General features: G+C 42.7%; 1 protein-coding gene and 1 long non-coding RNA gene across 23 annotated transcripts; both read right to left on the bottom strand.

The window, feature by feature from the left end:
* Positions 1-46843: 46843 nt before the first annotated feature.
* LOC143268297 (uncharacterized) lies at positions 46844-50283 on the bottom strand. Its single transcript, XR_013044051.1, has 2 exons — positions 49850-50283; positions 46844-47838 (listed from the first exon to the last, which is right to left on the bottom strand). It is a non-coding gene; the product is annotated as an uncharacterized LOC143268297 (long non-coding RNA).
* Positions 50284-52567: 2284 nt separating this feature from the next.
* Positions 52568-106081, bottom strand: Agfg1 (ArfGAP with FG repeats 1). 22 transcript variants are annotated; one of them, XM_006990343.3, is made up of 15 exons: positions 105792-106068; positions 87497-87590; positions 75132-75247; positions 71419-71581; positions 70554-70707; positions 67043-67162; positions 66329-66400; positions 64917-65126; positions 63731-63911; positions 61353-61429; positions 61088-61180; positions 56862-56909; positions 54759-54917; positions 53799-53890; positions 52568-53248 (listed from the first exon to the last, which is right to left on the bottom strand). In XM_006990343.3, the coding sequence occupies exons 1-15, from the start codon at positions 105956-105958 to the stop codon at positions 53189-53191; spliced, it is 1806 nt and encodes a 601-aa protein (XP_006990405.1). In that variant the 5' UTR covers positions 105959-106068; the 3' UTR covers positions 52568-53188. The 22 variants fall into 22 exon arrangements, with proteins under 22 accessions (XP_006990405.1, XP_015864119.1, XP_015864115.1 ...); XM_016008633.3 differs by having other exon boundaries at positions 61353-61426; positions 63731-63848; positions 105792-106067; XM_016008629.3 differs by having other exon boundaries at positions 53799-53884; positions 105792-106067.
* Between the last annotated feature and the right edge of the window lie 38098 nt (positions 106082-144179).

Raw genomic sequence — 144179 nt, forward strand, 5'->3', positions numbered from 1 at the left:
CGTGATGAATTTAAACCTCCCTGTCTTAGTTAGGGTTGTCACTGCTGTGAGGTGACACCATGGCCAAGGCAACATGGGGAGGGGAAGATTTGTTCAGCTTACACTTCCATGTCACAGTTCGTCCCTGGAGAAAACGAGTCTAGGAACTCCAATAGGCAAGAGCTGATGCAGAGGCCATTGAGGGATGCTTATTGCCTTGCTCCCCATGGCTTGCTCAGCCTGCTTTCTCATAATACCCAGGACCACCAGTCCAGGGATGGCCTTGCCCACAATGGGCTGGGCCCTGCCCCATCAATCATTAATTAAGAAAATACTCTACATGCTTGCCTACAGCCTGATCTCATGGAGGCATTTTCTCAGTTGAGGTTCCTGCCTCTCAGATGACTCCAGCCTGTGTAAAGTTCACAAAAAAAATTATCCAGCACCACCTTAGTGACCTTATGTTGACTTAGTTGCCTTTTGTAGTTGCTGTAAAGATGCTATCTCCAGATAACCTCTACTTTTTGAGGTCTTCGGAGTTACATCTTCAGTATATAGATGAATGGACCCAGTTCAGCCCCATAGCTGAAGAGTAACAAAATAGAGACTCTGCATGCTTCATCCTTCATTCAGGTAATTTCCATGTGACCTGTGTTCAGTCTAACATGCCCTTTGCTTTTGTTTATTTTGTTTCTAGTATCCATTATATATTTGTACTTAAATCTTTTTTTTTTCCAGTAAAATGGTATTCTGCAAAGAGGCCCCAGCACCATGTCTGACAAAGACATGTTCATTAAATGCTGTGTTACACCGTCTTGTAAATTTTGAGTATCCCTTCCAGGTAGTCAGATGCCCCTCTGTAAAGGTAGCATTGGCCACACAAGTTCTCCTTGTCTAGCTCTGAGAAGCAGCTCTTAGAGACACTGGTAGAATCCACTGGTACCTTTTGTTTGGAAACTGCACCACCACACTCCCTCACTCTGCTCCTCAGCCTGACTGGCTGAGCTTTCTCTCCTGCTGCTCCCTGCCATGTGACCCTCTTCTTGGTGTGCATGCACTCCATCTCTCCAGAATTCTGAGTAGAATAAATCTTTGTTGCTTCCCTGAGCTTTTCCTCTTTCCTCTTATGACCACATTTGACATCTGTTTTAAGAATAAAACAACGTAGGTAGATGGGACAGAGCAGGGTAAGGTGTTAGTTAACCAAAACTAAGGGTATATAGAAGCCTTAGGGAAATCTCCTCGTTTGTAAGCTAATTAACCTACAATGTGAAGATGGGAGCTGTATTAGAGGTGTCTCCATTGGTGGACAACAGTGCTTTCAGAAGACACCTGTTATGTGAAGTAATTCTCAGTACTAGGCATGGATTTGCCTCCCTATTGGTCAGGGAGACCCTGAGGAACCCAAAATAATACAGGTCATTGCCATTCTTCTTGGTCGCCCATCATAATGAAATTCAACACCTTTTTCCTTAAGATACCACCCACCTTGACTGTAGAACATTGAGAAGCCAATCTCAAATGAAACTCTCAAACTGAAATCTCAAACCAGGTAACTCTTTCCTTGGTTGCTAATTTGCATAGGAAGTACTAAGCAATTAGATGGGGTGGGGGGGGGGGCGCTGGTGGGGAGAGACATTAATGATCTTGCCCTGAGATAGACTGTGCCTGCTGCAATACCAACTTGGCACAAAAGTTGTGCCCACTAGTGTAATGGTGGCACAATTGTTAAGGAGATAACCAATCATATTCTGCTTGAATTTGAGGACTTCTTCACAGGAAGGATTTTGTATCTGGTACTATAAACCTGGTCAAAAGTCTTATGACTGGGGAGAGCATAGGACCTAGGGGAGAAACTACTTGTGATAGTCAGATAAATGCCATATTGTCAAATTACCTTCTTAATAGTTTCCTTTCTACCCATGGATTTAGTCTGCTCTCATTCTTGGTCAAAGAAGCTTTTTTTTTTTTTTGCCATGGGTAGTGTTTAAAGCAAAGATCCTAGGTAGTCAAATTGCTGAGAGTCAGAGACTGTGGATGTTCAGCTGTGGAACCTCCCCCCATCCAAGGTTGAGAGAACATCATGAAAGAAGGGTCAGAAAGAATGTAAGAGCCAGAGGAATGGGCTTTGAAATGAAGAGCCAGTGAGCTTTGAAATGCTGCCTTCTGGATATGACTTGGCTCACACACATGTCGACTCACAGTAGCGTAGCTATGCTTGCCTACAAAAGACCTGTAGAAAATCAAGCCAGTCAGTACTCCAGTAGATAGGAAGGGACTCCCAAGTCCCCACCCCTAGGCTGAGGAGCTGTTGACTGCTGATGACTGCTGATGGAGAGTCACTTTTCTTTTCTTTTCTTTTCTTTTTTTTTTTTTTTTTTTTTTTTTTTTTTTGGTTTTTCGAGACAGGGTTTCTCTGTGTAGCTTTGTGCCTTTCCTGGGACTCACTTGGTAGCCCAGACTGGCCTCGAACTCACAGAGATCCGCCTGGCTCTGCCTCCCGAGTGCTGGGATTAAAGGCGTGCGCCACCACCGCCCGGCCACTTTTCTTTTGAAAGTACCTCCTGGTAGACTGCCCATGTGGATGGCCCCACACCCATTTGCATATGGTCAGCACAAATTGAATTCAGGAGGCAATTAATGATACTAATTTTAAAGGAGGATATGAATCAGAAGGAGAAAGATTGATGGGTCCTGGGGGAGCTACAGGGAAGTAGTGGGGGTGGATAACACTTAAGTGTATTGTATATATGCATGAAATTTTCAAAAAAATAAAAGTTTGTTTTAAAAGATAAGTAACCTAGGCTTAATACATAGGAAGATTCTTAATCTTACTGCAACTTGATATGCCATGTTTTATGGATATTCAAAGGAGACCTGCCCTTCCCTAGATGGAGATGGAAGAGGAGGGGATTGGAGGGTGATAGTGGGGGGAATGGGGGGGAAGGTTTGAGTGGGGAGGATAGGGGCAAGGCTGTGCCTGGGATATAAAACAAATAGATGAATTTTTTTAAACAATTAAAGAAAAAATAGATAAGTAAAATAATGCATGTACTCTGCCGTATGTGTGTGTGTGTGTGTGTTTGTTCAGTATATGTACATATTCATGTGGGTATGTACACATGAGTATGGAGGTCAGTGTAAGAAATCTAGTGACTTCTTTGATCCCCTCACCCTACTTTTTGGATCAAAGTCTCTCATTGGAGCTGGAACTCATGGATTTGGCAATGAATCACTATCACTAGTACCAGAGTTGCAGATGAACACTTATGTTTTTGCGCTCTCTCTCTCTCTCTCTCTCTCTCTCTCTCTCTCTCTCTCTCTCTCTGTCTTGTTTCTCTGTCTGTCTGTCTGTCTGTCTGTGTGTGTGTGTGTGTGTGTGTGTGTGTGTGTGTGTATGGTATTTGTACTGGTATGTGCTATGGTGCATAATGGAAGTCAGAGAACACCCTTGGGTACTGGCGCTTGCCTTCCACTTTGTCTGAGACACGGTCCTGTACACAGCTGTGTTTACCTGGCTGGCTGGCCCAGGAGTTTCTGGCTGTTCTCCTGTCTCCCCCTGCCATCTCCTTAGAAGGAAATGCTGGGATTACAGAAACTTCACGTTATACATGGCTTGTGGCATTCTAAACTCAGGTCTTTGAGTCGCACAGCAGGCATTTTAGCAATCATCACCCCTCTGTCCTGGCTAGTTCTATGTCAACTTGATACAAGCTAGAATTATCTGGGAACAAAAAACTACAATTGAGAAAAATGCCTCTGTAGAATTGGTCAGTGGGCAAGTCTGAGAGGGGGTTATCTTGATTACTAATTGATGTGAGAAGGACCAGCCCACTATGGGTGGGGCCACCTCTGGTCAGGTGGTCCTGGTTGCTCTAAGAAAAGCATGTAGCTGGAAGTTTTTCTGTGTCCTGCCTGGTCCTGAGGCCACACAGTCCCAAGTAAACACACAGAGGCTTATATTAGTTACAAACTGTATGGCCTATGGCTCAGGCTTCCTGCTAGCTGGCTCTTACAACTTAAATTAGCCCATTTCTCTTAATCTATTTTTTCCCACATGGCCATGACATTACCTGCTCTCTCACATCTTGCTTCTCTCCTGGTGGTGATTTGTAGCATCTCCACAAATCCTACCTTTCTCCTCTCTCTATCCCTCTTGGATCTCCCACCTGGCTCCATTCTACCCTGCCATAGGCCAATGAAGCTTTATTTATTAACCAATTGGTGCATCACATGTTCACAGCATACAGAAAGACATCCCACAGCACTTCCCCTTTTCTATCTAATCAAAAAAGAAGGTCTTAACTTTAACATAGTAAAACTATATATAACAGAACATTTATCAAGCAAGAATTACAGTTACAATATCTAGTCTATTTGTATTTGGCAAAATTAAAGAAAATATTCTATCATCTATCCTATTTTTGTGAGTCTAATGTTTCATATCTAATTTACCTTTTATTGTAACCGAGGAAAACTATAGTTATAACTATCTAGTTTTGAACTCCATCAAAGACCCCAGAAGGGTATAAATATTACCTAAGTAAACAGGAAGTGCTTTGTAAGCAACTTCCAAAATTCTAGAAATGGCAGAGACATCTGGCTGCCTGGACAGTCACCCCAAGTTCTTCTGTAACATTGGGGCATCCATCTTCAGCCTACAGGCCTAGAGTCTCTGGCAGATTTTTTAGTGAAGCAGGAAATTTGAAGGATTGTCTCACCTATTGGCAAAGTTCATCAGTCACTTTCCTCTGTGTCCTACAGAATGTCTGGCAGTTTCTTCTGTGAAGCAGGAACCTGAAGGACCATTTCACCTTGTTTTGGCAAAGTTCAGTGGTCACTTTCCTGTGGGTCCTGCATGTCCAGTTTGTACAACATATTGTCAAGCAGTCCAGCCAAGAGCAGTTTCTTGCCCAAATGGCCAGTTTTGCCAAGAAGAAGACAAACTCCATATAAGGTTTCTTCAATGCCCATCATCTTCTCTGAAGTAGATTGGTGTTGCCAGGAGCAGACATGTCTCAATGTCCAGAAAGGTCTAAGTTCTTAAAACATTTTAAGTGCTGTATTCTGTAGATCTTTGAAGTGTTTGAAAATTACCTATCTAATCGAAATATATCTATGTATACCTAGAAAACTTAACTAACATGACTATAAATTTGATTATCATAGATGACCATTAGTCTATATTTCTTAATTGTATATTACAAATTTAAATGAGTTGCATAAACATAATACATTAAACAAGAGTAGAAATGTACATACAGTATAACAAAATTAATTTGAAATTTGTATCAATAAACCAAAATATATACCAATGTAAAGTATTTTGAGATTAACAGTTGTTTTTTGGATTAAAGTAGATTCAATAATCTACCTTCTTCTCATCATTTCTATATCATATCCTCCTTTCTTCTTTTAGAAAGAGATTGACTATGATCAATAACAATTTGTAACCAAACCCCTAATCCATTTTTTGGGAATGTGGGCCAAGTTTTCTAGGCTACTTCCTGTTGACTGGGGGTGCTGGTAGTCTTATGGGGACCCAAAGATAATTTAGGGTTATGATCAAGTCCTGACTGAAGTAGTCTGTGAAGCTGGATCATCTCAGCTAGGAGCCTTGAACTTGTTTTGGATGTAAAACTCAGAGGAAACTGCAACAGAGGCATTTTGAGCTGCTGGGTCATCTGGGCCATTTGTTTTCTTTGGTATCTTAATATTAAGCCTCTAAGTGATTATTTAATAAGTCCCATGGTGAGGCCAGATGGGACTGGAGAAACTTCCAGCTACAAAAGCAGCCTGTGCAAGTCATGAAAAGCAAGCCAGTAGGTAGTGTTCCTCCATTGCTGTCTCAGATGCTGTCTCCAGGATTTCCTATCTTGAATTCCTGCCCTGAATTCCCTGAATGATGGACTATAAGCTGAAAGGTAAAATAAGTCTCCCCCCCCCATGTTGTTTTTAGTCATGGTGTTTCACCACAGAAACCCTACCTAAGACACCCTCCACGCTTAGATTCTTATGTCAGTGCTGGAGATCTGAACTTGAACTCAGGTCTTCATTTTCGTGTGGCAGGTACTTTACTGGCTGAGCCAACTCTCCAGCATCCTTCACAAATCTATGTCAGCTGAGTGATGACATCAACCAGTCCCTTATAGTCCATGTCTTCTACTGCTATGGACCAAGAGCAAACTTATTTCCAGCGCATGGAACAAGGAGCTCAAACACCTAGAAAAAGTTAGGACTTAGGTCCTATGACAGGCTAGATGTCCCAGAGTTTGTCTGACCAGCAGTAATACCCAAGAGACTGGCTCAAGGGTCCTGAGTGAAGAATAGATGACAAGATCAGAGAGACGAACCTGAGCTCTTCCTTGCTCCTCTATGGTCAGTTAACAGGTGCCATTGAAGGAGCCAATTTCAGCCGGGCTGTGGTGGCTCACGCCTTTAATCCCAGCACTCAGGAGGCAGAGGCAGGCGGATCTCTGTGAGTTCGAGGCCAGCCTGGGCTACCAAGTGAGTTCCAGGAAAGGCGCAGAGCTACATAGAGAAACCCTGTCTCTCGAAAAACCAAAAAAAAAAAAAAAAAAGAAAGAGCCAATTTCAAGTATAGATACGGGAGGAGGGGATGATGAAACAGAAAGTGGATCCAAGAATGAATCCTGGAGGCTGACAGTAACTAAAGGGCTCTGGGTAACCCAAAGTCATCAGAGGCTCAGAGATCCTGCAGAGGGGCAAGACAACAGAGACAGAACTAGGTGATATGCAAACCAACTTCACTGTGTCACTTCCGGAGGCTCACCCACACACCATCAACGCCACTCCTGACCTCCAAGAGGAAGGGAACTTGTCATTGGCTCCTCTCTGGGTCTTAGTCTATGTGTTCTTAGCTGAACTGAACTCGTACTTCCTTTGGCTGAATCATTCCAGTGTTCCAAATAAACTGTTTGGGCTCCTGTTCTGCGCCTGCGCAGAGTGACAAGGAAGCAAGCAGAATGGGTCCAAGGCAGACATGCTCAGGCAGCTGGTATGCATTGGCCCAAACTCATAGACCGACCTCAACTGAGATGCCTGCCTGACTTAATGCTCCCTTTGCTCCTAAATGAAGTACAAGTGTACTATAATGTGGAGTCTACACTGAAATGACCAGGGACATGAAATGACCACTGAAATGACTATGGGAAACTACTACAGGGGGAAGATTGGAAAAGAACACACTGCTTTGTAAATGAGGATATTCATGGTGGGTGTGAGTGAGTTAGTCTTCCATGGCTGTAACAAAAGAATCCAAGACATTCAACTTTTAGGGAAAGAGCTAAGGTTGATTGAACAACATAAAGAAAGATATTCCTTTCAGCTCACAGTGTCAGAAAATGGAGTCGATAGTTTCTCAGCCCCATGGGTGGGCAGAACATGAAGGTGCAAGAGACACATGGCACAGGAATGCTGTGACATTTGTACACCATAAGGCAGCAGAGAAAGAAATAAAGGAGGCACAAAGGTGGCATCAATCTATCTATCTATCTATCTATCTATCTATCTATCTATCTATCTATCTACTTACCTACCTATCTATTCACCCATCCATCCATCTGTCCATCCATCCATCCATCCATCCACCTATCTACCTACTTACCTATCTGTCTTTGTTCCATCTGGGCCCCATGCCCACGACATGGTTCCACTCACATTTAGGGTGATTCTTCTCCTCCAAAACCCTGTTCATCTTCTCTGCAAACATCCCCACAGACACATCCAGAGTTAATCGCATCCCTCTCCCTAAACGCAGGCAAGCTGGCCCAGAGAATAACCATCACAGTGGTTTGGCCCAGCAGCTTCAGGCCCATGGTGAGGCAGCATGCCCTGGCAGGGATCTCCTGAAAGAGCAAAGCTGCCCAGATCATGGCCAGTAGGTGGGATGAAAAGGAGGATTCTGAGCTGGGCCCTGACTCACTGCAAGGGCCAACCATCAGGAGACCTCCCCTAGGAGCAGCATCACACCCATCTGTGGGCATCGCTCCATCTTGTCTCTGGCTCTCTGCTGCTTTTGCACATCTAGCACTGTGATGTCTGTTGAGATTGTTTCACCCCCTGGAAAGACAGTTTAGAGACTGGAAAGCAAATGAGACACACAGGAGTCGCTGTTTGAGACGGATTTACTGAAGTTTATTAAGAGTAGCTTTGTGGTTACAGATATGACAATACAAAGGAGAAACAAGACATTGGCGCAGAGTTAGAGGCATTGTAGGAAGTCACAGCATGACCTACCTGGACTGTGTCTGCCACAGTCGTGACTGAATGGTGACTGACAGAGAAGACCTTGGATTCGTTCGTTTGCTTGGTGACCATCAAGTGTTGGCAGGATGGTTACAACTATAGAAATGCCAGGTTGCAATGGCAATAAGCTCCGTTCATGCTGGTGACTCACAATCCCAACAGGAGCAGACAGACAGGCAGACAGACTCACCTCTATCAGTTAGCTACAGCAGAAACCCAGAGGCCAGCAGCCGTCCTAGCAGCAGCACTTCTTGCAGCAACACTTCTGCTGGCAGCAGCCACACTTCTGCTGGCAACAACAGCCCTTCCCACAGCCACAGCCACAGGAGCTGCAGCAGGTGCGGCGGCAGCAGCAGCACACGGGGGTGCAGCAGCCACAGCAGCCACAGCCGCCACAGCCACAGCAGCCACAGCCACCACAGCCACCACAGCCACAGCCACCACAGCCACAGCCGCCACAGCCACAGCCGCCACAGCCACAGCCACCACAGCCACAGCCACCACAGCCACAGCCGCAGCCACCACAGCCGCAGCCGCAGCCACCACAACCTCCACAGCCACAGCAACCCATGGTGTCAGTAGAGAGGACTCAGGTGCAGTGAGGAGAGAGACTCAGGAGAGGAGAAGGAGATGTGATGCCCCTTCTGCTGGGGGAGCCCCTTATGTACCAATGCTGAGGAGTCCAGCATGGACCATGTGACCACTTCCTTGCTGTCACTGGACTTCCTGCACATGTGAGAATCTCACCAGTGTTATTTATCTCTCTTCTCAGACATCCTTGACTTCTGCATATTTCATTTATGTTTACTCTTCCTGAAACTGCACTCCAGTGTGAGTCAAAAGGGCCTAACATTTCTGGGAAGAATTCTGGGCTCCAGGGACCTGAGAAGGCCATCCAGGTAATGGGTATCTTTCCATTTTCCCTCTCAGTGCTCAAAGCCTGTCCTTCTGTGAGCTGTAGTCAGGGCTTACAGACACAGGCATCCTCAGGAATCCCCTAGACCAGATGGTCTGTGGGCTTCTAAGGCATCCACCAGGCAAGGTGAGGCACAGACCTTGCCTTCAGAGAGCTTGCCACTGGAGTGGGAAAGAGAAAACAAGAACAGATTCAAGGGTCACTAACAAGTGCAATCTTCATTGTCTTCTTTCCAAGCATTGGAGTCAGCTGGGGCTGCCATCAATGACATGACCTCTGCATATGAAGCATTAATGTGTGATTTATCTACATGGCACTCAGGTTTAATGACAATTTTCATAACAAGATGAAATCATTCTGGAATATGCATTTTGATGGTGTAATGGTCTTTATTTCTTGATTTGGGGAAGGAAGAAGTTTTTTTCCCCTGTGTTTTGGATATGAAATATGGGTGAAAGACACACTAATATCCTGGCATGAGCTCTTCTGTTTTAGACCCTTTCTTGCTCTTTTGCTTCTTAGGGAAATTGAGAGTGGGCCACCAACGAGAGGCATCGTGCAAGGACAAGAGGATCGGAGAAGAGCTGATGGGGGCCAGCATAGGAGTGAAAAGACATTTACTGTTAGGAGGTGAGGGGCTTTGCTGCAGGCTGCGGTGGGGGTTGAGAGTTGGCACCAACGAGGTGACTGTAAACATGTATACCAAAGCCTCACAAACGCAAGTGCATGCTTTTCTCCAAGGAATACGTGGAAGAAGCCTTTCAGTTGACCCCTGAGAGATCACGGGCAGCAGCAAGGAATACTGGAGTCACCAAAGATCTTTCACCTTTTGGGTGATAATGATTCACCACCCACGGCCTGTTTCCTCAACCTGGTTAAGCCGTGCTGTGAAGATCTGAGCAAGAGCAAAGGTCGCAAGTTCCATGGGCGTATGGCCTCTGTTCATTTGTGACATAGCGTACTTGGGTGGTTCATAAAGGCTTGGACTGAGTAGAAGTAGAGATGTGTGGTCAGGTTCAAAACTGTTGAAGGGCTGAGACAACAGAATCTAACGGGAGAGTGGATACTGAAGTAAGAGAAAGGAAGATTTCAAACAGGACTTTTAAGGATTGGCGCATCAGGAGTGTTCAAGTGTTTGGGTGGAGGGTTGGTAATTCGGAGGAACATTTGACTTAAATGTAAGAGTGGGACACTAAATGTGCCTCAGAAGACCCAGGGCAAGAAGATGGAGTCAAGACTGGAAGATGGATGGATTAGGTGCTGAGATAAGTGTGAACTGACTTAGTGTGGAGGACCTACTCAGGAAAGCTATTTATGGAAATTAAATCCAGGCTAGTGAAATGGACCAGGAAGGGAGCTAGTTCAGTGACAGGAGCGGGGAGAGAAGAGAAGATTATACCAGAACTTAACACACAGTTTAATGAGATAAGAAAAGGGAGAATAGTGCCATTTCCTGTATTCTCTCTATTTTTTAATTAAGTAGGGAGCATGCAAACTCACAAGCTACTAACTGGGCAGTTAATGGTATGAAAATCACAGTAATGTAGATGCAAGCGTTTTTTGAAAAAAAATTCTATTTGGGTGTTCCTAATTTGCCTTTTCCTTTGAGAGTTCCTATTAAGGCAGGGTGAGTTCAAACAGATGATGGAGAGCAAAGCATCGAGGAGGAAGGGGAAAGGCTGCCGACAACTGAGTGTCCACTTCCCTGCAAATCAGAAAGATGCAGCGTGCTGCTGAGAAAATGAACGCCCCTCCTCCACATCAGCATCTCCTGACTTGCTTCTAACACGGCTGCACACAGGAGAAGTCACTGCTAGTCCGTGTGCTGTGTCATGTGAAGAGCATGGGGTGTAAACAAGGAGAACTTTGGATGACCCTGCTGTGAAAACAGCAGCTGTTCCACAAGGAAGTGACCTCAGGTCATGTGGCCTCCATTCTTCCCTTTCCCCTCCCCAAGATGGTACTTAAGGGGCTCCCCCAGCAGAAGGAGGCATCACATCTCCCTCTCCTCTCCTGAGTCTCTCTCCTCACTGCACCTGAGTCCTCTCTACTGACACCATGGGTTGCTGTGGCTGTGGAGGTTGTGGTGGCTGTGGCTGTGGTGGCTGTGGCTGTGGCTGTGGTGGCTGTGGCTGTGGTGGCTGTGGCTGTGGTGGCTGTGGCTGCGGTGGCTGTGGCTGTGGTGGCTGTGGCTGTGGCGGCTGTGGCTGTGGTGGCTGTGGCTGTGGCGGCTGTGGCTGCTGTGGCTGTGGCGGCTGTGGCTGCTGTGGCTGCTGCACCCCCGTGTGCTGCTGCTGCCGCCGCACCTGCTGCAGCTCCTGTGGCTGTGGCTGTGGGAAGGGCTGTTGTTGCCAGCAGAAGTGTGGCTGCTGTCAGCAGAAGTGTTGCTGCAAGAAGTGCTGCTGCTAGGACGACTGCCACCAGCTTTCTGTTTCTGGGTCATGGGTACCGGGAAGCCAGAGTCTTTCCTCCAACCTCCACATCAGCTTTCTTGTTCTCTGCCTATGGCTTTGCTTCTGGACCCTGAATTCCTTTCTCTTCCACTTTCTTGTCTCTAACCTTCCTATCTGAGGTATCTTCTCTCCAGTAACAAGCTGCCGGCTCCTGCAGAAGTCACTCCATTGAGCTCCATCAGAATATGGTATCAAGTACTCTTTGATGTATAGAACTGCTCATTCCCCACTCATTTTCTGTCTCTATACCTCTTCTTTATCCGTACCTATCCAGGACTCTTTTTGTTTCATAATAAAATACAAATAACCACTGACATTTTCAATTGTCTCTTCTTTGTTGTGACCACATCCCCAATCCTAAAAGTTCACTAAATCACTATAAAAGCCTTCAGTGGACACCAATGGTGGCAGAGTGGCCAACAACCTTGAGGCCAGTTCTCTTTCCTCTGGACTCTGCACTGTCCTGGTGTGTCAACACACTGGCAGTACTCAAGAACCTGCTTCTATCTTCCATCATATCTTCCATCAGAGTTCCATTTCCATGCAGTGTTGGTTACAGATAATAAATGTGTCAGTTAGCTTTCTGTCACTGTGACCAATTACCCAAGTAGGTCAACTTAAAAGATGGAAGATATATTTAAGTTCACGGTTTCAGGGCTTTCAGCTCATGCTTGCCTGGCCCCATCCAAGAGGACTTGTGTTGAGGCCATCATACAGCAGGAAGTACATGATGGAACAAAGATGCACAGCCCATGGCAGTTGGGTATAAAGAGCAAGAATAAGCCATGGGGGCAGTAGCTGGGAACAAGGACCCACTCTCTTCAGCTAGGTCCCATTCAAGTCTCCATCGCCTCTCCGTGGCCCATTAGTGGGTGAACCCACTGATGAAATCAGAATCCTCAAGACAAAGCCTGTCTCTGAATACTGCTGCATCAGGGACCAAACCTTCATTACCTGAGTCCCCAGAAAACATCTCAGCACTAGATTGTGAAAGTCAAGTTCCATGAATACATGCAAAACTTTGTTTTACACACACACTCACACACCATACAATTTTTCAGAAACATTGATTGTTGAAATACAGACCATACAATTTTCTTTATTTCTATTTATTGAGAACATTTGCCATTGGCCCCGGAGGACAGATGATAGGCTTGTTCTGTTTGGGTGGTTTTATTTCCTCTAACTTCAGCTACGATGTGCATATAGCACGTTAAAATTTTGACACTGCTCCTTTAGTTTCTCCAGTTTTCTAACTACACAGTAGTTTTTAGAGTCACCACAAGTAATGAGTGAGCATCAATAGACAGGACTGACCTGGTTTCTGCTCAGCAGAAACTGTAGGGTCGAATATGCTGTGGGGAGGAAACTGTTGTTCCTTTAATTACTACTCAAAATCCTTCAGGGGCTTTTGTTGGTTCTGTTTCAGGGAAGGCTGTCCAGAGAAGAGCCCAAAGGCTTGAAATCAGCAACAGCTCTTCGTGTTCTAGACCTAGAGTCACCTTTGTTCATTAGAATATCACTGGAACACTGAATTCTCGACTTCACAACCTACTCTGCTGCCATTTAAAATGATGCAATGTGTGAAGCATGATCTAAAATTTCTGATGCTAAAGACTGTGTCCCAGTGTTACAGGTGAGAACAGACCTCTCCGGTGTGAACACACCTACACCTACGGCTTCCCAGCCACGTTTTATTGCCTCCTTCCCTCAGGGAGGCTACCCTTGGGGGTTTCACCCTGCTTGTTCTTGGGGCTGCAGATGAGCGCCCTTCCCCCCACTCCTTTACCTCTGGCCAGGCTTCCTGGCTTTGCACTCATTTGTCTCTGGTCACAATGTTAGTTCTCCTGAAAAGCTCTGAAACCCCACAGCCTGTTTTCAGAGAGCTGCAGCTTGCCTTTTGTGTGCATTCTCACCGTGATGAAAGCATTGTGAAGATTTTGGATTGCTTACAAAAATCACTGGAGAACTTCCTCAATGATCTGTGACTTGTGTTTTCTGCTCATTTCTTTCTATTGTTTTAGACTTACTAGCCTAGAGGATCCTTGAGGTTTGGGCCGTGCTCAAAGCTGTGTCCTTAGAGAAAAACTTGCCGTTGGGTAGGCATTAGTCAGGGTTCTCTAGAGGACCAGAGAATGAATACTTATTACAAAGCGGATTTGTAAGACTGGCTTACATGATAACGATAATGAGTTGAGTAGTCCAAGGTGGCTGTTTGCACATTGGAGAGGCTAACAACATGGCAGCTTCACCCAAGTGGCTGGATGCTTCATCTATCCCAATCTGCTGCTCAGAGCCCGGAGGATGGAGGGTTCCTGGAAAGCCGTTCATCTTCAGTCCATGTTAGAAGGCCAGAGAAGATGTGTTCTGATGTTAGCAAAGGATGGAGGGGGGTTACAGAAGCAGCAACAGGCTAGTTACATTCATCAGCAGGGAGGGAAAGCAGGCAGACAAAAAGAGCCCACTCTGTCCTCAGACTTCTTTATACCTCAGCTGCCACTAAAAGATGCTGCCCGCTCTGGAGGAAGGTCCTGGACCTTCAGTTAATTCCTCTCAGACATATCCTCATAGACCTGCTTAGAGGTGTGTTTCTTACGTAATCCGAGATCAAACCAAGGTGACAACTGAGATAACCAATGCAGGTTGGATCTATGTTCCTTCCACAAAGGAAAGGACCCCAGACTCAAGTTATCTCTAGCAACCACAAGTCATTTTGCTGAGTAAATAAAAAGACAAATGGTCTTACTCAGACTACACATCTTTCGAAGTTATGAGAATTGCTGAAAGGGGCTTTTCTTTCGAAGGTTAAAAATTCATTGAAAGACTCTCAGCTACAAAGCTAAGCTTGGTGGAGTGAGGGCTGGTGGACGATTTCATCTCACCAGCCCTGTGGTGCAGCCCCAAGTTACAGTGAATCTTCCAACCACAATTAACCTAATGTACATAATCCTGATGCATCAAGGCTTGTTTCCTAGGCGAGTCTGCACCCTATCAAGTTCACAGACAGAATTAACCGCCACAGCTTCCTGGCACAAAACCTCGGGCTTGGTATTCCTGTGGCTTTGGCACTGTTTGCTCTCTCCCTGGCACACTCAGTACAGGTGGACCAGTGGTGGCGGGGGAGCCATGTCGCAGACAGAACTGAAGTACAGAGAGCATCTGGTTGAAGACCCATGTGAAAGAGGCTCTGGGCTGCAACGTGAGCTCAGTCAACAATGCTGTGCAACTCCCGTGTTCCCTCTGTGCTCACAGGGTCTCACCTCAGTGCATGTCTACACCTAGTCAGTCACTGGACCAGGACCTCCCCTTATTATTTCTTTTAATGTAATGACACCTTCAAACATTCTGGCCCAGATACTGCCCCTTTCTGAGGTGTTGGGAATTAGGATTTCAGCAGACAAATGGGAGGGAGTAGATGTCAACCCACAACAAAAGAGCAACAAAATCCAGGGGCCTTATATGTGTTGCCCTTATTCGGGTCGTCTTGTTGGTATCCTGCATTCACTCACACTTGGCGCTTGTATATTGTCTTGCCTCGCCCCCAGTAATCATCGAAGATTTGCACTTATCTTTTTTTTTTTTTTCCACCGCAAATGATCGCCTACTGAGTCGAAAGAACTGTGTCTTGGTATCCTTCTATCAACACCATGCCTGAAAATGATGTCCATCAAATGGCAATGGTGCACTGGGTTGGAAATTTTAAGCATCGCTGTTAAGTAGTCAGGTGCTTCGCTATAAAACAAAATTACATCTGGTCACAAGTTCCTCTTTCTGTCCACCCCTGGACGATACATAGTAGCACTCAGAGGTACCAATGGAATCTGTTAGCGTCTTTTGTCATAAACTCCACTACAGCAGCCAGGAATGAGCCCATACGTCCTCCCTCATTCTGCTCCTCACCCGAGTGACTGACTTTTCCCCCTTGCTGCTCACTCCCAGGTGACCTCCTTCTCGGCATGGGTGGACTCATCTCTCCAGGACCTCTGAGTATAATAAAATTTGACCCCTGAGCTTTTGTTCTGTCTCCTCCTGTGACTGTACCTGAGGTAAGTTTTGAGAATAAAATAGTCCATGCATTCTTCACAAATCTATACTAACACTGAGTGATGATGACCCCTCACAGTACACAACTTCTACTGCCACGGGCCAAGAGCAAACTCATTTCCCGGAAATGGGACAAGGAAAACAAACTTCTAGAAGGAGTTGGGTCTTAGGTCCTAGGAAAGGATGTGTGCCCCAGAGCTCTGATCAGCATTACTGTACGAGCTCAAGAGTCCTGAGTGAGAAACAGCTGTCTTTAGGTCAGATGAATGAGCCTAGACTCTCTCCTCACTCCTCCCTCTTGGAAGACAACAGGTCCCATGAGAAGAGAATATTCCACGAGTAGATACGGGAAGAGAGGAAGATTCAGATAGTGGGTCTGTTGTGCCCAGATTGTAACCCCCAGAGAGACCACCAAGGATGAGCATACCAGAATGCAAAAGCAAGGTTTATCTGTTACAAGTCATGACAGGGAACTCATCTCAAGCCATCTCAAGTGAGGCAGAGAAGAGTTACTCTTTCTTGGGGAAGTTAGTTTTTATAGAGGGGAGGGGGTTAGTATGGGTCCATCCTTGATTGGTCCAGTTTTTATTCTAGCTTATCTGTTTGCCCTGTCAGGAGTTTTATAACTCCTCTCCTGGGTCTGGTCATGTTATCTCCGGAGAGGGGCATCTTGTGGTTAATTGGTTACCATCAGACATCCTGACTCTGTTCTTTTGTTCCTGGGGCTGGCGCCATCATTTCTGGGGACTTGAAACTGGCCTGGGTCTATCTATATTGAGATATCTTTGTCTAAGTCCCCCTTTTTGAGACAATAGAGTGAGGGTCTTGTGCCTAGATCATGTCCCCAAAGCCGCCACTGGAGACTTTAGGTACAGAATGCAAAAGTAAGGTGTTCTCTAAGTTTACAAGCCTCCAGGGAGGCTCTTCCAAATCTCTCACTCACAGCAGGGAGGTTGGAAGGAGCGCTCCCCTTTCTTTGTGAGGCTAGTTCTTAAAGGCACAGACCATATAATTTATTTTAACCTGCCTCCCTTTTTAGTCTTTTGGTCGAATATCCTGACTGTGTTTTCCAAAGTCCCTGTAGCCGATACAGCCACCTGGGGAAAAGGGGTCTAAGTTCTTATCTACACTTAGGAATCCTGGTTTAAGCTTCTCTTTGTCTGTAGGGGATAGAGTGGGGGGTTTTACTGAGGTATCACAGGTCCAGGAATCCTGCAGGTTGACAGTAACTAATGGGCTCTGTGTAACCTAAGGCTATCAGAGTCTCAGGGACCCTGTAGTGTGGGAGTCTGGATACGCCCAGTGTCTCAGTTCACTTCCTGTTGCCTGCGGGTCAAGATGTAGTTCAGCTCCTGCTCCAGCACCATGTCTGCCAGCATACCACCGTGTCATGCCATGTTAATGGACTAAACCTCTGAAAATGTAAGCCACCCCAATTAAATGATTTTCCTTTATAAGAGTTGCCATGGTCATGGTGTCTCTTCACAGGAATAGAAACCCTAGCTAAGACACACAGATAGATGGACAAACACAAGTGATATACAAATCACCCTGTGTGCTTAGTCTCAAGAAGCTCATCCATATGCCATCAACAATACCCTGACTTCCCCTGAAAATGGCAGCTGGTTTTCCAAGGGCACTTGTTGAGTCTTAATGGCAGGTGTTCATTGGCTCACTGAACTCGCTTCCTCTGGTTCTGTCAATTCCATGTGTCATATCTACCGTGTAAGTTTCTATTCTGGCCTGGGCTCTGCTTAGAAATACAAGGAGACACTCTAAGTGGACCTTGAGAGGTTGCAAGAATGTCCTTCTGGAAAATACACCGAAGGACCCAGGCTTCCCTTGGTTTAATCTGACCACCTGGTGGTTGCTGGGACTACCAAATGTCTCTTTTCACTCACATCCTACTGCTACATAAACCCCCAAAGTGCTAGAATCTGAAGTCTACAGAGACCAGGGGGGCAGGAGGGGAGATTCACTAAGGAGACATTTGAAGACATATTGCATTGTGTATGTGGACACTCTCTGAGGGTGGTTTGAGGTTTGTCTGGTTTGGGTTTTTTTTGTTTTGTTTTGTTTTGTTTTGTTCAATGTTGGTTTTGCATCACAACTGACATTGACCTGTGGCTTGGAGTGGCAGCCGGAAGTTCCCTGGTACTTGAGCTAGCTATAGGCCAACTTTGTCATCCAGATCCTGAACAAATAAATCAGAGGGTGAGATGGTCCATGTGGAGTATGACATGAACTACAGAGACAATGAACAAGGAAGGTAATGAGATGCAAGGAGTCTCTGGAGTGATCTCAGCAATGAGGCCATGAACAGTAGGATCAGCATTCGGTAGGAAAGGACTCTAGGAGTAGACAGAAAGTAGCCTTCAAAATGAGGATCCTCAAAATCCATCAGGCTTCATACATGAACATTTGGGAAGTGATCTAATATTCTTGCATTAGACCTCCATGGCTGTCAAGTGAGAGGTCTGCGGTACATTCTAGTTTATAACATTGATGTGCCAAGGTTGAGAAGGTGCCCCACCCCAATATCCCTCCCTCCTCAATTCCACAAGGGCCAATTATCTATAAATCTCTATCTCCTGCAAACCATTTATCTCACCTTTAATTCTTTGTTTCCTTTTACACACTGCCCTTATCTGCTGAGATAACCTTCGTGGTCTCCATGGAAGTTTAGAGAATGGAAACATGGAAAAAAAAGAGAAGAGTCTTTGAGGCTGGTTTAGTATAATTTATTAAGACAAGAGTTGCTTTGTGTACACAGGTAAGCTTTGCAGAGGTTAAAACAGAGAATAAAAAATAAGCATTTTCAGAAGGCGCATCATTGGCTCTTTTGACTGCATTCCGTCACAGTTTGATTAGAATGTGGCAATTAATGGAGAAGGCTGCATGTTTATTAATTTCCATGATTGGTAGTAAGTGACGATGAGGCATAAGACCACAAAGTGTGTGATTCCCACAGGCCGATGGTAGATTCAGGTCACAATTGTAACTTACAGAGTAGATGGGAGCAGACAGACAGACAAAAGTCACCTATAATAGTTACCTGTAGGAGAAGTGCAGAGGGTGGGTGGCCAGCCTAGCAGCAGCACTTCTTGCAGCAACACTTCTGCTGGCAGCAACCACACTTCTGCTGGCAACAACAGCCCTTCCCACAGCCACAGCCACAGGAGCTGCAGCAGGTGCGGCGGCAGCAGCAGCACACAGGGGTGCAGCAGCCACAGCAGCCACAGCCACCACAGCCACAGCAGCCACAGCCACCACAGCCACAGCCACAGCCACCACAGCCACAGCCACAGCCACCACAGCCACAGCCACCGCAGCCACAGCCACCGCAGCCACAGCCACCACAGCCACAGCCGCCACAGCCACAGCCACCACAGCCGCAGCCACCACAACCTCCACAGCCACAGCAACCCATGGTGTCAGTAGAGAGGACTCAGGTACAGTGAGGAGAGAGACTCAGGAGAGGAGAAGGAGATGTGATGCCCCTTCTGCTGGGGGAGCCCCTTATGTATCCACTCTGTAGAGGAAGTGAACCTGGAGTCAGTTCCACTTCCCGGTTGTTATGCAAATATCAACGGAGCCTCACGTGGACACTTGTGTACTTCCTTCAAGGATTCTTCCAGCTTGAGAGAACTTGCCGTGTGTAGCTTATATTTTCTGTTTAGAGCTATCATTAATACAAACCAGTAACAACCATTGATTCTCCTCTCTCTCTCTTCCCTCTCTCCCTCCAACCCCCATACCCCTACTGTTGAAAAAGACAGGGTGGAACTGGACTTCTCTCAGCCACCCCTTCCTTCCCTGCCATAGTTTTACAGGGTGCCATAGACGGATGCCAGTCAATGGCCTGCGATGTGTCTACCCATTAGCTTGTAGCACAGCCTACTGCTGGAGAATATTTTGTAAATTGAAAGGGGGAAAGTATTTGTGTACAATACAATTGCATCCTGCTCAGCTGAGTTCTTGGAATGGTCCGTGTTCTCCTGACACGAACCTGGATTCCAGGGGCTCGTGCTACAGCCAGCCCGTGTCAATAAGGACAACCCTGGAGGCATGATTCTTTCTCACAGTTTCCTGAGCGCCTGGGTGATGGTTGACGAACAGGTCCCTGCTGCCCATGGGTGGACGCTGTGATAAACAGGACTTGTTTTTGCAGGCTCTTCCTGTTTGTTCTGCATGCGAGGACGCCTATTTTGTTTCTTTCTGACCCTTTTGATTTTCTGTAGGTGACACGGAGGCACTCTCAGATGCCAGTTGACAGTCTTGGACTTCTCAGAATCAAGGACTATGACTGACTAAACCTTTGTTTTTTTAGAAGTTACCCAATTTTATGTCTCAGGTGTTCAGTTACAGTAACATGATGGACTAAGACAGGCCATCATCCAATCTACTAAGTACCTGAATAAAACAAAAAGACAACCAGCTAATTCTCCCTCTTTTTGAAGTGGGACATCCACCTTCTTCTGCCCTTGGATTCTGTCACAACTGATCCCCAGGCCTTTGAATGCTGGAACTTATACCATTGGCTCTTCTGCTTCTTATGCCATTTTATTCAAATGCAATCACATCGCCATCTTCTCTGGTTCTCCAGCTTGCAGATGACAAACCACAGTACATGCTGGCCTCTACAATATGTTACTCAATTCCCATAATAAACCTCCCTTTGCATATTTACATCCTGTTGGTTCTGTTTCTCTGAAAAACCCTGCCTAGCCCTTAGAATGACGTCGTGATCTGGGCTGTGGTTTTCTTCCAGCGATTTTTTTTTTTAGTTATTCTGAGAGCGGTCTTAAATTTGATTGCTGTGAATTAGATGTAAGTAGCGCACATCTGTAATCCCAGCACCCAGAAGCCTAAAACACGAGGATCACCACAAGTTCTAGGCCAGCCTGCGCTACAGAGTAGCTCTAAGTCAGCCTGGGTTGTCGAATACAACCTTGTCTCAAAGTTTTAAAAGGCACTCACCACCTGTGGAGCCTCTGCCATGCTACCTCCCCACGATTCTGGGTCCTGGTTCAGAAAAGTGTAGTGTTTCCTTTGCTGCCTTCTTTTCCTTGCTTAGTCTTTCGTTCAGATACTCACAAAGCCCAGGCATGCCTTCCCTGGTGCTCTGGGCTTCTTCACCTCATCTCAAGTATCCTCATCTTGCTGCATGGCTGCTTATCTGCCATGCGCTGCTGCTTGCCGATCTCCAAACCTACCTAAAAAGATATGGCTTTCTTTCCTACCTCCATCTCCCTCCTAATAGCTGCAGAGATTTACAGCTTACCTGTCTTGTTTTCCTTGTAAATGCTAATAAGATTGTCCTTGGGTGGGGGAGAAGGAGGAGGAGGAGGAGGAGGAGGAGGAGGAGGAGGAGGAGGAGGAGGAGGAGGAGGAGGAGGAGGAGACAAAGACATCTATGAGAAGTGACTATAAAAAGCTGTTTTCCAAGCCTGGCAGTGGTGGCGCATGCCTTTAATCCCAGCACAGCACTCAGGAGGCAGAGGCAGGCAGATCTCTGTGAGTTTGAGGACAGCCCGGTCTACAAAGCGAGTTCTAGAACAGCCAGAGCTACACAGTGAAACCCTGTCTCAAAAGAACCAAAACAAGAAACTCTTTGTAAACCACGAAGGTAACAAGGTGGGTTAATGCCACTGCCATCATCTAGCCGCCTACGTTTGTCTAGCTTTGGTCACTCTGTTATAGACGGGCCCCTGTGTAGAAAGGGCAGATCATTTCCGGTTGGTGGCGTTGCTCTTGCATTTGGGGATATCATTATTTCCTTTGAATCTTCAGTAGCTTTTCATCCTTATTTCAGGGTAAAGACCATACAATGAAATTGCTTGAGTAAGGGCACCAGAAAGCACAGTTATGACAGAGCACTCCATCCATGCCTTCACCTGGGGTGGTGCATTTCTTCCCAACGCTAAACTCCAGGATTTGTCTATTGTAATTTGGGAAGCCACACAAACACCTACAATAATGCTCCTTAATAGTTTCCCCATTGTATATTTGGGGGAAGTGTTCGATGTAATAAATAAGCCTTGAATAGCTTTTTCACAGGAGGAAGAGGCTCAAGGGTGTACTGTGAGAACACAGCAAGATGAATCCACAGGTCCTTGGTCTGGCATTTTATATATGTGTGTGTGTGTGTGTGTGTGTGTGTGTGTGTGTGTGTGTGTGTGTGTGTGTATGTATTTGTATATATGTATATGTATATGTATATGTATATGTATATGTATATGTATATGTATGTATATAATAAAGCTATTCCAGTACAGAGAGCTGAAAGAAGAACCAGAACAAGCTACCGATGGCTGTTGTTAACAGAATGGGGGGTACGCCAGTTCTGAGCTTTCATGGACAAAAGGTTAATTGTGAAGATCAGGATGGGGATGGTCAGGTTTCCCATGTTAGTAGCACTGGAGATAGCGGTGAAAGGTGAGGGGCAATCAGACAGCTCCTCCCATCTGACCGCAGGGCGGGCTTGAAGGAGGCACCAAGGTCGCACTTGGAAACACAGGGAGAATGGAAAGGTACAAATCCTTGGGTACCATAGAAGAAGCATCCGAAGTTTGGAAGTCAGTGATAACTATGATTTGAGTTTTAGGAAGACAGTTGAGAAGAGACCCAGGACTTGGGATCTGAGACACAAAATAAGAATCGGGTTTGATGGTTTGTTTGTCTAAAGGAAGGGGTTGTGCTTTGGCCTGGTAGAATACAGACCTCAGGGGGCCAATGTGTTCATCAGTTAGTGGATGGGTTAAGTTGTCCACCTTTATGTGCTGTAAGCCTCCTTCGACCTTCTCCTGAGCCATCCTGCCGACGAATATCATTCTGGGAGTTGTGCAGAGGGGTCGGAATGTTCGCAAACACAGCAGTCTCCGCTGCCTGGTGGACGACCACTCTGTTCGCTCATCACTCGACCCTGGCTGCAGTCTTGACGCTTCTTCATTAAGAAAGAGAGCAGAGGCATCCATAGAGGACACCTCCCGCGGGTACTGGCTGGAGGTCCCATGCCAAAGCTCGGTAGTGATAAAGCCCACCTCAGTCACCAGCCACCACGTTGTGTTTTATCTGCTGTCATTTTTAACACTCCTTACCATGTGTGTGTCATACCACCCTGACATCACCCTACGGAAACGGGAAGACTATCTTCCCTCTTCCTGGTGGTATGTTGTCACTGTCCCAAAATACTACCGCGGATTTTTTTTTTCTCCACATGCTTCAGACTCAAGTCTACAATGGGATAAAATTGCTATGGGTTCCAACATGATATCTTAGTTTGTACTATTTATAATAAAATATGTATTTGTAAGAGCATGTACACTGCTCAAAAATATCTGTAAGAAGTGGGGCATTCTCATAGAGATAAACATCAGTGCTTGACTTCTTTAGTTTTTGCTTCGTTTATATGAGGCAGTCCCTTAGTCTTTAGATATATTTTTTTTAATTTGTGTGTGTGTGTGTGTGTGTGTGTGTGTGTGTGTGTGTGTGTGTGTGTGTGTGACATTGTGAGTGGTAGCGAGCTCGTGCCATAGCACACAGGTGGGAGTCAGAGGACAGCATTTGAGAGTTGCTTCTCACCTTCCATCTGGTTGAAGCAGTCTCCCCTGTTCCGCTGCTCTGGAGTAGCATATACTCCAGGCTAGCTCACTCAAGAGATGCTCGTGTCTCTGCCTCCCATCTCACTGCAGGAGTACTGGCATTCCAGGGGCATGATTAGGCATCAGGGGTTTTATATGCATTCTAGGGATCAAACTCAGGTCAGCAGGCTTCCTACCTGGGTCACTGGGCTGGTGCAGTTGGGACTTTCACCCACTGAGCCCAGTCTACCTAGTCTTGATCCCAAGGCATCCTGACACACCCACTTCACCATGTCCCTAAAGCTACCCAGACTTTGGAGAATCCCCAGTCATGCAGAGCTTAGCCTCAAAGCAGGCCGGTCCCTCCCTAAATGTAAATGACATCATGGAAGAAGGAGTGATAACTATTGTGGCTAGCCATATGGCTCACTAACCCCTCTTCTTAGTTAAACAAGTCAACTTTGTATTTGCTCCTTGTCCATTTGTTACTGCCTCTTTTTCTCTGCCAATTTCCCATACAATTAGATGAAAAATTGCATTTCTCTAGGCTGTACACATGTTCTAAATAGATTTATAAAAAGCCAAGTTAAAAGAAGTATAGAGAATTGTATCAACTGATTCCCCTCCTCCAAGTCATCTTTGTTAGTTTCAAGTATCTGGATAGTGGAGAAACTGCCATTCAGAGAATCTGCTTTTGATTAGACTAAGCCAACTGAATTAGGTTTTTTTTAATCTTCAATCAGTGATTGTCTATCCTTTCCTATGTTTTAGAAGTGAATGGCTGAAGCCATGTGGTGGTGGTGCATGCCTTTAATCCCAGCACTTGGGAAGCAGAGCCAGGCAGATCTCTGTGAATTCAAGGCCAACCTGGGCTACAGAGTATGTTCCAGGAAAGGCACAAAGCTACACAGAGAAACCCTGTCTCGGAAAAAAAAAAAAAAAAAGAAAGAAAGAAAAAGAAAAAAATGTGAATGGCTGAAAGACCTCTTCCATTGAAAAATAATGTTCTGTTTCTGCTTCTCTGTCCTTATGGGAAAGGACAGAAAAGTCTTGTACGTTAATAAGATGCCCAGAAACAAGAACAAGAGTCAATGAATGTGACATAAGAATGTGTGTTAGAGACATTTCACAGAGTTGATAAGTAATGGAAAGCTAATAAAAGATGGATAGAAATTACAGAAATCAAGATGCCATATACACTAAGGCCACCCAGAGATCCCAAACTACCACACTTAATCCTAATAAAAACGCCTTCCCTTGTAGGATGGTGTGGGTGTCCCTATAATTATTTAGAGTACGAAACCAGACTACCACATAAATAGCACTTTAAAAGACCTTTGAGTCTATTAATTTTATTTTGCTTTGTTTTTTAGACAGGGCCTCATATCGCCCAAAGCAGACTGGCCTCAAACTCACTTTGTAGCTGAGAATGACCTCAGTTATCCCCCTGTACACATGCTAAGGAAGGACTCTAGAACTGAGCTATGTACCCAGCCCTAAATCTTTAACCAAAACTATCTTTAAAAATAACATTAGACAGTCGGGCAATGGTGACACATGTCTATAATCCCAGAACTTGGGAGACAGAGGTGGGCAGATTTCTGTGAGTTTGAGGACTGCCTGATCTATAGAGCAAGTTCCAGGACAGCTAAGGCTACACAAAGAAATCCTGTCTCAAAGAACCAAAATAAAATATAATAAAAATTAACATTAGACTATGGCCAAAGCTCCTTCAAATGTATCTGCACTCAGACTTATCTACCTCTGAGCAGTCAACACATCCTGCTATGGCCATAGACCATTATCTCAACCTCCAATCACATAGCCCTTAAAACCAATGTTGCTGGATGCCATTGATTATCTAAATGTGCAACCTATTTGTTAATAGCACAAATACTTATATAAATCATGGCTTGAATGCATTAACATGCCAGCTAAAAGTAGCCCAGTGTCCCTACTCTGAATACATAAGGGATGCTACTTGGGGTAACTGTCTATTTACTTCCTGCGTATAGTTGTATTTTGAAAGATAAACACCTTGAACAGCACCAATCAAAAAACTTTGTCAAAACCTCATTATGTGCAAGGTAATATGGGTGGTCAAGAAATGTGTATTTCAAATACTCTAAAGTGATAAGAAAAATGAAAAGAAATAGAGAAAAGTAATGAAAAAAATGTATATTCTACTAAGCCAAGAGTTTCCTCAAGGTGATGGCTGGCAAAGTTCTTAGTGGATATTAAGACTTAAAGGGGACAAATTACTTCCAACTACATAATTAGAAAGGTAAGTCTTTCAAGGGAGCAAAGACTCATTGGGCAGCCTTGGCTGGGTCTCTGCTTTTTGAATGCTGGGATTAAAGCAGTGCACCCACTGCACTTTGCCCTAGAAGGATTTTTGAAGATGACCTTTGACTGGGTCTTGAGAGAAAAACTGGGCATGAATGAGTGGAAAGAAATTAGGTGCCAAGGGTCTTCAATGAAGTCCAAGATTGGCCTGCATGAATTGATCCTATACCTCCAGACAGCTGTGACTCAGTTTTTGTATACCTTAATTCTGTAACAGAAATGATAACCTGATTCAAAGAGTCACTGTAAAAATGCAAGGGAAATAATACTTCTAAAACATCCATGAGAAGGCTGGGGACACCACGAAACTTAGCCATTGTTAGTATGTCAAAGTAGAACTCAGAAAGAAAGGAATTGCCCTACTGTGTCAAGTGTATTCAATAAAGTGAGTAGATAGTCAAGCTGGAAACAAAAATCAAGACCAGTTATAATCTTTAGGTTACTGAGTCTTTAATGCTTTGCTTGAAAGCAAATTATACATCATGATAAGAATGCTATTTACAACCTGTGAATACACCATGACAAGGACTTAGAGATGAGCTAGCTAGGTGGCTATAGGTATGGAATTTCATACCCATCCACAATTCTCAAACACGAGTCTTACTGATATTTTTGTTCATAGTACCTTATACTTGCTTGTCTTCCCATCAAATTGTGAACATGGCAAGGCCAGGAGCCAACAACTATCATCTTCCACCTGCAGCACCCAGGCCAGAGTGAGCACAAGGGTGTCAGACTCATTCTGAAGCCTGAACAGATAAACACATTAGTGGACGAGAACAGGAGAACATACATATATATATTCATACTCATATGTGTGTGTGCACAGAGTATCTATAAATCACCTATCATTTCTTCTTCACAAGAAACAGGAATGAAAGAGAACATACAACATTGTGGGATGGTTAGTTTTAGTTTTAATTGTCAACTTGACATATCTAGACTCATCACCTGGGGAGAATCTCGGTAAAGAATTGTCTAGATCAGACTGGCCAGTTGATGTGTCTGTGAAGAATTATCTTGATTGTCCTGGAAAAGATGGACCGAGATGACCCAAGGGGTAGGTGTGCATGCATTCATTCTCCTTGCTCAGGGCTGTGGATGTGATGTCACTAGCTGTTTTAAAGTCCCTGTCACCTTGACTTCCCTGCTATGATAAAGTGTGTGATGGTTGGAATGAAAATGGCCCCCACAGGCTCATAGGGAGTGATACTAGCAGAAGGTATGGTCTTTCTTGTTGGAGGAAGTGTGTCACTGGAGCTTTAAGGTTTCAGAAGCTCAAGCCAGGCCCAGTGGCTCCCTTGCCCTTCCTGCTGCCTGCTGATCCAGATACAGAACTCCCAGCTTCCTCTCCAGCACCAGCACCGCGTCTGGCTGCACGCTGTCATGCTCACCTCCATAATGACAAATGACTAACCTTTGAACTTCAAGCTGGCCCCAATGAAATGTTTTCCTTATAAGAGCTGCTGTGGTCATGGTATCTCTTCATAGCAATCGAAACCCTAAGATAGGTTGTAACCTAGAATTGTGAGCCAAAATTACCCTTTCTCCCCTAAGTTGCTTTTTGTTATTGTATTTTATCACGGTAACAGGGATGAAACTAGGACATCTTGTTGCCAAGGAAACCAAGTGAGAGATCACTTCTTTGGGCTAGACAGAAGTTGATCGAGGAGGTTTAAAGAGGAAAGATGAGATGTCAGCTAAAATCATGCCACCTCTAAATGGCCTTCGGTATGTCCGAGAGGCATCAGGGATATGACTTGAAAAGTATCTATACTCCCACCATTTCAGGAATATCTCCTGGGCTATCTACCCTGGAATCTAGAATAGCAATTTGAAGAAAATTCTTATGGCTAGGGACATAGCTCAAAGGCAGAGCACATGGCTAGCATATGCAAGGCCCTGGGTTCCATCCCTAGACCATTATTTTTCAAGGAAAAGATGGCTCTTGGAGCCATCTGTTAAGAATATCACTAGGCATGGTGATGTATGTATTCCTGTAATCTTAGTACTTGGGTGGTAGTGGCAGGAGGATCAGGAGTTTGAGGCCAGCTTCAACCATATAGGGAGCTAAGGGCCAGCCTGGGCTACATGAAAGTCTGTCTCAAAAAGAAAACAAAAGAATGTCGCCTTTCTTTCAAGATTAAGCATCACATCTGTGAGGTACTGATAACATAGCTGTGACCTTAAGTCAAAAGCCGTTGTGTGCTCATGTGTGCCCAGAACTATCATTGAGAGACAAGGAGGAAGTCCTTACAGTGTAGCTTCTACTACAGGGAGACCCCCAAAGGTCACGTGGTAGAAAAGGGAAGGGCAATATGCATTCATGAAACTTGGGGGGATGGAAAATGGGGAGGAGAAAATGAAAAATGGAAAGAGTTCTAAGCTCAAACCCTTTATAGTACAGGAAGTAGTGTGGGCAGGGTTTGGAGCAAGAGAAACCTGGGGTTCAGTCAGGCTTTCTTAACTAATTCTTTGAGTTTCTTCACAGCCCCAGCCTGGGCCACTTTAGGCTTGTTGGAAGGAACAGAATCATTCACATCCAGAAAGGAGGATCCAAGGAAACTCTTCTCCCTGTCTTCCTTTCTGAACTGTACAGCATCAGGGCACAAGGGTGTGTGTGTGGGGGGGACTCCTCTATTGTATGGCTGGCAGGTTGGGCTGTAAATGAGGATTTGGACTGACATCAAAGTGGGGTTCCACTTTCTGGATGACCTCAGAGAGCTGGTGGGTTGGGTAAAAGATGCTGGTCTCTCCTTAAGACTTGCCTGTGCATAGGAGGTCAGTAGAGGAGAGAGGTGATCCACAGACATCAGCCAGGACCAGAATCACATGACCTCCACCCCAATCCCCCACCCCCGCCCTCCCACAGCACCCACACTTGCTAGCCCATGTTTCCAGTCTCTTCAGGAACTGCCACATGGTGTAGGGTCAAAGCCACGCATGTCCCCCTTCCTTTCAGCCCCAGTCTTCATTTTTTTTAGGCAAATTAAGAAGCAAAACCCCCCACTAATGCCACTGACTCCCACCTCCTTTACCTTGAAAGATTTAGGGGAGACCCAGGGACACAAACACTGCAGGAGAAATGACATTCCAGGGCAGCAGCATGTGGGGTGCTCCTGTCTAATAAACGGTTATGAGCGTCAGAGGCTGCTCTGAAGAGGATGCAGGTGTGTGTAACAGTTAGGGGTGTCAGGGGCTGGGGTCTGGAATGAAGAGGATACAGGGGTGAGAGAGCCAGAGAGAGACTGACTGACGGTGCAACAAAGAGCTGCCACAGCGGCGGGCGAAAACATGACGCGACAAGAGGATTTCAGTGCATAGCAAGTTATTTTATTAGAAATTTTAAGGAGAGAATATAGAAAACACTGAGTCCAGGCAGGAAACATCAAAATGGCTACATAGCAGTCTGAATATTTATAAAAGATTGGACAATTAAGAAAACTGCAGCGCATAAGCTCAGCGTCCCTGGTTGGCTCTGGCTGTCTCTTGTCATCTTACCAGCAGGTCTCTGGTTGTGTATCTGTTTCCTGTTTCCTGTGGTTAGGGTAGATGCATGCAGAGCCTGGGGGAAGGAAGCTCTCGGAAAGACAAAGCAGGAGATGAGTTGGTGAGGGATGGGGGAGGGGGAGAGAGAGGGAAAGAATGGAGTGAAGTCTTACCAGCAGGACACAGTGTAGCCTCCCATCCCTCCTAGGTCGGAGCACAACAGCCAACATCTGTCCTAGCAGCAGCACTTCTTGCAGCAACACTTCTGCTGGCAGCAGCCACACTTCTGCTGGCAACAACAGCCCTTCCCACAGCCACAGCCACAGGAGCTGCAGCAGGTGCGGCGGCAGCAGCAGCACACTGGGGTGCAGCAGCCACAGCAGCCACAGCCGCCACAGCCACAGCAGCCACAGCCGCCACAGCCACAGCAGCCACAGCCACCACAGCCACAGCCACCGCAGCCACAGCCACAGCCACCGCAACCACAGCCACCACAGCCACAGCTGCCACAGCCACAGCCACCACAGCCACAGCCACAGCTGCCACAGCCGCAGCCACCACAACCTCCACAGCCACAGCAACCCATGGTGTCAGTAGAGAGGACTCAGGTGCAGTGAGAGAGACAGACTCAGGAGAAGAGAGGGAGATGTGATGCCTCCTTCTGCTGGGGGAGCCCCTTATATACCAATGCTGGAGACAGCAGAGTGGTGCACATGACCCCTTCCTTGTTACTGTTTACTAGTATCTACAGGAAAATCTTAGACTCCTTCTGTTTATTTCCCTATCAGACAGCCTTGTTATTAACCCAGTTGTTTTCGGTTTATCTCAACTTATCGCTGTCCCTCTCACTGAGGACATGTAGAGGAACCTATGCCTGTTTCTAGGTACAGCCAGTCTTGGAGTAGCAAAGCCAGGGAGGTACATCTGCCCATACACATTTCCCCCCCAACTCATTGGTATTTTCCCAGGGGTATCATACATTTTCCTTGGCACCTGTAAGGGAAGGTTCCTAGTGGCCAGGTCAACAGAAGGTAGCTTCCACCATCTTCTGTGCCCACCATTGGTCTGAATCTCAGTTGAAAGGGACCCTAGGTTTCTAGGTTGGTGGCTATGTCTTTGACCTAAGAGGGATGCTCTGAGCCCAATGAACTCATCAAGGGAATTATCAAATTACCATCAGTAGAGAGGCCCAATCTCAAACCCATCCTCTTCCTCACATCTCACTCTCCTCAACTGCTTGTAGGTCCTGTCGTAAGGTTAGCAAATGCCACAGCAACCATGAGGGGAGGTCTCAGAGGGCCCTGGAAACTCCATTGTTCCCAAAGACTCCCACCAAAGCCTGGCTTTGCAGAATTAGTTGAGGGATCACGTTTATAGCTGCCTGCAGAAAGGGGATAATCACTCTTAGGTCTCCCAAAATTTGGTTGGCAGAATACTAGACCCACAGAGTTGAACATACTACACAGAAAGAGCCCACATACTTAAGAAATAACTCATCTCAATGAAGCCACACAGGCTTTCTCACTTTGGTTTTAGAAGTTCTCATTTGTCATGGGTTCTGTGACTCTGAGGAGAAAAGGTAGGGTGCTGTGTGCCCAGATGATGGAACTTCTGGACATGCCTTCAGTCTAGAGCAGCTTTCCTCTTAGGGTGGCCCCACATTCACATTTTGAAAGTGAATTTAGAAAAGCAGTTTGCATAGTGACTACACAGTAGAGCGGCTATAGACAAGCTATCCTCAGATCCTCCAGCTTCAGGGCCTGTGACATTAAAAAGCACTGGGGGCCCCAAACAGTATTTGTTTATGCCGTTGTTTAGTGATTACAGATTAAAATTGAGGGGGGTGGAGAGATGTTTTCCTGGTTAAGAGCACACACGGTTTTTGCTGAAGATCCAAGTTTGATTCCCAGCACCCACAAACATTTGTGCCCTCAGTCTTATGCTTTCCAGGTCCATAACTCACATCTCACCATCCCACTGCCTGGGGGCCCCCTAAACAGTTCAAACTAAACAACTGTCTCACTTATCCAGAGGGCCTAGTCCAGTACCATAAGGGCTCCTCAGCTTATTGGTCCACAGTTCATGTGTCTCCACTAGTTTGGCTAGTTATCGCTGTACTTTTTCCAATCGTGGTCTCGATATCCCTTGGCTCATAGAATCCCCCTTCTTTCTTATAGTACTCAGGACCACCCACACAGAGGTGGCACCACTCACAGGAAGCTGGGCCCTCCCATATCAATCGTCAATCAAGAAAATGCCCAACAGCCTTGCCTACAAGCCAATTTGGGGGAGTGGCAGTGCATTTGCTCAGTTGAGGGTTCTACTCAGATTACCTCAGCTTGTGTCAAGTTTACATAAAAACTAGCCAGCACATCCAATATCTTTCTAAATCATTCTCCACCTTATATATCAAGGTAGAGTCTTTCATTTGAACCCAGACCTTGCCAAGTCAGTTAGTCTAGCTAGGCAGCTTGCTTAGAGGAGCTCCTATATCCTCCTATTATATGCTAGGATTATAGGTACATTACCCCACCCACCCAGCTTTTACGTGGGTGTTGGGGATCCAAAACCTGATTCATCTCTCTATCCTTGAATGGCTTCTTTTTAAAATAAAATTTTCTATTTAGTATGTAGAATGTCTTTGTTGATGAATATTGGCCTTAAGGCTTTCTTTCCTCTCCAAGATTTATTACCATTAATATGTCAGTTTCCCAAATAAAGATGTAATATGCAACATCTCCTAAACTGTTTAAGTCTCATTTTGATAGACTTTCTATATAATGTCCTAATTTAAAGTGTGTGTGTGTGTGTGTGTGTGTGTGTGTGAGAGAGAGAGAGAGAGAGAGAGAGAGAGAGAGAGAGAGAGAGAGAGATGAGTAGAAAAAGATAAAACAAAGGCAAGACACCTTCCACCTGGGATGCCAGCCCTGACTGGCAAGGGTGAAGAAGATGGTCTCTTCAGATAAGGCCATAGACTACCAATCAAAGAAATTTCACTCTCAAGCTGGCAAAACATGACGATTATTAAACATTTCAGACAGTTCACATTCCATTGTTGAAAAGGAAGTGAATGTACCCAAAACTGAAATTCAAATGAAGCTGTGTGTCCTCATGAGGCAAGGAAGTAGCCTACAGGAAATATGTTCACCAAAGAGACCAAAGCAACAACAAAGAAGTGGTCATAAGACTTGTGTCGTCTCCAGTGGGAGTATTTAAGGGGCCCTGGCAAGGGCAAACACTCAGACTTCCTCCTCTCCTCAGTCTCCCTCCTCACTCCACCTGAGTCTTCTCTACTAACATGGGTTGTGGTGGCTGTGGCGGCTGTGGTGGCTGAGGGAGCTGTACCACCTGCAGGTGCTATTGAGTTGGCTGCTGCTCTGGCTGCTGTGGTCTGCTGCTGCCACACCTGCTGCTGCTCTTGTGGCTGTGGCTCCTGTGGCTGTGGCACCTGTGGCTGTGGCTCCTGTGGCTGTGGCACCTGTGGCTGTGGCTCCTGTGGCTGTGGCTGTGGGAAGGGCTGTTGCCAGCAGAAGGGCTGCTGCCAGAAGCAATGTTGCTGCTCAGCTGGCCACACTGCCTCTGGTAGTCTTTGCTGAGATGCTTCTGCCTGGTTGGTAAGCCTTTCCCCATGCTTTCGTCCTTCCTTCCCACGACCCAGAGGTCATTCACATGTATTAAAATGATATAGATTTGTTACTCTCCTGTCATATCACAGATTAATAATTTTAAAACATTAATGGAGCTATCTCTGAACATCTGAACAATGAAAAACAGAGACAGTGAAGCTGATGGAGCCAAGTCACATTTTTGACAAATAGGAAATGGAATCATAGTTCCTGCTAAGTGTTTCAGGAACCCTTTTAAGTAACCTCCATGACTGAGCCTCTTTCTCTGGTCATATACTCCACGTCATTTCTACTATATTCTTACAACCACAACTCCTATAATCCTGAAAATTAAATGCATAGAAGGTACCACACTTTATTAATTTCCAAGGACCCCTTTTGTGCTTTTATCTACTATCTCGGTGTAAACAACTATTTCTGTTTTATATATTCATCCATAGTCAGTATAGAGCCCTTACTGGAAAGAATTTCCCGTGGTCAGCTTTGCTTCTTTCGTGATCAAAGTCAGGCTGAGATACACTGTGGGTCTTATCTCAGGTTGAAACACTGTTCACATGTAGGAATACGTCTGAAAGCAGCCCAGTTCAATGTCCCTGCCTCATAGTGTGTAACACTCATTTCTTTGAGGCCAAAAAAATGTTATTATTCCTTCCAAAATGTCTGCACCTTACCTCCACTTCTGAGTAGTGTTGAAGGAGCATGGACTCAGTTGGGATTGCTAACTGTTCAAAAACTACAGCAAATAAGCTGGAGAGATGACAAGAGCGAGCATGCACACAGGCATGAGGACTGAAATTCACACCTTCAGGACCCACGTAAAGCTGAGCGTGGCCATGTGCATCTATAACCCCCACCTGGGGGAGTCAAATAGAAGTGTGAAGACTTACAGGGCCAGCCAGTCTAAATGGGAAAAAAAAAAAGGCAAACTCCAGGTTTGGTGAGAGACCCTGTCTCAAAAGGATAAGGCAGAGCATGATAGAACAGAGCACTCAATATCATCCTCTGGTCTCCACTGTAAGTATATGTGAGCACATGGACATGTACATCTACGTGCACATACCACACACACAATGCAATAACTGAAATATCTTATGTCAGTTTCTCAGGTGGGATGTTTTACTCTAGTTATGTAAAGGGCTACAGGTAGGTGGAAACTGAGTGAAGATTATTTCTTAACTCTGTAAAAAAGAGGGGAGGGTCTAGAGAAATGTCTCAGGGCTGTGCAACTCTGAGGACCTGAGTTCAGATCCAGGCAACCATGTAACAATCCAGGTTTGACTGTGGGCATGCCTATAACCCCAGCACTGAGAAGAACACAGAGGACCCCTGAGGCTCACTAGCTGCCAGTAGCCAAAAGTGGAAGTTTCAGGTTCAGAGAGAGACCTTCCCTCGAGAGAATGAGGCAGGAGGTGCTAGAGGAAGACAACCAACACCTTCTTCCTCTGGCCTCTGGACACAAATGTGCACAGCAGCATGCATCTCCCCCACCACACACACATATACCATCCATACACACAACAATAAATAAAAACAATTTAGTTTTTAAACTCCATACAACTCTACACTGTACCTAAATTAAAAGTTTAAAAATAAATTCAGGGAAATTTGAAAAAGTGTTCATCGATACAGCATGCAGAAGACGACCATCTCACCGCCATCTCTCAGCTCACCCCAATTGCTGTCAGCTCTGATTATGACCTTCCTATCCTTAGTTCTCTGTCCTTCGCATGTGTACTTTTGAGTTCCTCTGTCACAGATGTCTCTTCCATCCCCCACTACCTGACATCATCCACTCTGTCCACTGAGCACTTAGTGGCACCCCCTCCCCACCCTACCCCCCTTGCTCTCATTCAGCACCCGAGGTCATAACCACATCACACCCACCAGGGCCTTCCCTTTACCCATTGTTTTTACTGTGATTTATTTCGTCCACGAGCTCCCGAGCCCAGCCACCTGGTAGATCTGCCCTGCCACCCACACTGGCCTTCTTTGCACTCTTCAAAAGCCCACAAATTTTGTGTGCCTTCTCTAACATCTAGCTCAATCTACTTGCTCTCCCTGCAGTCATTTTCTGAGCTCTTTGCTCAACTGGCCCCTGCTTCACTCATAGATATAAAGTGACCTATCATCGCCTGCCTCACAGTCACCTTTTCTGTCTACCCGATCTGAAATTGACTTTAAGCTAAATCTGCATGTCTTATTCTTATGTTTTGTTCTTCCTTCTGTAATAATGAAATCCTATCTGCTTGTCCCCTCTGTTCACTGCTGTGTTCCTGGTGCCTGCAACAGCTCTGAATATATTGCAGATGCCTATTGGATGAACACAGAGAGGGAAACTCCGAGGGGCTTTTTCACCAGCTCTCCTCTTCATCCTTCATAGCCCAGTTGCCCATCTCCTGGGCTAGCATCTTTTCTTACAAATCACAGTGCATCTCTTGATTCTAAGACCTTGACGGTCTCAATCAAGGTACTATGTGCATTAGGCTCAAATTCCCAGCCCCTTTCACAGTAAATGGCATCCATTAAAATTTTAATGAGTGAGTGACTTCATCCACTTTCGAGGGAATGACACCAATTGGTCACTGTCATCAAGAATCCACTTAAAGCCATTTTATGACAGGATGATGGGTACTGAGAGTGTCTTATGTGATGCATATGGGTCAGACACAGAAGACCTCATTAGTATGCATCTCAATGTGTCCCTAGGCCTCAACAGAAGACATTCCACACAGAGAACTCCCACAAGCAGCAAAACTACAAACCAAATCAGAACTGTATTCTAGAAATACTTAGAATTCAAACTCTTTGTAAAAAGCACACCATCTGAGACAACAGTCTCAAAACAATGCAATGAATTTCATTTAAAATGAACTATTTCCAAAGGAAGGAACAGCCACATGGCCTCCGGGCCATCAAGTTTCTCAGGGGTGGTCAGCAGAGCAGGTGGTAGAAATCTGAAGAATAAAGACTTCTTGAAAGTAAATGTTCCTTTCTTGATTCCTGATACTGTGATATTGCACTGGTGGCTGTTTAAGAATCGTTCAGTGTGTGTGTGTGTGTGTGTGTGTGGTGTATTTATGTACACCATAAGAGTGCAGGTGCCTGTACTCCTGACAAGTGTGCCAGAGCCCGTGGAACTGGCAATGCAGGTGGTTGTGAGCCACCTAATGTGAGTGCTGGGAATTGAACTTGGTTCTTTGTAAGAGCAGTGAGCACTCTTTTTAAAAAAAAAAAAATTTATTTATTTTATTTTACAATACCATTCAGTTCTACATATCAGCCACGGGTTTCCCTATTCTCCCCCCTCAAACCCCCTCCCCTTACCCTCAAACCCCCTCCCCTTACCCCCATCCCAACCCCCATTTCCACCTCCTCCAGGGCAAATCCTCCCCCGAGGACTGTGATTAACCTGGTAGACTCAGTCCAGGCAGGTCCAGTCCCCTCCTCCCAGACTGAGCCAAGTGTCCCTGCATAAGCTCCAGGTTTCAAACAGCCAACTCATGCAATGAGCACAGGACTTGGTCCCGCAGTGATCACTCTTATGGATGAGCTCTCTCTCCAGCACTTACCTACCCTGCCAGGTGCTCTTAAACACTACAGTGATCCTCCAGTTCTCAGTTTCTTTTGTTACTTCAACTTTTGTTGTTTATTATTATAATTAGATACAAAGAAAACTGAGCTACATAACATGCACACCCCCCTCCAATGACAAAAACCAGACCAATGAGTTGGGAAACTGAAAGACAAGGTTGGCAATGAAAGTCTAAAATGCCAATCAATGTGGATGTTTTGCCATTCCCTATCTGTCTCTATGGGTTTTTGCAGGCCACTCAGCCTCCAGAGAAACTTGCCTCTTGACCAGCCTATATGTGCAGACAATGGATGGCCATGCATTATCGTCAGGCTATTCACTTGCACTAAACCCAAGGGGATCTTCTTTGCTCAGGTGAACCATTAGACTTGATGCCCCTTGATGCTGGTGTAGGAAGTTTTACCAGAGGGACCAAAGCAAGAACAAAGAAATATACCATTTTACTGAAATCTCAGGTCTTCAAAAATGGTTTCTGACTATTTTTCCAAGGATGTTAACAGGATATTCTTTTCTCTCTGGGTTATTCTGACACAGACCAGAATAAAGAATTAGAAACCCAGAGCCATTGAAGGGAATATAAAAAGGTGTCTGGGCAACATTGCTAACACAGCAGGCAGGACCCAAATCTCCATCAAACAATTCTCCACAAGAGCCAGAGGACATGAGGAGGAATACTTTTACCCAGAAATAACCAGTTGGTAATAGTTCATAAGACTGGGGGCATAGTGTGTGGGAGACTTTAATTACCACCGGGAGCTCTAAGAAGTGCTTTGATCCTGAGGTAAGAAAACAGGCTGAGTATTATCAGGTGAACAGACTAGGAGGAGTTAGGAGACTATGTCACATGGGTGGTACACTGGAAAAGGCAAATGGGTCACTGAAGGGATGGCATAAAGTACCTAGGATAAGTGACCCATCTCATTATTCATCTTTTCAACACTGGAATTCATTGATGCCTTGGAGGGAGCCTTCGTGAGGACAGGGGTGTGGTGAGGACACTGGGGAGATGTCTGCTCATCAATGGTTCCTTAGAGCTCCAAAGCCTGAGTCTTCCATTGAAAACACTGGGGGTCAGATCTTTCCAAAGGTCTCATCTAGCTTTTAAAATCCCAAGCGAGTTCAATGATACACAGAATGACCCATTTGAACTAAAAATGTGGTCCCTGGATATACACTCATTAAGGGGATTATCAGTTTGCCTAAAAAGAACGGAAGTGGTTTATGCTTGGTTTGAAGATTGCATTTTCACTAACTTGATGAATTAATGTGTGATTTCAGAGAAATCTAGTTTTTTCATGAAGAATAAAACAGAGAATGCTATAATTCTAAAAGTGAATTAATGAAAACATTCAAGCTCAAACCATACTCTTAAAATGGATTCCAACCTATTTTCCCTGAGGAAAACTTGAAAATAAAACCCAAGTTAATCATTTAAACTAGTCAAGTGGCTAAATAACAGTTCTTAGATTGTTTATAGTTATCCCTAGTGGAAGACATCCATCCATTCCTCTAAATTAATTGATAGCCATAAAAGATTGATATCCTGATCCACATCTCACAAATAGAAAAAATTACAGCTGTGAACTTACATAAGGCTTCAAAGGCTTGAGCCTCCTGATGTGCACAGCTGGAATATAAATCTAGATTTAAGGGGTTCAATAGTCAACATCAGTCACTGCACCAAAAATACCAGCAGAGCCATGGAAACAGTGGGTCCTGTATGAACCAAGGCCAATGACCAGAGGGACATGGCTAGGCATCAGCACATATTTTTAACTGTGACTACCAATAATTATTCATTCTTTCTGAGTAAGGAGAAATATCCTTGGGAAATACATTCAACAAAAAAAAAGTAGCAAAGAATTTGAGATACCAGGTTTTTTCTAAGTTGGAACAGAATGATTTTACAAATGGACTTTGGGTAGTCTCCTCCCCCTTTATTCTCAGTGACACTGGTATCTTTGCTTCCTTCTCCTACTCATAACTGAGGTGGGAAAAGTGGTTGATTTCTATCATTCTGACACTACAAAGTCTCATGTTGCTTATTTGATCCACGTTGTCATACTTCCTACATTGTGATACTTCCTACATGAAATCCCAAACAGATCACCAGCCAAGTGCTGGAATGCAATCATTGCTGGCTAAGTTGCCCCTCTCATTATGTATGGACATGGATCATGATGGGCAAGTTGTTGACCAAAAAAGCCCTTGTGATGGGAAACAGAAGAATCATCTGCAAGAACAGCAGCACATCACAACTGGGAACTGAGTTACAATGACCCAGTTTCCCCAATCTCATTATCCCAGGAAATAAGACAAAGATATTTTATTTACATACAGCTTCTCAGCCATTCTTTTATTTGACTGCTTAAAAACATTAAGGAATGCCTACCACTTACTATGCACTAACTTTATGCCAGAGATTCAAATGAAGTCTGTATGCTTCAGTACAGAATATTGGAGTATGATATTTTACTTTTATATTGAAAAGTTTTATATATATATATATATATATAAAAGTGAGACATAGAGCCAGTGATGGCTCAGTGGGTAAAGGTGTTTGCTGCCAAGCTTGATGGGAGCCATATAGTTAAAGGAAATAGTCCACTCCTGAAGACTGTCCCGACTTTCCTATGTATGCACCATGGCAAGTGTGCACTCATCCACGCCACATGCAAATAGGTAAGTGTAACAGAATGAGATAGAACTATCACACAATTAACATTTCTGATGGAGATGTCATTCTGCATGCTGTATGTGTTGCTCTGATTGGTTGATAAATAAAGCTGCGTGGCCAATGGTGGGGCAGAATAAGGCTAGACGAGACATTCTAACTAGAGAGACAGGAAGAAAAAGGAGAGGCAAGACAGATGCTGCCAGACACTGCCAGCCGCTACCATGAGAAGCAAGATGGGAAGGTACTGGTAAGCCACAAGCCACATGGCAAAGTATAGATTCATAGAAATTGGTCAATTTAAGATACAAGAGCTAGCTAGCAAGAAGCTTGCCAAGGCCATAGTTTAAAAATAATATAAGCCTGTGTGTGTTTATTTGGGTCCAAGCAGCTATGGGACTGGTGGGTGAGAGAGATATGTCCTGACTGCAGGCAAGGCAGGACACAGGAAAACTTTCAGCTACGCATTTCAATTATAATTAGAATTTTTATCGTGAATGAAATATATCTCAATTTCAGTCTATTCACAAAATCTATATTAATTTCGGAACATTTTAGCACCCCCCTCCCGTCATAAAAACAAAACCAAAAACAACTGTGCCCATTAGCGGCCACGTACTACTCTTTCTCTATGTCCATGTCATCACCATTCATCTGTCTCTTTGGTGCTCCATTCTAGTTAGCTTTCTATTGCTGTGATACACACAATCAAAAGCAACGTGGGAAGGAAACTGTATTTGTCTCACACGTCTCAATTACAGTCCATTATGAAGAAAGGAAAGTCAGGGCAGAAACCTGGAAGCAGGATCCTAGAAGTGCTGTTACTTGGCTAACATGACTACAAACTCCTTAGTTGATTGATACAATTGGCACTTGTTACATTTCACTGGTCATTTAATTTTACTTTGGGAGTTGATACAGTTGACTGCACATTCTTCTGTCTTCAAAAGATGGAACTGAATTCTGCAACAAATTAATAATTTCCGGACCAACTCTCCAGCCACTTCAGTTACTCAATGTCTTTCTCAAACATTCCACCACAGATCTGCTTACTTTTAGATACCTACTCCTTTGAGGCCTAGAAGGTATTCTTTCATATTTACTTTTCTGGGCTCTATAAACCTTCCCAAAGATCTGTCATGTTAGCCTTCAGTCTTTTTAGTAGTGAATGTGTGGAGGCAACACACTCTTTGCCTTCACTGATCTGAGTGTATCTGTATCTCTGTGTTCCCAAAAAACAGAGATGCAATTCATTGGACAGCATTTCCCCTTCCATCATTTACAAGATCTGGCTCTAGGATTCTCCAGGCACAAGGCTTCTGAAGTCAGATGAGGTCTTGCATTGGCATGATCACTTTTCCTGAGCTTTCAAGATTTTTCATTTGTTTGGTTTTCAGCATGACTATGAGGTGTTCAGAGACCTTTAAATTACATACATTTTAGAGGAGATTCTCACAAAATGAGCAGACAGTAAAAACTTCCCATATACCTCTGCTGTTACTGAGAGTTTCCTTCATCCTCACGCCTCCATGTATGCAGTATTTGTTACAACCAATAAGCTTATAATGACAATCTCCTTATCCCCTAATGCCCATAATTCACATTAGTTTCATCCTTTAGTGCGGCAGGGTTTGTGTTTGGAGAAATGCACAATACACAAACCTCATGAAGTAACCGCCTTGCTCTTAAAGAGTCATGTGATGGGCTAACAGGATGACTGAACAGGTCAGAGTACTTGCTGTCAAACCTGATGACCTGCACTCATTCCCTGGGACTCACGTGACAAAACAGACTCCCAAAAGTTGTCCCCTCTGACATCTCTCTCTCTCTCTCTCTCTCTCTCTCTCTCTCTCTCTCTCTCTCTCTCTCTCTCTCTCTCTCTCTCTCTCTCTCTCTCTTTCTCTCTCTCTCTCTCACACACACACACACACTTTGTTCCTCCATTGCCAGCTACTTGTCAGTTATTTAGTCACAGTATTGAGGAAAGCATGTCATACACTCTTGCTCCCAGCAACCACCAATCTTTTACATCATTCAATTTTTATCAAGTTTTTAATTTACCTTTCTGGAAGGATTCTCCAAGATTTTTGAGTCATCTATCTAAGGGTTTCAGTAAATATTTACCCATTAGTTTCTCAAAATTTTGTTCAATATTTTTTTTTGGAACTCGATTACTCAGAAATTAATTCTTTTGATATTTTCTGATAGGTAACTCAGTTTGTTTCTTATCTGTGAATAACACGGTGGTATCTTCAAGATTACAGACCCTTTGTTATCTCCAATCTGCTATTGAATTCACCAGACTTAAAATTCTATTCTTCAGCTCAACTATATGCCTTTGGTAGTTTCTCTGTCTCTCCCTCTCATACATGAAAATAGGTTCCAGTCATCCTGTATCCCAGGCTAACCTCAAACTCATGGAAATTCTGCCCAACTTGGCCTCTCAAATGCTGGGACTACAAGCATGCATCACCACACCTAATTTACTCCATACTAATGGTGTGCACACTTAAATGTGTCTCTCAGGCTCAGACCTCTCACTTGAGTCTCATTTCTTGATGATGATTATCTACACATGACTGCCCAGGGCATGTCTAAAGCTGAGCTCAATGTCTTCCCATCACCCAACTGTTTCCCTAAATCAGGAGAGCACTCTTCATCCAACTCTCCCAGCCAGTCGCCTGAGAATTAACTGTTCTCACTCTTACAGTCTCATTATGCAGATTCAAGACACCAAGACATTTCCGAAGTTAACACAGCCTTGTAACTTGCCTCACTGTGTTCCTTTTGACATCCCCTTCCCTCTGCAGCCTGTCATATCTAAAATCATAAATCTGGCTGTATTCAACTCTGTAAAGTCAGAACTGTGGTGGTATTGTGTTCCCCAAAATATTGTGTACCTTAATAATCTGGGGTCAGAGAACAGAAAAGCCACTAGTTAGGCAGTAATAGCACACGCCTTTAATCCTAGCATTCCAGAGGCAGAAATCCATCTGGGATCTCTGTGAGTTCAAGGCCACATTGGAAACAGCCAAGCATGGTGACTCACGCCTTTAATCCCAGAAAGCGAGCCTTTAATCCTAGGGAGTGATGGTAGAAAGCAGAAAGGTGTATAAGGTGTGAGGACCAGAAACTAGAAGCATTTGGCTGGTTAAGCATTCAGGCTTTTAAGCAGCAGTTCAGCTGAGAGCCATTGGGATGAGGACACAGAAGCTTCCAGTCTGAGGAAACAGGACCAGCTGAGGAATTGGCAAGAATTTTTAAGATTCCTGCTACAGAGAACTATCAACACAACCTAGGAAATCTGCCCTACCTTCTCCTACCAGTGCAGCCTGGCATCATGTTGCCTTCAGCCTTCCTTTTCTACACGCCACTAGTTACCTTAACAGTTTGTACAAGCCCTGGAGTTTGGCACTAAATAATCTCCATGCTTGTGCTGCTCAACTCTGAACTACATCATTCTTCCTTGACTTAAGTCTCAGCTGGAGATGTCTTTTTATAGAAGCCCTTTACCAGTGCTCTACTTTGGTTTAGGCACTCTGTACCCATGCTACCTCAGCTTTCATCACAGCTTTTATTCCCCGAGAATTTGTCTATACCCCTCACTGTACTACAACTTGAACATAATTCCATGTTTGCCACTAGATTTCTGGAACAGCACTGTATATTAGCTACAGTTAAGTCCTAATACCAAATCACTACCTAGCTCATGGTACATTCTAGATATTTGTGCAGATGAAGAGAAATTGTTCAAAAGGTATGAAGCAATAATTTTCAAGGACTGTTACTTTTAAATGTTAAGCTTATTTTTTGCATCAGTGAATCCAAAAGAACACTCATCGACCTAAGCAGCACTGAGTATTAAGCACATTTAGCCGAGGGGATGCCACAACTGTACTTCAGTCAATTACTGAAGAGCTACTGTCATGGAAGATGCCACTGCCCAGTGGGCAAATCAGTAAATGACTTATAAAACTATGCTACTAGACTAGACATCATGGGACATAAATATCCCAGCACTCAAGACAGAAGTTAAGAAGCAAGCTAGCGAGAGCCTGGTCTAGGCTGCATGCTAAATCCAGGATCAAAATAATTTAGGCTAATCGAGAAGCATGCATGAAATACATCAGAAATGCAAGTGACCAGCAACTGTATTCTAACTCCTCACATGGCTGAGGTGGGATCACCGGAGCCCAGGAATCGGGCCCCATCTGTGGAAATGACCTAGGGAGGGAGGGAGGAAAGGAAAAAGACAAACAGATCAGACTTTACTGACAGAAATAAAGCTGTACTTCCAGTGTCAACTTCCATGTGCCATGAAGAAATCCGCTAAGGCTGGGATTAAGCAAATCAACAAGGACCAGAACAAGCAGATCTTAAAAAGGACCTAGGGCCACTTTAAAAATGTTACAATGGTATGTATCAAGGAAAATGAACACCTCTATCTTAAGGGTGAAATGTGTGAACCCAGGAAATACCTTTGTAGTTAACTGGGCCTTACAAATAGGAACCATGAAAGTTAATCTGCCCTTAGATTTGGATCTTTCCAAACACTATGGACACACGTGTGTATGAAGGTATCGACTAAAATGGCCTGTATTCTGGTCTGCGGATATAGTTGTTAGCTGAGTGCTTCCCTAGCATGCGTGAAGCACTGAGTTTGGTCCCAAGCAAAAATAGAAAACAAAGCGAAACTAGGCATAGTAGTTCAACATCTTCAGCCACCCAGGGAATTTTGAGGCCAGCCAGGGATACATCAGATCCTGTCTCAAAAAAGAAAAAACGACAAAAAACAAAACAAACAAACCAACCAACCCACTGGAAAAGAGAGAAGGGAACACTTAGAAACTATGTACCTCATTATGAGATACTATGTAGTTATCAAAATCCTTGTTTCAGCCAGGTATGGTGGTACACATCTTGAATTCCAGCACGGGGTGGGGGTGGGGTGGGGGGCTGGGGGGGTGTAGAAGCAGGTGGATCTCTACATTCAAGGCCAGCCAGGGATATAGTGAGATATTGCCTTTAAAAAAAAAAAAAAATCTTGTTTTCACTGGGGGTAATCCTCAGGGAAATGGGCAAGGCCAGCCTGGGCTTTTTGCAAAACTGTCTCAACAACCCTCCCCCCCCCACACACAAAACAAAATCCATCCCAAAACTCTTGTTTCCTACACAATTATGTACAATCATTTTCATTTTGGTGGGTTAAATGGGAACAAGTAAACTCATAAAGAATAAAACTGTAGACTATTTAAGATGTTCGTCTTTCCACATGTCTGATAATCAAAGCATGTCAGCAGCTTGTTTGTAAACTATTTCCAGTTCTGTTGTCCACTGCCACATCTACACAGTTCCCTTTTTTAAAGGCCAGAGCAGCAAAATAAAAAATGGATGTGGTTGTATCACAGTAAAATTTTTTTTATAAAAAAAATGAGCAGGATCTCAGATTTACCCAGCTGGCAGTACATGGTTTGCTGACCTGTGACCAAGCCAAAAAAAAAAGTGATCTGCCTTTTAATGGATCTACAGGACTAGGAGAAAGTTAAGCTTTCTACTTGATTTTTTATGTCTGTTATTTATTTCATGTGCAGGTGTTTTATCTGCCATGTCTGTGTATCATGTGCATGTGTGGTGCCCAGAGACCAGAAGAGGCATTGGATCCCCTGGAACTAGAGTTCCAGATGGTTGTGAACCATCGTGTCGGTGCTAAGAATTAACCCTGGTTCTCTGCAAGGGCATTCAATGCTCTTAACCACTGTGCCATCTTCCCAGCCCCTTATATGCATTAGTTACAGCAGCAAACTTATGCTCAGTACTCTTTACATACTTTGGTTGTCTAATCACACACATATTTGCTTTCAAAAAACAAGTGATTAATTTCTACTTATACACTGAGTACCCTTCTGTGAACCCAAACTCAAACCCTTGCAGCCAAGATATGACTTTACATAGTACCCACTAGTTTTCTTGAGGATTTTTTAGAGCAACTAAGTGGGCATTTTTTTCAACCAGTTCTTACATCAAATTCCCACCAAACCATCCAACTCCCCAAGTAATCGAGTTACTCTTTTAGCCCCTGAACGTTCCCTACTTTATTTTATTTTTTTGGTTTTTCGAGACAGGGTTTCTCTGCGTAGTTTTGGCGGCTGTCCTGGATCTCACTCTGTAGCACGGCATTCCCTACTTTAATATCAGCAAGGGCAGCTGATGTACATCCATGGGGCCAGCACTAAGAATGAGAAGACACTGGCTGGCATTTTTAGCGTCTGACTGCATTTGGGCAGCACAGAGAGAAAACCAACACTGTTTTTTTTTTAAAAAAAAAAAAACAACACAAATATGCTTGCTGAGCAGGCATAAAACACCCTGGGTTCAATTCCAAGCACTTTAACCAAAAGCTACATTTTGTTATAGATGTTTTAAAGTCTTGACAGCATTTTTAAAAAAGAACTGTATGGATGTGTATGAACGTCCAAAGTGCAATGTACACAGGTATAAAATTGTCAAAATTAAAAAAAATTCATACTTAATATGATGTGTCATTATTAGAGCTGCTTACATTGTGTTAATTTGTAGATATTCTGCTAAACATCTTTTATTCTGTTATTCTCTTGAGAGAACTTTACAGAAATTTTGTATGCACCGACAGTGATACCCACAAACATTGTAAATGATGAAAATCTTGTAAGGATTCCAAAGAATTTTACTTAGTTCTTTAAAATCTTTTTGGGGGCAGGGCAGTGGTGGTGCATGTCTTTAATCCCAGCACGCAGGAGACAGAGCCAGGCGGATCTCCTTGAGTTCCAGGCCAGCCTGGTCTATGCAGCGAGATCGAGGACAGGCACCAAAACTACACAAAGAAACCCTGTCTGGAAAAAAACAAAAACAAAAGATAATATTAAAATAAAAATCTTTTTGGGGGGTGGGGGAGAGGGAAGTAATGTCTTGCTCTGTGCTCAGCCTCCAAAGCACTAGAATTACAGGTGTATACCACGATACCCAGTACTTTGGAATTTCTACTGATCAAAGGTTACTACAAAAGAGAACACCTGGTGATACTGTGTTCCCCAAAATATTATGTGCTCTAATGAACTTATCTGGGGTCAGAGAAGAGAACAGCCACTAGACATAGAGGCCAGAAAATGGTGGCACACACGCCTTTAATCCTAGCATTCCAGAGGAAGAGATCCGTCTCGATCTCTGTGAGTTCAAAGACACACTGGAAACAGCTAGGCATGGTATCGAGAGCCTTTAATCCCAGGAAGTGATGGCAGGAAGCAAAAAGGTATTTAAGGTATGAGGACCAGGAACTAGAGCTGTTTAAGCTTTTAGGCTTTTGAGTAGCAGTTTGGCTGAGATTCATTTGGATGAGGACTCAGAGACTTCCAGTCTGAGGAAACAGGATCAGCTGAGGAACTGGCGAGGCGAGGTGGCTGTGGCTTGTTCTGCTTCTCTGATCTTCCAGCATTTCACCCCAGTACCTGGCTTCAGGTTTGTTTTTAATAAGACCTGTTCAGATTCATGCTACAAGAACAGGATAAAAAGTAGGGTTGTTTTTGTTGTTGTCATTTGTTTTTTAGAGCAACACAGACACAATTAAGATACCAGATAACCTGAACAAACATTCACTATCCAGATGTGGTAAAACTAAGTAAAGACAAACCGTTTCTGTAGGAAGCAGACACAGGAGAGCCTCTGACTGTGTCAACCAGACACTGAGAGCTCCTTCTCCAGCAGCAAAGAAACTCAGCATCTCTACTCCTCTAACTGCATGCTTGGGACAGGAGAGCCGCTGTGACTGACACACAGAGGCGCTTCTTCCAATCTTTCAGGCTCCGTGTTATATGAGGACACGATTGAAGAGGCCATCCCAAGTGGTACACAAAGTCATGTCTTTATTTAAAAAATTTTTTTCCCAATGTTTCACAATGAACAAGAAACTTGCTAGACTTATCTGTAGAGCATTTGCCTAGCATGTGCAAGACCAAGGGTTCAAATTCTTAGCATCTCCAAAAAAGAGAAGAAACAATTATCAAAATCAGTAAGTTTTATACCTAAAACCAATTCCTGCACCAAGACTGAGCTTTGAAAACCTTCACCTATGAGCATTTTCCAGACAGAGCCGCCCACAGCCAGACAGCCCCTTCCCACTGTCCTTGGAGCTCGCCGCCGCCTCCCCCTGCATTTTCACTCTTCACGTGCAGAGTAAGTTAGTTAATCGGTTATGAGTTGTTCTTACTCGGTTATTCAGTAAGTGTTCTTCATTAAAACAAACTCTTGGAGGAAGTAAGTCCTTTGCATAACTCTATAAATGCATATTAATTTCTGTAAGAAATCAGGATCCACTTGTAGACTTGTTCCCCAAGCTTTTCCAAAGCAAAGGCTAGCTTAACTTGGAAGACAATGAGTGAAGTCTGGTGTCAACCAGTGGACTTGCACTTTCTTCTCATAAACACAGGGTCACTCTCCAGGCCAAGGTGCATGAGGAGATGCAGAATACTGACAAACTGTAAACCAAAGTCTTCAGGCCATTCTTTTAGAAACAGCAGGAGTCACAGGTGGGGGTGACAGAAAGAGTAAGGTATAAAATAAGACATGAGGTTCCACAGCAAACACACTGAATGCCTTCACAACTGAATTTAAATGCTGAGAAATCCCATTTGAGAGAGCTGAAAAATCTCTCAGATGGAAATACAAAAACAAATGTAAATAGCTGGTGAGTCTCAAAATAGAATGATCTGTTTTACTGAAAGTTTCCTATCAGACAAAAATCAAGAATTTTCATAAAAGCATATATATTTTAAAACATGTTCCTCCAAAGGGACATCCACTCCTGGGTCCTGATGCCATTTATATGATGGGATAGTGCTGCATGTGGTAAAATAGAAAGGTGTCCAAGTTAAAACAAAGGAACAGACTGCAAAATTTTGAATTGTTAAAACAAAGAACCATGTATAGATACACAGACTGACATAATAAAAGACAGCATTCCTGAAAACTATGAAGAATACAGGAACAGTATTCCCCTGGGGTATGAAAATAAGTCAAAGAGGGAAATGTTCTGTGGTTACCAAATAACCTGTGGACGCTGCAGAACGGTAAAAAAGCCTACACATGTCATTTAGAACATATAAAAGCCTCTAAGCCTTTAAAAACCTGGCTCTACTCACCACACTCTAGGAACACTGACTATGTAACATTAGTTTACAACATTTGCTGCCTCAAGCCACTGACTCAATAGTCATAATCACAAGGCTCCTTGAGTATTTGTTAAGATTGAAACTTAGATAACAAGTCACCAAGATTTTGGAGAACAAACCAATTTAAAAGTTTGATCAAATGAACATATTTATCAGCAAATAAAATGTTCTGTCTAGAATTTTTTTTCTTTTTACAAAATTCTGGATCACAACATTCTGTTTTCATTAACCCCCAAAGATCTACGTGCTGGACAAGTACATATTTCAAAACAATGAAACCATAGGCATAAAACATGCAGGAGGGATAGGGTATTAGATGCACCATCTTGGCAGTAAGTCTTCATTGGAAAAGGCCAACATAAAGTCCTAAGTCAAAGGAAAAGGTGTCAGAGAAAAGCCCTACCTACCTTTTCTACCTATTCAAGGTCTACCTATTCAAAAGCTTATCCCTAAGCAGTGGAAATTATGACCAAGAACACTAGGGTGGGAGACAGAAGCCCTTCACAAGTACATGCTCCACCCATGGGACTCAAACTCAAGTCTTGAGAAGCACTATCCCAGCTGCACATCAGCAGGGAACATAGCACCTGGACAGCCCTATACCAGAGAAGTCCATTGTCTTCTCCAAACCCTTCACAGCACTTGGACATTTCCAAATTCCAATAGTGTCCTTTCAAGAGGAAACTAGTGTGCAGATGAATCACTAATAATATAAAACTCAAGGTTTTTGAAGTCTGCATACAGTCATCAAAGGACGGATAAACCTAGTCAATGAGTTGTGGACTCCCACATCACTGCTGTGCTGGAGGGTCTAACAGGCTCTGGAGATGCATGCATTTCATGATGTCAGACTGCTAGTCAAATGAGTCTGCTACTACAGAGCATCTTCCTGTTCTTTTGTTCAGATGGCTGTGAAACACCAGCACAGTCCTGGGTATACACTGGATACACATAAGTATACCTTCACTTGTTCAAATACAACACATGAAAGGCAAATTAATGATATCGCTTCTAAAATCAACAAAGTTCAACTGATTTGAAATAAATTCAATACAATAAGCTAATTTATACAATTTTAAAATTTCTTTTAAAAAGCACATTTTAAAATTTTAAGGGGAAGAGACTACATAAATGAAACTCATTCTCTTTAGGCTGAGGATGTCGTAGAGGTAAGAACTAGTAGCTGGCTTCTCTGCTTCTCTGATCTTTCAGTTTTCACCCTGATATCTGGCTCTGAGTTATTTTATTAAAGACCATCTAAGACTGGAACAACAGTAAGGTGCCCCACACAATGAGTCACTGTCAACTTGAGGGACAAGGCTATCCCACTACTCTAAAGGTTAGTAAGATTCTAAGCGGGGGAGGTGGCAAGGCGGGAGGACCTCTGTAAGTTCAAAGCCAGCCTGGTGTACATAGTGAGTTCCAGGACAGTCAGGGCTATATAAAGACCCTGTCAGAAAAGAAGAAAACAGAAATACAAAAACTCAGACTCTACAGAGTAAATGGTACATAGTTCATCAGAATATCAAAAAATTCATGTTAAATGATTTAAGTATTTTTGAGAAATACAGGAAGTGACTTAAAATTTCAAAATAAAGAGAATCTAATCACACCTAAATATTAGAGTACAATTTAATCCAAGTACCTTCTCCCAAGAATAAAGGCTGTAACGAGCTTACCTGTTTGTTCTATGCCTTGACGATTCCATTACATGAGCTGATAGAAGAAAACCACTCAGTGAGTACCTCACACATGAAAGGGTGTAAAAACACCACACTCACAATATCACCATGAGTACTTTAATAATAGTCACTAATGTTAAGAAGTTTATGATTTCAACTGGAATTTCACTTCTTCCCAATCAAGGTTCAGAAGGAACAAGGTTCCCCACAGGTACATAGACCAGAAACACACAAATGTAAAGTGCTGTGTTCTCAAAATGTGACCCGGGGGCCTGCACAGGGCTGCACCAGGTCGAACTGCCCTTTTACTACTTCTAAAGCCGGCGTGCACCTCTCTCGCCATCTGGACTTCACACGCGCACAGTGCAGTTCCCAGTGCTTTTCTGCGGGGTGACGATGACGACTCAGAATGCAAACAGTTTCTACTAAACCTGACATTAAAAAAGCGGGAGAAACAGGAAGAATGTTTCCTTCCATTTTGGAAAAGTGATTTTATATTAAATCTCTAGGTTAACAAGCAATAGGACTACCACAGCCATATTTAAAAGTTAGGTTTTGGAAATCCCTCTGTACTGATCTGCAATATAACTTAGAAAAACTCAAGTTTCACAAACAAAAGCTCTTTGGGGGACCTCAACAGTTATAAAAACGATGAACAGAAAACATGTTTCAGAAATGCTGGCCCAGTGACAGCAGCCAGTTCCTCTCTCGACTTTGCGACTGACAGGAACTACTAGCACCAAAGCCCCTCCCAGATAAGGGGTGTTCTATTTACAGAACAAATTATCTTATGGAAGAAATGACAACCTATCCTCTATTTTCAAAAGAATCTCAAATAAAACATGCCTTGTGTCATAAAAATGAGAATAAGATGTTTTTAAACTTAACACAGTTTTTGCCAACCTAAAAGACAAATTAATTTCTGATCAAAGACACAACAGGGAACATGTTTCAAGCAATATGCTGGGAGTGTGAAGATCCTCTGCCTTGTCACCCGGACCACTGTGCTTCAAATGCTCGACACAATGACTAAAATTAGGAGCAAAACAAATTTAAGCCTAAAAAGTGGATTTTTAAGAGAAAAATGAGAAAACCCACTTTAACACTGGAGCTCTTCTGAATCTAAGTACTTGTATTTTGATTATGAGCACTCATGGAAAATTAATACAAGTTCCCCCCATTTAATTACACATCTCAAGATCTACTGGAAAAAATAGTCTTTAAAACTATTTTGATAACAACTGTTTAATTTACTTAATAGATGGAAAGCCTGGTAGGTTATTTGGGTAATGGCCTACAATTATATAGTATAACTTTTGTACATATGAATTGATTTGAATCTAATACAATCTCAAACAGAAGTTTAAAGACATTAAGTTCTCTTCCATGAAAATAGATGAAGCCCCCAAAATGTACAAAGAATTCAAGACTATGCCCAAGGTGTAGCTGAGCCTGAGCAGCAATAACTGGATTCTCAGTGGCAAGCTGCTCAGAAAGGGCTGAGTCTCGGGCATGTCACTTGTCAAGTACATTTTATAAAGCACACCTTCCACGAAGGAGGACAGCAGACTGCAGCCCAAGTAAACACCCAGACTTTAAAGCATGACGGTAATAGCAATCACTGCAAAATGCATCCAACATGAATAAAATGTTTGAGCAAGCTGATGCTTACTTACATCACCTAAAACCAAACTTTAAAAACTGTTTAAATCACTTTCATACAGGCATTACATACTGTGTATGCAATTTTAGCTTTTTGGATGGCACAGAGTCATTACCGAATGTACTAATACTGCTGTCCTCTAGACCAGGCTGGCTGTCCCTGTGGCCTTTGCCAGTGCAGGCTCTCCATTGTCATTTTGGACTCCTTCCTTTCATCAACACAAATATGCTATGGATCAATAAATCAAATTATCAAATTATTAAACTCACATTCAAAGAAACATGTATGCTCTACATACAGAATCATGACTTGGGGCATTGTTCGAAGCTTTTTTTTTTTTTTTTAAATCATTTCAGTTCTCTTAGTTGTGTTTCATTTTGAAGAGAGTGTCGGATTACCTTGGGATGAATGAGGCATTACTACATATAAATATTTAAACAAGTTCATTTGAATATTAACAAAAAGAAAAACTAAACTTAGTATTGCTACCTTTTTATACAAAGTATTTCATCACTTTAAGGTAACATTTGGGTTCCTGTTTCTTTACCCCAAAACAAACACAAATAAATGTTCTATTGATAGTTATCAGTCTGTCCAGAAAATGGGGGGAGAAAGGGGGCATGAACTCAGGTGCAATCGTGTCACAGTCAAGGCATGTCTGCTTCCAATACATTCAAAGACAATTAAAATGGAGAACAGAAAAAAAAATAGTTAAAATAGGCCTTTTGCAGTCTGAGAATTTAAGATCTTTAAAAAATATTTGTAAATACACAAACATGCAAATTCTCCATATTTACAAACTTCACAAAATTAATAAGTTGCAGAGAAATTAGAAGTAGCATGGTGAATCTGACAAGCTACATGTAAATGCTTTTCCACTGTCACAGTCCTGAATATAGCGTCCTAGTAGTTTTAATACATTTTCTACATGGCCTTTTAAAAAAAGTTAGTCACTAGAAGTCTTTAAGAATTCAAGATGTTCTCAACTCACTACTCATTATTTAAGGCCACTTTGGTAAAGGCATTGCAGCAAGAACACAAAAACAATAGCATATTTTCTAATATTTATTTTGTTCACCTGCAAACTGTAGCAAAACATGATCAGCTTTATTCCGCAGACAGGTGTCCTTCACATCTTTAAAGAATTTAGCCGTGTATAAATAGAAGAGCTCTTTAGAAGGAAAAATTCAAGAATGAATAAAACCTTCCGATTTTGACTTTGAACTTTCCAGAAGTGATGCTTCAAATGATTTTAGTCATTCATTCCAAGATATATGACAGCACCTTAAAAGTGGCTGATCTATTCCCCAGTAACATTTCTCACATAACAATGTGTTAAAGTTACAAATACTGATATGCACAAATAGCTAATTTCTAAGAAAAATATGTACAGTACTGCAGCATAATGAATGTGGGATCTGCAATAACTTAACATTAGCCAATTTTTAATGTACATGATGCCGCTACCTTTTCCTGCCAATTCACAAGTGAAAAGTTGTTGCTGAGCCCTCTGTTTCGCACGTATTACCTGGTGTTTAATACACAATGCAGGCTTTTTAAAGACTTCTCTCATGTTTAAAGCTAAGATCAGTGAAACAAGACAACAGTGCAAGAGGCGGAGAGATGTAATATGATCACATAAAAGTTCGTTCCAGTACAGTGTCTGTGTAAGGCTATAAGAAGGGATTGGTTGATGAGCTTCCCGTTGGAAATTGTCCTGTTGGTGCACCAGGCTATCGGAAAAAACACAAGGACAAAATAAACAGAAATGATGCTTGTATGAGACGAAAGCATTAAATTGTACTGAAAAACTTCAAACTTTTGTTAAGAATTTTTTATTGCCAACCTTTATTCATTTCTGTTGCTGTCAACAAACTGTAAACCACCTCCTACTTGTTACAGACTATACTGTCCTTTCATGTATTTGTTTACACAAGTGCTTTAATACTGTCTAAAAAGGAGCCTGGCACTTAAAAGAAGTACTTGTACCTTCAAAAAAACAAACAAAAATCTCATTCTTAAGGCTCCTTTTCCCTAAATCCAAAGGTTTCTTCAAGTGTAATTCTGGCAAGAGTGCATGTATTTCATATTATAAAATAGTGAATCTATTATCCACACTTTGATTTGCAACTAACTTCTTAGAGGCATTGTAAGGGCCATACATAATCTATAGCATCATATTAACAGAACACTAAGTTGTATGCAAGGATAGTCACATTCTGTTTTCCCAGGTTAATAAACTGTAACTTATTTTCTAAGGCACTAAAACTGAAATTCACTCACCATAAAAGGATTACTAGACACTCCAGCAGCTGCAACTTGACCAAAAGGGGTCACTACTGGTTTTGTTTGTCCAAATGTTGCAAAACCTGCACCTTATTAAAAAGAGAGAGAGCCACCAGTTACAAGCGACACTGCCACCAAGAGATGATCCCAACCTTAGAAGTCTCATAAACGTTCTTACCAGATGACAAAATAAAATGTAACATTAGGTCTCATGTCTTTTCAGACACTAGAGACAAACTTCCTAAGGCATTTATTAAGAGCCTCCGAGCTCTGAAACAATCTAACTCAGCCCAGAGTAGGTCACTGACCTTTGAGGACTTAACTGACAGATGAGTGTGTGACTACTTGAGGGAAGCATATGGCCAATACAGTGGATTCTACACATCACCACAGTATTTCTTATGAAACATGTCATCATTTATGACTATTCGATGCACTGTATTTTCTAACTACTGAATGTATGAGAACTGAGAACATTCTTGAAAAGTATGGATTTCAAACTTCAGCAAGTAAGAAACCGGTAAGAAGAAGGGCTAAGTCAATCTCCTAGCCAGTCACCAAAACAAGCTGTAAGTACATCACTGTCACTTACTTAAGAGGGTTTGTCTAAAACACCACTACACCAAAAAGGCACGCCAGCAACCATTCTTCACAAAAATATAATTTCCATTTCAAACCAAGAAACATATGACAACACAAGATGGACTTAAAAGATAAAGACATGGGTGACTCTAAGAAGAGCTTGACAGTCACTGAGGTTTCCTAACACATGGTCAAGGAAATGTATAAAACCACAATCTTCTTATGTACAGCCCAAACTGCCAAAGGCTCTCTTCCGGAGTCCCCACTCGGTGCACAAGACTACAGCAGTCTAAGACAGTCTTCATCTCAAGCACTTAACATCACACTATGTAAGGGGCACTGACATCACGCAGCTGGTCAGATGTTCAAGCTTACCATTGGGCTGTTGAGAGAAAGCTGTCTGCTGAGGAAAAGCTGCTTGGGTCGGGAAGGCGGGCTGCTGGAAACTGCCACTAAAGCTGGTGGGGAGACTGTACGGGGCAGGAGTTCCAAATCCTGCCGGCATACTCATGGACGCAGTGCCGAAGGTTGCCGCTGACAAGAGAAACATGGGGGTCAGAGACACACACAGCAATTCACGGTGTGGAATACACCGCACCTACCTTGACAACACTAAGACACACATTAAGGGCATCTGAAAGCCCCAAATCCTGACAAAGTCAGCAGAGATTAGCACTGTCTACTCTAACTATAATAGAACCTAAGAAATTTTGTTCTGAAATGCAGTGACTAGAAAGAAACTACTAAAGCTATCATTCAAACTCCGCCCCCGCCCCCAAATTTCCCTAAGCAATTACATAAAGTCAAATAATAGCCTGCTTTCAGAAGCTAGTCATACTGTGATGGTGTATAGGAAGGAGTGAGTACACATCCTGGGTTTGAGGCAGTTTTCCTATATCTAACTTAAAAAACCTAACTTTAATTACTAAGGTTCATGTTTCTGTAGAAAAAAATTTAAGACCTCTTAAAGAGTTAAAAATAATAGGATTTATAAGGCAACTAGGGTGAAAGGCAGGGCATTCAAAACTACAGTTTTATAACTACAGCCAAAGACAAAAGAAAGAAATTCTATTTAAAACATTAATGCAATTATAAGGACATAGTAAGTTCCTACTAATTATATATATGTGTATATATACAACTTTATATGTATATATACACACAATATATATAGACATAAGTGTGTGTGTATATATATATGTACATACATACACAAAACACACACACACACACACACACACACACACACACACACACACACACTTCTACACCCACATTTCACAAGTCTGGAAGAGAATGGAGGCTGTCTGGGGTTACTGAGCTGCACAAGTTGGTATCAATGCACAAAGATTGGAAAAGAAGCGCAAAGGGCATTTTTACAAGAGATGACTACCAGGCCCATGGGTCCTGTGTCCATGTTACTAGCTCCTCCTTGGTTTGCTGTGCTTGGTGGGTAAAGCATGAGCTGGACTCTATGTGGCAATCACCAATGTTTATGTGATATGCCTGCATCAAGCCCTATTTACATAAACAACCACATTTATAAACAAACTCTCACTTTAGAGACGTGCAGTAGTGGAATGCTGTGTGAGTAACTGGTAGGAAATACGTAAAACAGCACCTTCCCATGATCCGATGGTATGCTTGTTATCAGGAAGGACTGAGTGAATAGTGACAATAACGTTGCTTTAACTGTGCACTCCTGCTAAAGGATACAGTGAAATACTACTGTCAAAGCACATCAACTTATTTACTGAATTTCCTCATTTCAAAAACTTTACCAAACTGGTACTGATTCAAGGCAAAGAAATTAAATATGAAAAGCACTGCATAAAATGTTCTTATCGAAAAACAGACAAACTGAAAAGTGTTATAGCAATCCTAATGTTTATGACAATGCAAATTAGCTCAAGGAACCTAGTTAGATTCAGAAGGTTTCTGGTTTTTACGTCTTTACTGACAGGATGGGGGGAGAAAAGAAGAACAGGCTATTGGGAAGCAAGTGAATGAAAGAAAGAAAGAAAGTCTGAGCACACTGCAAGGAGACGGGAGGGTGTCACTGCAGACACAACGCGCTGATGCAGCTGACAGGTCACTGCGGGAAGCACTCAAAGCAAAGCTCGGACAGTTAGGCAAAACCAAACTCCATGAGATAAAGCAGGAAAATGATTTGGTGCATCAAAAGGTATCACTTACAGTACTATGGATTAAAACATAAGAAAAGCAATCAAAATAGCTATTAACATTCTACTGTGACCATGGAGGTAAGCAATAATGCTTTTCAGTATTAAAACATAAATCATTATATAGGATTTTCGTGTTACTTTAAATACGTGACCTTGATGCCACACATCCATGCCCACTCCATATTAAAACATGGAAATAACTTAACTCTACATGCAAGGATCCAGAACACTAGCAAAAGCTTCCACAAGCAGCTAGACAAATTGCCACACATATCTAGTTGTGGCCACCTACCAAAATGAGCGTGAGGAAACACTTGAGAATGCATTGCTCCAGAAAGGCCTTATGGGAAGCCATAAAGAGACCAAGGTCAATCAAGTTATGTACAGTTACTGTTAAAGTAAAAGTTATATGGTTTCATTAAAGAGCTCTAGAGTTAGAATGCAGTACTGCCCACTTGGGGGGGGGGTCACAGGAATATACAGTAGAAACTCACCCACAAAAGAGACCTCTTGTTTCAATTACATTCACATTATAGTATGTCACTTTTAACAGTTTAGAACAATAAATACCAAGTGAAGAAAAACTACTGAAATATATTTTTAAAAATAATCCTTCATAGCTGGGCACAACAGCTCATACTTTTAATTCCAGCCTGGGAGGAGGGATTAACTCTGTGACTTTGAGGCCAGCCGTATCCTATATAATGAATTCCAAACCAACCAGGCCTACAGAGTGAGAGTCTGTCTCAAAACAAAAGTAATCTTAGCTTTGTTTTATCATGTGAAAATAGAACTATAACCATAAAAACAGTACAGTAAGAGCCAGGCATAGGGGCATACACTTGAAATCCTGACAAGTTTAGAGATGGAGGCAGGAAAATCAGTAGTACAAAGGCCAGCCTCAGCTACAAAGTAAATTCAGGGCCAGTCTGGGCTACATGAAACCTTATCTTAACACACACACGCACACATGCACGCACAGACACACACAAAGTAAGCATCATGAGACACGTCCAAAAAAAATGTTCCTTTACCAACTGAAACTCCAAGTCTTGAACAGAGCACCTGAATGTTTTCTTCACAAATCAAGACATTAACTAGAAATATCTAAAAATAACTTAAATGAGCTAAGAATTCTGAGGAGAAAGTGAATTGAGCCCCTTTAGTTGACTGAAAGCATCCTGACTGACAGATGGAGAAAGGCATCCTGTGCATGACTCACCTGGTGGGCAGGAGGACAGCACCTCCCTCATGTATATATGCAGGTAACAGAAGAGACTTAGCTTACTGGAGTCCACAGCTCTGTTCTGCTGTTGTTAAACAGTCTCGATTGGGGTTATTTCTAAAATGTATTTCTATGCATTTTAGACTGGAATACTTTTTAGATTAGCAAAAATCGAAGGCCCATGGTGATAGAGGAAAACAACTCTGAATCTTGGTTCTGCCGCTTTCTACCTCTATGATATTTTTAACTAATACAAACTTCAGTTTCCTCATTTGCAAAGGGGATGATGGAAGGACAGAGATAACAGGACCCATGTACTTCACAAAGCTACTATAAAAATGATGTACAACAATGAGTTCATATACTACTATGTGGAAAGCAAAAAGTATTTTTCTTGCCTATTTAAATAGATTTTATATTGTGCTCTAAATTTAGCAAAATGTTGCAAAGGGGGCTGGAGGGATGGTACAACTGGTAAAGTTCCTACAAGCACAAAGTCCTGAGTTCAGTCCCAGAACCCATAGAATCACCTCTCTGCCTTTTGGCTAAAATCCATGTGGATATTATCAGACGAGGTAGCACAGGCCTGTAATCCCAGACCGGGGAAGCAGAGACACAAGAATCCCTAATGCTTCTAGGTCAGCAACTGTGGCCTATTTGGTGAGCTCTAGGCCTCTGTCTCTAAAGAGGTAGATGACATTCCTAAGGATGACACCTAGTGTCATCTTCTTGCTTTATGAACACACCCATGTGAGCATGTGTACATGAACACAAACACATTTTTAGAGCTGAAAAAAAAAGGTTGGCAAAGAAGAGTTCTGTGATAAAAAGTTTGGTCAATTTAACTCTCTTAGAAATCTAAAAGCTTCCACTAGTCTTGCATCAGTAATGCTTGCTAAACTGTGCTTTCTCAGCACTTTCCCTATGCATTTACTGAGGCACAAAACTCTTTCCCATTGAATACTGCTTTGAAAACTTCTCAAGGCCAGCAATATGGCTCAGCAGATAAATAAAAGGGCTTGCTGCATAAGCCTGAATCTTGAGTTCAATCCCTAGATCCCACAATGGAAGAACTGATCCCAAAAGCTGTTCTCTGACCTCCACACAAGTTCTACAGGCCATTCACAGTTCCCTACCCCGCCCCCAGTTTCTCTCTAATAAAACTATTTTTAAAATTCTCAGTCAACAGTGACAGTTAAACAGTACTAAGCACCACCATACTTTAGTCTGAAATAGCTGACAGCCCAGGTTGGTACTTATGTGTTATTCTTCAAGAGCATAGAACTGTCCCACACTGTTCTTCCAAAGCTATCTCAAAAGAACATTTCACAGGGCTATTAACACATTTGAGAGAAACAAAGAGCACTCCAAGAGTCCAAGTTCTGCAAAGGCCTGGAAATTCCCAAGGACCACAGTGTAGCTGTCAAAGCATCGCAGTGCGGCAGCTTCAACATCTGTTTCAACTTAATCAATTTCATAATAACCTAAAAAAGATATCCAATGGGATACATCAAAACACCTTATAATGCAAAAATTACTTCGAAATAGCCAGGAATGGTGGCACACACCTTTAATCCCAGCATTTAGAAGGCAAAGACAGGCAGATTTCTTTCAGTTCAAGGCTGGCCTGGTCTACATACCAAATTCTAGGACAGGGCAGTCAGGGCTCTACAGAGATAACTTATCTCCAAAAAAAAGGGGGGGGGGACACAAAAACAAAAGCAAAACAAAAATTATTTTGAAATAAAAATTTGTAGAGTATTTTCTTTCTGATAAACTTCAAAATTAAATATTGCTAGATCACCTGTAGATCTTATATATACCACTACATTCTCTATAGAAGCTTACCTCTAAAAATACTTTCAAAAGCAGTAAAAAATAAGGAAGGGGGGGCAGGGGTCCCAGGCTCTGAACAAATCATTTTTAAAAATTAAATCTGATAGGAATTTCAAATACTTAAATTATGACTAATGTGTTTGTGTAAATAAAAAATAATACTTATTATTCTGACTTCTGGCATCACAATTTTTAATTTTTGCTTTGTTTAGCTAGGTTCTCCCTGCAGTAGTCCAGACTGGCCCCCAACTCCTGATCTTCCTCTACCTCTCACTGCTGAGTTTGATTAGGTATGTTATAATGGTATACCCTTAGAACTTCCTATCACCACTTGCTGTAATTGGTGTGGAAGCTTTGGTTCTGACATTCTCTGAAACACACAGAAACAAAGTGTATGGAGTCTAGTCACACCACTTACACCTGCTGATGTGCCATGCCAGGAGATGGCAGCAAGTCAAAACAAAGAAATGCAACGAGAATGACGTGACTGGCGTGGGTGTGAATCAAGTATCAAAAAAAAAGATGGGAAGATAAACAGAATTAATGAAAAAAAAAAGTGAAAGACAAAATGTTCAAGTACTGAACTCCAAAATGAATAGACATTAAAGTTTAGTTCGTAGAATGCATGCCTAGGATGCAGGAGGACCCAGGCATAATCCTCAGCTCTCATAAAAAACAAAAAACAAACAAACAAACAAAAATAACCCATAAAATACGAAGCTGAAAAGAGACACTAGGGATATGTAATTAGAGTTAATATAACAAAATTCACTCATCCGATATAATCTCATAAGGCTTTTTATGAAAGCATTTTGTTGATACTGAATGCCTAATAGCCATTCTGGCACCAAACAAGCTGAACTACTATTGTCAATCAAGTTCTTCTGCCCATATTTGAGCATCCCAATCTGAAAACCCAAAGTTTCAGCCAGAAGGGTGGAAACATAAACTTCTCAGGTCCTTTGTGACTGTTAAACCCCTAAATGTCAAAAACTTTCAGTAGCATTTGTCAATTTTTAAAGAAAAGGTCTTTCTTTCTTTTTCTTTTCTTTTTTTCTCCCAAGAAAGGATTTTTTTGTGTAACTCTGGATGTCCTGGAATTCAGTCTGTAGACCAGGCTGGCCTCCAACTCACAGCACTCCACTTGCCTCTGCCTCCCAAGTGCTAGGATTAAAGGCATGCACCACCACTGCCCAGCAAGGTCTTTCTATGTGGCTCAGGCTGGCCTCATACTATCCTCCTGCCTCAGCCTTCCAAGTACTGGGGTGAAAGATATATGCACCACACCCAGCTGGCATCTGTGTTTCTGAACACACTCACCTACCCTTTCCTGCACTACGCTTCAGTAGAAAGAGGTCTCATGTTAGGTATGACTTATAATAAATGAGTAAATAAATAATAAATAATAAACTCCTTTCCCCACAGTTATGATTCCTTGATCTGTCTTTTCTTCTTACCTGTTGCTCCTCTGGCATTGGTCTGAAATGGGTTTGTAGACGATGCAGCAGAAGGACCAGTAGCAGCAACAAATGGATTCGTAGAAGGCGTAGCTTTTAAAGAAGTATAAAGTATGCTGTAAAATCTTAATATTTTATATTCAAGATTTTTAAACTTTCTTCACTATTTTTGAAGAGAAAAATGTGTACCTTTTGATAATGTTTCTTTCTTACTATCTTCCAGCACCCCTAAAAAGAACATTCATTCTCTATGAAAAGTACATACCCCCAAATGGAGCGGGCCCAGTTGAAGCAGGCTGAGTCTGAGCAGAAGCACCCACAGGCACTGTTCCAAATACACTGCTGAAGAGAATATCAAGAGTCAGCATTTAATAAAGAAACAAGGTCATCTACCTACAAGCTGGCCACAAGATTCTGAAGCACATAAAAATTAACCTTTCTACACACCACTGCAGTTCTCAATGGTAACTCAAGATGAGTTTACATAAGGAAAATTTACTGAAATTCCAGTAACAAATTATTTACATATGCCATCTCTGTCAATCAGAAGTATATAGAAATTGAGAATTTAAAAAATATGCATCTAAGATTGGCTTCCATTACACAACAGCATTAAGTATTTTTAATAACTATTTTCAAGGCAAAAGGAACTTAACTTTTATTGTACATTTCTACTAATCCATGTATATATTACCATTTGTTTGACATGTAGGATGAACATGTACCTTACTTATATGCATACTTAACAACAGGTAAGAGTATTTCATTTTCTTTGATATGACACCAAAACTGGCAGTTTCCTAAAGGCTGCCTCAAATGGGGAATGTAAAAGCTATTAATGAACTTTTTCCACCCCACAAGGTCAAAGTTCACTACATCTTCACTTTCCAGTTTATGGTAGAATGCAAATTTCCCAAACTTCTAACATTGCATTTCAACAAGTTTTGTTTCTTTTTTGAGACAAGATTCCATACAGCGAAAGCCGGTCTGGAATCTGTTCTGCAGGGTGACCATGAACTTCCCTGCCTCTACTTCCAGGTACTGGTCATAAAGGTGTGCACCCCTGTGCTGGGAATCAAATCCAGAGCTTCCTGCATGCTGTGCAAGAACACTTGAGCAATGCCCTCAGCATAAGGGGTAGTCTTTACAGCGATCACACTCTGTAGAAATATCCAACAAATACTGAAATTCAAACCACCATAGTATGAGTAGCTGGCTTGTCCCAAAACTTAACAACAGTAAATTTCTTTTCAAGACAAACATATGTTTTACTCTGCATCCAAATATGATACATAACTAACTTAATATACAGAAAGTACATTTAATGGAAAACTAAAGTTGAAAATGTTATCATTTTACCAAGAATATTCGTTAGAAAAACTAATCAACACTATTTGTAAGGTAAAGAGAGAAATGGTGTCACATGCTATTTGAGAAGATGCGTAAGAATCTTGAGTTCAACACTAGTCCAGGCAACATAAGCAAACTTTTTTTTTTTAAATCAGAAATAAAACAGTGTGTTGTGTGCAAAAATCCAATGTCTGTTCTGCTCTGATCTGAGGAGACTACCTTAATTTCTGCAGCAAGGCTTTCCTGCCTCATTGTATTTTGTGTACCATCAAATGTCAATCACTGAAAAATCAAATTAGCATCTCAGAATTATGAAAAAGGTCTGAATTTACAGATCCTGTAAAGAGTCTAAAGTAACTCAAACATTCCACAGATCACACTTGTAAACTATTAATGTATCACAATGCAATATCAATAATCCATTCATCACATGGATTTCATCTATATTTCCAGGCCTTATGGCTACCTTGTTAGTATTATTAAAATATAACACAGACTACAGTATTAGTGAAGCAAACCAAAATAATGCCAAATTTTATTACTGGATTCAATTTGTCCCATTTCAAGTAATTAGACTTTCCCTCTAGAAAAGGTGGCAAAAGGAAATAAACTAAATAATAATAGTAATAAAGCAGCTCTATCTATAGAAATGGAACAAAAGAAATAACTAGAATGCTTATACTTTCCATAAATGTAAAAGGGTTATTAAAAGTCTAATGCTCTTCTAGGTTTGGAGGCACATGCCTGTAAGCACCCTGGAGACAGAGACAGAGGACCATGAACTCACAACCAACCTGGACTACACCAGACCTTATTTACCACAAGGCTGGTATTTTAAACATGTAGTCTTCCTGTTCTCTGGAAAACCTTTCCACAAGGTCCGTGTGAGCACAGTAGTGCATGTGCGGTTTACAATACTAAATGACAATGATGAGCCAGAGAACTGACAGGGGCAGTGGGGGGGTTCGGGGCAAACAGACTAAACACTGTGCCCTGACATATGCAACTTGACTGCTAAATCAATTATCTGCTTAGTACAAGCCATATGCAATTGTCCATTTAGAAATTTGTGTTCTTTGAAGTATGTTTAGCACCCAGGAGTGAAAAGGAGTTAAGATTTCTAAATAAAAGAATATGACAAACACTCAAGAACTACATTTTAAACAGCAAATTACGTTTAATTTCAACTTTAGATCTATTTTAACTTAGAAACTCTTCAATTATGTTTAAGTTACAATGCGACAAAAGTCCCTTTAAACTATGTCATTCAGACATGGAAACAGAGGTGTGTACCTGCTGGCATTACTGGTGGACGTGTACGCGTTACTGGAGGTGGCTGCAGAACTGAACACGCTGTCTAACTCTGCCAGCGCTGCGTACTTGTCCGAAGATGCACTTGAGTGACTGGGAACTGAAACCACAGAACCAACAGGAGCTTTACCCGTGGTCCCAAAACCACTCCCTTGATCACCTCCTGAAGGCAAACAAACAAAAAAGTTACACCAAAACTTTAATATTGTAGTGTCAGTTAATCAAGCGTATTTGCCATGAACACAGGTAAACCTAAAATTGACTTGATCTAAACATTAAATGGACAGGATTTAAAGAACTCTAAGACAGATGGTTTCGTTCAAATAAACACATAAATTTAAACGATGCATCTAATGTATTAATAGTACCATTTTTCCAGAGTTTTCTATGAAAAAAAAATCAGAGATAATTATAACAGTAAACATTTACTAAGTGCTTCTTAAGCTAGGCACTGCTCTAAATGCCTTCCATGCAATAATTCACAAAATATAGTCCAAGATTTCAATTCTATGATCTCTCTCAGTTTAGAAATGAGAAAAACAATGTTAGAGATCAAGATGCAGAATCCAGTGTAGGACAAATCCCCACTGTTCTCCATTCAGCTATATACTGTTAAAGGGGAAATACTGATCTTAAGGCCAAAACTTACTAGAAAAAATGTTAGAAAAATAATGGGCAGATCTCTGTAAGTTCAAGGCCAGCCTGGCCTACAGAGTAAGTTCCATGACAGCCAGGGTTACATAGAGAAAGCTTGTCTCAAAGAAAAAAAAAGGGGGGAGGGGGCAAAATGTTACTAAAAATAGTTCAAAATGCATATATAATAGAAATTACAAAATAGTACTATAGTCAGCTCTGTAAATAAAACATTTGACTCTTTGTAGCCACAGAATAGGAAAGCATGTTTTTAAAGACAAAAATACAATTATTTTCAATTACTTTCTTTTGAAAATCATTGTTTATATTATATATATTTATGTATATATATATATATAATTTCTATGTCTTCAGTTTTATAGTTGATATTTTACGTGCAAAAATGCCAGCAATCCTTTACTCAAAACATTGAATGTGCATATAACTTCTATACAAGTGAGAAAAGCATTGTCTCTTCAGATTTGAACGTATGTAATTTAGACAATTAGTATCTGTTTTGTTTACACATTGATACCTTGCCCAGCACTGAAGATATTGTCTAAATTAGCAAGTGCCGCATATTTGTCTGCTGTCTGTAAAGCAGCTTTGTTTGTTGAAACTTTACTAACAGTTGATGCTGTCTGATGACTCTGGGATGTACTGAAGGTTCCAAAATCAGCACTGGAGGATTTGGGGAAGTTATCAAAATGAGCAAAATTAGCATTTACTGATCCAGCACTTCCACCTGTAACAGAATAAACAAAACATGAAATTTCTAGGCTTCTCTCAATCTCACTGGTAAATTATTTGTGATCATTTCTGCCTAAGGGAGGTGTCCTATAAGGACACTCTTATAACCATGTGACTTTTATGAATTATGAAACTCGGTTTTCTAAGGCCTTATTTGTGGAGGTGGAGAGCTGTTGTGGAAGCGCTGGAATTACATTCCTTCTAGCTATGGAGATAGTACCATCACCTTACAGTTCTTCAACAGACTCTGAGTAATGTTTAAGAATATGCTGGTAATAGTTTTTAAAATCCTTGACATTTTCACTTGAAGAGCCACTACTTGACTCTACACAGCAGTTCAATGTGTATTCAACAGCCTGACGCTCACAGGAAAACTAAGCCCTACCATGTAGTTCAAAGAATACAAACTGAAGTGCACGACAGTCATTTTTGGTGTCATAAAGCACCACCCACCTAATAACAGTCACTAGCAGACTGCCTGCTAAATCTGTAAAGCATATTCTCAACCACAGAGATCCTTCTGAGCACTCAGAGACTTCCGCCAGTGCCTTCCACTCTATGCTTTGAATCCTACAGAGATATTAGTTCCTTTTTCCTAAACTGTCAAAACAGTGTCATGCACACTAAGGGGACAACAAAGGTCAAACACATTTTTTTAAGTAGAACGGATCATTACCTATGCAAAAGACCTACCATCAATCAATTCTCTGACATTTCCAAACCAAATACGAACTGATCTTTCTCAAGAATTAAACTCTGGCTGTTTCAAAGAAAACTAGGCATAGTGACACATGCCTATAATGTGACTTACTCAGGAGGCTGAGGCAGGAGGATTGCCAGTTCAACATCAACCTGGTCAGCACAGCAAGTCTCCGTTTTAAAAATTAGGTTTTAAAGAAAAATCAGCTAAAACTAACATAGATAAATATGTTAAAAGACAATGATCTATTATGGCTAGCTAGCAAACAAAATAAATACAAAATTTTTAAGATTTTTATGAAAAAATTTCAAATTATTAGATCAACTAACTTTCATTAAAAACTGTATCTTTAACTCTGAGTTTAATAAGAGAAGAGAGAGTAAAACGAATTTATGAAGGTTTATTAAGAATGATGATGTTCTATAACTGAAAAAACATGAAATAACACAGAAAGCATATAAATTAATACGAGATGCCTACTGGACAACAGAACTTACTGTGGGTAGCCTGGAGAGGAAAAGCTGAAGTAAATTCACCAAAACTGCAGCTAGATGAAAGTACTGTGAATGCTGGACAGCCAGAAATGTGTAAATGATCAGAGTTAAAGGAGGCGGCGAGAGAAAATGGAAAGAACAGGCTTTAAGACAACACACACAGAGTTCAAAGTTGAAAGAAAAATAGTTAGCGAAAAAGCTAAATAAGGGTTCAATGAATTTCTGAAAACAGTACACTTTATGCAAGAATTTTCTTGAAAACCAATTCCTGCACAAAATCATTTCCATACTTGAATAAAGTGATCATTAACAATTTATACTTGACTAAATAACATTAAAATGTTTTTCTCAAGCTTGCTGCCCCATAAAATAACTTATTTTTATTTCCATTGAAGCTATCAACTAGCTTCCTTATCGCAAGATACAACATCAGCTTTAATCACTGTGTTTCAAACGTACTTAAAAACTTGTTGCTTTACAACCTCAGTGGCTGGAAATTTCAAGGCAGAACCCTGTGCAGGAAGAGGAGGATGAGTTCTGGACAGCAGACAATGACCAAAGAGTTCAGAGAAACAAGGAGTTCAGGTTTCCCCAGAGCTTTGTGAAATACAACTACTTTAAAATTAGGTCACTAGAGAATTTAGTTTTTCAAAACTACATTTGGAAAGTTTTGTTTTTTAAAGCAAACATTTAAGCACAATGCTGGAGAGGCTCTACCTGTAGTTTGGGGCTGAAAAGGAGAGTGACTTGCTGTGGGGAAACCTCCAAAATTACTCGAACCACTAGACTGTCCAAATGCATCAAAGTTTGCAAAATCTGCATTTGCAGAATTCTGAGCTGTAATGGCAAGGACAACATATGTTAATGAATATGAAAACTACAACTGAGAAGACATGACAAATGAATTTAAGAATTTTATGAAAATGCCAATGCAATTTATAACTCACTTTAAAGAGAATTCATTTAAAAATCACTTCTTTTTAACCCAGTTAGAAGTATATACTAAACGGTATCCAGAAATTTCTAAAAGTGCTTTGTAAAGTCATAGGTCTGTCTGTTCACAATACTCTTTGAATGGACTTAGTCACAGTATTATTTTAAAGGCTCTAGTAACAAAAGAAAGCTAATTCAGAACATTAAGTACATTCGTTTTGGTAAACAAAACTGTGGACACAGTCTAGGAAATCCATTTTGATTTTTGGTTGTATTTCTTTGTGTATACATGAACAGAGGACAAAGGCTGACTTCAGGTGTCTTTCCAGTCACTCCCCACCTTTGTTCTTTTGAGGCAGGGTTTCTCACAGAGCCTAGGCTCACTGTTTCCACTGCTGGATACTGAGGCACAGGAACCTCGAGTCTTTGCCTCAAATGCTGGGGTTACAGATGAACACTTCTGTATCCAGCTTTTGTGTGTGTGCTGAGAATCTAAGTTAAGGTCATTATGCTTACACAACAAACATTTTACTCAGCCATCTTCCCAGCCCAGTAACTCATTTTAAAATGATAATGAATCTGAAAAATAATTTAAGTACCTAAAATAATGATATAGAGATGGTTTAATCACATTAATAAAACACTTTTGTTTTTAGTTTTGAGAAATAGGGTCTTTACTATGTAGATTAGGCTGGCCTGTCCCTCATGATCTCCTGCCTCAGTTTCCACAGTGTTGGGATTATAGGTGTGGACTATCACGTCCAGCTTTCTGGTTTACTAACATGGGAAATGTGTATGGACACAATCACTAAAAAGCTAAAGATATTTACATTTTAGGAGCTATTTAAAACACATTAAAGTTTAAGAAACAATAAAAGATAATTGCAATTATAACACAAACCTAAGATCAAAATTCTAGAGTTCTCTAAACTTTAAATATATAAATAAGATCATTAAAAAGCATTTTGAAAAAGGAGATGAAACCATAATAAACTCATAGGGGCTGGAAAGATGGCTCAATAGTTAACATTTGTTGCTCCTGCAAAGACCTAGGTTCAGATTCCAGCACCCACACAGTGGTTCACAATTGTCTGTAACTCCTGTTCTAGGGGGTTCAACACACTCTTCAGGCCTCTGCAGGTACTATACACATGGTACACAAACATACATGTAGGCAAAATACCCATACACATAGACTAAAAGTAAATCACTCACACACACACACACACACACACACACACACACACACACACACACACACACACACACGAGGTTATGAGGTAGGAAGCAAGGCCTTGGTCCCTTGTTTGGTCAAAGAGGCATTTTGCTACACAGGTTGCCTAAAAGGGAAGGGGAAAGATTCTCCTTATTTGGGAGATCTTGCTAGATAGGTTAACACTGGGAAAAGGAAACCTAGCCACACTCCCAACATACACATAAAAACCTCTAATTTACCCAGCAGTCTCCAACCCTGATAAGAAACAGACACATCTTCAACTGATGTAATCTCCAGATCCAACCACTAACTTACAAGCAATACAGAAAGAAAAAAAGGTACTTTTTTTTTTTTTTTTTTTTTTTTTGGTTTTTCGAGACAGGGTTTCTCTGCGTAGCTTTTCGCCTTTCCTGGAGCTCACTTGGTAGCCCAGGCTGGCCTCGAACTCACAGCGATCCGCCTGGCTCTGCCTCCCGAGTGCTGGGATTAAAGGCGTGTACCACCACCGCCCGGCTGTTAAAGGTACTTTTAAAGGAGGGCAATTAATAAGTTCAAACTACCACAGAATCCATAAGGCAAATAACCTACTTTCTCTAACAAATCACAAAGATAAAGGGATGAAGGAACAACCTATAGAAATCTAACCAAAATAGATTTCAATTACAAAGGATACATTAAAAAACAACCAACCTGATTCCAACAAACCACATACACACTGTGCATGAGAGTAAGTGTATGTGTTTATACATATATATAGTACATACTATATATACCAACACAAATTTGAACTAGAATGAAAATCTGAATACTGACTGATGAACTTTTACCATTATTTGGAATGATTCTACTACTTACTGTGATATTTAACAATGAAAATTCTAGGGTCTGGACAATGGCTCTCATTCAGCAAAGTTGCTACTACGAAAACTTGAGAGCCTGAATTCAGATCCCTCTGCAAATATAAACAGCTGGGTTCAGCAATGTGTCTGTAACCTCAGTACTCGGGAGCAGTAAGATTCCTAGGGGGCCAAGTTCCTGGAGCTCGCTGGTCAGCTAGTCTAGCCAATAGGTTACCTTCAAGTTCAGTGAGAGAGCCTGTGTTAAAAATAAGTGGAGAGAGACTGAAGAAGACAACTAATACTGACCCAGAGGGTACGTGTAGATATGCGTAAACATATAAAACACACATTGGGAGGAAGGGCACAGACACAAAATATTTATGTCTAAAATTCACTTCGAAATCAATTAAACAGTACTAGTGACATGAGGTTAATCCCTAAGTTACATTACACATTTGCCTTTGGTCATTTGTAATTTTCCATAAAAAAGGTAATATCTACATACACATTAAGATCTTCTCTCAAGCCATGCTGCTGTTGGCATGGCTCCGTAGGTAAAGGCACCTGCCACCAAGCCTGCAGACCTGAGTTTCATCCCCAGGATCCACATGATGAAAAAGGAGAGAGCACTAACTCCTACAAGTTGTCCTCTGACCTCCACACACTCACCATGCAGTGTGTACACACACATTCTCTCTCTGTTTCTCTCTCTCTCTCTGTTTCTCTCTCTCTCTCTCTCTCTCTCTCTCTCTCACACACACACACACACACACACACACACACTCACACTAAAAAAATGTAAATAGGTATCATCTCTTTTGTAATACTTTGGTACTTTTTCATGGATGATCAGGCGGTGGTGGCCCACACCTTTAATCCCAGCATCTGGGATTAAATTTCTTTCTGAGGCCAGCCTGGTCCACAGAATGAGTTCCCGGACAGCTAAGGCTACACAGAGAAACCCTGTCTCAAAAAAAGCCATGGTTGAGTGGTGGAGTGGGATGATAAGTAGTTCACAACCATCCTTAGCACAGAGCAAGTTCAAAGCCAGCTTGGGCTACATATGACCCTGTCAAAAAAGTCCCCCTAAAGTACCATGGTTTTATGTCATATGGTACAATGTTCATGGGTGACCAAAATTCCTCAGTGGACTATGCTTACTGATACTTTATAATAAACAATCAATATGTTTCTGGGTGATTTACACATATCCTGGCAAAGCTATCAGGAAAAGACATACCTGCATGACTGTTAAAATGTGCAAAATTAGCAAAATTGGCTGTAGCGGTTGACTGAGGAGCCGGAGCAGCAAAGATGTCTGAGCCAAGATCACTCAAAAGGTCAAACTGCTTCTTCTCCTGCTGCTGCCCTTGAGAGCGACCTACAACTGGGGACTACAAGCACATTACTTACTCATGGTGTTTCTAAAATACACACTTATGCATTAACTATAAAAGACTTTTCAGTAGATCTACTGAAGCTTTACATACAGCTACCTATCTCCAATTCATGATACTAAAAGGGCATTTCTACACAGAAGAGATTTAGTATCCTGACTTCACTCCGTTCTTCATTGTTTCCACTTTAACTTGTGAAAACAGGATTTATTGAGAAGCCTAGAACACACTGTCAAAGGGCAGGATTTAATCTGCTGTGCTCTGCTTCAAAGCCATTCACATATAGTATAGTATAGTGTAACAATGTTGCACAGTAACAGTCATAACATCATCTACAACAAAATGAGTATTTAGATATCAACATATAAATGGTTTCAGTCTGTTCAGTTTGGGGAGTAAGGTATACCGCAAAGCCATGTGCATTTCAATGGTAATAAGCATGCTACATAATCAGGTATATAGAAATCCTACTATTTTCTGCTACAGCACCACAGAGGCTATTGTTCCTGACTCTGCTGGTCACCAGACATAGACACTCAAGATAGATAAAATGAGCATCTTTACAAAGTGATGGCCAAACCAACAAAACCACACATTCCCACCACGTTATCAAACAATCTTATGCACTTTACAAATGGCACAGATATACTGTTAGAGGTGCTCAGCACTCCGCCTTCCGTCCATCTTTAAGAGTTACCAACCCCTCACCTGACTAGGTGTGCCCTTATTTAAGTGCAGTGCTGGTGCAGCATCTCCCAGCAGAGATTTCAGGGGCTTGACCTCAGGGGTGCTGCTTGTGCTGCTGGCAGAAGACCCGGAAATAGATGCGTGAACAGATGCCACCACTTTGGCTTGCTCTGGTGGAACATACCTGTAATGTGAAAATCAGGACAGGCTGCTAAGAAAAATCGGAAGAATCCATATTTAAAGTATTAAATTTAAATTTATGTAACACTCTTACAATATTAATCTTACTTAAAAAGGTAGCACTTAGAATTGACGGCTTAAGACCATTAATTACCTGAAACTACTCTAAGAAAAATAAGTATCAGTTTACTCATGGCATTTTTTTAAGACAATTTTTATAGACAATACACTATAGCAACTGTTGCTTTGAAGATAGAAGATCTACAGTTAATCATGACAATGAACAGCTAACATTGTAAATTTTAAAGTAAGAAATACTTAAGATTATAAATATCTGGAGATAAATGAAATTGGGAGGAAAGACTTATAATTAATGGCCCTAAAGCATAAATCATTAAAAATAAAAAGTTCGGGCTGGAGAGATGGCTCAGCCGTTAAAGGCTAGGCTCACAACCAAAAATATAAAAATAAAAAGTTCACTTTAAAATGGACAAAAGAAGCAAGTCATAAAAATATGAAAACTGAAACCAAATAAAAATGTACATTAATGCATTATTCACCTCTGATCTATATGAACTATGAATTTTTAGTTGCTATCTAATGAAAATACATATACAGGCATGTTCTATACTTCACATTATTACTCCTAAAAATCTATCCTCAGCAAGTAATTAGATAACTATATATACACAGTACATTACTCTTGCAATCTTAATTTTAAAAAAAACTGGGAAACAAAGCTAACAAATATCTGTAAATAGAAAAATATTTATATACATTATGCTAAAATGTATATAATTCTGCATAGCTACTCCCCTTCTTTGGCAGGTATAGATGCCCACATGACTCACAAGTCTTTCAGGTCTATTCCGTGTCACATAAATAGGACCTGGGGGAGGGAATGAGGGACGGAAAAAAAGAAAGCAGGAATATAATGCCCAAATGCCTGCAATGCTCATCTCTAGGGAAAGGAATTCATGGCAACTTTTGGTCTCTATAATTTTAGGTGTATTCCTATGCTCCTCCTCATTTATCATATCAAGTAGATACAAGGAAATAAAACTCTAAGGTAGCTAAAAACATTTATCCAAGAGACAGAGGTCAAACCCCAGTTCCACCACTCAATAGCTATAAAACTTTGGGCAAATGAACTTCAATTCCATTTTTTCACCTATAAAGTTGCTGTGGGGTTTAAACAAATTCAAGTTTGTAGTGTGATTAGAATTAGCTGCCAGTGTATTAGCTATGATACAACCATGTAACAGTCGCAAACAATTAAACTAACCCTACCAGGTAAATACAGGACATGATGAGATCTGAGACTGAAACTAGCTCTTGTGTTCTCCAGTAACCTGGCATTGCACTGACAGCATGAATTCTTGGGTATGGCCAACTCTGATCACAAGATAAGACAAATGATAATTTATGGCTAAAATGATTTGCCCCACTTAAAGAAAGAAGGTATCTAAGTGAAAAGAACCACCTCAAAACTTCATACAACATCACCCTGCTGCACTGCTTCCTACAACAAACGTTCTTAGGCTGTTTTCAGCGGCTGCTGCTCAGACCCCGTGCAAAACCATTTCACTGATCTCTAATCACGTTAGAGGTGGCACGAGGCAGGTGGATATGCACGTTCTGGCTCTTGAGAGTGATGGCCAACACAGCTCCATCCATCACTTTTCTTTTATTTTATTTTGTTTATCAGCCCTGGCTGTCCTGAACTCACTCTGTAGACCAGGCTGGCCTCAAACTCAGAGACCCACCTGTCTCTGCCTCCTGAGTGCTGAGATCAAAGGCATGCACTCCCACCACCCAGCCCAATCCATCACTTTTAGAAAGCTTCTATCTGTAATAGTCTTAACTTATGACTAGTGTTTCTTAGGAAAGAGGAAACAATTAACACAAACTATTACTTGAGATTTTCAGGTTTTTAGGCTGTGGTTTGAAGGAGAAACCTCCTGTTACAAATGAGGGAGAGGAACTGAGGACTTTAACTATACCAGTATCATTCACATTCCTTCTTTCTCACATTCCTGCTTCTCTTTGCAGCTAGAGCTAACCTCACTAAAATCCTAGCCAGCTAACTTCTAACAGCAAACTGACTTTCTGAAACAGCTATGCTGGGCAACAATATAAGGAAAACCGTTTTATCTACAGACTGGGAGACGTAGAAACTTAAGAACAAGAATGATAAAAGGATGATGGTTTAAAAATAAAAAGTCATTTAATCTCTGTGAGTTCAAGGCCAGTCTAGTCTATAGAGCTAGTTCCAGGACAGCTAGGGATACATGGAGAAACCTTGTCTTAAAACAAAAAAAACAGGGGGGGGGGGGGGGGACAGGCGGGAGAATAGATAAATAAAATTTAAATAAACAAACATATTTTTTAGCCGGGCATAGTATGTGGTGGTATATGCCTTTGATCCCAGCACTTGGGAGGCAAAGGCAGTCAGACCTCTGTGAGTTCAAGGCCAGCCTGATCTATAAAGCGAGTTCCAGGACAGCCATGGCTGTTACACAGAGAAACCCTGTCTTGAAAACTTAAAAAAAAAAAAAAAAAAAAAATCACTGTGTACCATATTTAATTATCACCCTGGGGACCTTCTAATATTTTCTTCTTTCTTGAACTAAAATCCTACTGGTATATTTTTACCTATTCATACCTAGTGCATATGAAGAGAATCCTAGTTAATCTAAACATAAGAAATGGCTTATTTAAGCAATGTTAAGAATACAGATTGTACAGAATGTGTAACTTGGAGCAAATGTGCTTCCTGATCAAGGGTATCTTCCCCATAACCCAGAGTAAACTCCCTCCAACCAATCACTCCTTAGGTCAGAATACTGTTCCTCTGGGAAACAAGAGGCCATTTGCTTCCCAATTATCCATTCCCTCTATCCTCAACTCTCTCACCTTCTTAATCCCCTAAGAAGGAATATGTACTGTTCAATACTAACTGCTATAAACAGAGATCATAGTTAATTAGTCAGTACTGTACTCAGTTATTTCATAAAACTAAAGCTGAGGAGCCCCAAATACTGAATACTAGCTCTACAGTTACAACCCATGTTCTGCTGAACGGACATACTGGCTTTAGTAGAGTATAGAGAGAGTGGGGGAAAAAGACAGAGCAAAGATTTCCAGCAGGACACAATTAAGTGGACAGATTACTACTCCACAAGAGCTTTAACACAGTGCCTGGAAGATACTACTCGATGAATACTTACTAAAGGAATAAAAATTGAAAGGAAAGAAGCATTACAGGACTAAAACATCTAAGGAATTTAGCCGAAAATTCAGAGAGATCACTGGCTTTCCTTGGCAGGAGTCTTCACATGGTGAGGAAAGGCTGTTTACTGCTGGACATAGATGCACGAAGACAAAGTACAAGCCAAGGTTTCTGGAAACCAAGTCTAATGAAAAGTCAAAAGGTAATGAGGCTGTACCTGCCAACCATCATTCAATTCCTTCTGTTCTGCCTGTCTACCTTAACTGTGTCAATCAAACCTGGCCCACAACTGTGGTTTGGGAGACTTTCAACATCTACTCACCATCTTTTCTTTTCATATTTTTCCTGTAGGAACTCCTTCACTTTTTGTGGATCCCTGAAGTCTGGAATTGCTGAAGATCTATCATCAAATAATCCTAGCCAAATCTGTTTACAGACCTTTGGAAAGAAGTAAGAAAAAAGTGTTAAATTCAATATCTTCATTTAATAAATTTCAAGGGAAAATTCTGATTCTTTTAGAAAGCTATTAACAATACTGCTTCCCATGAAGATATTCACTGCAATCCTAAATTCAGGAACTAAACTTATTTGCATATGCTGCAGGACATTAATTTCAACAACAGCTCATAAAGAGAACCCCCCAAGGAAACAAGAAGTGAATTGAGATTAGAGAGCACTGGGGCTCTTGGTTTCCACATGATCGTGAACTGTAAACCACAGCACTCAATCTGTGGGAACCTCAGTTCCTTTACCCATAAAACAGTAAGTTCATCAACAGCAATTTTAGGGGTCCTTTAGCAAGCTAAAAACCAACCAAAAAGAACACATAAATATCAGAGTCGTGAACAGTCTGTTAATAGAGTATCATAGTAATATAAATACAAGCAGGAACAATTCTAGCCTTATAATTGGAGTCTGTGCTTTTCTAAACCAGATGAGAGTCCGAGACATGTACTCTTTTGAAGAGAAATGAAATGATTCAGAACTCAATGAAGACGTAAAAAAGAACTATAAAGGAGAAAGATAATAAAGTAGGTTTTATAAAAACATAAAACTCTTTTCAAAACAACTTAGGAAAAAAGACAAAAAACAAGTAATGAAGAACTTTGAAAGCCCTTGAATCCAGAATAGATAAGAAACTCCAAGAATACAACTGTTAAGAATAAAACCACAGGGCCATGCGACAATGGCACGTGCCTTTAATCTCAGCACTTGGGAGGCAGGGGCAGGAGGATCTCTAGAGTTTGAGGCCCCTTGTCTATAAAGCGAGTTCCACGACAGTCAAGGATACATAGATACCCTGTTTCAAAAAAAAAATTTTCTTTTAATTAAAAAATAAAACCACAAAGCACACAACAGAGGTGTGGGAGTGGGGGTGGGGTGCTCTAAACAGTCACTTCACCAAAGACGTTCACATTGCACATAAGTAGTATAATACCATTTGCCACTGAGACGGATGGCGGAAACACTCACAGGATACAGATACATAGTCCATACTTTATGAAGTAAGAGTAACTTACTTACTATACTTAGTGATGCTAAATATGGAGCAACTGAAACTCTCCAGAATATAAAATGGTGCAACACTTACAGAAGTCAGTTGGGCAGTTTCTTAAATACTAAATATATACCTACCCTAAGACCAGGTCATTTTTGGAGGTATTTGCTCAAAAAATAAGGAAGTACATGTCTATTCGTAGCATTATACAGAGCTGTTCACAATAGCTTTACTGATAAGCCCAAACTGGAAAGAATACAACCGTGTATAAAAGGTGGCCCAAGAGCTAAAGGATAAACAACTTGCAAAAATCATTTGGGGCGGGGGGTGGGGTGGTGGGGGTGGGGTGGTGCACACCTTTAATCCCAGCACTATACAGCAAATAAAAGAAACAAACTTCAAGACAATTATGCTGGTGGAGAGAAATGAAAGCAAACATAAAAGAGGGCCAGCAATACTGCCCACAGGTAAAAATGCCTATGGTCCACTGAAGTCAATCCCTGAAACCCACCATGGAAGGAGAGAAATGACTCCCAAAAGTTGTCCTCTGGCCTCCACATGTAGGCATGTCTTGGTAGGCAGGCGGCATATATACACATAAACAAATACTAATTTCTAAAAAGACCTCCATTCTTTTGTGCAACTGAGAGCTGATGTCACATACTTCTATGTAGTACTCTTTCTACCAATAAGGAAACAAGTTTAGTCAGTAAACCTGTCACTAAGCTTTTCCAACACACCAAAAAACTGCCCTCTTTGCCTCCTGCTGATCTACTCTCACATTCTGGTCCCTGAAAAGCTGGGTCTTTCTCCCCATTATCCTATTAAAACAGCAAATAGCAGTCTCTTTTCTGTTCGGTTTTAATAAAATTAAACTGGAAAAAAAAAGATTTTTCCCCCCTTAGGGAAGAGAAGGAACAGAGAGAGCCAATTAAAACTGCAGGTAGTACTGTGTACTGGTGGTAGCATGAGGGAAAGAATGCGTTTAAGAACGGTATAAACACAATGTTGATTTTAGCTAGTATAACAGACAAAAGGGTGGGGGGTGTAATGAGACGGACTCTAAGCTAGGCCAAGAAAAAGATGAAAGCAAAAAGTGTTTAGCAGAATGGAGGTTCTGGTAGCTGACTACTGCAGTTAAGCTTCATAGTAAAAGAACTGGGAATAGAGAAAGGATCAGTGGAGGCCACACAGTAAAATACTTCAATTCTAAATCCAGGAGGTGACAGAGTTACTGATGGAAAATGGGAAATGGGATGTAGGACCACTGGAGACAAAGTGGAGAACTCAAGGGCTATGTGATCCATGTGGACACTGGTAGGGAGTTCAGTAACAGCAAGAAAGGTGTAAGGAGTTGAAGTCTAAAGTGAACAAATCTTGTGTGACAAAAAGGCACACGAAGTAATAACTTCTATTAACATCAGGAACACGGGGTGTGGGGCTAGAAATAGTACTGAAGAAGAATAATGACCCCTAGAAGCCACTATTTGTGAGGACTCAACACATAATGGGATTAGTTCTGATGATCTCTTTGTGGAAAAGAAGTGGATAATCATCCTAATTATAGCGTAACGTGGCTGTGGTGCTTGAGAGCCTGGACTAGCTTAGTCAACTCTGGTTAGCTGTCTGATAGGTCTTCTTATGTAAAATGCAAATAATAATGGGATTTACTTGCTAGGGATAGTGGGCATGGTCCATGAGTTAACACACTGGAGTGTATATTATATTATTATAATACTATACTAATACTGTACTAATGTAGCATTAGTATATTAGTATTGGTTGTGATATTTCTGAGAAATCTACAGTGATTAGACAAGCACAGGCTAATAAGGGAAAGTCTTATCAGGAATGCAGGAAATTAGGTCCACCTTTAATCCTGCTGCAGGCAGAATCTAAGTGGTCTTGAATAATCAACCTCTGCTCAACTCACAAAGTGCTTTATAATTTTAGAGCAAAAGCTCATTACAAACTTCCATATGTTAGACTCACTAAGTATGTGCCTCATGAAATACTTCTCAACCCTTTTGATGCTTCTATAAGTTGAGCCTAAGGAAGAATTAAAAATAAAATCAAAGAAAAAATTAACTGACACTAGCCAACCAATAAATTCATAAAGCTTTGCGTTATTTTTTCTTTACTCTAGTGCTAACTCATTTTAGAATTACCATCATGATCACTAATAACAGAATGTAAAGGATTTATAAAGTATACTTTATCGGTCAGTTTGTTGCCAAATGGACACTCAATGTGGATAATTGGAAGTTAGCCAAGAGACTAGTGCAAAGCAGAGTCTGGCTGTAAGGAAACCTCAAGTTACAGCAGTGGTCCTCAACCTTCCTAATGCTGAAACTCTAACATAGTTCCTCAGGTTGTGGTGACCCCCAACCATAAAATTATTTCATTTCTACTTCATAACTATAATTGTGCTACTGTTAGGAACTGTAATGCAAATATCTGTGTTTTCTGATGGTCTTAGGCAACCTGTGAAAGGGTTGAAAACCACTGAGTTAACACAGCATTCCAGGCTGAGTAACAGCAACACTCCACCAGCCACTGCAATAGAACATTCAATGAAACCTCAAAAAACCAGACAGCCTATGGGAGCTGTGAGCGTCAAAGGATTCAACCATGCTGCAGAAATCCAATCATCCCAACAGCAGAACCCAGCCAGAAACCAGAAACAAGGGCTTCCATTTCTATGTCCAGACAGACTTGCCACCTACACTGAAGTAAGGGCCAGAGCTCCAAGAGCAGGTGTGACAGTTGTTGGCACAGCAAAAAACCCTGACAACAAACATGCATGCCCATGTCATGGCCAATGCCCAATCACTTGTATAAAAGGGAAAGGTAAGAAACAGCTACAAGCTTGAGAAGGAGGCCAAGAGGAGGGCAGGATCACTTACTACTGCTTTTAATCTCTCAAGGAAAGCAAAATGGAACAGGAATGCCAACATACATATTCCCCTTTATGGAGATAAACATTTATTGTCATAAAAAGGATGGAGAGAATAAACAATGTGGCGCGATTCTGTTCACTTCTGAATGAGAATAAAGAATAAGAGCAGCAGGAGGAGTTGGAGCATCTTTTCTCAATAAAACATCACTACACAGAACTTCAAAATTTTTTGTCTGTTGTCTCCTAGATAGAGATGGAGTACTGACTCCTGATAGTAAGACATAATAAAACACTTAATAATATTGCCCCTAAAATGCAAAAAAGTTAAATAAATAAAAATTTCATAAGTACCAGACTCCTACTTTTTAGAAAAAAGAAAAACAAAACAAAAAAACAAAAAAAAAAACAAAAAAAAAAACCCTGAACAGTAAAGAGTATTAGTTACAGAGGAAATGCTATTAGAAACTCTTTTAGATAGTCACTATGAACCTATACAAAAGTCTACTACCAACTTCTATCAATTTCCTTTCAGGGAGACATGATCTTGCTATGTACATAGTCTAGGCTGACCTCAAACTGCCAATCCTCCTGTCTCAGCCTAGCATTACCACACCCAGTTCTATCACCAACCCTCATCCCCAGTGGTGCTAGGAAATCAAACTCCTGTGCACAGGGACAAGCCCTCTACCTCTGAGATACACTCTGACCTATCACCAACATATTACTTTGCCCATCCCTCCCCCAAGAAAAACCTAAGTTAAATTGATGTAGTGGCATACACCTTTAACCCCAGCACTTGGAAAGGTAGAAGCAGGTGGATCCTCTATGCTTGAAGCCAGCCTACTCTACACAGCAAGTTCCAGGCCACGTAGGACTAAATAGTGAAACCCTATCTTTAAAACAAAACAACAACAACAACAAAAAAAATACAAGGTAATAGGAGTCTATGATAAAAAAAAAATATTCCAAATACATGTCATGGTCCAAGTAACCATAGCAAAGCAAATACAAAATAAACATTTTCATATGCAGTAAGCTTAATTCGCTCGGCTATGCTAGTATTCTAAACTACCAGCTCACACATATTTCTCAGTGATAGAGTATCCAAATGATATATAAACTGAACAATGCTTGAAGAGACAAAAACCAACCCCCATTATTATCCATGTCTCATGCAAAAGAAAGTAACAGTTCTACATTTATATACATTTCAGAAACCATTATATTTCATCTCAACACTTTGCTTTTTATAATGTGCTAGCAAGAATTAACAGGTGCACAACTGAGTGAAAATAGGCAGAAACGGTTTGTGCAGACCAGGAACATGGATTTATAACCCAGCCACATAATCATGTGAAAGAATATGAGACTTTGGAGGGACCAAATCTAACTTCCTTATTTTATCGTAGGGTTTTGTTTTCATTTTTATAGTACAGAATTCCTTGCCTTATAATGTCCTCCTATAAGAAAGCATCAAAGTGCTTATTGATTAATCAGACCCAACAAACCCCTGACTCTAGATAACTCTTCCAGGATATCTGGTAGTATTGCTCCTTCCAGACACACTGTGCTCAGCAAGTCCTCCCTGCCCATCCAATCCAAAGGGAAAAGATCCAGCAAACCCCCAATGCACACCTCAGGATGTGTCACTCACTCACTCACAACCTCTGTGTGACAGTTCTGAAGTGTCTATTTCATGAGGCCTGACCTCCTGTCTAATGCACTGCTCCTCTACTCTACCCTGAGGTCCAGCAGGCACAGACATTTAAGCCAAAGCATCTTCCTACCTCCCTGAACCATCCATAGAGTGAAATGCTTTTCTCCTTTGTTCCACCTAAAATATGTATGCTGACCTAGAACATTTAGTTTCCCAACTTATTTAGTCAGAAATAATAAATTCAGTGATCTAAATTCTCAATGTATATAGGCCACAGGTCAGCAAATCACATCCTGTGAACTAAATCTGGCCTAGTCCTCTTCACATACCAAGAGTTATTGAAATAGCCATGCCTACTTGCTTTCCTAGGATCTGACTAGTTTAGGCTACAATATGTGTATTAATCAGTTCCAACAAAGACCTTCAAACTTGCTTTCCTAGGATCTGACTAGTTTAGGCTACAATATGTGTATTAATCAGTTCCAACAAAGACCTTCAACTATTTACATCTCATGCTTCATAGAAAACACATGCTGGTTCCTGTTGATTCCTAACATAGGAGCAACATGGACTAACAATAACACCACCCAAGCATCCAAAAATAACATTTAAAGAGAATAACTGAAGCCTATTTAGATGAAGCATTGTAAAAAGGACACAGGAAATAATGCTATAAAATGATGGAAGTCTTTCCCTGGAGGCAAACAGACATTATTACATGGTGCTGTTGAGGGGGAAGTGTGGTAGTTTTAAATGACAATCTCTTACAGTAATTCCTGTTTGCCTTCAGTGAAAGATTTCTGCAAAACTCCCTGTATACTCAATTCTACTCAAAGCACACCATGTTCCTTTGTGATAATTATTTTCTAAACTTAGGAGTCAATCAGAAAAGTATCTTCCCACATAAAAGTGCCAGCTTAGATCAACATAATGTATCAATTTTTAAAATACTGTTCTTCAAGCCTCAGGCAATAAATAATACAGAATCCATTATAGATTACAAAGGAAAAAGAGGCTCGAGAGAGAAAAATGGTTTGCTTACAGTCACAAGGTTCATAAATTAGTGGTAATGAAATGAAAACTGCAGATTTCTTTTCCTAATCCCATTGTGGAACATTTAGTTATTGGTTTTTTTTTTCTTTTTTAATGATTTATTTATTTATTTATTTATTTATTTATTTATTTATTTATTTATTTATTATGTATACAGTATTTTGTCTGCATGTATATCTGCAGGCCAGAAGAGGGTGCCAGATCTCATTACAGATGGTTGAACTCAGGACCTCTGGAAGAGCAGTCAGAGTTCTTATCCGTTAAGCCATCTCTCCAGTCCTATTAGTTTTTTCAAATCGGGTTCTAGTTATAAAAACATAGATAAGTGGGCAGCCATGGAGAAACATGCCTATAATCCCAGCACTCAAAGAGCTGAGACAAGAGAATCATGGTGGTTTTTGAGGCCAACCTGAGTTAAACAGGAACTGGAGTTAAGTCTGGGCTCTATAGTGAGACTGTCTCAGAACCATCAAATAAAGAAAGAGAGGTTGGGGACAAGAACCCACCCAGTCATCCCTAGTGGCTATGTACTGCTTCTATTTATTAGATAAGTCAGTTCATTACAACCAAGAATGTTTTACATACTCTAAACTTACCTTGCCAACCTCCCTAAAACATATTTCTTCAAAAATTCTGCTATATATTAACAAGCATGAACCTTGAGAACAGACAGCTAAACTAATTTGTCTAAGAAAGACAAACATTATATGATCTCCTTCTATGAGGTTCCAAAAATAGAATGGTGGCTACCAGGAGTGGAGGAGGAAACCAGAAATGCTAAGGCTAGGCATCAAAGCAATCTGCTGAATAACACTGTGCCTGCCCAGGGTTAGCAACAATGCATTGCACAGGTAAAAATTTATCAGAATATGCCTCATGTAAGTGTACTTACCAAATTAAAGACATAATCTTCAAGCTTAGTATTTGGGAACAAGTTTTGCTCATCACAGTAACATAAACACTCAATAACAGTTCCTTGATAAAGGAGGTGATTGAAAAATCACTTTCAAAAATAAAGAATGGAAGAGGCTGGACATAGCTTAGTTGGTAGAGTATCTAGCATACATGAAGCCCGGGATTCCATCTCAAGTAATGTGTGCGTGCGCACACATGCGCACACCCCCCCCCCAAAGAAAAGATGTACTTTATCTGAGGACTTTACCTCAAAAGAAATTATTTGTTCTCAATCTAGCAGAAAGCTCAAGCACTAGCAAGCAATGAAGGATGTTGTTTATATGCATAGAGTGCACACCTGCAGAGCATCAGCAATAAAGCTTTCCTTAGTCCTTTGCTTACATGCCCTACCACGTAAGAAGGATAATTTACTTCTAGAAAAAAAAAAAAAAAAACCCTATATAATTGCTACATTTTCTTTTCTACAGAATTATCTAGACCACCATTCACTGGTGGTCTACTACTAACTCTGAGAACCAAAAGTGAAATTCCTTTAAAAGGTCAAGATTTACACACACAGTATCACAAAAGAAGACAGTAAAGGAAATGCTGTTTTTCCGTGTGTGTGTGTGTGTGTGTGTGTGTGTGTGCGCGCGCGCGCGCTAAAGGATGACATTAAGTTGCCTTCCTCAGTCACTCTCCACCTTAGGTTTTGACATAGGATCTCTCCTTGAGCTCAATGGCTACAGTGGCTGGACAGCAAGCCCCCAGAATTCTTCTACCTCTGACTCCCAGTACTAATGCCACAGGCACATGGTGCTATGCCAGGCTTCTTAAATGTAGGTTCTGAGAATCTGAACAAAGGTCCTCATGCTCATACAACAAGCCCTTTACCAGCAGAGCCATCTTCCCACCCTATCCTCAGACAGAATTTTTTTTTTTCTTTTTTCTTTTGGTTTTTCGAGACAGGGTTTCTCTGTGTAGCTTTTTGCGCCTTTCCTGGGACTCACTTGGTAGTCCAGGCTGGCCTCGAACTCCCAGAGATCCGCCTGCCTCTGCCACCCGAGTGCTGGGATTAAAGGCGTGCGCCACCACCGCCCGGCCTCAGACAGAATTTTTAGTGACTTTGACAGAAAGGAAACATCACAAGATGCTTTCAGATTACAGCAAGATGGATCTAGCATGTAACCCATGTGTTAACAGCTTAGTCCCAATGGTGGTACTACTGGAAGGTGCTGGAACCTCTAAGAGGAGACCTATGGGAGGTTTTCAAAGTCATTACACAAGCCCTTAAAAACAACAGTGAGACCCCAAGCCCAGCCCTCATCCTTCCTGCCTGGGTAATGAGCCATGCAGTGTTGCTCTAAGGCTCTTGCTGCAATATGCTACCTCCCCACAATCCAAGTGACCATAGGCTGAAACCTCCACAATTCTAAACCAAAACAAACCTTTTAAGGCTGGGCATCATTCAAAGACTGATACAGGGGGTCACAGAAATTTCTAGGCCGGCCTGAGCTATAAAGAGATGCTGTTTCAAAAATAAACACAAAGCTCGGTGGTGGTAGCACACACCTTTAATCCCAGCACTCAGGAGGCAGAGGCAGGGGGATCTCTGTGAGTTCTAGGCCAGCCTGGTCTACAGAGTTCCAGGACAGCCAAAGGCACACAAAGAAACTTTCTCAAAAACCAAAATAAATAAATAGGTACATAAATAAATAAATACAAAAACAAATTTAAAAGGCAAAGTAATATTTACTCTTTACAGGTTACCTCAGGTAATTATTATAGTGACAAAAAGTTGACTAAGCTTCCAGGTAAGGTGTGTGGAAAAAGTGTGTGAAATAATTTGTTGGCCAAAAACATAGCAAATAAATACAGCATCTTGCTGTCATGTATATCCTTACCATCTGGCTGGCACTCCATGCCCTATGACTTATAAGAGATATATTTCACTACATCTGCTCCCATTCTATGAGAGTCTAAACACACTTAATAGCTAAATAATTTATAAGCCTATCTATAGAAACTAAAGATATACTTTGTAAAACATCCAGCCTTGGTGCACATTTATAAATAACAGTATTAATCGCTTATCATAGCTACTAGCAGCCAAATACAGAGGTACTTCATTTATGACTATAACCATTAGTTTTATAGTTTTTCAAAATAGTGAATAATTCTTGACCAAGTTCTGAATGATGGGATAATTTCCCTAGATGGATACATATGATAAGCCAATGCACTGAGGGTTACAATTGATGGTTTCATGTTTCCATGCCTTTTGCCTTGAATCTTAGTAATCTTTCCCACTGGTTCTGGGTAGGAACATGTAACACAGGATTAAATTATATGTGCATATGGTTGTATACATGCTTGCCATTATATAACTGCCTGAGTGACCATATATAGCACATGGCATGCAAGTGAGTTCTATTCGATACATTATTACAAGTTATCCATCACTCATCCATGGTGCTTTCCAGATTAAATTAACAATGTTTCCAATAATAAAAACAATCGGCCGGGCAGGTTGATCTCTGTGAGTTCGAGGCCAGCCTGGTCTCCAAAGCGAGTTTCAGGAAAGGCGCAAAGCTACACAGAGAAACCCTGTCTCGAAAAACAAAAAAACAAACAAACAAACAACAAAAAAAACAAACACATCCTCCAGCACACCGGAACTTTACCATGGTGAATCAGAAGGAAAAGAAAAGACCTAAGAACACTGCCAAAACCAATATACTTTCTGATCTCCTAATTCAAAATCACTCATCTCCAGACATAAATTCATTCATGTACAAGATGTATGACACTGGTATTTTAATCCTAAATATATGGTTTAAGTATGGCACTGTTTTAAAAAGATTTTTTTTGGAGGGAGGGGATAATCAGGCAAACAGACAAGACAGACATAGCATACAGGGCTCTTGGTGGTCAGAAGAAGGCATCAGATCCCCTCGAGCTGGAGTTACAGGCAGTTGTAAACTGCCTGTCTTGGGTGCTGGGAACTGAACTCAAGTCCCTACACGAACAGTATGTGCTCTTAACTGGTGAACCGTGCCATCTAGCTTTGTAGCTTCCTATATTGTACTCAAATCATCTACTAACTCAAAATACTTTATTGCTGGCCAAAATGAGAAACTCTAAAGTGTGCTCTATTCTCTTAAATATGTATTTTAGAACATTTCACAATTGTGAATTCATTCTTCAACATTTTAGAAACAAAAGTACATGTGCATCATAGTAGGCAAATAATTCTATTTCATTTGGTTTTAGACAGGGGTCTCATGCAGCCCAGGCTGGCCCAGAATTTGCTATGTAGCCAATCATGACCTTGAGTTTCTGATCTCTTTCTGAGAGCTGGGTTTACATATGAACTACACAATGCTTGGTTAGTTAGGTAAATTAAGTAATCATTCTAAAGCACTGGAAAGAGAATAATATTTGTACGCCTGACATCCTATTTTCTTCCTAGAAAACAGGAGTTTCCTGTGAATAATGTTTTTTATCAACCAAGCTGAGCTAACCCACTCAGCCTTGCCAAGATTAAAAAAGCATTCCCTCCAGGCATAGCAGTGCACACTTTTGATCCCAGCAGCAAAGGGAGGTGGATCTCTGTGAGTTCGACGCCAGCCTGGCTTACATAGTGAGTTCCAGGACAACCAGAGCTATATAGCGAGACCCTGTCTCAAAACCTCCCCTCAAAAACAAAACAAAGCAATTCCATACTCTGTGGAACCCACAAAGGTTTCCTAGTAAGATCTGGGCTTGCTTTACCCAGCAGGGCTGCTTTAGTAGATTGTTTTACCACATGTGTGGTCACCAGGTGATTGGAAGAGTCTACACTTGGCTGTGCTAGGGGGAGGTCTCTTCCTGCACCCCTTGGCATTCCCATAAAAGGCCCTTTAGAAGAGACAGAAGGGGCCAGTGGATAAGGATCCAGGCCCTCCTGAGGCTGTCCTGTGTTTCTATCTGTTTCTCTCCCCTCTATCCTTCTATCTAAATATTTCTCACTCTTCCCTCCTCAAGAGTATCCTGGGGAAAAAGTGAAAGGGGACCTCCCACAGACAAATGGGTAAAGCCCCCCATAATGCTCTATTAATTTTACCCATTTTTACAATAGATCACTACTTTTATTAGTAACAAAACTCAAATCTAAAAATAAATAAGCAAATAGCATGAGATTACTGAAAGCCCATTAGAGATCACAGTTCCCCTATGACACCATGCTACCCTTCAGAACTAGGGACCCTCTCGCTGTTGAGCACCTGTAAGCACTAGACATCACATACATCTAATTAAAATGTTAGTTTGAAAGGATGGATGGCCTTGAGAGCTCCTCGAGTAAGACCTGAACAAGTTTAGAGCAGTATGACAGAGCTAGCTCTTCTCTTCCCTCCTCCTTCCTCCCTCAGGATTCTGACACCCACCAAAGTTGCCTTCTACAGCCAACACGGCTAAGTTTTAAGTACCTAGGTTTTACTTCTAAGTAAAGTTTTAAGTACCTAGGTTTATTATGGGGAAACATTTAGGCATTAATTCCAAATGCATTATCAAGTAAGAACTTTCTTAAATATCTAAATACAGAACACAAAAATAACATTTTGAGACAAGGAAACATCATTTTAAGCAACTAATTAAATCATATTAAAATGACTGCAACAAAGTTGAAAATTGCAAAATACTTACTTCATTTCCATGTTTTTGCAGGAATTCAATTTCCTGTTGTGTAAATGTTGTCATGGAGATAGATTTCACCCTGTGAGGTGGATTTAGTCCTCTCCTAAAAGATAAAATATTTTACAAAATTTACTACTGTATATTTTTAAATTATTCAAAACATTTTAGTGTATTTAAACTTATAAGTATTTTCATCCCATAAACAGAATTATTTAACATTAAACTGCTGCTTATCATACAGATACAGTAAATTTAGCTAAACTCCACAGTACTAGCATTCAAACTGCCACAATATTCCTTTGACTTACATTTAATTTGATTTTTATTTAAAAATTATATATATTGTGGGTGGGTACATGTGCGTGCACATGCTCAGCAGAGAACAGCACATGTGGAAGTCAGAGGACAATTTGCGACAGTCAGTTCTCTCCTTCCACCATTCTGGTCCAGGTCCTAAGAATTGAACTCAGGTCACCAGGCTTGGCAGCAAGCATCTTTACGCATTACTCTATGTAGCTGGCCCAGATAAACTCTTTTTAAAAGAGTGTTTACAAGGAAGATAGAAAAGTAAAAGCTTTTCTGGAATAAGGAGAGGCAAAGTAGCAAAGTAATAGGAACTAGGCATTGAGAAGGGGATTTTTTTTTTTAGGTTAAAAACAAAATGTGGCTGGCCGGGAGGTAGTGTTGCACACCTTTAATGCCAGCACTCGGGAGGCAGAGCCAGGTGCAACTCTTTGAGTTCAAGGCCAGCCTGGTCTACAGAATGAGATCCAGGGCAGGCACCAAAACTACACGGAGAAACCCTGTCTCAAAAAAACAAAAAAAACAAATAAAAATGTGGCTGGTGAGCTAACTCAGCAGGTTAAGACACTGGTGACCAGAGTTCAACCCCTAGAACTCACATCATCCTGAGAACAGCTGACTCCCACTAGTCACACACATGACCTCTGTCCTCCACACAGGTGCTGTGGCACACCCACACCTGCACACATACACAAAATAAATGTTAAAATTTTTAAAGAATAAAAAACAGTATCAGCAACAAATAACCAAGAATGAACTATATTATGCAAAGCAACTGGCCAGAAAAATGTAAGTTACTAATGTAAAAGAAAATACTTACAAAGCACCTACACAGGCACTTAGTATATTTAATATCTTCTTTTGATGCTAACAGTATGACAAACAAGATATTCTTTTGGTTTTGTTGTTTATTTGTAATAATGTGTGTGGATTGGGAGGTATGTAGATACCAGTACAGGTGCCAGGAGGCCAGAATAGGGCACAGGAATCCCTAGAACTGGAGTTCCTGGCCAGTGTGAGGTGCTGGAAACCAAACTCAGGCCCTTAGCAAGAACAGTACAGTCACATAATTGCTGAGCCATTTCTCCAGGAAGGGGAAGAGGTGAGAAGGGAGATGGGACATTTTTCAAATCCCAATTTTTTGAAATGAAAGCTTATAAATGTGAAAGTTAAATTTTCAGCAAACCAGTTTAAAAAGCAGATTGAACATATCTGAACAAAGGCCTGGGTGTGGTGGCGCACACCTTTGATCCAAGCACTCAAGAGGCAGAGAGAGGCAGGTGGAGACCTGCCTGGTCTACACAGCAAGTTCCAGGACAACCAGGACTACATAATGGGAGCCCATCTTAAAAAAAAACAATGGGCTGGGAGTTTAGCTCAGTGGTAGAGCACTTGCCTAGCAAGCACAAGGCCCTGGATTCCGTCCTCAGCTCCGACAAAAAAAAAAAAAAAAAGAACAACAACAACAAAAATAAATAAATAAGCATACCTGAACAGAAAATTAATGAACCAGAAGACAAAAAGGCAAAAAAGGATAAGTACAACCAGAAGTTAAGATAAAGACAAAAAGGAGGCTATGATTAGGAAGCCTCAGAGACATCGAAAACCAGTTCTACAGCTACAGGGCTAAAGGAATGAAGAAGATACATCTGAAGAGACAATGGCTGAGGTTTTCAGATCCAATAAACTAGCTTAACAAAATTGTGGAAAATAAAATCTACAGTTAGAAACACTCTGTCAAAATTTCAAAGACTTTAAATGAAATGATAAGCACTTTCATCGGGAATGAGAACATTAACTTCACATGGTAAGGAAATAGCTGCTGTGATCCAGAAAAGCCATTACTGAAGAACAAGATAAAAATGGCAGTAGTTTCAGATTTAAAAAAGTTTTTACCCAGGAGACTTTTTAGTAAAGAAACTTACATCATATACACTTTAAAAAACAAAACTACATGCTGCATGGTGGTGGTGCACCCTTTTAATCCCAGCACTCGGGAGCCAGAGACAGGCAAATCTCTGTGAGTTCAAGGCCAACCTGGTCTACAAAGCAAGTTCCACAACAGCCAGGGCTACACAGAAAAACCCTGTCTGGAAAAAACAAAAAAAGAAAAAAAAACTAGACAAAATTTTTGAGATTCAAAGGAATAAACACAGACCCCAGCAAACAGGCAAATTTAAACATACAATGTCAATCTATAAGAGTAAAGGGGGACACATTTAAAGGTTTTAGCAATAATAATACCTGAGAAAGCATTTCATATTTCCAACTATATATTATCAAATTAAAAATACTGATTAATCACAGAATGTTAGTATAACAGTTTCAACAGTGACTAATAAGTATGAAATTTGCAGCTTCCAAAACCAGTGTAAGAGAACACCAGGACAAGCCTGTTAAAGATAAAACACACACACACACACACACACACACACACACACACACACACACACATATGCTACATGACCTTGTAGTAAAGGTCACAAGTGAGATATAAATCTACATTTGCACCCAAACTTGTCTACTTTTGTTTATACCTTCTCTATTCATATACAACAAAAATTAGAAACAATCTAATTGCCTCTCAAACAAGGAATGGTTTTTTTTTGTTTTTTTTTAAAAAGTCATGTGATAGGGTGAAATAAAGAGTGAAAAGGGACAAGCTACTGCAGGCAAGTCTGAATTAACCTTACAGGCATGGTGAGTAAAAGTGAGCAACCAGAAAACTGTTCTCAGAACCAAAGATCCTAGTCAGGGAGAGAAAAAAAGCCTAAGAGTTTTACAGGCTGAAGGAACACCTCCATGTTCTGATTGTAGTGGTAATTACAAGGAAAAAAACAAAACAAACCCCATATGCACACAGTGTGTGGGGGGAGGAGGGAATGTCTTAGAACTCTTTGAAGAAGTTACAATGTTGTGAGCTTTTGTTTTCCCTGAGACAGGGTCACACAGTGTCCAACTCCACCTACAACTCAGTCTGTAGCATGCTGTCCTTAAGTTCCTGATCCTTCTTCTGCCTCCATTTCCCAAGTGCCGGGATGACAGGTGTGCAGCACCATGCCCAGCTAGCAGATTGTCGCTCTACCTACCAAATGTAATCTCTTAAAAACAAAAACAGAATCCTGGCCAGCCCGATGGTGAACATCTTTGATCCCAGCACTCGGAAGGCAGAGGCAGGAGGATCTCTGTGAGTTCAAGGCCAGACTGGTATACAGAGAGAGTTCCAGGACAGCCAGGTCTGTTACACAGTAAAATCCTGTCTTGAAAAACAAAAAACAAACAACAACAAAAACAAAGAAATAAAGGAGAAAAGAAAAAGGAAAAAAAAAAAGCCAGAATCCTTAACAGGTCAAAAATGACGTATTCTTATCTTAGCATGTACTCCTGGAAGCTGATCCACTTCTCATGCTAGTCTACTTATCACATGAACACAGTGCTTGCAAAATAGCTCATTATAATGATATGAGTCACACTATGTGATGACAGCATTGGGGGGGAAAAAGTCACATCATTTTTTTCAGAGCCAATACTAAAGCAATGCCCATCCTGAACTCTAAAAATACGTTTTTTAAGTCTCCAAATTTGGGCCAACAATTTTTTACTCATTTAGTAAGTGCAACGTTAATGTTTTGAAAGCACGTATGCCAGTGAATTGGCTTTAAGTTCCAAAGTAACCTGCCAGTGGAGCCCAATATGTTTCTGCAGTATAATTAAGTCATACACAGATCCCCAGGAGTTTTGTTTTAATGACCACCACCCAGGTATGACTGTAACCAGATGGTATGACTCACTGAGCATGTCTGCCAGTATGCTCTTAACTATGCCTCAATCTTCCAAATAGTCATTTGTTCAATTCAAATACCAATCTGTGCTAGATGAGTAAGAAAGCTCCTTTGGTTGATTTATTAATAGTTTTTTTCCCTACTGAGGGAGAAGCTGTTTAAAATATTTTAGTAGGCTACAGAAATGTATGTGGTTGTTAATACTATTGTCAGAAAGTAATAAAGTTAATTTGACATTAGGTATATCCTAATCCTAGTTATTTACTTAAAATAAATCACTTATATCACATTATAAAAATTACACATTTAGCCGGGCAGTGGTAGCACACGCCTTTAATCCCAGCATTTGGGAGGCAGAGGCAGGCGAGTTTGGGGCTGGCCTGGTCTACAAAATGAGTTTCAGGACACCTAGGACTGTTACACAGAGAAACCCTGCCCCCCCCCCAAAAAAAACAAAAAAAACAAAACAAAACAAAAAAAAACATTTAAAATCTAAAACAGAAGATGCCTTTAGTAGGTTAAGATTCTACAAACTGTAGGTTCCATAAATGTAAGGCACAATAGTTATTTTGTTTGTTTGTTTTTTCTTAGAAAGCCACAATCACAAGATCCTTATAATACTCAGGGCAATCATCTAAAAAGTAATGAACTGATAAACAGCAGTAACAGTGATGAACAAAACGAACAGCAGTGTATTCATTAGATCTTCACTACTCCACCGGAAGGACAGCACAGAGTAAAAAGATGTGCCCACAAGAAACAAGGGAATGAGAAACACTGAAGAGCCCCTACAAATTCTGTTCTTCAATAGCAAACTTTGGAAGAAGAAAAAACTAAACATGCCAAGCCAGGGCCTATAGTTACAGCCTCTCAGGAGGCTAAGGCAGGAAAAGTCACCTGAGGCCAGGTGTTCAAGACCAGCTTGGACAATACAGTGAGTCCTTGTATGAAAAACAAAGAAGCAAGCATAGATATGCCAGCAGCAGCTGACTGTAGTTAGCCACAACAGAGCTCCTGCAGAATGGGAGGAGCCAAATGGGAGACACTGATCCCCACCACAGGAGCCCCCTACACACAGCAAGATAAACTGAGAATGGACGCAGCTAGGGTCACAACACAGCACCGTTCCTCAACAGCCACCAGCCTACCCCCTCAGCAGGCCCTGAGCAAAGTCTGAAGGAAGTTCTCGCTAGACAAATTCTATGAAAGACTGTGGACACAAGCACGCTGGGGATTTGTTGGCCTCCATGCTAAAAACTGACTATCAGACATACCTAACACTGAACGACAGATTTCATGCCCACAACCTGACTCCAGAACAGTGGAAGCCAGGCCTTTTCATTTCAAAAGGAGGAAAGCACACACCTCTGAAGTTCATTAACAATAAATAAATAAATAAACAAATAAATAAATAAATAAAAATTTTAAAAAATAAAAATAAAAAAGAATTCCCACATCAAGTATAAAAAGAATTTTAATTAAAAACCTTTTCAACTCAATATAGAAACACTGCTGGAGCCATGGCCCAAAGCATGTTTAGCAGTGAACTCTTCAAGTCCATTGGTTAAGATATGGCTTCTAGGGGGTGGGAGGAGGGAGAACAGGGGAATCCGTGGCTGATATGTAAAATTAAATTAATTATAAAATAAAAATATTAAAAAGATATGGCTTCTAGTAACTGCAATACAAAACATGGGAAAGAGACAGATGACAGATGAACAGCTGAAGAGGAAAAGCCTCCACAGCATGTACACTGGGTCAACATTGGTGAAAGGGAGGGCCAGGCACTTCCCCATAAGGGGCAGGATCTACATACTGACAGTACTTGGAAAGCCAAAGAAAACAGGGTTGTGGAAGTTAACCAACCATTTCTTAATTCTAAAAAAAAAAAAAGAAAAGAAAAGAAAAAGAAAGAAAGAAAGAAAACGGTAAAGGAAAAATAAGACAGAAAGATTTTCATAGGATACTGAAACTGATGCAGCTGTTAGGTCTCAAACCTGGGACAACAGAGGAACCTATTTAACATATCAAAGCAGACCTGGCCGCCAAGTTCTCCCAGCATCCCTCAGTCCCTACCTGTTACAGGGTATAGCTGATATACCTCACCCCCTACCCTAAAGTTCTCCAGCCCAAGTGCTGGGCTGCCCTCCCCTACATAATCCAGCCATTTTGGCTACCAGGTCCTTTTTGTCCATCCTCCTGACCTCTTGGTCTCCTAGCTCTCCCCTTTCCCCTTTTCCTCACACGGCCAGGCTCAGGGTCATGTCCACTCTGGACTCTCCCTGATGTCTCTGCCTCTGCTGTGCCCTCCCTCATATCAAAATAAACAATCTCCTCCACCACACCTAGGGGCAGTCATGTCCTTCCTTTTCGATTTCCTTTTTTCATTCAATAGCAATGATGCCGACAAACCAAGAAGCTTCGGCGAAAGTCTCCACAGACAGGAGTGGGTGACATGGAGGCATTCAGATGGGCTAGCAGGAGGCCGAGATGAATACCCTCATACTGTAACAAGACTAACTGGGCACTCTTGTCCAGAAGATCAGCTCACTAAATGCTGGCACTGTTTTCTGACGTGTGTGTGTGTGTGTGTGTGTGTGTGTGTGTGTGTGTGTGTGTGTGAGCGTGTGTATCTGCGCTCGTGTCTAATGTGGGTTGTAAAATAGTAACTACAGTAACTACACTCTACCTATCAAGTGTGGCATGTTGGATCTGGAAGTACTGACAGCTGTTGAGATTTTTTTTTTCTTTGTTTTTGTTTTGCATCAAAAGCACCAGTTAAGAGAGTAAATGAAATGAAAGCTTTCTGGAGTTGCTTCCTTTAACAAAATCAAATATTTGATACTATGGTATATTCCCCCTTATATTGAAGAACAGCATTTTCTAAATGTTGGGGAATCCCCCAGTCATTACTCAATCAGAATTTATTTTTGTTTGCTTGTTTGTTTGTTTTTCAAGACAGGGTTTCTTTGTGTAGCTTTGGAGCCTGTCCTGATTTCACTTTGTAGACCAGGCTGGACTCAAACTCACAAAGATTCACCTGGCTCTGCCTCCCAAGTGCTGGAATTAAAGGCACCACTGCCTGGCCAGAACTTATTTTTAACTGGTATGCAGAAAGACCATTCTGGTAGTTTTTGTTTGTCTAGATACTTACGTAAGTAAATATCTAAAATATATTCACCAGCCTAACAGTGGCCCATGCCTTTAACCCCAGTCCCAGGGAAGGAAAAACAGGTGAGTCTTCGTGAGCGGAGACCAGCACGGTGCACCTACACAGCAGGTTCCAGACCGCTGGGGTTACATAATGAGACTGTCTAGAAAACTAACGAAACAAATAACCGGGCCTGGAGAGACGGCTCAGCAATCAAGTCTCAAGGGTTAAGAGAACATAGTTTTTGTTAAGGACCAAGTTCAACTCCCAGCACCCATGTCAAGTGGCTTACAACTGCCTGTAACTCCAGCTCCAAGGGGATCTGATGTCTCTGGCCTCCAACAGCACCCCCATTCCCATGTACGTACAGATACACACACACACACACACACACACACACACACACACCCTACCTTTGTCCAATTAAAATTTAAAATAATCTTTAAAGAAATGATACTTCACCCAAACAAAAACCATGGTTCATAGCCCACATCTATGAGAATCCATCATTCTGAGAAACCTAAGAAACTTTCAAAAGAAAGGCCCATTAAGGGAGATACCTCTGGCCCAGAGAATAAAGTCACTTGCCTCTGTGGAGACCTAACATTCCAGTAGAGCCGGATCAATCACGGGGCCAGGGGACCACCCTAGCAGGCTCACCTTAAGCCATGCTGCAGAGCTAGGTGGAGACTGTACTCTTCCTCCCTGGAATCCCATCCCTACCGCAGCAGCTTCCGAAGTCCGCCCACTTTCTGAATCACCGAGGAACAGTGTGACTTCCCCCCTCTTTCCCCTTTGTAAGCATGCTTCCCCTAGCACAGGTCTCCCCCCAGGACTCGGGGCTTCCTCACTCCTCAGAATCCCACTCCCTAACTATGTGCCTGCTTGTCTGCCCCATGTCTGACCCCCATGCCAGTTAAATGGCATGGCTTTCTTCTCTCCTCCTTCACAGCTTGCCTGCCCAAGGAGTTTTTCTTTTAAATTCTAATAAAATTTTCTTTGAGCTCCCATGAGTCCATTCTTAAATTATTTTATGAGATTTAAGAGTGCCAAAATGGGACTCCGATTTCCTCTGTATCAAAATCATTTATGTTAAGCTTAACTTTTTCTCTAAAGCCATAACATTTGATATTAAATATGATTGTGACAGTTTGGGTAAAATAGTTTAAAAGCAGCCACACCAGAATTCATTTTTCTATCATCACATAAATACAATAATTATTTGCAAAGTGTTATCATTACTAACTGGCCACCAGACAAGAAAGCTAGACAAATCCTCATTCAGGCTGTTGTATCTAGCTAAGCGAGATTTAAATCGACTTGTAAGTGAAACATTCCTTTATACAGAGTTGAAATTTGTGTATTAAAAGGCTATGATTCAAGAAATATCTAAGACTGCTTATAGAAATGCAATCACATGGGGTTGGAGGTGTTAGCAAGTTAGAGCCTGCAAACATAAATGGCTAAACATTTTACAATATAAATAACTGATCTGCAAAATAAATAATTGATCCGCTTGCTTTTTCTTTATCAACTCATTCATTACATGCAGACTTCACCTTTTCAGTGTCTGGGTTCAGAACAATAACTTTATAATATTAGAATGTTATTTAATGGTGTAGTTAACTTTACTGTAAATAATGGTGAATGATTGCTGATGAGTAGTTTCCTATTTTTATATATTTATTGATCATGTGGCAGTGGAAGACAACGAACTCTCAGTTCTCTCTCACCATGTGGGACAAGTGCCATCACCACTGAGCCACCTTGCCATCTCCTTATTTTCACATTTGAAAAAGAAAGAAGAAAAGGCCTAACACAAGCGAACAAAAGACCTATACCAAAATAGTCAACATTTCAAAACGCAGTTCAGGACAGCAGAGATTAAAAACAAAAATGCACTGCCACCAGGCAGTGGTGGGCACAGGCCTTTAATCACAGCACTCAGGAGGCAGAGGCAGGTGAATCTTTGTGAGTTCAAGGCCAGCCTACTCTATAAATCGAGTTCCAGGACATCCAGAGCTGTTACACAGAGAAACCCTGTCTCACAAAAACAAAAAAAGGGCTAACTAAATAAATAAACTCTCAAAAAGGGAAGAAAATATGGCACAAAGAATCATAATAAGAATGGCATCGGGCTGGAGAGATGGCTCAGAGGTTAAGAGCACTGGCTGTTCTTCCAGAGGTCCTGAGGTCAATTGCCAGCACCCACATGGTGGCTCACAACCATCTAGAATGGTGCCTTCTTCTGGCATGAAGGAAGAATACTGTATACATAACAAATAAATAAATCTTAAAAAAAAAAAAAAAAAAAAAAAAAGAATGGCATCACCTGCAACCCTGAAGCTGGAGAGCAGAAGACATTTTCAGCCACATTTGCAAAAGTGACTCCCCATTCATCCTTAATCAGGAAAATACAAAAAAGCCAGGCAGTGGTAGCGCACACCTTTAATCCCAGCACTGGGGAGGCGGAGGCAGGCAGATCTCTGTGAGTTCGAGGCCATGCTAGTCTCCAAAGCGAGTTCCAGGAAAGGCGCAAAGCTACGCAAAGAAACCCTGTCTCAAAAAACAAAACAAAACAAAAAAATCAGGAAAATACTAGAGTGGAGAGCCAGCAAAGAGCCCAGAGCCATAAAGAACTCAGAATGAAGTCAGAGGCAGCATCCCTAGACCGTAGCTGTACAGAGGCCTAGAAAGCATCATTGCCAAAGCAGATTACAACCACTACCCAGAAATGACTTATCAAAAACCAGTGATGCACCTGACATGGGCTGGGGAAAGATGGTTCTGTGAGTAAAAGCACTTGCTGCACAAGCCCCCAGTTCAATTCCCTAGAAGTCACTTCAAAAGCTGGGTAACCCAGGCCTGTAACCCCAGGGCTGGGGGAAGGAGGTGATAAGTGGGTGCCTGGAGCTCGGTGAATGCTAGCCTAGCTCTAGGTTCAGTCAGTCTCAAAGAATTAAAGTGGAGAGTGATAGAGCAGGCATCCCAATGGCCTATGGCCTCCAGACAGGCACATTCACATAATAAACACATTCACACACCCACTCAGTTATAAACTATTATGTCTTATTATATTGAAAGAAATTTTGTTCAGAATGGCTACGATCAAAAACACCAATGACAGCCAATGTTGGAGAGGATGTGGAGCAAAGGGAACACTCCTCCACTGTTGGTGGGAATGTAAACTTGTACAACCACTGTGGAAATCAGTAAGGCGGTTTCTCAGAAAATTAGGAATCGCACTACCTCAAGACCCAGCCATCCCACTCTTGGGCATATACCCAAGGAATGCTGATTCATACCATAAAGATACATGCTCAGCTATGTTCATAGCAGCACTATTTGTAATAGCCAGAACCTGGAAACAACCTAGATGCCCGTCAACGGAAGAATGGATGGAAAAAATGTGGTACATATACACAATGGAGTACTACTCAGCAGAGAAAAACAATGAAAGCATGAAATTTGCAGGCAAATGGATGGAACTACAAAAAATCATCCTGAGTGAGGTAACCCAAACCCAGAAAGACAGTCAAGGTATGTACTCACTCATAAGTGGATTCTAGATATAAAATAAAGAACAATCAGACCACAGCCCATAGAACCATAGAGGCTATATATATATAGCATGGAGGTCCCTAGGACGACTGTGGCTTATAATAAATTTTGGTTTTACTCAATTATTGAAAAAAAAATAGCTAAATGAATGGAAACACATGAACTATGAACCAAAGGCTGAGGGGCCCCCAGCTGGATCAGGCCCTCTGAATAGGTGAGACAGTTGATTGGCTTGATCAGTTTGGGAGGCAACTAGGCAGTGGGACTGGGTCCTGTGCTCATTGCATGAGTTGGCTGTTTGAAACCTGGAGCTTATGCAGGGACGCTTGGCTCAGTCTGGGAGGAAGGGACTGGACCTGCCTGGACTGAGTCTACCAGGTTGATTGCAGTCCTCGGGGGAGGATTTGCCCTGGAGGAGGTGGGAATGGGGGGTGAGCTGGGGGTAAGGGGGGTGGGTGAGAGGGGGGAGAATAGGGGAACCCGTGGCTGATATGTAGAACTGAATGGTATTGTAAAGTAAAATAAAAAATAAAAAAAAGGAAAAAAATTTTGTACCTCAGCCACAGATAATATCTAAAACCTGAGTAATTTTACCCATACACTAAAGCAAAACATTTCAAATAAATAAAACATCGACAATTAAAAATGTGAGGAGAGATGGGCTGTATAAGTGAGGATGGTGAGAACAGGAGAGCCAAATCCTATCTTCCTCCTACAGTAAAAAAGTTGGAAAGAGCCAAACCTGGGGAAAAAGAGAACAGGAATATTGTGTTAGCTAAAAACAATAAATACGGAAGGAGCCAAATGGGCTTCAGATCTTTTTATGGTCATCAGAGATTGGGGTTAGTGTGGAAGAGACGGCTCGGTGGGCAAAAGCTTTTGCTGCTCTCGCAGAGGACCACTGTTCACAGCCTTTACTTTTTAAAATTCTATGTGGTGCTCTTTAAATAACTAAATTCTGTAACATTAAAATAAACTCAAATTACTCTCCAAATTTCAACTTAATTAGCACATACTTACAGGTTTTTTTTCATCTGGTGGGAAAAATATTCCTATAAAACTTAAATAATCTTCAAGAATTTCAAGATCCTTGACTGTACACCAGTAACCTTTAAGAAAACACTATTGAACATGTATTCAAAAGTACAACCTACAAGATTAAAAGCTTGGAAAGAAAAATGGTTTCACATGTTCCTATATTACTAGCCCTATATTACTAATTAGAATTATTCATTCTAATTCCACAAATGACAAGACAATTCTAAGAAAGCTTCCTTTCCTTTTCTTGCACAGGTGGTACCTACTTCCCCTAGAAACAGAGTAACCTGGAAGAAATCCGTAACTCTTTTACTACAACAGGCCTCCATTATCTCTAAGGAACAGTTGGTACAGTGTTCCCACCCTCCCCAAGACTTTTCTTCTTTAAGATAACAGCATTCCTGGGAAAACTCATCTCACACTCTTGTAAGTCTGTACGACCTTCATCACATTCCTTAGTACACATTCCAGTTTGTTAAGGCACCTCTGAAAATAAGCAACCATAGCAGAAGGGTATAATTACCACCGTCTCTTTAGAAAAGATTTATGGTATTAATCAGAAGGATTAATACTTTACTGAGAAGTCTTAAACAAATTACCTTCAAACTTTTTTTGCTTGTTTGTTTTTCAAGACAGAATTTCTGTATAGCCCTGGCTGTCCTCAAACTCAGAGATTGGCCTGCCTCTGACTCCTGAGTGCTGGGATTAAAGGTATAGACTACGGTCTCCTAGCAATACACATCACTCCCTGTGTTTTACACAATCCGAACAAGTTTAATGTCCTCGCTACTAAGTAATCTTTTTTTTTTCATCATGGAAAGGCAATGAAAGGAAGTCATAAGGACTATGCAACTGACAGAGTTCTCAAAAGTTATAAATGACTCATCTTTTGTGGGGCGTTTACCCACCACCCCCACAGCTTCCCAGAGTTTTCTTGAGTGAGAGCAGCAGGAAATATTAGATAGAAGGATTTATAGCGGAGAATCTTGTGGAGATAAACAGATAGAAAATAAAGGATAGCCTAGAGAGGGCCTGGGACCTATTCCAACGGGCCCCGACTGTCTCTGGTCCAGGGTTTGTATAGAGACGCCAAGGGGTGGAGCAAAAGACCTCCTCCCCCAGCACAGCCAAGTGCAGACCATCTCAGACACCTGCACTCAGGCCCCGTGGTCCTGATCATCCTCTATTCGGACCTGCTGGGTAAAGCCACGAGGAACCCCAGAACGGGCTCCCACAATCTTTTTATACACACAGTGGAGAGTAGGGGTAGTTGTCCGTGCTTCACCCCTGCAGTACTGCCCCTAGTAGGCAGCAGGTAACTGCTAGGTAACTGCTCCTACCCTGGACGTGGCCGAGACCGGGACTCCTTAAGACCTGAGATGCGAATGTGCTCCATCTCTTGCCTACCTCATGATCCTGGATGCTGGATGCTGGACCGAAGACCAAGTCAGAGTTCTCCAGAGAACCGCTTTGGACTGCACCTCACCTCTCCTGGATCCCTTAACCAATCCCTTTGCTTGCTGTAAGTTTACCCAAAATAAACCTCTTTGGACTAGCAAATAAACTACGTAGAATTGTCTCATTAATTTCCACTACAGTAGAGAAATTCTCATTGTGCTTCCTAGATTTTCATTACTTTGACCATTTGAAATGGAAAAATACACAAACTAGGGGTAAAGATCCAATCCCAACGTTCTCCTTAGGAGTTTCTCACAAATGTATCATGTATACCTCATTAAAAAAAAGATTGGCTGGAGAGATGGCTCAGAGGTTAAGAGCACTGACTTCCAGAGGTCCTGAGTTCAATTCCCAGCAACCACATGGTGGCTCACAACCATCCGTAATGAGATCTGGTGCCCTCTTCTGGCCTGCAAACATACATGCAAGCAGAACACTATACATAATAAATAAATCTTTAAATATATAAATAAATAAGATCAAAAAGATCAGTCTAGATTTGCTTGTCCCTTATCCCACCTGCTGAAAACCCATGTTTTGACTTCCATGCAGTGTCTAACTCAATGGGCATCTATCTGATGGCGAGACATCCTTCCAGCTAAATTCTACACTGGTTAAGAGCTGTCTGGAGCCAGGCAATGGTGGCACAAACTTGTAATCCCAGAAGTTAAGGAAGAAGTATGGCAAGTTCAAAGCCATCATGGCTATACGGTGAACCACAGTCTCAGAAAGAAAAAAATGGCAAACTGTTTCTCAAATGTGACTGTTTTATTTTGCCTAAGCCTTCACTAAACAATTTATATGATTTTTTTTTTCAAAATAATCTCATATTACTTATGAATTCCACTCTTGGCAGTCTGCACAAAACAAATAATTCCATCCCAAACTAGTCCTTAGGTCCTACAGTGGCTCACCAATAATTCCAGTACCCAGGAGACTGAGGCAGGAAGACTACTTCTAGCTTACAGCCAGTGTGGACTACAAAATAACAAAAACAAGAGGCAGGATGTGGTAGCACATGCCTGTGACCCAGCACGTGGGAAGTAGTAGTAGCAGGATCAAAGGAGTTCAAAGCAGGAGTTCAAAGTCATCCTTAACCCCACAGTGAGTTTGAGGCCAACCTGGATGTCATGAAACCCTGTCTCTGACAACAAAAGGCAATCCCACATCCTAGCTTCAGTCCTGGAGAGTAACCACAGAGCATGCTCAGTTAGAATCCCAGTCCCATGAAGACAAGTTTTTACTTCTGTTGATAGTTTATGATTTGTACCTGTTTATAACTTAAGTATTCTATAAAGAGAAAGTGAGAAACAAACCAGTAAGTCAGTTCATGCCTAGTGTGTCTCCCTAACTCAACTGCATCTAAATCGCAAGTTTCAGAATTTGCATTGAGTCATTCTGAATGAGCACCATCTGAGCATACAAGACAGAAGTCTAGAGAGAAACAAAAAACAGGAGAGATTAGCTGAGTCTAGTAGCATCAGCAATAAATGGTGGCTTTGTTTAAACAAAGATATTATTAAGAGAATGAAAGTCGTGAGGTGGTGGCGCATGCCTTTGATGCCAGCACTCAGGAAGCAGAGGCAGGCAGATCTCTGTGAATTAGAGGCCAGCCTGATCTATAAAGAAAGTTACAGGACAGTCATGGCTACACAGAGAAACCCTGTCTCAAAAAATTTTAAAAAGGGTAGGTTATTATATTTATTATCCTAGAATGTAGAACTCATGGCAGATACCAGTTACCTATACAGTGACATTGCACTAGAGAAATCAAACAGCCAACGTGCCTTATTTCATACTTGCACCTCCACTGCTTAGCCCTCTTCTCAAGTACAATAGGTGTTCAATAAGTTAATACAGTGCATGTACTACTCCCATTTAACAGCCATGAGCACACACACAAAATCTGCCATCACAAATTTAAAATCTGAAGCCAAGGGATGGATCCAAGCCAACATGTACATTATATCATATCATCTACCTAAGAAATACATAATTATTATTCCATTCTTCCTAATTGTTTTTCCAGCATTGTGTGGCTTTTCAAAGATAAACATCCTCAGGAGCTAGTTTCTCCAAATGCTACAGCTGCAGCATCACAATTTCTTTACAAGAATCTGAGGCGGGAGCATGCAGAGGGCACTAGCTCAAGGTAGCTAGTGACTGGCTGACCCACCTGGACTCCAGTGCAGTTTGTGGTTCCAGGAGCTGAGGCAACCATCTTTTCAGATGAGGGGATAAAATATCATTTAAACCCAATCAGCAAATTGCCTTCATATTTTTGAGTCAGTTTTCAGGTTACAGCCCAAAACTTGGATCTGACAGACTCTGACTAAGGCGCTTCTCCTATCAGTGTCTAACTTTCTGTTTCTGATCCCTTTTGTTAGTAACACCTACTGGGCATGTACCAGACATTGTATGAGGTTCTATCTCTTGAGTATGGAAAACCAATTTGCAATAGAAACTTTTATTCTCACTATTTCATATATGAGAAACTGCTGAGTGGATATTTTCAGTATTAATTACATGGCTTTTAGAGGCAAAATGAAAAGCAGTGTCACAGCTCGGTAAGTACTCCTCTCTTCCACTACAGGAAAGCTGCTGCTACCTGGAACTTGTCTTTGAAGATCTTCCCTCAGACATCAACTCTTCTGTGAAGTCTCCAAACCAACCTTCATATATTCCAAAGGTAACACACTCATGTGAGAAAAAAAAAAAAATCCCTTAAAATAAAAATTATACTGGGAGCCCAGAGACAGGTCAGTGGCACTTGCCACCAAGCCTAATGACCTAGTTCAAACTCCAGGATCCACATGATAAAAGGAGAAAGCTGACTCCCTCAAGCCATCATTGAACAGCATCCAAGCCACACAAGTGTTATGGTGCATACAAATGCATGTATGCACATGTGCAAACAATATAAACAAGTGTAACTTAACAAATTATACCAATACACCTGGTGATGGTGACAAATGTCTTTAATCCCAGCACTTAGGAGGCAGAGGCAGGTGGATCTCTGTGAGTTCAAGGCCAGACTGGTCTACAGAGTGAGATCCAGGACAGACACCAAAACTACACAGAGAACCCTGTCTCAAAATAATCAATCAATAAATAAATTATACAAATGTAAACATGCATGTCTCCCAACCCAAAGAAAGGCTCAAATGAATCAAAGGACCTCGTGTTTGGAAGACGCAGGACATACTTCTTAAACATATATTAAAAGTAAAGTACAATTTAAATAAATTGGACTATTAGTTTAAGGTTGGAACTGAAGTTACATAGCATAAGTGACTGTAATGTTCTAATTCTATCTCATTTATAAGCGAAAACCATGAACCACACATACTATCTCCTACTTGCTGCTATGCAGCTGTGGCAAACTCTGAGTGCTTCCCTAACCACAAACCTGAAAGTTACCTTTGGGGCTCTCTTACCATCCCACACGCAAGTTCAGCACAGCATCCAGTCACTTTTCTTAATGCTTTCCCATTTTCTCCATTAGAACGTAAATGCCAAGAGACTAAGGCCATCGCACCATCTATCACTACACCCTAAAGCTTCATACAAAACCTAGTAAGTACCACCCAAAATAATGTAATGCTCATGGAACCGAGGACGCCTCCTTGCGCAAATTTAAAACTGGGGAAATAAGAGCCAATACCGGACTATTGGCCATGTCCAACATTTTCCAACTTTTTATTAATTCATTTTCCCACGTGTGATGTACTTTGTTACTAATCTCATAATAAAAAATGTGGGGCACACGCCTTTAATTCCAGCACTCGAGAAGCAGAGCCAGGTGGATCTCTGTGAGTTCGAGGCCAGCCTGGTCTACAGAGCAAGATCCAGGTCAGGCACCAAAACTACATACAGAAACCCTGTCTCAAAAAAAATAAAACAAAACAAAAATGTGGGGAGGGCCGGCAAAAAGGCTCAGCCGGTAAAAGTGAACCCAAATATATAAACTCACGGCCCACACAGACAGACACACAGACAGACAGACACAGACACACACACACTCACGGTAATATTTTTATAGGCCCAAGGAATATTAACTACAAGCTCATTAATAGCATATATTGAATTCAAGATGCTAGCGTACAAGAGCATCTAATCAGTTCCAGAATTACCTGCAGTCTTTCCAAATGAAATTTCACAGGAACAAAAATTCCCATCAAAACACAGCTTAAACAGAGAAGCCCAGGCACAAGCCATCTGAGTAATTTCAGGCGCCCATCCCCATCTTCTTTCTCGATATTGTCTTCCCTGTCCCCATTTCTCCACACAGCCAGGACACTTGGGTGCCGATCCAGAAATCTCATCGAACTCCTGATACCCCATTTCCAGTAAAACTTTCCCCAACTCAGAGAACACTCGGGAGCCATGCAGCCACACAACCCTCGTGCTTGGGCTGCCTCCCCCTCACGCAATCCATCCTCGAGGGAGAACTTTTCTCCTGGGATTCACGTCTCAAACATCAAGTCGTTTTAACGCCGCTCCCCCCCCACCCCCACCACCACCACCACCACGTCCCAGTTACCTAGGTGCTGTGGGCCGCAGAAAGATCCCCAAGTCTGGGCGTCCCGGCTCTCTCCCCTCCCACCGGCTCCGCGGCGTCCGGCAGATGCCGGGTTCCAAACCGCGGAGCTGCGGGGCGCACAAAAGCCTCCCCCACCCCCCCGGACGGCCCTCTTGGGGCTGCTCCCGGCCTGCGCTCCCCCCCTCCCCAACACCCCCCCCCGAGGCCGGGCCACGCCCGCTGTGCGGCGGGAAGACGGGATGCTCCGCCGGGCCGGCCGCTCGCTGACCCCGACCCCACCCACGCCCCACCCACGCCGGCCACCCCAAGGTTGGACCCTCGCCCGGCCCAAAAGCCCAAGAGCATCCTGGATGGAGCCCGAGTCCTAGGGTCCCAGGCCGTATCCCAGTGGGGCCCCGCCGTCCCGGCCCGGTACCCCGTCGTCGTCGTCGTCCCCCTCGCCCCCCACCGCGCCCGACCCGCACTCACAGGCTGCCGGAGCAGGAGGTGCACACGAACGAGCCGACCGTCATGTTCACGTAGGTGGGGCCGCGCTGGTCGCAGTCGAAGCACTTGCGGTTGTGCGGCAGCCCCGTCATGTCCCGCAGCATCTTCAGGTGCTTCTCCTCCTGCTTCCGCTTCGCGCTGGCCGCCATGGCCGCGGCTCCGACCGAGGAGGCCGGCAGGGCCGGGGAGCCGGCGGCGCTGCCGGGGGCCCCGCGCTCCCTCCCACGGGCCGCCCTGGCCGCCGCCGCCGCCGCCGCCGCCCGCCCTCCCTCCGCCCGCCCGCCCGTCCGCGCGGGCTCCGGCGGCTCCGGCCTCGGCCTGCGGCTCGGTCCCGCCCGGCTGGACGAAGCGCGGACGCTGCGCAGCGCGCGCCGACCGGTCACACCAACCGGCCGGCCGGGACAACCGCCACCGCCGCCGCCGCCGCCACCTTCCCGACTTCTCCTAAGGGGAAAAAGACGAGGCGGGGGGGTGGGGGGGTGGGGAGGGGGGAACGGCAAGAGGGAGGCCCGCCTCGGGCGGCCGGCGGCCAAGTGCGAGCCGGCGCCCTCTGCTGTCCGGGAGGAGTCACTGCGGGCCACGCTGCGGCCACAGGGGTCGAACGAAGCTGGGCGGGGTAGGGAAGGCACCCTAAGTGACAATAAGTTACAGACCTTATCCTCCCTGGGTGCCTGTACGTGCTCAGCGCCTCGCCGCTCGGCTATCCTCCTCCCCGGCAGAGACGTTTCCCAGAGCTGCTCGCCGCTTTAGGGGTAACACCCCCAAATTCCTCGCTAGCAGAGACTAGGCTGGGTCGACTTCTTGCGCTTCCTTCAACTCAGCCGCTCTCGACTTAGGTTCGTTCCCTCTGGCACAGCTTAACTTCTTTTTCATCCCTGCCCTTGCTGTTCTCTGTGTAGCCAGCAAGGTTTATCGACTTCACCGCTCCTGGCGTTTTGGAAGAGTTTAGTTTTGGCGTCGGGGCTGTCCTAGGTAAGGCATGGTTTGCAAGGGAAGCATGCCTGGCCTCTAGCCACTAAATGCCATGACCACGTGGCCCCTCTCTTTCCAAAGTACGGCAACCAAAAATCCTTACACATTACCAGATGTCCAGGGAGGCTGAGAGAAGTGGGAACTGCTCCCGCTTGGGCAAAGCCAGATCACCCCTAGCAAGCAATTTCACGTTGGTCACATGAGGTCCCACCAGCTCCCCAGCCAGGCTGACACAGATCAGTCCCTAAGGTTGCAGCTCAGCTCCCTGAGAGCTGCCCTCTTTCAAACTAGTATGTTGTATTTCATAGCTGCGGTCATTCAAGTTCTGTTCCCCGCCTGCTCTGGACTCTCCCTTCAGGCTCCGAATGGTCTACCCCTTGTATTTTCTTTACTGCTCCGCTCATAGGCCTCCCAGAAGCGAGACTCGGAGCTCCTTGTTTGTGGAATGAATGAAATGTTTGGCACATATCAGTCGATCTTCATGGCTGAGCTTTGAGCTAAGCATGATTGGTGTTTGCATGCCACCAATTGGGAGTATGGTGCCCTGGGCTAAATTTACTCCGGTATTCACCTGCCGAAGCCCGAGTTCCAAATCTGTCCAACTGCACCCCCACCCCCACCCCACCCCATCTCCCCAGAAAATCACGGCCAGCGCCTAAGGCAGTGTTTCTCAACCTGTGGGTCTTGACCCTTTGGGCATCCAAAGACCCTTTCAGAAGGGTCACCTAAGGACATCGGAAAACACATTTTTACATTGCGCTGCATAACAGTAGCAAATTACACTTATGAAATAGCATCAAAAATAATTGTTGGGGTATGTCGACAACATGAGGAACTGTACTGAAGGGTCGCACGCAGCATTAGGAAGGTTGAGAACCACTGCCCTAAGGTATGAGAAACCTGTGCCTTCATCTCTTTTTAAAGGAGTATGGGGAGAGACCCAGAGAGCTGAGTTACAAAATTCTCTTTGCCTTCAGCACAGATGGGGTAGTTTTCACAGAAGGAGAATTCAAGTTTTTTTAGCTGAAAATGCTGAGTCAGTCCAGGGAACCCACAGGTTAACATAACATTATTAATAATAGTAAATACTTGGATTATTAAAAGAAGGGGCCAGATGGGTTGACTAATGTGTTTCTGAACCGGTTCCTTTATGAAAAATATTAAACAGCCCCGAGCCCCTGGTTCACCTTCAGCAACTATCAGCTTTTTTGACACCCTTAGCCAATCTCTGTCCCCTTTCCTAATTTAAAGTAAACTGTAGCTATTATATCATTTATCTTAAAACCCATCCACTTATATCACTGAAAAAAAATAATTTCAGGACTGAGAATGTAGCTCGATGTCAGGGTGCTTACAATGTATAGGCAGGCCCTGGGTTAGATCCCTAAGCCCTGGAAAAGTGAGACACTACCCCCCCCACCCCCACCCTCCATCCCCCACTCCCGCTTCCTGTAACTACAGTACAACTCGCACACATAGAAAGTTAGGAGTAAATTCTTGAAAACCATCAAATGTCCCACCACTCTTGAAGTTAGCGCTAATATCAGCAATTTTTTTAGAGTTTTTATACTTTCCCTGGCTCCTTAGTGTACAATTGTAGTTAGGTAGTATCGGAGCACGGTCCAAGATTGGAGTCGTTATGAGATTTCTGAGTGCTTGTAAGAAACCAGGACAAGAGTCCTGTGACTTAAGGTTCTTTAAAAACACAGAATTGTTCTTGGAATGTATTTCCGTGCTCTTCCCAGGTGTAGCTTATAGGAGTGAGTTTACTTCCATTACTCCCGTTACAAATGGCTATGGTTATTTGTTCATGTGCCTCTATGGAAAAACATTTTCACCACTTGAGGCTTGTCCACCCCATGCTTGCCCTTGTGACTGGACACTTTATTCATATGACTGTTTGTTTGTTTGCTTGTTTGTGTTTGTTTTTTTCAAGACAGGGTTTCTCTGTGTATCTTTGGCTGTCCTGGAACTCACTCTGTAGACCAGGCTGGCCTTGAACTCACAGAGATCCGCCTGCCTCTGCCTCCTGGGTGTTGGGATTCAAGGCGTGCGCCACCACACCCGGCTTCATGTGACTCTTCTTAACCTTCAGCGTGTAAATTGTCTGATACTCTGAATAAAGTTGACTATTGCATGAGACTGCAGTCTGCGTCATGTATCAGCTCCATTCTCCAGATGCCACCACCTCTGGAGAGGTGAACAGGTAGTATGTCTCCTACTGTCTCCTTCTGCTCACATTCTCTCTCTTTTTTTCCCACAGTCTCTCACTGTGTCATTTAACATACATACACCTCATTCTCTCTTTTGTACAAATAGGAGGTTAGATCTAATTTGTACCCGGTTCAGTTTAGGCAAGAGCATTATGTTTTTCCATTAGGAGGTGCATAATGGGGGTGTCTTTTCATGTTAGCAGTCACTGACAGTTGATGCCTACAATCATTGACAATTACAAAATAATGGTATTCTGGTTCTGTCATTCCCATGTCTTCATTTTTTTTTTTTTTAGCTGAAATATTTCTGTTAAAATGGTCAAAAGACAAAGCCAGGCACTGGGATGCATCCCTTTAATCCCAGCACTCAGGAGCCTGAAGCAGGTGGGTCTCTGTGAGGTCAAGACCAGCCCAGTGAGAGAATGAGGGGTATGTTAAATGCCACAGACAGTGAGAGACTAGAAAAAAAGAGAGAGAATGTGAGCCGAAGGAGACAGTAGGAGATATACTACCTGTTCACCTCTCCAGACGTGGTGGCATGTAGACTGGCAAGTTCCAGGCCAGCTAGAACTGCATGATGAGATGATGCTTCAATCAATCAATAAGAAAAAACTTCCCCACATCTACTAATTGCATGTCAGAAAGACACAATAAATGTTTCTTTCCTTGCCTTTACTCTCAGATTTCCAAGGTCCTCTATTGGATTCATTTCACCTCCTCACAGTGATCACAGTTTTTAAGTACCATTATATATATAAGTCAAAAATCAAGATATTTATGTGTGATCCATTACACATCACCGTTGCTGACACCATCTAACCATTGGACAGTGAGAGACTCTGAGTAGGCTCTTGTGTATTTTGGCAACACCTAGACTTAGGAGCAACTGAATTGTGTTTTGGCAAGAGCCTGGACTGACCAAAAGATGATGGCATGCAGAGTACAAGGCTATCAGAACAGAACAAAAAATGTTGACCCCATTCTAACTAGAGGACACTGCCATAGTCTCTTATTACTAGCAAACCTTCCCATGCCTCCACCTCCCACCCCCCTCACTCCCACCCCCACCTCCCCACCCCACGCACACCCCGCCTGCCCACAGCTTTCGGCTTCTATGCGTGCAGGGCTCACTTGTTATTTGTCGGCCTTCTGGGGTGTCTCATCTGACAAAGACCATAGTAGGAAGGGTGGATAGCAACAGCTAATATAGCTAGTTAAATGAGTGGTTGTATGTGTTGCAGGTTTGTTGTTAAAGAGGCAGGAGTGATGATTTCCAAAGGATAGATGTCCAGCCAGCTGAAATTCATGTGAAGTCCAAGGTGTCTTGTCTAAGAACAACCGGCCCACTGAATGTTAGGTAATATATATGATCAACATCAATTTCCACTTCAGAGAATCACTTGTAGGAAGGCTTTGTTTATTGTCATTCCTTTAACCCTCTCAAGAACACCAAAGATATTATTATCTTATTTTATGGACAAGGAAACCAAAGCTTTGAAAGGCTGTTTTGTCTAAGGCCACATGAGCAGTGAGGCATGCAGTCAGGATTTGAACCCAGATCTGGCTGCCAGGGACCAGCTTCCACTTCCACCGGCACCACCACACTGTGCTTATTGGATTTGCTGAGCAGAAATTACCTTAAAAGATGTTAGCTCTTGAGGCCAGAATAATCTTTTCAAAATGCAAATGGAATTCAGGCATCCCCCACAGACAGCTCCCCTGGCCCAGCGTTCAGTCCTTCAGTGATTTCATGTTGCTTTTAAGATGAAAAGCCAGGGGGGGCTTCTTCTTTTCTGCAGCCCAGACTGGCCTGAAACTGACTATGTAATCTAGGATGACCTTAATTTTGGTCCTCCCACCTCCACCTGCCCAGAGTGGGATTACAAACTTGTGCCACGAGGCTCAATTTTATGCTGTACTAGGAATTGAACCCAGTGCCTTCTGCATGCGAGACAGTACTGTACTAACAAGCTACAAGCCCAACCTCCCAAGGGGCTCCTTGTCTACCAAGTTACGTCTCTCTGGCCCAGCCCCACATGCTCTGGGTACCGCCTGAAGTCTCCCCCATTGCTCTCCAGCCCCTGTTTCTCAGTTTTATATGTGCCCCCTCCTCCCAAAGGGCCTTTCCACATACGATTGTTTTCACTTCCAAAAGGTGGCTAATATCTCTTTCTCCCATCACATCCATCATGTCCAGCTCAGATCTTGTTGTTTTTGAGACACACATCCCCAAATACACACACACACACACACACACACACACACACACACACACACACACGCTCCCAGAACTGCATTATTTCTCCAGCACCTCACACAGGCATGGCACTTAGAAAGGGCTCAATAAATGTTCTTTGAGGGAATAAGTAAGTGCAACTACCCACTGACTGCCAAATAGTAAAGCTCTCCTCAGTCCCAGGCAGCAGGGTTCAGCATTCTGTTTGTCGTTGTCTTGGCTGTTTTGGCTCCCAGAATGGCAACGGTTCTGCTAAAGCTAGAGTGGTTTTTATTGAGGAACTTGCAAATTCTGAAATCAAACCCCCAATGGAAAAAAAAAAAAAACCAACTAAACCTTGAATGCTGACTAGCTTGCTTCAAGGCCCTTGCATGTCTTATCACCAGGGGTGAGTCAGAGAAAATGTCCTGAACAAACTCTGATGTTTGGAGAGGCCCCACAGAGCCAGAAGCCAGCTGCCAACTCATCCTCAACTGCCCTGCCCTCCACTCTGTAGGCCAGGCCCAGAGGTGGTTCTTTGAGACAAACGCAGGATCAGCAATAGCGAATCTCACCATTTGTCTGGTGGCAGTTTCAGCCCTTGGAGCTTTTGAATGGAAAGAAGAGGGCTTCCCCTTCATGGACAACCATGCTTCAGACCTCTGACTGTATCTGTTTCCACAGTGTCACAGAGATCCATTGATAAAACACAAAGACGTTGCCAGACACGAGCCCGTCCCCTTGGCCCTCCTTGCTACCTACAGTGTTCTGTGAGTGCATATTTTTAGCAGCTTGGACTTAGTGAATTGCCTTACTTTGCTTTCCTGGGTCTAAGTCTTATCTTACTTATTGTTGCACTACTGTGACCATATACATACGTGACAGAGACAACTTAAAGGGCGAAGGGCTTATTTTGGCCCCTGGTTTGGGGATCATGTCAATCTACCAAGGCAGGGAAGGCATGGCTGTGTTCACTGGATGAGGGGTGTGTAGTAGAGGCTTGTTCACATGGCACAGATCAGGGAACAGAGAACAGCGAGCTGGAAACAGGGCCAGATATTCAGAAGCCTAGAGACCAACTTCTGCCCACCACATCCCACCCCAACCTTGTGAAAGGATGCCAGGGCCTTCAAAATAATGCCATGGATGCTGGCTTCTACACCACCTCTACTAAACTCGGAATGGTATAGAGATAATTAATGTGGCCCTAACAGCAATAGTGCCATAGCCTTGTATTTCCAACCACTCAGGAAACCGAGGCAAGAGGATGGCAAATTCAAGGCCTGCCTTGGCAACTTAGTGAGAATCTATCTCAAAGTCTTTTGTTTGTTTTGTTTTGTGTTTTGTGTTTTGTGTTTTTATTTATATTTTTGATGGCAGGGAAATAGACAAGAGGTACTTCACTTGCCAAATACACTCAAGGTCCTGGGTTCAACCCTGGCATAGTGGTTTGAATAAGAGTGTCCAGCATAGGCTTGGATATTTCAACACTCGATCCCCATTTGGTGGTGCTGTTTAGAACTGTGTGGAAACTTTGGGACAGGGAGCCTTGCTGGAGGAAGCATGTCAATGGGGGTGGACTTTAGGTATGTATAGACTCGCCACACTTCCTGTTTGCTTTCTCTGCCTCTTGCTTATAGTAAGTGTTGTGAGCACTCAGCATCCTGCTTCTGCTACCATACCTGCCACTTGCTGCCCTGCCTGCCTGCCATCCTGGACTCCCTCCCCTCGGGAACCGTAAGCTCAAATAACCCCTTTCTGTGGTAAATTGCCATGGTCATGGTGTTTATCACAGCAACCAAAAAGCAACCAATGTGCCTGGGTACCACAAGAAATAATCAATAAATATGCCGCCTACTGTGCACAAAGCATTCGAAAACATGAGTCTGGGGGGGGGGGACATTGCAGATTAAATGCATGACAGTGTAATTAAAGATAATCTCTATTTTGAGGATCCGGTCTGACTTTTTTTCAGAACCTCAAACAAAACAAAACAAAACAAAACAAAACAAAACAAAACAAAACAAAAAACCACTGTAAGGTAAGCATGCATGAGTTCTCTCTGTGGTTACCTACCTTCACCCTATCACTTCCGAGTCCTCATTGTCTTGCCTAGCCTTAAAATTTATAGCCTAGAGGCTTAAGAGGCCTTTTCCCCAAGCACTCCATTTGGGCTGAATGTTGGAGAGCTTTGGTTGAATGCTGGAGAGCTTCATTCCCTTAGGCTTCTGATTTCCCTTCACCCCGGGCTCCTCTGGTAACTGAGGCTGACTCTGTAAATAGGCAGGAGTTAGCTGAGAGCAAGAATGTATAGTGTAGGGAAACCAGAGCTGTGGGTTTTCCCTTTTGATGAACATTTTTCCCTCCCTGTGGCACAACTTTTTCCTGCTTTTGGCCAAGGAGTCAATATGAATCTTATACATGGTCCATGTATAAGTAATGCAAAGGAAACGTTAATGTGAGGCCCCACAAACTCCTCTAGCCCCGCCCCCTATGGGTTTCACATGGTGAATAGTCACTCAAGCATAAAGAACCACGGAAGAAGATTCAACGTGATATTTCCCCCTCTTCTTCTTTTGAGAGTGCCTTCCTTCAGCTGTGGTTTGATTATTTTTTACATTGCTTCCTGCCTTACTTTTTCTATTTTCGAAAAGCAGTGAGCTAGAGCGGGGAGGAGGGAGGAAGAATTTACTAAGAACCAGCAGTCATGTGCGCTTCCTGGAAATAGGGTGTTTTCTGGGTGCTGGACAGACAGCACCCAGAGTGTCAAAACCAGATACCCAAACGATGTGAGCTCCTCGCCACCAACGCTGACAGGTGGTCAACTGGCGGCTGCCTCTCTGTCGCCAGTGTCTGTCTCCCGGCCATGCCTGCACACTAAGGTCTTCCGGTCCCCGCTGCTGAAGACCTGCTCTGTTGCGTCTCCTTGAACTCTCTTTTCTGAACTCATTTTAAACTTCCCCTCACCATTCAGCATGCTCAGAGACTTCATGGACCTGGTCATGACCTTTGTGTTTCTTACTTTGCCGGGCCATAAACGATACTCCAGTTGGTTAACGGACCCCAACGAAGGCCATTCCAGAAACCCAAAGCCATCTCCTCTGGCTTCATTAGTCACCTATCAGAGGAGCAGTCCCTAGATCTTCAAGGAAAACCAGAAGTAGCTCCCAGCCTCCAGTCAGTGCCTATGTACTGAGCAGTGGCTATTTGCCAGATAGGGAACAAGACATAGTGTCTCATGGAGGGGGTGGGAGTGGGTGGGGGACTGAGGGGGTGAGGGGGGATGTTGTATCCCATGTATAGTCAAACAGACCAGATAACTCAGTTGCCAAAAGAAATACACAGTGAAAGGAACAGATTGCCCGGGTTGGTCAGATCAGTCCTGGGTAGCTGAAGGAAGGACAGTCCTCAGGGTTTCACATCTGAGAAACGACGTCCAGCATGAGCTGTCCTGCAGACTCTGCACCAAGCAGCCTTCCTTCTCTGTCAGTCTCTGCCAGAATCGAGACTCCCAGGCTGCCCTGTTGGCCAGTACAGAACTGGAATCACAGTCTGTGGCAGCCAAGGGAAAGAAAAAGCCCCTGCCTCCGCAACAGGAAGAGTCTGGGGTAAGAAACGCTCCATTCACTCCGTCAATGGAACGTTGTTCTTGCCCAGGACTGAGAAGAGAAAGGGGAGCTTCCCTTCTGGTTCAGGGGAAAGAAAGAGGGCCCTGTGGAGGGGGAAAAAAACCTGCTCTCGTTATCAGAAAGGAAACCCCCACAGGGCTTTCTGGTCCCACAGAAAAAAGCAAATGGACTCTTCCTGTCCCTCCTCCATTTTGAAGGGAACACATAGAGTGATATTTTATTATTACATTTTATGTATACACATGTGCATGTGCGCACACGCGCGCGAGTGTGTGTGTGTGTGTGTGCCATGGAACCATGTGGAGTGCCATGTGGAGCTCAGGAGTGACTTCTCTCTTTCTCCCATGTAAGTAAGGCACAGGGATCAAGCTCATCTTGTCAAGCTTGATGAGACGCAATCGCTGGCCCAGACAGAGGTATTTTAAAAATGGGTCTCTAAAACACTCGTCACTTTTCTCACCAAATTGCAGCAGACAGGCAGTGGCTTTTGATACAACTCTGGGTGAACTGAGCACAAAGCACCTCCCTTGAGCCACCGAGGTTGCCGTCGCTGCTGAGATGAGATGTGATTTGCCCAGAACTATATACCTGACACTTCAATAATAATGTCCAAGAGCCAGGCAGATCTCTGTGAGTTCGAGGTCAGCCTGGTCTACAGTCCGAGATCCAGGACAGGCACCAAAACTACACAGAGAAACCCTGTCTCCAAAACAAACAAAAACAAAAAACCCAATCAATAATAATGTCTGACACCTCCTGCGACTAAGCACCTTCTGTACAGTGACCCCCATTAACCCTGTAGTAGCCTTTGCAGGTAGATTTTATTGTTATGACCATTTTATAGCTAAGAAACTAAGGCTACAGATGAACTGACCACTGTGTCATGGAGCTGGGCTTAGAAGGAAGGTGGTTCTGCTGTGGAGGCCATAATTTAACCAATGTAACCGCGGTGGTCAATCTGGCAGGATTTAGAGTCACCTAAGAGACAAGCCTCTAGGGATCTCTGTGAGGTACTTTCTATGCTATGATAATTGGTGTGGGAATATCCACCCAAATGTTGGCAGTGCTATTCCATGGGCTGACATCCCAGACGGAGTAAAAAGAAAAAAGTGATCTGAGGAGAAGCATTTCTCTATCTCTTTGCTTCCTGATTATGGATACAAGGTAACCAACTGCCTCGCACTTTTCATGGATACAAGGTAACCAACTGCCTCGCACTTTTCATGGATACAAGGTAACCAACTGCCTCACATTTTTCATGGATACAAGGTAACCAACTGCCTCACACTTTTCATGGATACAAGGTGACCAACTGCCTCACACTTTTCATGGATACAAGGTAACCAACTGCCTGACCCTGCTCCTGCCTACCTCCCCTACTATGACCGGCTGTACTTTGAAACCCAAGCCAAAATAAGCCCTTAAGTGGCGTTTGCCAGTACTTTGTCACCGCCAAAAGAAGCAACCTCCACAGTCAGCCTGATCTCTGTTGTAACCTCTTCTTGGGAATCCAACACTGTTCTGTGTCAGACCAGGAAAAGGCTGGTGGCGAAAGTCCAAAGTCAAGTGTCCCTCTTCCCAGTTCAGTCTGGGGACAGGACTTAGCTGGGTGTGTTTGACCTGAACTGTGGCCCTGGAAGGATGCTTCCCCACTCCCAGAGCCTCAGACTGCTCACAGCAAAGATTTTTCACACGAAGAGTTGTTCAAATCAGGGAAGTTACCTGAAATTCACACACACACACACACACACACACACACACACACACACACACACACCATACCCCTCGCAGGGAAAATGCTCTGAATATCCATTCTGGTAATTGTTCCTGTTCAGATCTGCCATTTGTACGGTGCTGAAAGATTAGAGTGAAATGGCCAGAGAAATGAGGAGACGCCTGGAGCAAGTATCCAGGAGCCATTTTTACTATAAGTCATTTTTATAGTAAATTTATTTATTATTTAGTACCTCAGCCCTGAGGCTACTAATGCTTCCGAAGGTGATGACTGAGCTTCTTTGAGAAAATACACCTTGTGCTGCACCAGTACCACGAGTGGGCATCACTACCTGGACTCTCCTGATTTGAAATGTATCTAACTCTTCCTTCCTGTAGTGGATGTTCCCTTAAAGCCATCGCACCAACCACAGCTGCAGTTTGGCTGCAATTTCCAGAAGCCTCTGGAAGTGAAAATCCCTCCCTGCTCTTTTTGTTTGTTTGTTTGTTTGTTTGTTTGTTTGTTTTTCGAGACAGGGTTTCTCTGTGTAGCATTGCGCCTTTTCTGGAACTCACTTAGTAGCCCAGGCTGGCCTTGAACTCACAGAGATCCGCCTGGCTCTGCCTCCCGAGTGCTGGGATTAAAGGTGTGCGCCACCACTGCTCAGTTCTCCCTGCTCTTCTTTAGCTAGACCACTGCTGCACTTTTATTGGCTAGAGTTGCTGCGGTTGAAGTGGCCTGAAAGTCAGTCAGTGGCTTCCATCACAGGCTCTGTTTTACTCAGTCCATACAAGTTTATATTTGTCCAGAGTAAAGCTCTGATGAAGTTCAGTTCCGTCCATCTGTCAGATGAAATGCCCCAGACACTGCTAACCACAGACAGGGCATGCCCGTTTATTAATGTTTAACTGGAGGGAGGAAGTGGAGTATTGTGTCTGTGTGTTTTAGGAAATGGTGTCCATCTTTAATGGGCCCCGTATCTCCTGTGTGTTCCTGTCCTTGAGGAGACAGGAAAGCAAAGACAGACTTAGAGCCAGTCTCGGTTTCAGCCTTAAATCTCTCCCTTCATTTGTTGGACTTTCCTGGGCCTCAGTTTCCTCACTTGAAAAATGAGTGGGCAATCTTACCAACCTCGTGAAGTTGCTATGAAAATTAAATGACTTCATCCCTGACTTAGGATGGGGAGGAAATCAGTCCATTATTCCCACTGTTGACACAGATAATCCCCTTTGTTGTGGATGCCTGTGGCAGGACATACCTGCGCTCTCCCCCAAAGCCAGGAAAACTTTAAAGTAGCAACCTTTGCACCTCTGATGTTACATTGTATCTTGTCCTCTTTCACAAAGGGCATTAGCCCCTCCTCTTGTGGTTTGAATGCAGATCCACAGGGAGGCAAGCGGAGCCTCTTCAGTAATGCTTAACTATGCTGTCTGTGCTTGCGTGTCCTGCCTGGCTGGCCTGTAAATGGGCATTGCTCACTCTGGTACAGTTCCTAACCTGCACCCGATTGCTCCAGATGATCCCAGGTGGCGGGGAGCTGTGCCCTTGTTTGCCTAAACGATCTTCTGACCTTGCCTCTGTTCTCATGTGACTGGATGGATCTCTGTAGTTCTATTTAAATTTCCTGATGGCTTTCCTTGGTGCAGCTGAGGCCAAGAGACGTGTCTTTCTAGGGCAGCAATCTCTCCTAGGATTTCTGTGAATAGCTGTACTCCTGCATCTGTGACCATTTGGAATAATTAAGAGCCCTGAACATTTGCTTAAATGGTTCTTAGGTTGACAAAGGCTAGGGCAATTTTGGGGAAGTTTCAAATGTGATCTTAATATAGGTCTTAGACCTTCTGTCTTAATTTTTCTGAACCCCTTTTACATATCAGTCAATGTACTAATTCTCTACCTCTATATCTACCTATCTACTTGTCTGTAGTGGATCTCTCTGTGTGTCTCACTGTCTTTCTCTGTCTCTGTGTGTGTGTGTGTGTGTGTGTGTGTGTGTGTGTGTGTGTGTGTGTGTGCTGTCTGTCTCTCTCTCTCTCTCTCCCCACCCATATTCTTTTTTCTTTCCCCACCCCTATCCTGTACTCTTGACATTAGACTTGGCAAAATCTACACTACATCATAACTTTTAGAACAGAGGTTCTCAACCTGTGGGTCATGACCCCCACAGAGGTCATATATCAGATATTTATATTACGATTCATACTAGTAGCAAGACTACAGTTATGAAGTAGTAACAAAATAATTTTATGGTTGGAGGTCACAACAGCACAAGGAACTGTATTTAAGGGCCACAGCACTAGGGAGGTTGAGAACCACTAGTTTAGAGGCAAGAAAGCAGGCTGAGCATAGTGGTACATCCCTTTAACCCCAGCTCTTAGGAGGTAGAAACACGTGGATCTCTTTGGGTTCAAGGCCAGACTGGTCTACATAGCAAGTCCAGGTTAGTCCAGGCTGCAGAGTGAGACTGTGTCATGACTAATCTTGGTTGTCAACTTGACACACCTAGGAAGGAGAAACCCTTAACTGAGGAATTGCCCGGGGAAAGAGAACCTGAATTAAGGTTTGGCCTGTGAGCACATCTGTGGGACATTTTCTGGATTGCTGATTGATATCAAATGACGTAGTCCTCTATGGGTGGTGCCATCGCAGGGTAGGGCTCCTGGGCTGTATGAGGAAGGTCGCTGAGTGAGCCAGAGGGAGGAAGCGAGGTAGCAGTGTCCTTTCATGGCTTCTGCTTCCGGGTTCCTGCTTGAGTCTCTGCCTTGATTTCCTCTTATGGACTGTAACCTACAACTGCAAGCCAAAGAAGCCCTTTTCCTCCCCCAGGTTGTTTTCGGTGACAGTATTAGTCTCAGCAAAAGAAAGCAGACTAGAACACCCTGTCTCAAAAAGAATTATTCTCAGAGGGCAGCAGAGTAAGGTACCATATTCTGCAGGTTTTCTTTAGATACCGAGTATTAGTCGTGTTTTGTGCCTCTATAACAAGGGTGAGATACTGGATGGCTACATAGATCTTGCTTCCTGAGTCCGTTCTTCATGTTACTCAGTGTTCCAGAACCACTTCCAGAACTCTCCAGCCTTGCATTTGCCTCTGTGTTCACTGACACAGTTTGTCTTCCTTGATACAAGTGCTCCACTCCTAAAGAGACACATCTAGCCGGGCGGTGGTGGCACACACCTTAATCCCAGCACTCGAGAGGCAGAACCAGGTGGATCTCTGTGAGTTCGAGGCCAACCTGGGCTACCAAGTGAGTTCCAGGAAAGATGCAAAGCTACACAGAGAAACCCTGTCTCGGAAAACAAAAACAAAAACAAAAAGAGAGAGAGAGAGACACATCTAGGTTATGTGGATCCCTTGCTGCAAAGTGGAAGAAAAGCACAATGCAGCCTGGGTAGGGGAGGGTGGCAAAATTCCCAGGCAAGGGAGTAGCAGGTTGAGAACAACAGAGGAAGAGGTTGGGTTGCTTTTCAGTCTTGTAGTTCTTTTTTTATTATTTGTCCCGATGGATTATTATTAAGGGAAGGAGTGCATGTGTGGTACCCTGTGGAGATCAGAGGATAATTTTGTGGAGTCCATCCTCTACTTCCACCTTTACCTGGGTTCTCTGAGTCACATCCGGCCACTCTTGTACCCAAGGCAAGAGCTTGTACCCACTGGGCCATCTCTCCTCTAGTTCTTAGTCTGTGGGAGGTTTTTGTTGTTGTTTGTTATTGAGACAGTATATCATGTGTCCCAGGCTAACCTCAAACTTGCTGTTTAGCACAGGATAATCTTGAATTTCTGATCCTCTTCTTCTACCTCCAGAGTGCTAGGATTCCATGTAGGATACCATGCTAGGATTCCAGGTGGGATGCCATGCTAGGATTTCAGGTGGGATGCCATGCTAGGATTCCAGGTGGGATGCCATGCTAGGATTCCAGGTGGGATGCCATGGATGATGTACGTGGGGCTAGGGAGTAGGATATAGGACTTAGTTCGACAAGCACTGTAGAAACTGAGCCACAGCCTCAGGCTCTTTCTTATGCTTGATTTAAAACAGTGTTAATCAAGAAAGATCTTCACATTTTCTGATGTGACTTCAGAAAGTAGTAATTTGGTTCTCCTACTTTCTACACTGACCCCCACCATTGTTCCTCCTAACTCAGTACTGGAAGAGCCCATTTAAACATGGAAATAGGCTTCTGTCACATATACTACCCAATCAGTTAAGTCCCACATCCAACCTCTGCTCAGTGTCTGTGTCCTATTCCTACATAAGCACTCACCTGGGTCTGGAGAGACGGATCAATGGTCAAAGCCCTTGCTGCCTTTCCAAAGAACCCAGGTTTTATTCCCAACACCCAAAAGGCTGCTCACAATCATCTGTAGCTCCTGTCCAGGAGATCCAATGCTTTCCGGCCTCTACAGACACCAGGGATGCATATAGTACATAGACGTGCATGCAGGCTAAACACTCATGCACATAAACAAACAAACCACAACACCCCTCACTAGACCCCTGTGTGGGGGTTTTCCTCTAGTTATTATTGGCTCTGCTTTTAGTCAGGTGCTGGCCTGGATAACTCCTTACCGTCTCTCCATATTTCTCTCCATCTCAGTTTTTGCTCCGGACCTGTCTACTGTTGACCCTGTTTGATATGAATGTCTGACCTTTCTTACCACCCTTACATGTATCACTTCTTTACCTCATTATATGTGTGTGTGTGTGTGTGTGTGTGTGTGTGTGTGTGTGTGCGTGTATGTGTATGTATGTATACATCTTGCCAGAGAATGTTGGAACTTCCTAGATACTATTATATGATTCTCATATGTTATGTTTGATGTCATAACCATGCCCCAAGAGGCTGACAATAAGGTCTAAGAAGACAGGAATATTTTCTGCTTTTTCTCTAATGTATTCTAAGTGCCTTAAATAGGGCTAGGCACTTAGAGGGCTGTTACTAGGTGATGCTGGTTGAGTCACTAAACCCTTGGTTCTTCATTGACTGGTGATTAGCAGTCAGAATGTCACCTCTAAAAGGGATAGGAAGTAAGAACATGATGGAAAAACAGCAGAAAAGACTGAACACAGTGGTAGGTATCATTTACACTTTACTCAGTATAATACACTCATTGATTTGTTACCTGTTTTTTTTTTTTGACACAATGTTCTCTTTGTTCTATTGTCTCCCCCAAACTTTCACATTTCAATTCATAACAATTACATTTATTATACCTGTATTCTGAAGTACAGAAAAATAAGTGAGATATTGCAGTTCACAGAATATGTATTCTTTTTGTTGTTGTTTGTTTTTTCAAGACAAGGTTTCTCTGTGTAGTTTTGGTGCCTGCCCTGGATCTCACTCTGTAGACCAGGCCGGCCTTGATCTCACAGAGATGCACCTGGCTCTGCCTCCCAAGTGCTGGGATTAAAGGCATGTGCCACCACTGCCCGGCCTTTTTTTTTTTTTTTTTTTTTTTTTAATGTGCACTGGTGTTTTACCTGCATGAGGGTGTCGGGTACCCTGGAACTGGAGTGACAGCTGCTATGAGCTGCCATATGGGTGCTGGGAATTGAACCTGAGTTCTCTGCAAGAACAGCTGGTGTTCTTTTTTTTTTTTTTTTTTTTTTTTTTTTTTTGGTTTTTCGAGATAGGGTTTCTCAGTGTAGCTTTTGGTGCCTTTCCTGGATCTCTCTCTGTAGACCAGGCTGGCCTCGAACTCACAAAGATCCGCCTGGCTCTGCCTCCCAAGTGTGCCGCCACCGCCCGGCACACAGCTGGTGCTCTTAACCACTGAGCTATCTCTTCAGCCCAGAAAATGTATTCTTAACTTTACAAAGAAATACAGCCATTTAATTGGCTTTATCATCTGCAAGTCTTGACCACTTGATTAGTAGTCTACTAGTTCTTGCTAGGTTTATCTTAGAAAGGATCACCTAAGAAAATGATTTTTTGATTTTACACCTCGAACCACCCTAGTGCCCTGTCTCATCTACCTCCCTCTCAGCTTCATGTCCTCTTTGTTTGTTATTAATAACCTTTGAGTCCAATTAGTGCTGGCCATATGCACCTGGTATGTGGCTACCTACTGAAGTATGAGCACCTACCAGTGGCCACATTCCCAAAGGAGAGTGACTCACTTTCCAAGTAGCCATCAAATGTCAGTGGTGCTGGGGGGGGGGGGGTTTCTCTCCAGTCCATCTTGGAATTTTGTGTGTGTGTGTGTGTGTGTGTGTGTGTGTGTGTGTGTATGTGTGTGTGTCCCTTTTTTAAAAAAATGTTTTGATGGGAGCAAAACAGGCAAAAGTGTGAGCAGGGAGTTGTATGGTGATTCTTTCATAAAGCTGTGATTTTTTTTTTTATTTCTGTGTACATACATGTATGTGCCTATGTGAGTTTATGTGCGCCATGTGTGGGCACATATCCAAGAAGACTAGAAGGTATCAAATCTTCTGGAACTGGAGTTACAGGCAGTTGTGAGCCACCTGATGTAGATTCTGGGAACCGAACAAGAGCACTCCGAGCCATCTCTTCAACTCCCTTTGCTTAATGAAAGGACAGTTGTGCAGAGGACTCTGATGAAATGTTACCTTTCTCTTAATTGGATGACAAGTATAGAAAACAGAAATTAATATACAGTGAATTTACTTAGAATTTAAGTCTTTTATGGGGTCCACCTGGCCCTGAGAATTTTTGTGTAGAAAACTACCAGTGAAGGAGAAAGATATTTTCTTCAGTGGTGTAGCTGCTGGAAAGATGCATGCACTCCTATAAACAAACTCCTGCCCACACCTTGTAAAAAAAAAAAACAAACCCTAATGAGATCTATTGAGTCACTAAATAAATAGACATAGAAAAGAGTATAAAGGGGGCTAATTGGGACAGAGAAGTGGATAGATGGGAGTGGGAGTGGCAGAAGATAGAGCAAAGAGCTAAAGGATTGAATAATTTAAGCTCACTCACTACCTTTTAATGACTGGAAGCATACTTTTGCGTACCGAGGTGAGGTCATGTGATTGTGAGCCTAAAACCCTTAGTGAAACTTGCTGTCTAGACTGTTGAGACAGACCACGGGGGGGACACACTCAGCCAGGGAAACCTATTATCAATCAGTAGCCGCAGCCAAATCCAACCGTGGAGGAGCAGCAGCTTGGCAGCTAAACACTGGCGGTGCTGGGAAAAGAAGACATCGTAGTTGGGTCAAGCGGGGTCTGGTGTTTGAGGACAGTTAAAATTGTGTCCATAACACTCTGAAAGCAGAGAGCAAACCTTTTGCACATAGGCAAAATAATATTACAGACGAGGCATACTTTGAGTCTTTATGGTTAAAAGGAAATATGCTCTTTTTTTTTTTTCTTTTTTTTTTTCTTTTTTTTTTTTTTTTTTCACCACTGCTTTGGGCAAAATAAACAGAGTTCCTTGCATCCTGGGCAAGAGTTCTGTCCTGTCATGTGCTATAGCCCCAGCCCAGGAAAACACGCCTTTCTGGCGGCAGTTTGTGTCTTTAAGGATTTGAAGACTGTTTACTGTTTTCTTCAACATGCTTTGCAAGGTTGCTTTTCACAATCTCGACGCCAACACAACTCATTAAGCATGCACACGATGACATTTTACGGCTCAAATCTGGAAAAAACATCTCGAGTCTAACCTTTAAAAAAAAAATGCCTGTAATTGCCAGGACCTGATGAAAGGCAACACCAAAGGGTTTTTTTTCCTGCCCGAAGAGAAGCAGCAGCAGCCTTTTGCTGACAGAGGAAGGGACAGATGTGGGTCTTAGACGAGGTGGCCTCGTGAGAAACCCAGAGCACCTTCCAAAGGCTGGTGTGGTTTCACGAAACCCAGAGCCCTCTTTTTAACTGCCTTTGCAGCCCACAGGTACACACTGATCCAGCTGGCAAGCCGTTCGCTGCAACCTCACTGCGGCCTGTGACTGTGAGAACTCTGCCCCACCTGCCCTTTGACTCTGAACCCTTTGTCACCACACGGGGCTTTCTTTTAACGATGCCTCATCCCACTCAAACCGACCTCTCGAGAGAAAGAACATAGAAGGCTGAAAGCATACTCTCTGGTCCTATCATGCTTGTCCTCTCTTTACATCTGCCTTGTCCCCACTGCCCTATCCCATTCTAAGTGGCGGCCGTGGGCGTAGGCTTGGGGGCCAGACTGCTTGTGTCTACTCATGAGCGGAGCTTTAGGTAGGTCGTGGCCACTCCCGGTGCCTCGGTCTCCTTGTTTTAGAATGCAGGCCGCGTTACTAAGCACACCCAAGTGTTAAATGAACATGGCAGGTATGGCTGAGATGGCTTCGTGGTTAAAGGTGCCAGCCACCAAGCCTGGTGACCTGGGTTCAATCCCAAAGATGCAAATGGTAGAGGGAGAAATGACCCCACAAGCTGCCCTCTCACCCCCCCTGCCCCCCCCCCACTTGTACACCTATGCAAATAAACAAAACTTAAAATAGGAAAATTAGTGAACAAGGCACCGAGCATATTACCTACTGCTGCTTCAAATGTAGATAGGAATCTACCTATCGAGGCTCTATCCTTTATAAGCCTTTATAATTCTAAGTCTTCCATAGAGCGTCTCCAGTCTTGGTTCTTAAAGACAGGGTCTCATATGGCCCAGGCTGGCCTCAAACCACTGTGTAACAGAGACTGGCTCTGAACTTCTGATCTTCCTGCTTCTACCTCCTGAGTACTGGGATTATGGGTGTGCACCACCATGCCTGGCTGTATGTATATGGTGCTGGGACCAAACCTCAGGCTTCATGCATGCTAGACCAGTTCTCTGTCACATGAGCTACATACATCTCCAGCCCCATCTCCAGATTTTTCTATTTCTTGGTTGACTTCTCCTAATGCTAGGTTGGCGCTTACTCATCAGAAAGGGACCATTTACTGAATAACCAGATCTGACAGGTATTGGGCTCAATGACTTTTCTTTTTGAGGCAGGATCTTACTATGCAGCATGGGCTAGCCAGAAACTCTCCAGGTAGACCAGGCTGGCATCAAGCTCACAGAGATCTGCTTGCCTTTGTCTCCCAAGTACTGAGATTAAAAGTGTATACCACCATACCTGGCCTCGATGCCTTCCTTTACCTAACCCCACTGCCTTCTTTCCTGTTTTGTTTGGTGTGGTTTTAAAGCAGAGTTGCATTATGTGTAGCCCAGGCTGGCCCCAGACTCACAGTCCTCTTGCCTCAGCTTCCCATATGCTAGGATTATAGGCATGTGCCACCAAGACTGGTACATTTGTTCTTGAAAAGTAGCATTTATGGTGTCCATCTGACAGTGGAGAAATCAGAGCTCACAGAAGATGACTACTTTTCCAGATTCACAAAGCAAGCATGGTTCAACTCAATGTCTCTTGCTTAGCTCTCTCTTGCCCTGCCCCTTGTATTAGAAGTTGTACTTAAACACCGAGCACTGGTTTGAAATGAATATACTGTTTGGATGCTGGAGTCCCATAGAATAAAAAGAGTTGGCATTTACGTGGCATCGTACACATCACAGCGCCTGTCCATCTCAGAGATAGATCCTTGTTGTCTCCAGTTTTCAGACAGCAGACTGAGAGGTGGAGAGGTGAATTGGTGGTCCCCAATCCAAACTGCCACTGGCGACAGAACCAGAACACAAACACAGGCAGATAAGTCTTCTTCCATCTGCTGTTTAACAGACACCCCCAGCCCACTGTCTCTCTCCTAGGACCATGTGAGACTCAACAAATGGCACCCCGAGTTGACAATAAAACACACTTTATATGACTCTCAGGTGCCGCAGTGAGCACAAACAAACAAAACAAAACAAAAACAAACGAAAGAACTATGAAACTATCTTGTCTAAATTCAACCCTTCAGAAAGAGGAAGGCAGAGGACCCAAAGCCAGGCCCTCGAATGTTAACTCTTTCTGTGAGAGAAAAATTCAGCTGAAAAAAATTCTTTTAATTGGAATATGGATTTCTATAAATTAACAGGTCAAAGGGTCTTTATGTCATTTATTTTCTTTAACAATCTAGGAAGTTCACATCCATCAGCAATTCTGAGACAGAGTCAGGTGGCATTGGGAGTCACGCTGCAGGGGCTCATGAACCTTGTAGGGAAAACACAGGCATACTTTTGATAACACAGGTGAAGCCATATCTCTAAAACTCCCCTCTGTGGCTTCATTCTCGGCCAAGCACGAATGTAAAGAGCTATAACTGTTGGCCCTCCTTATCCTTGAGGATGCACTTCCAACAATTGCTTTAAGGTCCAGGACAATGTCATTTCATCATCTCTCTGGCAGTCATCCCTACAAAAGAGGGTAGGGCTAGGTGATGTATTTTTTTTTTTCATTTCTAATTGTGAAAACACTGGTTGGTGGGTTATATAACAAAATGGCGGGTGTGTGTGTGTGTGTGTGTGTGTGTGTGTGTGTGTGTGTGTGTGTGTACATGGCTGTGTCTTTAGTAACAGTCCCCATTTCAATAGCCAGCCTTTCTCTTTAAGGGAGTCTGCGTTCTGCAGATACATAGGAAGATACAGAAGCAGAAATGCTGACATGTGCTTGCTAAGGGGAGACTGCAACATCAGCTCAGGGATTTGCTCTGGAACTGGCCTTTGCCTTTTCTCACCTGGGACTGCTGATGGGGCCGGAGGGGAGCTTAACTGCATTATCTCACACTCCAGATGGACACGCTCAGGGCAGAGCAAATATCAGGCCGAGACGTGATGTCTAATGGGTCATTTATTTAACGTGTTATCTGCTGAGCTCGATGTACAAAGTCCAATGCTGTGTGGCATTGGGGAGTGGAAGGAGTCACCGGATGTGGTGCCTGGCCCAAAGGGATTTCTGTGGAGCAGCAAGGGAATGTAAATGATCTTAAATGTCACAAGGCTGTGAGATAATGTGGGAAATCCGATTTCCTCCGTCTAGAAGGATAAGGGAAGGGGAGACTCTGTGAAGGATGCGGCGGGATTTGGAAGGGACATGGCCATGGGAGAAAGGACTGTCTCAGGCAGAAGGGACAAGACAAGCAATTAGGAAACACACAGGGACCAGACCCAGAGGGAGAGGTCTGTTTATAGCATAGAATTCCAGAAGGTGGGGTCATAGATCATAGATGGTTTTTGACATTTAGCACTAATTTCTGCCTGGGTGTGGTAGGGCCCACGCTTTAAGTCCAGTGCTCAGGAGACTGAAGCAGGAGGATTCCAAATTTGAGGCCAGCTTGGACTATATGGTGAGGCTGTCTTCAATAAATTAAGCAAAATTTTGAAAAAAAAAAAAACCCTCACTGATTTCTAGTGATGCTTCAAAAGCATTGGTAAATACCCGTGGATGGGATGAATTCCCATTAACCAGGCATTAGTGAGAATCTCCTGCCCCAGCAAGCCCTACAGATGAGTCCACACAGAGAAAGTCACTTGTACAAAGTTAGGTAGTGGACCAATGTTTCCTCCCAGTTGGCAGTCTCTAGAGTAATGTTGAGCCTTTCTGATGAGACCTGGTTAGTAGGACCTAAAAAAAAATCATTCTGATAATAGAGTGGCTAGTAAAACCTGCATGTTCTTTTCTCCAGAACTTGCTAAGACAGCTGCTTAATTTCAAGCATCCAAATGAACATCAACAGCACATAATATTTGTGCGCAACCATTCACACACCTCGTGGTTTATTTCATAATCCAGATGTGTCGAGTCAACTCTTCCCATGTGTGTGTGAACGCTGTCAAAAAAAAAAAAAAAAAAGGCGGGGGCAGGAAAGTGGGGGAAATAAAACAGGGCGGGAATGAGTAGAAAAAAACAATTTTTATGACCAAGTCTCCAATTCTACATTTCACAATTCAGTAGGCTCTAGGAACAGAGTATCATTTGTGTCCCAAACAGGAAGGAGGGTGTTGCAAGTGGACTCTGCCACATAGAATATTCAGACATGGCTATGATTTTTAAGCCACCTGGTGGCGTATTCCAATCTTTAGGCTTTTCTGACTATATCTTAGCTTCCTCTGTATATGAGGTACACTGGCCTTGAATGCAACAACAAGGCTGACTTTTTCACTCCATTTAAAAAAAAATTGTATTTATTTATTTATTTGGAAGGGCACCACACATGTGCATCCAGAGGTCAGACAGCATTTTTCTGGAGGCTGACTTTTTGTTCTGGCTGAATTAGTGACTTTTTTTCCTTTGTGGACAAAGGTACTCTGCAGTGTCCTAGCAAGAGACTGAGTTCCCATTGTCCCCAGCACGCTTCCAGCATCAGCACATCAATTATGCTGTCACGAAGCAGAAAATGAGACAGGGAAAAGATCTATCAGGCCATCAAAGTTCATCTCAGGAGCAGGCCACATCTCCCATGGGGGACAGTGACAGGCTGGCATAGGCCAGTGTCTGAGGAAAACTTGGCTGTGTGAAGTTTCACCCTGCGCAGCTTTGACGATTTGAAAAGGCTTCCTGCTCTGAGGGGAACGGCTCATGAGGCAGTTCTGCTGCTGAGCTTGGGTGAGTCGGTCCTGGCTTAAGGTGATTTGTCCCCTGTGGGGGCTATATGGCAACATCTGGACATGTTTTAGAATTTCTCTTCTCCGGGGAAGGGATTTCTGCTTGTCTCTAGTGGGCAGAGGCTAGGGATCTGCTGGGTATCCATACTCCACAGGGTGGCCCCTGCAATCAAAAACTAGTCTGTCTGTGATGCCAGTAGTGCTGAGGCAGAGAACCTATGACTCTTTCTCAATAACTCTTATTCCCTGTGGCTTTCCTGTCACAAAGCAGACTACTTACTCTAGAAAGCACTTATTGTTTTGAAATTTCCCATCCAGTAAGCAACTGGAGTCTTTTTTTTTTTTTTTCCAGAGCTGAGGACCGAACCCAGGGCCTTGTACTTGAAAATCATCAACTTCTACTTACCACGAACACAGAACAATCTCAAGTTTTTTGTTTGTTTGTTTGTTTTGAGACAAGGTTTCTCTGTGTAGCTTTGTGCCTCTCCTGGAACTCACTCTGTAGCCCATGCTAGCCTCGAACTCACAGAGATCCGCCTGGCTCTGCCTCCTGAGTGCTGGGATTAAAGGCATGCACTGCCACACGCTAGGCAAGTGCTCTACCTCTGAACTACAACTCTGGTCTTTCACTAATTTTTTTTTTAAAATTTAGATTTATTGAATGTTTTACGTGTGTGTGTGTGTGTGTGTGTGTGTGTGTGTGTGTGTACACGCGCGCGCCATGCATACATCTAGTACCCATAGAGGTCAGAGGAGAGCATTGGTTCCCTAGGAAATGGAGGTAGAGATGGTTGTGAGCTACCATGTAGATGCTAAGAACCAAAATCAGGTTCTTTGCAAGAACAGCAAGTTCTCTGAACCTCACTGCTTGCTTGCTTGTTTTGTTTGTTTGCTTGTTTGTTTATAGCCTAATTTGAACTTGAACTGACTTCATAACTGAAGTTTATATAGACACAGCAGCATTTTGAGGTTCAGTGAGAAGCTTTTAATAGTACACTACTATCACAAGAGAATCGAGTGGGTGCCCGCCCCCATCACACCCACCATTAATTCTTTTTTTAAGAAGAAAGAAAAGAGCCGGGCTGTGGTGGGAAAGAGCGAGGAGGATCTCTGAGTTCGAGGCCAGCCTGGTCTACAGAGATCTAGGACAGGCACCAAAGCTACACAGAGAAACCTTGTCTTGAAAAAACAAACAAACAAACAAACAAAAAACAAAAAATACAAGAAGAAGAAGAAGAAGAAGAAGAAGAAGAAGAAGAAGAAGAAAAGAAAGAGAGAGAGAAAGAAAGAAAGAAAGAAAGAAAGAAAGAAAGAAAGAAAGAAAGAAAGAAAGAAAGAAAGAAAGAAAAGGACCCTAGAGCATAGAATGAAGGGAGAGAACACAGGAAGGGGTGGGGAGGAAAGAGAAAAGAAAAGGTCAAGAGGAAGAAGAGAAAGAGACAGACTTAAAGTTTTGTCTCTGCAGCTTTGGTAGGACCTCAGCTAGCAAACATTTGGTCAACTGTTCTGTCCCCAACTGATTTGGCACTGGCCTTGATCTCATCTATAATGTATATTTCAGTGCCAAATACCAGGGGGGAGGCAGATGAAACAACCTGCCCCCAAAGCTATAATTGCAAATATTTAGTTCGGTGAATCTAAGAGTGATTTCCAAAGATCAAGGGGCTGCTGCAAATCCCAGGGTAGTCCAGACATTTTTAAAAACCTGAGAAGCAAGCTAAATACACCAAGAATCTTTGTTAGATATATTTGCATATGGGTATCTTTAAATTCTCAAATCCTTATCAAAACAATGCTCATACATTTGAAAAATGAAGCCCATCGGCCCTCGAGCTTGTATGGGAGGGAGCTAGTTCTACCTTGAAATCTTGCCAGTCCTTCCCCGCTCCCCTCACACAGAGTTAAAGGTAGAGCCGTTGAATTGAGTGAAATTAAAGTCTGTTGCTGATGTTGCTATAACCTGTCCATTTGCTAAGGTGTCCTACATGTCTGATCTTTGGGTATTTCTTGGGGTATCATGAGAAGAGTGCAGCTAAGGATTAGAAGAGACCTTTGTGGTGAAAGTTAGCATTTGAAAGTATCTGTACAAAGCACACAGTGGAGAGTGCTCATCCCTCATTGTTGAGCTCAGTCACATTCCTCTCATCCCAAATGGAGCTGCCAAGGGTAACGCAAACATGAGCCCTTCACTGGGAAGACAGCCCCGCTGAGCCCAGCAGTACTAAGAATTGATCAGTCAGGACCTAACCTTATCAACTGTGGAGCATGTTTAATAAGCTCCTTCCCTTTTTATTTTACTTATAATCATAATGACCACTGTCTATGTTGGTGGTATATGCTTTTAATGAATACCACGTAGGGTGAGAGACCAGGTAAACTTTCCCTTCTCTCTCTGACAGCCCCAGGGCTGTGAGCTCAGCTATTAATAGTCCCTCATAAGTTCACCTAGAAGTTTGTAGAGAAGAATAGAAAATTTATTTTTTTTCTATGCCCCAATTTCTTTTTCTTTTTCCCCAGAGTTCATGGAACTATCTATATATTACCACAAAGCCTTTACCAGGTGAGCACTAGAAATATCTCATTATTTCAAAGAAATTAGAGAGAATATGAGGGAAAGTTGGGGCCAGTGAGGTGGCTTGGTCAGTTAAGGTGTTTGCTGCCAAGCCTGATGACCCGAGTTCAGGACCCACATAGCATAAGGAGGATTTGACTCTCACAAGTTGCCCTCTGGCCTCCATACACATTCTGAGGTACCCTGGCACCTCTGCACAAACACATGAACATGAAATTTTTAAAAATTAAAATGCAGTTTAAAAACATAATCAACCACTGTTTGTGGTTGATTATGACATGCCACATGGGGCTGGCATGTCAACTAGGAGATCACAGAACTGAGTGTGGTGGTCTCAGAGTCTTGAACTTCTTGTTGCTTCAATCTACTGATACTGTGGATATTACTCTGTATAAATAAAATGCTGATTGGCAAGTAGCCAGGCAGGAAGTATAGGTGGGACAAGCAGAGAAGAGAATTCTGGGAACAGGAAGGCTGAGGCAGAGAGATGCTGCCAGCTGCTGCCATGGAAAGCGAGATGTAAGGTACCGGTAAGCCACGAGCCACGTGCCACGTGGCAAAGTATAGACTAATAGAAATGGGTTAATTTAAGATATAAGAACCAGATAACAAGAAACCTGCTGTGGCCATACAGTTTACAAGTAATATAAGTCTCTGTGTGTTTACTTGGTTGGGTCTGAGCAGCTGCGGGACTGGCGGGTGAGAGAGATTTGTCCTGACCGTGCGTGGGCCAGGCCGGACTGGAGAAAACTCCAGCTACATACTGATATCTACTGATTACTTTCTCATTTCATGGTGTCGTTGATCTCGCCCCAGTCTCCATCCACTGTCTTTGGTGCTATTGACTCTGGGTCCATAGGGAAGCAGAGCATCATGGCCACCAGAGCACTGGAGGCAGCTCTTCACCTCGTAGTGGGCAGGAAGAGCAGAGGAAGGAACTGGGGCCTAGGCAGAACCTTCAAAGGTACCCTTCCAGCAGTGGCCTACTTCCTGTAATAAGGCCCCATTTCCTAATGTTTCCAGAAACTCACAGAAGAGTGCTGCTGGCTGTGAAGCAAGCGGTCAGCACATGAGACTTTGGAGGATACTTCGAATGATTGCACTAACCACAGCCTCAAAATACTAAAGCAGGATTATGTCACTGCCCTAGCCTGTCCCCTGTGGCTATAACATGTGTGTGTGTGTGTGTGTGTGTGTGTGTGTGTTTGTTTTATGTGCCATGATGTCTTGCCTGCATATATGTCTGTGTGAGGATGTCAGATCACGGAGTTATAGACAGTTGTTAGCTGCCATGTGTGTGCTGGGATTTGAACCCTGGTCCTCTGTAAGAGCATAACTGTTTCCTGAACACCTGCTGGGGACACACTGTTGTATCTGATATGTGCCCATAGGGTTCTCAGAAGTAGAGACATTCTGGCCTCTGGTCTGGTTAATGGAGATCCACCAGCACAACTGTTCACTTTCTCTGATGTTTCTCCCTCTTAGAATCAAAGCCCTACCTGCTAACCTCATCAACAAACTAGGACACACACACACACACACACACACACACACACACACACACACACACACAGTCAATTGTTCCTTTGACCTAACTGCTCTGGTCATATTAGTACATATGTCATCAAGGACTGAAAATAGTGGAAATTTCTATTATTTTCTTAAATGTAGGCCAGCTAGATACTGAAACCAATACATAGGTAATTTGCAGAAAGAGAGGTGTAACTAAAAGCCATAGCCTGACTGAGGGTTGACAAGGAGTTTCAGATGGACTTTACGACAACTGTTTCGAGCAATACCTCTCTCCAAGGCAGCCCACAGTTCCTCAGGGGCAGCTGAGCCCCTGGAAGGCTGTATGAAGATCCATCCCGGCTGCCAGCATGGACATGTAAGCTGAGATCAGACTACAGCTTTTCTGGGGCCTCCTGGGAAGTGTCCTCAGGCAAAGGAGAAAGCCAGATGGGGAAGGGGTCTCTGTCTCCCTCAGGGCACCGTCACTCAAGGACTTAAGTCCCCTTCCTATGGCTATTAGCCTATAGCTTATATCAGTACCCACAGAAAGCAAGGCTGGGGGTAGGGGACCTAAGCTGTAGCCTCTGAATTTCATCCTTCCTGACATCACTCCCAACACACCCGTTTTTGAGTCAAAATGTTTTCTCACTGCAAAAGCCAATTAAGTCCACTAGCTCTCCTGGACACTAAAGATATTTGAAATGACAGAGAGTTCACTAGAGAACCAAAATGTCTACTTCACAAACCACATTTTGTGCCTTTGGGCAAAGGACTGCTTTGTAAGAGAGCACACTGTGGGTACTTTTCAATACCATTACGGTTTCTCTCAACGTCTTTAAATGTTCAGTGTGTTTGTTTTGGGTTACTTTTCTTATTTCGCTGGGAAATGACTCAAATTCTGTGGGATTTTTTTTCCTGCCTGCTGATTTCAGACACAGCAAAATTTGCCAAAATAACAGGATCAATAAAAATAACAGTTGCATTCAGGGCACTGTGATGGGTGTGGAAATGACTAGAAGGCGTGGGAAAGCCCAGGGAGTAAAGGGTGCTTGGTGTAAGACGTTCTATTCCAAATCTGTGTTGTAGGAGCTGAGAAAGAGTGCTTAGTGTGGGCTATCCAGTACCAAGTGGTCAGTTCTGAAATCATGTGCATACAAGTAAAATATAAACTGAGCAGATTGCATTCATATAGTTAGGAATATATTATTGTGGTCATTTGAATGTAATTGCCCCTATAATCTCATAGGGAGTGGCACTATTAGGAGGTAAGGCTTTGTTGGAGCAGGTATGGCCTTGTTGGAGGAAGTGTGTCACTGTGGGGGTGGGCTTCGAGGTCTCTTTTGCTCAAGCTTCCCTCAGTGTGATACGGAGACCACTTCCTGTTGCCTTCAGATCAAGATGTAGCCAGTACCAGGTCTGCCTGCATGCTGCCATGCTCTCTACCATGATGACAATGGACCAAACCTCTGAACTGTAAGCCACCACCTCAATTATATGTTTTCCTTTATAAGGGTTGCTATGGTCATGATGCCTCTTCACAGCAATAGAGACCCTAAGACAATTTCACATATATAATTATATATATTAAACAACTATTAAAAAGAAGCCATGAATTTGAGAGAGAGCAAGGGCAAGGGGTACATGGAGGGACTGAAAGAAGGAAAGAAAGAATGAAATGATATAATTATATTTTAATTTAAAAAAGTTAAAAGAGTAATTAACATAATTCTACTTGAAGGTGAGTAAAGGGCACATTCTACCTGAGTCTGACTTTATTTTCTTGCTTTTTTTGCTTTGGGACAGGAACTCACTATGTAGCCCCAGGCTGGTCTTTAAACTCATAATCCTCCTGCCTCAGTTTCTGAGAGCTGGGATTACTGTGTTAGGCTCAAAGCTTTTGTTTGTTTCATAAAGTAATTTCATACTTCAAAAGTACAGAAAATTGTAGAATAGATGCTCATGGACATAGCTAATTTTATAAACACTATTATATTACCATTTCTAAATATTAACTGTCAAAGCTAGGCTTGGGGTACATACCATCACCTCAGCGCTTGGAAGTTAGAGGCAGGAGGATCAGGAGTTCAAGATCATCTTGGGCTATCTAGCCTGTTTGAGGACAGCCTGCCTTACATGAGACCTTGTATATAAAAAAAAAAGTAAAGTAAATAATAAACTTTCAGATTTTGAGAGGATTCTAGATTCACATGTGGCCATGTTAACCGATAACTGAGGTGCATGAGGCCTTTTGAGGGCTTGCCTGAGAAATTTGTAAAGGAAACAGATCACAAGTGGTTTGGGCTGTACCAGGGTGGGGAGCTTGATGGGAGAGTCTTCAGAAAGAGTTCATAGAAGCAGAATGAAAGATTTGATTTAAGTGGAACAGAAGCCTATACTCATGTGCACATACATACCCACAGGCAGACAGACAGACAGACACACACACACAAATAAAAATTAAAAAGAATACATTTATATTTATAAAAGGGCAAACAGGTGGGGCTTCCTCTACTTGCCCTGATCTGTCCATGCAGGTGAGTGAACAGGAAGCCACAGACTCTCAGTGCGTACTGCTCAGACAAGGATCCATCACCCACACTTTTATTTCCTCCTGCACGTAATACAAGACTGGAGATGTCTGGAAACAGAAGATTCAGTGCTTCAGCAGAGGCAGAGATGCAAAAGCCTCTGCAATGATGACTAAACATTTAGAATCTGCCCCTCCCCACTTGGAGTGGTAACAGCCTGGCACTGAGATATGTGTGGGGCACATTTTCCCACACTTCTAGAGAAACAAAAGAAATCGATATTCTAGAAGATGACTTTAGATAGTGAACCTAGTGCCTACCCATTGCTTATCACATGACTTGCTGCCAGGAATGTTCGTGTGAGTACAGTTAACCCAGAAGGGAAATGATTGTGGTTAAAAAGCTGAGGGTCCATTAGCATAACGTCACTGGTGCACAAAAGTGTAAAATAGTCGGTGTGGGATAAAACACACCCAGTCAAAACCGATGTCAACGAACAATGCTGTGTTTCTTAGAAGTGTGTTTGTGAGGCTTTAGCCATCCCACTCGGGAGATTTATTTTGCCTGTTTAGTACTTGGATGGGAAAAATACATTTGTCAACATTTAGGAGTGGGTTTTGTTATGTCTTAGAGAGCTTCAATCAGAAAGCTTTTGTTCGAGTCTAAGTAGGGAACAAGAGCTTCTTTTCTCAGCCCTTTAATGTACTTAGTGGAAATTCTTACTAAAATAACTAACCCTCCCTAAATTCCTAAACTCAGAACGATCACATCCGAGTTAATCCCCGAGGACTTAGAAATCTAAACTTCAGTGATAACAGGCCAACTACGGTAGCTGTTGGGCCAGCAATCACAACATCAAGCAGACCCCAGAAAACTCTTTTGGAGACCGAAATTCCTGTTGCCAGCTCTGAAACATTTCTTGTCTGTCTCTTTCCACCAGATTGCAGAGAACAACAGAACATTTGGCAGAGGCCAGTTTCCAGTTTCCACTTAGTTGGTTCTGGCCAATTGAGATTTTTTTTTTTCTTCCTCAATTTTCCTTTTCGAAGAAAGCTCACAAATACAGACACTGATGAATACAGTGGAGCTTAAGAAAGACAGGAGTGAGTGCAAGCATGCACACACACGTGCACGTATGCACACAACACACACACACACACACACACACACAGTAATTATGGAAAATAAAGTGATAATTCCACCACCATGGGAAAACTTGGCAGCACCACCATATCCAAATGGCCAAAGTTAACCTTGCAGCACTGTGACCTGTCAGCTGCAGGCTGTCTCCTAACAGAACATGTCAGAAGCATTCTACATCCCTCCTGTGACATTCCTGTCAAGGAAGAATCCCTCGGGTCCAGGTTGAGTGAACACACAAACCCAAGTGAATTGAGGGGTACTATGCAAAGTAACCATCTCAAGTTGTGAGAAGAATACTCAGTTGTCCTGAATCCCAGGAGATGGGAGACAAAAATGACAGAATTCAAATTTTGAGTTCCTTTTGCTATAAAAGACAGCCCTGGGACAGCCGGCAACATTTAATAAGGTCTATAGAGAATAGGACAGTACTGTTCAGAGTAAAATTCCTGGTTTTGGTAATTGTCCTGTGGTCACATAAGAGAATCCATGATTTTAGGAAATACAAACAATATTTAGTGGGAAAAACATCATCAAATCTACATCATACTGGTTTGTTTGTTGGTTTTGAATCAGGTCTCACTCTACCCTTAGTTGGTCTGAAACTCCTTTTGTAGCCCGGGCTGACTTCAAATTTACCTCAGTCCACCTACCTCAGGCTCCCAAGTGCTGGGATGAGCTGTCTATATTTATATTTGTTTATTTGATGTGGGAAGAGATGGTGCAGGTGTGGAAGTCAGAGGACCACTTGTGGGAGTCAGTTCTTCCCTTCTATCACCTGAGGCCCCGGGACCAAACTCAGGTCGTCAAGCTTGGATGGCAAAGTGCCTTTCTTTGCCAGCTGATCTCTCTCAACTATCCCATCAGAGAGCCTTTTCTATTTAATGCATATGAATGTTTTTCCTGTGTTTATGTACATGCACCAGGTTTGTGCTCAAAGAGGGTACAGATCTTCCGGAACTAGAGTTAAGGGTGTGTAGTGGTTTGAAAGAAAATGGTCCCCAAGGGAGTAGCACAATCAGGAGGTGTGGCCTTGTTGGAGTAGGTATGGCATTGGTGGAGGAAATGTGTCACTGTAAGGGTGGGCTTTGAGGTCTCCTCTTCTCAAGCTACAACCAGTGTGGTAGTCAGTTCACTTCCTGTTGCCTGCAGATCAAGATGTAGAACTCTCAGCTCCTTCTCCAGCACCATGTCTGCCTGCATGCTGCTGTGTCCCACCATGATGATAATGGAGTGAACCTCTGAACGGTAAGTCACCCCATTAAATGTTTTCTTTATAAGAGTTGCTGTGGTCATGGTGTCTCTTCACAGCAACAGGAACCCTAAGGCAGGATGGTTGTTAGCTATCAGATAGTTGTTGGGAACTGAACCTGAGTCCTCTTCAAGAGCAGCCAGTGCTTTTAACCCCTGAGCTATCTCTCCAGCCCCATCAGAGAATTTTTGACCGATGAAAATATTCTCAATTTCGATTATGGTGATGACCATGATAGTTACATGAGAATAAACAGTTTTCAGAGTTCACTGAACTGAAAGGCATGCTACTGCTGTTTCTAAATACAACTAATATTTCAAAATATTATTTTATTTGTATTTATGTGCATGTATGTGTTTCTGTGTGTGAGTGTATGTATACACACACATGTGTGCCCTTGAGGCCGATAAAGAGTTTTAGACCCCTAGGATCTGGGAACAAAACTGGGGTCCTCTGCAAGAGCAACAATTGCTTTTGACCTCTGAGTCATCTCTTCAACCTCCCAAGATTTTTTTTTAAATATTCATTTTAAATATTGCTCATTTTGGTCTGTGAAAACTGGCACTACTCAAATATGAAATAATATAAACTAACCTCACAGGTTTCTATGTGTATTGTTTAATATTACCTGTTGACTGGTTGATTGCCTAGCTGACACATGAAATTCCGTGGTTGATGACTGGGCTGTTTCAAACCCCGAGTTTTCCATGATGTGTCATCTTATCTTCTCTATTTTAAGCAGGCTATAGCATGTCTCACGGAGTCTCATGTACATCTTACTTGTCTTTTAAACAGCTGCAGGTATTTTTATCTCAAAAGACCTCCCACACAGGCCAGCAAGATGGCTCAGTGGTAAAAGGTACTTGCCTCCTCTGCCTGACAACCTGAGAGATGCCCCCCAAGCCTACACTGAATGACCTTTTAGAATCGTCTGGCATCCTGTGACTCTGAATCCTGAGGCCTTTGATGTGGAGACCTAGACCTTTTCTACCCCATACTTCCGGTCAGTTCTCTCCTCTGGCTTTTCCAAATTTCCTAATGTGGTCTAGAGTGCTCCATGGGACAGTCTTTGTTTATGCTGAAGTATGTAAATTATTTCCATTGTGGGTTTTGCTTACTGGGAGATACAAATGTTTCTTTATTTCTACCTTATTTCTGGTAGCATCCACAGAACACCCCGCTGCATGTCCAATAATAAACACAGAAACATCTAGTACATAAAAATACCCTGCTGGGGCTGAGAAGATGACTCAGCTGGTGAAGTATTTGCCATACAAGCATGAGGTCATAAGTTTGGATCCACGGCACCCATGTAAAGAGCTGGGCCCCGTGGTGAGCTCGTGCAGCCCCAGTGCTGGGCCACAGAAACAGGGACTTTCTGTTCAGTCCGGGCTGGAGAGACAACTCAGCAGTTAAGAGCACTGGCCGCTTTTCCAGGGGACCAGGCTCCAGGACCATCTAACACTTTCTTCTGGCTTCCAAGGGCACCTGAGTGTGTGTGTGTGTGTGTGTGTGTGTGTGTGTGTGTGTGTGTGTGTGTGTGTGTGTGTGTGTCTTTAATCCAAGCAGTTGGGAGGCAAAGGCGGGCAGATCTCTCTGAGTTCGAGGCCAGCCTGGTCTACAGAGTGAGTTTTAGGACAGCCAGGGCTACACAGTGAAACCCTGTTTCAAAACAAAACAAAAACAAAAACAAACATCTCCCACCACCCATCCACATCCACTTTTACAACTAAGTCAGAAACCTGGACAATTGTATGTGCTGTTAAATATGTGATACCCAGTGTATTAGGGAATCTCTAAAGAAACAGAACTGATAGAATGAATTAATAACTATATCTATCTATTTCTGTATATCAATATATAATTTTTTAAAGGTGATTTACTGGAGTGTTACAGGTTGTGGTCTGAGTAGTACTGCAGTGGTTGTCTTCTAATAGAAAGGCCAAGAATTCAGCAGTTGGATGTCTCAGCCAGTCTCAACAGTGGGATCCCCGGAGAGTTGCTGGTCCTCAGTCTACATTCGAATCTGGAAGAAGTAGGCTCTAATATCAGCAAAGGAAGGCCTCAGCAGCAGGATAGATGAACTTGCCAGCGAGTGTGAGCGTAGGCAGGCACAAAGCGAAAGCGTCCTTTTCCCAAGTCCCTTTATGCATACAGACACCAGAAGGTTTGGCCCAGATTTAGGGTAGGCCTTCCCACCTCAAATGATCCAGTCAAGAAAATCCTTCACAGGTGTGCCCAGCTGCTTGGTTTTTAGTTGATTACAGATGTAGTCAAGTTGACAACCAAGGTTGGCCATCACACGCAGCAACCCAGAACACAAACACATACCTATATGCACATAATTTTATTACAATTCGTAGTGTATAGACATTTATTTTGCCTTAATGGGTTCGGTTTTTTTATTTAACAGGGAAAGTTTGCTATTCACTCATCTAGAAAATCAACAAAACAACAAAGTAAGCCCTGATATGTTGGAGCTTATATGGTTTAAGTATTCACTTTGTGGAGAAACAAAACTGTCAATGGAACATGGATCAGTTACTTGTCTCATTGCTATGACTGAATACCCAAGGGAAAGAACTTAAAGGAGCATTTATTTTGGCTCAGGGTTTGATGGTACAGCCCATCCTTGTGGATAACCCTAGGCTATGGCAATAGCAGCATGAGGCTGCTTGCTCAAATCTCAGAGGACCAGGAAGGAGAGAGAGAATGTGGAAGGACATTTAGCTTACTCTCTACGTTTTCCTTTCATTGTATCAGTCTTCAGCCCATGGGATGATGCCTGCGACGTCCAGAATGAGTCTTTCCTCTCTCCCAAGTTAATCCTCTCTGAAATGCCCCACAGATTCACCCAGAGGTATGTCTAAATCTGTTAGATTATGAAGATAAATTATCACCTGATGTCACTAGCTGGACCACTAGGAGGAGAAACACAGAAGAACATCATAGAAGTCCATCAGAGATGAATGCCAGTGTTTCTATCAACCAGGTGGAAGAAAGGAATAAGCTAATAGCTTGGATCATATTGAAATGTAGTCAAATAATTGGGAAGTGATGGGTTTAGGAAGTTATTGCCTTTGTTCTTAAATGACTTATTTTATTATAGATGTATGTAATGAATTTTTAGTCATGTTTGTGTATATTTACCATTAGATCTCAGGCTGTATTGCCTCTTTCTCCATGGCAGCCATGTCTACTTAGCCCTCATACCAAATAATTCCATCATTGTAAGGGCCTGTACAATGTGTCCTCTATCCTTGCTTACTCTCAAGCCTTATCTCTCACCATATTCATTTCTTATCAAAACACTTTAATAATTTAAAAAGTTTTAAATATGTGTGTGTGGCGGGTGGTGGTGGTGGTGGTGGTAGTGGTGGTGGTGGTGGTGGTGGTGGTAGTGGTTATAAGATTCATCCATGGCCGGGCGTTGGTGGCACACGCCTTTAATCCCAGCACTCGGGAGGCAGAGGCAGGCGAATCTCTGTGAGTTCGAGGCCAGCCTGGGCTACCAAGTGAGCTCCAGGAAAGGCGCAAAGCTACACAGAGAAACCCTGTTTCGAAAAAAACCAAAAAAAAAAAAAAAAAAAAAAAAGATTCATCCATGTGCGGTGGCACACACATGGAGGTCAAATGCTGAGGACAATGTTCAGGAGTCCATTCTTTCCTTCCACCATGGGTTCTGGGGACTGAACTCAGGTCATCAGGCTTGCACTGCAAATGCTTTTACCTCCTTGACCATTGCCAGTCCATACTTTAATACACTGTGGATCCTCTCCTTAGGAGAACCGTATCTGGTGCTTCTGGAATGAGACTGTGCATCTGGATGACCCAGTGTCTTACTTTTCTGTCCCATTGGTGTGATAAAATACTCTGACCAAGCAGCTTACTGGAGAAAGTGATGATTTGGCTCACAGTTTCAGGTTACAGTCAATCATAGTGAGGAAGCCATGGGGCAGGAGCTTGAAGTAGCTAGTATACTCATGGTCAAGAGCAGAAATTATATATATGCAGCTAGTACACTCATAGTCAATAGCAGAAATTATATATGGTGCATATTATGGTATACATATATATCATTATGGTATTATGTATATATATGTGTATATATATATATATATATATATAAAATCTCATTATCATGAACATTCGTTTGTGATGGGAACCCAGTGTCTTTTGTTTTTATGAAACAAATCTCACCTTGTAGATTAAGCTGACCTTGAACTCCCTGAGATCTGTCTGCCTTTGCCTCCTGGGTATTGAGTTAAAGGCATGTGCCAATTTTTCTGTTATTGTTTTTTCATAAATTACAGCCATAGGGGCATCTTCTACAAGTCTTGATTTTAGTGCCTTTAAAGTGGGGGAGTGACTATAAAGAAAATTGTAAAAATAAGACTCCATTCTTTTTCTTTATCTTTTACAATTAAGTCTTTGCCCACGCTTAATTTAACAGCATTGTTAAAAAGTAAGCTATAATTATCAAATCTCCTAAAGCGTGTAATTTAGTTGCTTTCCTTTTTAAAACAAACATCGTATTTTGTTGTAATTTTAGATTTGCATGGAAGCTGCAGAGCCAGTGCCGCGTTCTGGATCCCCTCCCCTAGCTTCTTGGGTGCCACTGTAGGCTTTACTGGAGCCCAATTGTCACGACTGAGCAACCAACCCTGGCCAGCTGTCGCTTACTAAATCTCAGACTTCATTTGGATTTTTACCACTTTTACCACCGTCCCACTTCTGTCTTAGGGCCCAATTCAGGCGCTTTGCTGCATTTGGTGGTCCCATCTCCTCAGAGCCCTCCGGTCAATGACAATTTCCCTTATCCATTTTTCACAACCTTTGCAGTCCTGAGAAACACTGGCCACGCGTCCTATAGAGTATCTCCCAAGGCAGAGCCATCTGACACTCTTGTCTTGGTCAGATTCAAGTTACAACTTCTGGAGAGGAGACAGCAGAGACAAAGTGCCCTTCTCAGGCACATGACAACTATTTGTGTCACTGCTGATAATGACCTTCCTGTAATTGGTTTTTTTAGGAAAACAGTCCTCACCCTTCTAGCATTGGTCAAATTAAATTTTATGCTATTTCAATGAATAACATGGTCAGAGATACAAATGGTGCACGTAGCATTGGGACACAATGGACTCCTGATCAGAATAGGTCTCACCTTGGCGAGCAATTGTTCTGTGGCTGGGCCAACAGTGCAATCAGGCATGGGTCAATGATTTCCACGATGGGGTGGAGGCAGTGCATACTTCAGTAGTAAGGATCTTCTGCTCTGATGAGTGAGAGTTAGCTGTTGATGATGGAAATCTCCCCCTGAGCTCAGTGGAGGTGGGCGCTGAGACGACACTTTACTTGTTCACTGTTTTCCTCCTCACAGGGAGAACTTGGGGCTTGTCTGACTTAGTCATCACTGTGTCCCAGCACTCAGCAGGAAGCTTGGCACACAATGGGAACTGATTCCACAGTCAGATGAACAAACAGAGCCAGCTTTAAATGTGCATCTGGCAGGGTCCCGTTAGTAGATAGACGCTGCATCAGTTGTTTCAACAGAGAGGATTAAAGACACAATGGTAATACTAAACTCACAGAGACTGTGGCTATAGAAAGCAGCCGTCCATCTCCTCTACTCACCTCGAGGGCTTGGGAACAAAAGGAACAGGCCGACATAGAAAACATGATATTGGGAGGAGATAGCATGGAGGGCTTGCAACCAGACTCAAGAGGGAAGTGCTAGACATCAGTGCTGATGTCTCAAAGGAGGTGTGCTGCAGCTGGTTCTGTAAGTGAAGTGCTAATATACTGAACTCACCCGGGCCACAGGGAAGACCTGTGGCTGTCAAGTGAAGGAGTATGGCAGGGCTCCAGGAGCCACAGGCAAGGAGAAAGGAGCATGGGCGTTTCCTTCCTCCCCGTTTGGATCTAGCAGCCATTTCTCTCTAGTATCTCTCTGTAGACAGAGTCATATAGGGAGCCCCCTGAGCTGTAGAACTGTGGTTTGCAGGGCTCCCACAGGGTCACAAGGCTGGATATAGAACATGGGAGAGGGGACTGAAATGGTTGTTCAGTGCCTGGCCCAGGCTGCTAATGCAGCCCTTTACCATCTCAATAATCCCTTTCCTACCCACAGTCCTGTGGAGCTTTAGCCTTTTAACCTTCCT

Source organism: Peromyscus maniculatus, chromosome 13, assembly GCF_049852395.1.
Source record: "Peromyscus maniculatus bairdii isolate BWxNUB_F1_BW_parent chromosome 13, HU_Pman_BW_mat_3.1, whole genome shotgun sequence".
NCBI lineage: Eukaryota > Metazoa > Chordata > Mammalia > Rodentia > Cricetidae > Peromyscus > Peromyscus maniculatus.

What these genes read in the sequence shown, in the direction of transcription:
- Agfg1 (XM_006990343.3), bottom strand. Translation starts at nt 105,958, where the DNA reads ATGGCGGCCAGCGCGAAGCGGAAGCAGGAGGAGAAGCACCTGAAGATG. An exon ending in ATAAGGGCACACCTAGTCAG is followed by an intron (nt 70,708 to 71,418) that starts GTGAGGGGTTGG and finishes ATGTGCTTGTAG; the next exon opens with TCCCCAGTTGTAGGTCGCTC. An exon ending in CAATGCCAGAGGAGCAACAG is followed by an intron (nt 56,910 to 61,087) that starts GTAAGAAGAAAA and finishes GCTTCCCATAAG; the next exon opens with GCCTTTCTGGAGCAATGCAT.